This window comes from Sciurus carolinensis, chromosome 1 (assembly GCF_902686445.1).
Source record: "Sciurus carolinensis chromosome 1, mSciCar1.2, whole genome shotgun sequence".
NCBI classification, from domain to species: domain Eukaryota; kingdom Metazoa; phylum Chordata; class Mammalia; order Rodentia; family Sciuridae; genus Sciurus; species Sciurus carolinensis.
Window position 1 is genome coordinate 43859808 of NC_062213.1, and position 128933 is coordinate 43988740.

The 128933-nt window shown below is 40.9% G+C and overlaps 2 protein-coding genes across 2 annotated transcripts in view; both read left to right on the forward strand.

Annotated features, from left to right (window-relative positions):
* Gem (GTP binding protein overexpressed in skeletal muscle) overlaps positions 1 to 2233 on the forward strand; it is a 12185-nt gene extending 9952 nt beyond the window's left edge. Inside the window, exon 5 of the mRNA XM_047525118.1 lies at positions 904 to 2233. Within this exon, the coding sequence (XP_047381074.1) occupies positions 904 to 1181 (278 nt within the window). The 3' untranslated portion in view covers positions 1182 to 2233. The remainder of the gene's footprint in view (positions 1 to 903) is intronic.
* A 54655-nt stretch (positions 2234 to 56888) lies between these two features.
* Positions 56889 to 119180, forward strand: Cdh17 (cadherin 17). Its single transcript, XM_047546156.1, has 17 exons — positions 56889 to 56936; positions 61022 to 61120; positions 76665 to 76799; positions 77760 to 77898; positions 80034 to 80192; positions 80280 to 80479; positions 83801 to 83932; positions 84251 to 84401; positions 88715 to 88930; positions 92877 to 92953; positions 94919 to 95110; positions 99704 to 99948; positions 104039 to 104169; positions 106385 to 106624; positions 116532 to 116648; positions 116784 to 116897; positions 119080 to 119180. The coding sequence occupies exons 1-17, from the start codon at positions 56889 to 56891 to the stop codon at positions 119178 to 119180; spliced, it is 2496 nt and encodes an 831-aa protein (XP_047402112.1).
* The last annotated feature ends 9753 nt before the right edge of the window (positions 119181 to 128933 follow it).

Consider the following 128933-nt stretch of genomic DNA (forward strand, 5'->3'; position numbering starts at 1 on the left):
CACCCAAGTGCTTGAGATTTTATTGACCTAATACAGATTATCCCTGGTACAATATCAAAATAAAATGCAGCATTGCCAGAACCTGCTCTAGAGAAGAGAAACCCAACCCAGTCAAGACAATGTACTCAACTTTTTGATAATGTCTTACTATTATGACATGATTGTCCACAAAAATCATTTCTTTCCAAATTGGAACTGAGATATGTGATTATTGAATACAATGAAATATTTGAAATTCAGAGAAGCTTGAATAGTTTGATGTAACTGAAAAACTTCATTAAAAAATGTAACAGGTTTTTTTTTTTTTTTTTTTTTTTTTTTAAAGAGAGGAAAGTTAAGTGGTAGAATTCTAATTTTCAGTTTAGGAACCAAGTCAGGAGAAAGAGTGTGGTCTAGAGATTTAAGCTGGGCTGGATTCATAGTCACTTGCAGGCAGTGTGAACTCTGACAAGTTTTTAAAAGAGCCCTTTCCCTAGTTTCTTCATCAGTCTGATGGGGGATAATAATATATTTTCCAAGATTATTATGAGCATTGAGAAAGTGTTTATAATGAACTTAGCCTAATTCTTGGCATGTAATGAGTCTGTAATAAATTAAAGCTATGGCTTTATGTTCTAATTAATACACTATATCTGATGCAATTGGATGTTCACACAGTCAATTCATGCTGAACAGATCTGAAGAGAATCTCTCCTGCTTCCAGGGATCCTCTTGTGGGACTCTTTCCTTCTGTTTGTGCCCTGGGAGGGCATGTGTCGGAGTGACCTCCTCTATCCATTGCTTATCGGGCTGACCTCAGTTACTCTGAGGACAGTTTTACAGGAATCACCCAGCGTGGCTGTGTGCTGGGCCCGGTCACACTCCACAGCCCCTCTGACCTTCTCCTCTGCCTTTCCTTACCAGAAGGGAGAGCATGTGCTGTGGTGTTCGACTGCAAGTTCATTGAGACCTCAGCAGCTGTCCAGCACAATGTGAAGGAGCTGTTCGAGGGCATCGTGCGGCAGGTCCGCCTTCGTCGGGACAGCAAGGAGAAGAATGAGCGGCGGCTGGCTTACCAGAAACGGAGAGAGAGCATCCCCAGGAAAGCCAGGCGCTTCTGGGGCAAGATCGTGGCCAAAAATAACAAGAACATGGCCTTCAAGCTCAAGTCCAAATCCTGCCACGATCTTTCTGTGCTCTAGACACCCAGCATCACCCAGATGTCCTCCTGATGGGCGTCGTCAAAGGCCACTGGGACCGATAATCTATATTAGATTGGATACTTAAGTGTTGTTAGATGTGGCTTCCCCGGATGTAGCCGGGAAGGAACATGTTAGCCTCCTGGGCAACAAAGTGCATGGGAAATGAAAGATCTTTGTAAAGAATCAGTATTTATTTATGGGAAAAGGCTGACCTTGCTTTGTGGACACCCAGCGTTCATTATGGGACATGTTTGGTGTTCACGTGAGTTTTTTCGCTCCTTTGGATAGTAGAGAATCCAAGCTTACAAAAGAATGCCTAGAACAAGAGCTTTTCATCCTCAGAATTCTGCCCAGTGTTCTTGTGAATTTGAGGCCATTGGATGATCAGTGAATATGGGAACACCCAAGGAATTTATTCTAAGGAGAACTGTCCAAGTACCTTATCTCCATGGAGCTAGAGTTGTGAGAACTGGGCTCATCATGGTCATGACTATTGACACTCCATCAAACTGTGAAAAGAAATGATGGATCTTGCTGGAACCTAAAGCTTAAGCTAACAATTTTTGTTTAATGCTCACAGAGATGTGTGGAATTGGGAACTGACATGTGTACCATTTATAGGTTTAAAACTTGTATCTTATGTGTTTCACAATTTTTTTATTTAGGGGAAGGTTATTTTCAACAAATGCTCCTTACTCTAACCACCTGTTGTGTTTCATTGTTTTTTGAAATCATGGAGCTATCATAAAAATATTTTTAAAACCTGAATTATTGATAACCTGGAGTATAAAATGCCAAATTTTTAAATATAATCAAAGGTCTGAATTTTTATAAACATATAAAAACCTCCAGTACTTTGGGTTGACACTTGTATGCTACAGCTCTGCTCTATTTATTATTATTTTGCAAAAATAATCATTTTAACATTTGATAAAGCATATTTATGAACATATTTCTTAATAAGAAAAATGCCCATTTTATTACCATTTTCTATCTTTTTCAAAATATACAAGTTTTTACCTTATGTCTTATAATAAAAGAAATAAAATCTTTGAAAACAAAGACATTGTTTTCTTCTCCACACAAGATGATTTGGTTATTTTTATGTGGTTTTTAGAAAAAAGCATATTCCAAAGAGAGAACAAAAAAACTATTATGTTATTTCATTTTCTCATTAACAGTAGCCCAGTAATTATCTGTGTTAAAAAGGCATCTCTCCTTTGGAATCACGATTCACAATTATTTCAAGTTATTTTTGGATGATTCATTGGGTAAGTATTTGGGGTCATCTAGATGCTAAGTTATTGTCAAAGCCTGACTGATCTTTTACTTTGGCAAATTCCTGACTGAACAGATGGGCCTGGCTTTGTTCCCTGAGGGCTCATGGTCTTAAGCTTTCCTAAAGCATTAGGAGAAGTCAAAAAAGATTAGGGGAGAGGGGACTGGTGATTTTCAGCTGGAGATTAGTCAGGCAAAGCTGGAACCAGAGTCTCCTCTCTGACACTAATATGGTTGACAAGGCATCTTTCTGAGGGTGCGTGCAACCCTTCTGCTGCAAGGGAACTTCCTGGTGTCCCCATCCCACACCTTCTCTGCACCCCCCACCCCACGTGCACCCTCTTTCACTTTTACCTCCCTCCCTATCTTTCTGAGTTTGTAGTTAGACACACAGATGGTGACAGTCACGGGACCTCTCACATTGCCTTAAAGCGACACAGTTTTAAAAGGCATCTGCTTTTTTGTTGGCTGCTTCTTTGGCAAGTTAAGGGTAAAGGTTCTATTTCTCTGCCCTCTGCCATCTTTGATTTGCTAAAGGAAATACCACAGGGAGGTAATACAAGAGAAGATTTGGGTTACATGGGACTAGTATGAATCTTGGCTGTGCCATTTAACATTAGTCTGTCTTTGGAGTAAACATTAAATGTGTCTAGCTATCAGCTTTCTCATCTGCAAAATGGGCTTGCTAATAACAGTTACTTTGTAAGCTTGTTGTGGGATTAGCATCTTTTACTCTGTTATGCAGTTAAAAAGCTCAAGAAATGTTAGTTATGGTTCATTGTTGTTCATCTTTCACCCTGCATACATTAGAGCTAGTTTCATGTGTCTGTTTCCCCTAATTCAAACAGGAATTCCTTCAAATCAGTGACCACAAATTTTTTTCCTTTTGATTCCCCTGTATGTATTGAGACTTTCATTACCTTCTGAATTTTATAGATCCTCCTAGTGGTTCCTTGAGGGTGACAGAACCTCATTTCTCAGAGAACTAGTGAAGGGGGATGGTGACAGGTCCAAGTTCATTCAGAAGTTGAGTTTGGCCAAGATTGGAGTCAAAATGTGACTCCTGGTTATTTGCATATTCTAGTCTTCAAAACTGTTTCCTATGACTCATTCGCTTTGTTTCCATGTATTACACTACAGCACACACATACACCACACATGTACTGCATACACATACCACGTATGTACACTGCAAACACCCCCCCCCCACGTGTACACATTCTTTATTTTACTCTCTGTTCTCAGATTCAACCTTCCTCATCTCTCTTTCAGACCTCCTCAGCCAAAAGGCCAACATCCCATCCCTCCTAGGCTGGCACTGTCCCAGGAGGGCTCCCCACCTTGAGCCAGGGTGGAACAACCGAGGCAGCACCACCATCTGAAGGGCTTTTTCGTTAAGAGCTACAGCTCTGCAGCCAGATGGACCTGGGTTTCAGCGCTTCCTGGAAGTGTGGCTGAGTGAAGTTCCTTACTCTTTCCTGGTCTCATTCCCATCTGTGATGTGTGGGGATGGCACTAGCGCCTGCCTCGTGGGCACGGGGCGAGGATGATGTCAGACCTGCGGAAGCAAAGGTTCTCCTCCAGGGAGAACTGCGACTCCCCCTCTAACGCAGCGTCCATACCTTCGTTCGCTTGTGCTTTCTTCAGACTCTATTGGACATTCAGGTCCTGACGGGTGCTGGGAATGTAATGATGACTAAGATGTTGTCCTTGTCCTCAGAAACCTCGAGAGCAGTAAATTTAACTGTCCCCAAAAGCCAAGGAAGGTGGCATTGGAAATAGGAAGAAAAATGAAAAGAATTGTGGGATTACGATACTTGGAAGGGACTGGATTTGCTCCTATTAGATAAAATTTGAATGAAGAAAATAAGTTATTAAAATGATTGGATTAGCCATGGAAAATTAAATTGACCTTTTAAAAAAAATTCCATTTGGGAAAAGTAGGAGCACTGAAAAAAGGCTGGATTTTATGCATTCCACATTTTTGCTTACTAATACACGAGGTATTTAATGCAGGGAGAGAGGCAGGTGATGGAGAACTCACTTGGCCAGATGTGAGGAGCTGCTTATGCAAGGTCCTGGGAAGAAAAGGCATCTTTGCCTTTAAGAAACTTAACTATGGTTAACAGTGGCAGGAAGCGGGCCTAGTGGTCAGTGGAGACAGCTGCACAAAGACCTAGAATGTGATGTCAAAGACAATAGCAGCCATCAGAGAAGTGAGGTGAGGCGGTGGGAGTGCAGGGGGGAGGAAGCACTCCCTGGCCAGCTCAGGCGGTCCTGGGTGTCTTCTTGGAGGAGATGGCATTGAGTTTCATTTTGAAGATTTCTTTTTTTTAAATTCTTTTTTTTTTTATTTTTACAGACTGCATTTTGATTCACCGTACACAAATGGGGTACATCTTTTCATTTCTCTGGTTGTGCACGATGTAGATGCATACCATTCGTGTAATCATACAAGTGCATAGGGTCATGATGTCTGTCTCATTCCACCATTTTTCATACCCCCCTCCCTCTCATTTCCCTCTACGTAATCTAGAGTTCCTCCATTCTTCTCTCACCCCACCCCCATTACATATCATCATCCACTTAGCAGGGAAAACATTCGGCCTTTGGGTTTTTGGTATTGGCTTATTTCTAAGAGTAGGGCTGGTTGGAGGAAAGAAAAAAAGGAAAGATTGGTCTATATAAAGAAAACAGCAGGAGCAAAGACAGAGTAGCAGGGAAGGGAGATGTCTGTTTGGAACTGTGAGAGAAGTTCAGTTTGGCCAAGAACCTTCTGGCAGACATGAAGTGCAGAGTTACGTGATGAGGCTGGGAGTCAGATGACCCTAGTGTCAACTTCTTACCTGAGCAGAGTGGGTGGAATAGAGTTCCCCCCAAGTTCAAGTCCACTTGAATCTCAAAATATGACCTTATTGGGAAACAGGGTCTTTGGACAGATGTACTTAGTTAAGGATCGCAAAAGGAAACCATCCTGGTTTTAGGGTGGACCCTAAATCCGACGTGTGGTGTCTTTAGAAGAAAAGGGAAAGAGAGTCTTGAGTGCAGAGGAGACATGCAGGCCATGTCAAGATCAGGGTGGTGCAGTTACCGGCAGGGAATGTGTGGACCACCAGAGTCGGAAGAGCCAAGGAAGGATTCTCCCCTAGACTCTTTTCAGGGAGCATGACCTGCAGATACCAGGATGTGGGAGTTTTCAGCTTCCAGAACTTCAAGAGTCAATTTCTGTCAATTTAAGCCACCAAGTTTATGGGAATGTCAGCAGCCCCAGGAACCTGAACACACTGGGTTATGTAGGACAAGTTAATAGCCTGGATTAGTCCTTCATCTGCAAACCAAAAAAAATAGTAATCATCTTACAAGAAGTTCGTGAGGACTAACCACAGGGCACTTGTTAACTTATTAACTTACTGTCTATTCTAGAGGTGGAGAGCGAGTTAGCAGGAATGATAAATTGGAGAGCAATCATAGGATGAGACCGAGTTCCAGGGGGAAAGTTTGGACTTGGCTCTGAAGGCAGTACAGGTGCTTCGTATTTCAAAAAAGGGTGTGACCAGTTAAGGTGGTGCTGCTGAGGACATCGCCCAGGAGAGCTGAGGCTGGCTGAAGCCAGAAGGCAGGAGCCCCACCTGGGGAGACTGACTGGAAAACCTTCTTGGCCCCTGCCTTGGGGGGGGGTGGAGTGAGGTGTTTCAGTAGAGGTGGTGAAGGGGGCTCACCTCAGAACACGCCTGAGATGTGTTTCTTGGGCCTAGAGAGTGCACGTGTCTGGTAGGACTAAAGGCTTTGCATTGGGAGTGCCCACAAAGCACTGAGGCCTGATGCCTGCCGTGGCCAGAGCATGGGAGAACATGGCAGTGGGAGAGAAAGGGAGCCGTGTGGGAGCAGGGCGGACGTGTGCCAGCCACAGCTCTCCTTAGAGATGTCACTGGAGTAAGGATGTGGATTCCCAGGTTGAAATTGCCTAGAAAACAGTCACGAAGCTACAAGACCCCCGGAACCTCAGCAGAATGAGGAAGTACATACTAGATACCTGCTTTTCTTGTCTTGGGGCTAGAGGCAAATATATGCAAATCAAGGACTTGGGGTTTTCACTGTGCACCCCGACCCGACCCATTTGTGTTGAAGAACAGAGTAGGAAAGAAAGCTCACAGTTAAAGCTGAAGGTAGCGGTTAGAATAACTTCACATATCAATTAGACTCTCATCTCCCTCCACATCTCAGCTTTTACGTTCCCAAACTGGGGATGCTGTCAACATCTTAATTATTTCAGAATCTACCAAGGACAGTAGTATTCAAGAGGCGTATGCCCTTTCTGAAACTCAAGACAAGTTATTGTTATTGAGGTTCACTGGGACCGTGGTCACATAAATGACCCAAGTGTCTCTGCATCTTCTATTGCACTGAAGTGTTTAGGCTCTTGATTTAAAGTGGCGAAGCTTCCTTTTAAACTGTCAGACTTTAAGAAAAATCAAAATGCAGGAGAATTGAGAAGTACTCTTGCCAGTATCACCCAGAGGCCCCAAGGTGGTCATTTGATTTGGAGAAATGTGACTGCCTTGTGGGTAATTGAAACAGTTTTGGAGGGCACTTTCTTTTCTTTTTTGAGGGGTGGGGGTACTGGGGATTGAACTCAGGGACACTTGACCACTGAGCCACATCCCCAGCCCTATTTTGAATTTCATGTAGAGACAGGGTCTCACTGAGTTGCTTAGTGCCTTGCTTTTGCTGATGCTGGCTTTGAACTCTTGATCCTCCTGCCTCAGCCTCGTGAGCCGCTGGGATTACAGGTGTGCACCCACCAAGCCCGGCTTGGAGAGTACTTTCTTAAGAGGTATTTGCAATTTTACACACACACACACACACACACACACACACACACACACACATCTATGTACCCATATATATGTACGGGCATATACACAAATATATACATATGCATATAAACCAATCTTTTTAAAAGTTGCAGAATAACTGCAGTTGGCAGAAGTTTTAAAATAAACACTTGATGGGAAATCTAGCCCTCCTGTGAATGCTGGTGAAAGGTCCCCTCCGGGAAAGAGAGTTCCTCGGACACAAAGGAAAGATACCTGTGTGACTATCATACAGTCCCGGAGCACGGAGAGTTCTGAGGAGCTCAAGCACTCTTTGACTGTTTTATTTGACAAAAAAACACAATCAGATATATTTGAAAGTAGTGATTTCTTGTTCTGTAAACATCAGACCAGACACGGCAATGAGGTAGGAGTGGAAATCCTATTAAAAAATCCAAAGGAAATTGCCCTGTGATTCATCTATTTGATTATAAGATGGAGCTGGTGGCTGACCATAATGTGTTTCAATATTTGGAAGCAGCTTGTGAGGAGCTTGGATTATTTGAGAAATGATTGGGCAAAAGTTGTTCTGAGTTGGACTGGAAAAATAAAAATACATGAAACCAGGGCCTCCAGAGGTCTTTTGGACAAGAACTACTACACCAGGAAGTTGCAATCCAAGGAGGCAGACAGGTGTCCAGACACCTACATCTAGCTCTGTGGGAAGGGCACATTTTAATTGCCATGTGTGTGTTATCTGAGTCACCGCCAGGATGACAGTGTGGATGAGGTTGGAAATGACTAATGTCTGCTTCACTCTCTTTGTCCCTGGCAGCACATGTAGACCTATCAACTCAAAGATGGCTCACTTTTAGAGTTGGAGAGGACTTCAGATATCATGTCCTCCGACTCCTTTTTACATACAGAAATATTGATACCCAAAATGGAATGTGATTTACGCCAGGAGACTTGGTGACCCAGTTCTCCACGTCCCAACTCATTGCTCTTCCCACCAGAGCATGCTGCCTGTCACCTGCATCCACACCACGGCAGGCAGAGAGGAGCTCTTTGCTCACCTTGCTTGGACCTTCCTTATTGGACTGTCGGCCATTCTCCAGACTTCTTTCTTCTTGGCACACCTGAAAAAGCTCACTTGTCCCAGGCTTCAAGCTCCTACCAGGTCAAACAATGGTGTTGGAGATGTTGATAAAAGCTAATATCTTACATGCAGAGATCAGAACACTGATCTTGGAGTGGAAAGCTTTAGATACTAGTCTTGGCTTTGCTAATTACAAGTGAGTTTTTAAACCCTCATGTATAAGGAATAATGATCCCAACCTCAGGGTTTTAGAGATGACAGACTGAGCTAAGTAAAAGTGATCTGTAATCTAAAGGGTATTCAAATTGCTACAGGGTCATCACAGTGCTATGCACATATGAGAAGGTATAAGGGCTTGTTTGCATTTCAATTGCTTCAACAGTATTTGAGGGAGAATCACAGGCATGTATCTGATTGGCATGGGGAAAAGACTTTTTCGAGTAGGTGGGTCTCTCAATGTCTAACCTTCAGCTCGCCCCCTGGTTCCAGCATGTAGACAGATACTCGTCTACTTTGCTCTCAGGTAGGACCGGCCTTGGGCATTTTCCCTTAGAATATATAAAGCCAGTTAGAAAACATTAGCTATTGGGAAGATGCCAACCTTACCGCTTCTGGGAGTGAAGGAAGGGAACTCTTAATTGACTTCCATTATTGTGTCTCCGTACAGACTGGGCAACGAGAACTGATATTTTGGGAGCTGAAGATGAAGACATTTGACTGATTAAAACTCAGTGTGAGGGTGAAGAGTTTCAGTCTCCTGCTTTTAAGCAGAATGACGCCACATCCAAAAGATAAATGGGCATCTCAAAAGTGCTTCTGGTTATGACTGTAAATACGGCAACAAACGGAAAGGTCGACACAGAGAATCCACCATTTCGTGCCTGAGAAGGAAGATGCCAGGTGTGCAGCTGTGTGAGAAGGTGGCCGAAAAGACGACCTAAGAGGCTGAGGCGAGGGTGGTGCAGGAATCCAGGTGCCAGGCTTTGGATCTGGCTCTGCAGGTTCCCAGCTGGGTAACTGGGGCACGTAACTGTCTTTCTAAAGTTCCATTTTTTCATCTGAATGAAGATATTGAGTAAATGAATTTAAAAAGCCATCTGCTTCTTAGGGGTTTTACAGGGGAACAGATTCCCTAGCTAAAGGAAAGGTTTTCCCTTAGCAGCTGAAAACAGGTTGAAAATTTCAAAAGGCCTTTAAGCAGTTCTGAGGAGGCTAAGCAACCTGTTTTCTGAATGTAAAGAGTGTCCTTGGCAGTTAACCTCCATGCCCCGGGACATGTATTTGAGGGGATATTGTCTCAGGCCTCTTGACTGGATTTCTTGTGTTCAAGCTATCAAACCTCCAGCAGAGGGTTCCCCTTAAAACTCCCAACTTGGGAGTACTTCATGGGTATTTTATTTATTTTTTATTTTTTGGTACTGGGGATTGAACTCAGGTGTACTCAACCACTGAGCCACATCCCCAGCCCTATTTTGTATTTTATTTAGAGACAGGGTCTCACTGAGTTGCTTAGTGTTTTGCTTTGACTGAGGCTGGCTTTGAACTTGTGATCCTCCTACCTCAACCTCCCGAGCTGCTGGGATTACAGGCATGTGCCACAGTGCCCAGCTCATAGATATCTTTCTAAGAAATGTGGTGCTGGTGGTCAAGCCTCATGCATGCTAAGCAGGTGCTTTCCCACTGTGCTGCACCCTGGCCCTGCTCACAGATCTCTTGATGTCAAGACCCAGAGAAGCAGGTGTCTTTCCCACTCTCTGCAATTCTAGCACTTTTCTCTGTAACCCCTGTTTACTGAGTAGGTTGTGGGCGTCTTCCCTCTGTGTCGAGTCAGTATGTTTCTTCTCACTTGGGTGAGCACCTCACCCTACCCCACCACAGAACCTCATCCTTGAAGGCCCAGTTCCAATGCCACATGCCAATTATTCCCAAAGGGTGTTGTCTATAACCCTTGTTCTCTGTACCGTTGGTGTGAATTTTAGTGAAAAGGGTGATTCCCATGGTCAAATATGTTCAGGGAAAATTAGATTAAAGAAAGTGAAATTGGTTTTTTATTTATGTTGTGGCAAAATGTACCTAACATACAATTCACTATTTTAATCATTTTTAAGTGTAAAGTTCTTTGGCATTAAATATATTCACACTGTTGTGCAATCATAACGACCATCTGTATCCAGAAGTTTTTCATCAACTGAAACTGAACTCTGTACTAGTTGAATGGTAACACCCCATTTCCCTCTCTCCTCAGCTCCTGGCTGTCAACAAGTCTCTGTGAACTTGACTACTGCAGGTTCTTCATTTATGTGGAATCATATGATATTTGTCCTTTTGTAACTAGCTCCTTTCACATAGCATAATGTCCTCAGGGTTCATTCAGGTTAGAAAACACGTCAGAATTTCTGTTCTTCTTAAGGCTGAATGATGTTCCATTGTCTGTCTTCTCCCTGTTCTGTTTATCCTTCACTAGTAATGGATACTCAGGTTGCTTCCAACTTTTGGCTCTTGTATATGATGCTGCTATGAACATGGGTGTAGAAATACCCCATGTTTGAGTCCCTACCTTCAAGTCTTTGGGGCATATACCCCAAAGTAGAATTTAGCATAGGATTTATGCTTTTTGCTGAGGCTGGTTTTAATTAAAAATTAATTAATTTTTCGAGAAGCTGCTATACTGTTTTTCACAATGGCCGCATCATTTTGCATTCCTACCAGCAATTAAAAAAGTTCCCTTTTCTCCACCTCCTCACCAACACTTTCTATTTTCTTTCTTTCTTTTTTTAATATAATAACAATTCACACTGGGTATGACGTGGTACCTCATTGTGGCTTTGATTTGCATTTCCCTAGTGATTAGTGATGTCAAACATCGTTCTGTGTTCCTGTTGGTCATTTGTGTATTGTCTCTGGAGAAAAGTCTATTCGAGTCATTTGCCCATTAAAACTTTTTTTTTGTTTAGTTGTAGTGGTTCTTTATATGTTAACATTACCCTTATTAGACATAGGATTTGCAAATATTTTCTCTCCTTCTGTGGGTTGCCTTTTCACTCTGTTGAGGGTGTCCTTTGATGCACAAATTTTTTAATTTTGATGGAGTCCAACATCTTTTTCTTTTGTTGTCTGTCCCTCTGGTGTCATATCCAGGGACTCATTGCCAAAGCCAATGTCATGTGGCTTTTGCTCCCAGTCTTCTTAGGGTTTTATGGATTTATGTCTTACATCTATGTCCTTGACCCATTTTGAGTTAATTTTTTTAAATGGTATTTGGTAATGGTCCATCTTTATTTTTTTGCAAGTTGGAAATAGGTTTCTTTTTCTTCCCTTTTTTTATTGGTGCATTATAGTTGTATATATTGATGGGATTTGTTGTTACATATTCGTACATGCACATCAAATAACAATATAATTTGCCCAATATCACTCCCCAGCACTCCCCCCTGCCCCCCACCTCCTATTCCTTAGTCCCTTTCCTCTACTGATCTTCCTCTGATTTTTAGGAGATCCACCCCATCTTTCTTTTTCCTTTTCCCTCTCGAGGGTGGGAAGCCATCCTTATCTAGCAGAATCAGACGGTTCCCTGTCTGGTTCCCCTAAGAGAATGGCTCCCCTGACTCCACCCTATCCTGCCCATCATAGAAGAAGCTCCTCCCAATCCTGGCCCCCTTCACCTGTGTCTTATAAATAGAAGAGAGTTGGGCGACTCCATGTTATTAGAGGCCAGCGCTGGTATGGCTGGACCCATCACACCCTCTCTCATTTAAAAAGAGTGTTGACTCTTGTGTGTTTATTGAGTAGATAAGTATTTGGGTAATTGATTGATAAACAGCCAATGTGTCCTCCAGCAGTTAACCCTTTTTTCAACCATGTGGGACGTGGCTGACAGACCCCATACTCTATTCTACATGTGAGAGAAAACATCCTTTAACCTTCTGAGTTTGACTTAATTTGCTTACCATGATGGTATCTAGTTCCATCCATTTTCCTGCAAATGGCATAATTTCATTTTTCCTAATGGCTGAATAAAATTCCATTGTGTATCTATGCCACATGGAAAAACGCTTCTTGCATCAACTAGAGTTCATTGGTTATAGGCAACAGAAACCAAGATGAGCTAACTTAAGGGAAAAGGGAGAGTATTGGAAAAATTTTAAATAGTTCATAGGAATTAAGAGAAAGGCAGAATGGTCAGATTTCTGCAAATACAAGATCTTGGAAAAATTTAGAAATCTTAGGAATTCATGGACAATTTCTAGGGGTGTTGTGATTTGAGAGACTCAGCTCCGATTATCTTTTGCATGTGTGTAGTTTCTTTGCTGGAGACCATATATAGCTAGGGGTCTGAAGGTGTGTGTGTGTGTGTGTGAGTGTGAGTGTGTGCGCGTGCGCGTGCGCGTGAATGAAACAGCACTAAATGGTCTCAACAAACAGGACCACATAAAAATGTAGGGTCAGGATGAATGGGAGGAAGTGTTGTTTCCCAAAAGGAAACCTACATGCCTTTGCAGAAGGAGAGCAGGCAGGCAGAGCCATACATGCCTGCTACTTTTCATCACAGCAAACTTTCTCAGAGTGGTTGCTGTTGCTTTGTAAATCTCCGGTGGGGAGGAACAGAGGATGCCCTGTTCCCATACCTATTTGTCCAAGAAAACCTTGGCAGTGCCTCACAGGCTGAATGTTCCACAGAACGTGTTTTGGGAAATGCTCGCACATGCTAATAACAGGAATTATGTATTTGCACAAACTCCCTGGGGGATTCTGATAGAGCAGCTCTCCTAACCACACTTCCTTGAGCACTGGCCCAACCCTTTGGGATAAAGGCCTGATAAGGTTCTCAGGGTGGGAAGAGCCCGGCCTTTTAAGCTGGTCTCCCAGCTTCTGAAAATGGATAGCGCACTTCTAAAACAGCAATAGCATCCAGCCAACGTGGCTTAGTATGCCCTTCCCGAGACACTAAACTCGACCGCCTGGAGCCGTGTTTTGGAGATCCTGGTAAACTCAGAGGAGAGGGTCTGGCGGTTGTGGCCAGGCACCTGGTTTGTGAGGTCTGCAGTGTTTGGGAGAAAGGGCTGGGGCCTGGGCGGGGGGGGGGGCTCCCGGGGCACAGCTGTGCGTTCCTCTGTCACTGACTGTGGATTTTCCATGACTTTCAGAGTTGGTAACTTTTTATTTACTGTTGCCAGCACCTCCCCTTCCGGCCTCTCCAAACTGCAGGTAGACATCAGTATTTCTACCATTTCATAAATCCCGGTGTGTGCGTGTGGGAATGATTGGCCAGGGAAGGTGGGAGTGACCGTGTTTAACTCAACCGTGGGTGCCCTCGGCAGGGTGAGCAGGGCCCTCTGGACATGGGTTTCTAACAGCCAGGTGGAGACCTTGCTGGGAGCCTCTCAGGGGTTGGAAGCAGCTTCCTAAATCCTCCTCCCTCAAAGGCCAGCCTTGCTTCCCAGAGAGTGGGGACTGGGCGCTAAAGTCCTGGGTGGGAGGAGCTGGGCCAATGGGAATGGACAGTGGGAGTATTCAGGTCCTGAGGGTGGTATTTTCTAGAATGTGAACCAGGAGGTGGGAACTTGGGGTCTGGGCCTCAGCCTGGGCTCCTCCACAGATGTCTGGTCACCTCTGTGCTCCAGAATGGCTTTCCTCTATAAAGTCAAGAGAGTGAAGCTAAAGCAATTAATTCAAAAACAAACATTTATGGACTTTGGTTATGCTCCGGGCTCTGAGCTAGAGGGATGTGACATTAAATAAGGCTGCCACATACCCTTGTGAAGATGGTTTTCAAGGTCTCTTGCTGCTCTTATGTTCTGTGAGTCTATGACATCATGCCTGACTGGCGGCAGCCTTGATGGGTGCACTTCCACACGTCCCGGGAACAACCACACCAAGAGACGTGCTGTTCTTCCCACTGGCTGGAGGTCAAGCGACTTGTCCAAGGTCACATGGCCATGAAGCGCTGCACTGGATTCCATCCAGCCCCTTTGCCTCTCAGTCCTGTGTCCTCTGCTCTGTAGCTTGCTGTCTCTGGTTTTGCCCTTCCTCCCAGATTTTCCCACCCTGTGAAATAATAGCTATCATTTATTAGGCACTTATTTTGGGTCCCACTATATGCACTATCTCTAGGAGATCTCACAGCAATCTCATTAGGTACTACAATATTGGCATTTTACAGAGGAAGGACAGGTTCAGAGAGGTTGAGTACTTTGCCCAGAGTCACCCAGCTTGTCAACAGCCTTTGATCTCAGGTCTGAGTAGACCAGAGGAGTCCAGGGTGCTGGCCTTTCCTGAGTTGAAGACCCTGAGGGTGGAGTCCTCATGGGTAACTACTATGGACTTCAAAGCCCAAAGGGTATTCCAGGTCCCATAGCCCCAATAAGAGTCAGCGTAGAGGCAGGAGCAGCCCTGTTATTGAGAAGGATATATGAACTGGTTGGGAAAGCCACTGCTAAGGCTTGAGACCACCCCTGCCTCTGCCCTGCTCCCCTGGGATCCTCTGCCCCCTACCCTCAGCCAAAGGGTATCTGGGTTCCCAGCCAAGCCTCCCTCCACTGTGTCACACTGTCCCCTCCCCCTGCACCCACACCCTGAAATTTTTAGACTCGTAGGGTTCAAAGTAAGGTTGACAGCTCCCCGGATGCAGGGAAGCTCAGGGGTCCCTTATAGTAGGTAGTGGCTGGTAATTGGGATCCTAATTGCCTACTGAAAGCTGACCCTGCAGGCCCTGGTTTGAAATGATCATACATGCAGCCGCAGCCGGGATAAGCTGACACTCACTCTTTAGCAACAGGAAGTGTGTGGGATGTGTGGAGGCTCTGAAGGGACCTTTCAAGGTAGCCAGCAGCTCGGGAACAGTTATGGGTGGAGTATACAGAGCTGCCGGAGATGAATCTGCAAGCTGTGGGGGATGATCCAAGCCCTGGAGGTGACTTCGATGGCTGTGGAGGTACCCTGGGTGACAGCTGCTTACTGAAGAGGTCACGCCTTCCACAGAGATGGGCATGCCACCTGTGTCTGTGAGTCACCACAGGACTCACTCATGCCCGAAACCCAGGGACCAGGACCAAGGTGTCCCCTTAGCCACCCTCCCACAAAATACAAGATGAATTATCATAAAGCTCACATGTGAGCGGCTCCAAACGGGGCTAACAGTCAGCCTGGGGAGAAGGCTTCACATTCAATTACTTTTTACCTGAGCTGCCTGGTGTCTCGAGGGGAGGGCCCTGCTCCGGCTGTAGGGTGGGACTGCCAGGCTGTCCTGTTCTCTCAGGCTCCCAAATGCTGGAGAGGGATGTCCAAGCTGTGCAAAATATGGATGAAAAAACCTGAGCAGATGGGGGGGATAATGAACTTAATTGTCCTCTTTCCCACCCCCTGGAGATCTGAGGAGCAAAAATCAAGTCTGTTTTCTTGGAATTTGAAAAGAGAAACCAGGTGGCAGTTGTTTTGTTCCCTCAAGAGACATAATATTTGAAGGGGGAAATTCCCAGCACCCACAGACCAGGTTGACTCCTGTTGGCAGGAGAGAGGGGCAGGAGGTGGAGCTGTGTGGGGGCTCTTCTGGGTCTCCCATGTTGGCTGCGGCCCCAGCTTGCCTTGGTTTCCCCTCCTCAAGACACGGGAGCTCTGTGTGAGGCTGCTCTGGCTCTGGGGCCTAGCATGAGCCCTGGAGAGAAGGGATTGCATTGCTGGGGTGAGCTGGAGTGCTCCCCAGTCCCCACTGGTCCTCAACTCCTGATCTGAGGACCGGTGGGGCCAGGTGGGAAGGACAGGCCTGGCAGGAATCTGGAAGCCCGGGCTCTTGTTGAGAACAGCGTGGGCTGGGACTGTGGCTCAGTGGTCGAGCGCTTGCCTCGCCTGTGTGGGGCACTGGGTTCAATTCTCAGCATCACATGCAAGGAGTAAATAAAATAAAGATGTTGTGTCCATCTAAAAAAAAATTAAGAAAAAAAAAAAAAAAAGAAAAGAAAAGAGTGTGGAGCAGAATCAGGAGGCCACTGGATTGCTGGTTGGAATGAAGTTTCAGAGGGCTGGTTGGGATGGGAGGACTGGGATGGGCGGGTGGGGTCACTTCTCAGGTTCCCGATAAGGCCAGGGTGTAGGGGAACAAACTCCCCTGGGAGTTTAGGGGACAAATGTTCCAAACTCTGACCATCTCATTAGATGCATTCAGAGAGCTTGAGTCAGCCAATCCGAGTTCCACTTGTTGAGTCATCTTGAGGAGGTTGATCCTTGTGTTTCTCATTCATAAGACAAGGCTAATAAATATCTGCCTCTTAGAGGGGGTGGAATAACCTCAGCATGCTCTGGGGGCTACCACAGGTACATTTCCCAGCTGCAGGTCCCACAGATCTCTCCAGGGCCCGCTATAACCATACCACCTCCCATCCCCCAGCTCCCCCAGTTCTCTGGGGGATTCTGTTTCCCTCCAAATGGCCTCAGTGATTCCTGCCTCCGTGATCCTCAAGCCTCCTCTGCACCTGCTGAACTCCTCGGGTGGCCTTTGTTCTGCCCTCTGGCTCCTCCCTGCTTTCTGCAGTAGAAGAAGCACCAGTAACCAAGGTTGTGTGTCCACTGAAGATCGGCTCTGGACCGGGTGGTTCAAGGGAGTTCCCGGCATGGACCAAGACGAGCTTCACCCTTCTCAGTAGCCTCCCGTCTCAGCCAGCCCATTCTACACAGTGAATCGCCCTCCAGCTCAGTGGTTAGAATGCTGTTAGCTACGTGGAGCCAGCAGGTGACTCTTCTGGGTTCAACTGGATGCTCACGTGGGCCTTCGTGTTAATTGTGGGTCAATTTGCTGATCTTGCTGGAACTCTCTCAGGTCTGGGGTCCCGATTGGGACACTTGGGCTCTGGTCTGTGTGGTCTGCTAACTCGCAGCAGAGACGCCTAGGATGGCTGATGTGTGGAGTGGGGTGCGAGCGCCCCGAAGTCTGGGCTGGAATGGGCCCTTCACCGCATGCCATTGGTCAAAGTGAGCTGCCGGATCAGCACACATTCAAGGGGAGAGGAGGCAGACTCTGCGTTGAGTCTGAGAGGCTGCAAAGCCTCAATCTGAACCAGGTGTGGATAGCGGGAGGGAAGTATGGCATCCATGTTTGCATCTCCCCGCCCTCTTCCCCTCAGGCTCTAGCTGTTGCTGGCGCTCCAGTTTCTCTGCCTGGCTCTGGAATTCTTCCAGATGTTCTCTTCTCCCTCTTCTCTGACCCCCAACTTTTCTTTCTATTTGAGGAAGTCTCTAAATTCTTGTAACTTTATTATACTGAATTTAAAACTTGTAAAATCTGTTCTAATGAGTTGCACATGACAGTAGAATGCACTTATACCTTTTGATGGATCATACATAAATGAAGGGTAATTTCTCATTTTTCTGATTATACATATGCAGGATCACATTGGTCATGCAGTCATATATGTACATGAGGTAATAATGTCTGTTTCACTTTACTATCCTTCCTACCCCCTTCCCCTCCCTTTACTCCCCTCTACTAATATAAAGTAACTCTATTATTCCCTCTTCACCCCCCACATTGTGAATTAACTTTTGCATATCAGAGAAAACATTCTGTCTCTGTTTTTTTGGGTTTGGCTTCTTTCACTTAGCATGATATTCTCCAACTCCATCCATTTTCATTCTTCTTTAAAGCTGAGTACTATTCCATTACATATATACATATATCACATTTTCTTTATCCATTCATCTGTTGAAGGGCGCCTAGTTTGGTTCCACACTTTAGCTATTGTGAGTTTAGCTGCTAGAAGCATTGATGTGGCTGTGTCACTGTAGTATGCTGATTTTAAGTCCTTTGGGTATATACTGAGGAGTGGATAGCTGGGTCAAATGGTGGTTCCATTCCAATTTTTCTGAGGAATCTCCATACTGCTTGCATAATGGTTGCACCAATTTGCAGTTCCATTGGCAATGTGTGAGTGTACTTTTTTTCCCCACATCTTCGCCAACATTTATTGTTGTTTGTATTCTTGATAATTGCCACTCTGATTGGAGTGAGATGAAATCTTAGAGTAGTTTTGATTTGCATTTCTCTAATTGCTAGAGATGTGGAGCATTTTTTCATATATTTGTTAATCAGTGGTATTTCTTCTTCTATGAAATATCTGTTAATTCCTTAGCCCATTTATTGATTGGGTTATTTGTTTTTTTTTTTTTTTTTGGTGTTAAGTGTTTTGAGTTCCTTCTATATCCTAGGGACTAATGCTTTATCTGAGGTGCATGTGGTAAAGATTTTCTCCCAATCTGTAGGCTCTCTCTTCACATTATTGATTGTTTCTTTTGCTGAGAAGAAGCTTTTTAGTTTGAATCCATCCCATTTATTGATCCTTGATTTAACTTCTTGACTTTAGGAGTCTTGTTAAGGAAGTCAGATCCTAGGCTGACATGGTGAAGATTTGGGTCTACTTTTTCTTCTTGTAGGCATGGGGTCTCTGTTCTAGTGCCTAAGTCTTTGATCTACTTTGAGTTGAGTTTCGTGTGGGGTAAGAAATAAAGGTTTGATTTCATTTTGTAACACTTGGTTTTCCAGTTTTCCCAGCACCACTTGTTGAAGAGGCTATCTTTTCTCCATCGTATGTTTTTGGCACCTTTGTCCAGTATAAAGAGATAACTGTATTTATGTGGGTTTGTCTCTGTGTCTTCTATTCTGTACCATTGGTCTATGTGTCTGTTTTGGTGCCAGTATATACTGAATATTTTTATTCGTTGATTTTTTTCCTGTGTCCAAATATGTTTACAACTAAAAATGGTCCTTTTTAATTATTGTTTTTGTCTTTATTTTTTAAAACTTAATTTACTTTTTGACTGATACATAATAACACAAAAATCATTCTTGTTAATACTTGTGTATCTTGTGTAATCAGTTTATATGTATCTGCCTCCTCAAACATTGACGACTTCTTTATAGTGAAACATCCAAATGCTTTTCTTCCAGCTCTCTGAGATGTACAGTACACAGTCACCTTACTGTGGTCACCTTAATGTGCAATAGCACACTAGAACTTGTTACTCCTCTCTAACTGCAATTTTGTAGCCACTGATGAATCTCTTCCCTCCTCTCCCAACCTCTAGTAACCACTATTCTACTCTCAACTTCTAGGAAATCAACTTTTAAAATTTCCACGAGTGAGATCATGTAGTGCGGCTGCCCGCGCCAACAATCCCGCGGATATTTGTTACCTCCTGCAGCAACAATAGCGCAGGTATTTATCGGAGGTGGACTGGAAATAAACTACTTCTATTCCTGAGCTGCTTCCTTGCTTGCTTGCTTATTCTCTAGCTTATAGAGGAAGAAAAGCTTGCTTGATTTTTAGAGGAAGAGAGGCTTTGAGAGGAAGATAGGCTTTGCTTATAGAGAAAGTTTTAGAGAAAGACAGGCTTCTACACTTATCAGAGATCTATTTCTTCTTAGAGTTCTGCTGCTTCTTCTTAGAGGTAGGTCCCGCATCCTGTGAACTAGGTGCTATCTATCTGAGGTGCTTCTTAGTGGTGCGCCCCGCGTACTGTGATCTGTGATCTACGATCTAAAGGTGTGTTCTCAGTTCTCTGCTCTACCATCTGCCTTCTGCTGCTGCCTGCTGCTTACTGCTTGCTGCTTCTTCTCTCTGCTAGCTGCTGCTTCTTGTCTTGCGCCTACTGCCTGCTTATATTCCCTCCAGGAGGTGGAGGGCAGGGCCATGCCAGTTGAGATCAGGCGAGGAGCCAGCTGCCCTATCACGGCAAAGGTTAAAAGGAGCAGGCCGGAGCAGGCCCAAGCAGGCCCGAGCAGGAGCACTCGGGAACACATGTGCACGCGTTGTGTGCATGGACTTAATTGAATACAGCCAATGATAAATCACCTGAGTGTTTATGCTAACCGAATTCCTCACCGCCGATGTGATCAAAACAACTTCTGACTGGTTGCCAGGCACCATCTTGGCGTAGTCCGCATGGTATAGCCCCCAACAATGCATCACTTGTCTTTCTATGCCTGGCTTATTTTAGTTAATGTAATGATCTCTAGTTCTGTTCATGTTGTCACAAGTGACAGAATTTCATTCTTTTTTTTATGACTGAGTAGTATTCCATCATACTTTACCTACTAATCAATTGAGGGACACTTAGGTTGTTTCCATATTTTGGCTGTTGTGAAGAGTGCTGTAATAAACATGGGTGTGCAGATGTCCTTTCAACATACTGATTTCCTTTTGGATGTATACACAGTAGTATGATTTCTGGGTCATGTTGTAATTCTGTTTTTTATCTTCTAAATATGTTTGATTAAAGTAAACCAGTGGTTCTGAACCTGCCTGGTTCTCAAAGTTGCTTGCAAAGTTTACAGATGCCCAGGCCTGGGTAGGTTTTGGATAGTGGTTTTTTGTTTTTTTTTTTTTGTACCAGAGATTGAACCCAACGATGCTTAACCACTGAGCCACATCCCTGGATTGTGGTATTTTAGGAAGATCATAGGTGATTCTTGTATGTAGCTAGGATTTTTGAAAGCAACTGGAATAAATAAAAGCACCCTGCATCTCTGAGATGAATGCTACTTCTCTAAAACATGAGCATCTGTAAGCTGTTTTCTTTTTCTTTAAATGACGGGTTTCCTCCTTCCTCTTACATTGATACAGTGTTGGTGCGTTTCCGGTACGAGAGCTGCTGTCATTACTACAATATCATGCCGTGAGGAGGGAGGCCACATCACCTCTCCCTGTCTCAGTTTCCTGCTCTGTAAAAGGAGGATAATTGCAATTCCTACTTTATAGATTGCTGTCTGCACTTTGAATGGTTGTGAGGATTAAACGTCTCCATGGCTGTCCTTAGAGTCACAGGAAGCGTGGCTGGCGTTGTGAATTCAGCATCCCACTGTTTACTAAGCTCACCCTCACCTTGCTTCTGCTCTGGTCCCGTTTTCCAAACACAGGTGCAGATGGAATGGGGAGAGTGCGGTGGCTGCCATCACCTGGGCTGCAGGAGAGACACGTCCATTGCTTGGGGAACTCTGAGCCCTGCCAACTCTAGATTAGTCAGAGTCTTAAGAAAACTCTCTGACAAACTTGGATCGCCTCTTTTTCTTCCAAATTGAGTTTCTTCAGTCCAGCATTTATTTTAATGAAGACAGCCTCAAGCCTGTGCAATTACTTGAGTAGCTGGCACGTCCAGCTCAGGTCAGATGTGCTGGAGAGAGACGTGAGTGAGCTGGCTGTACCCTGTGCCAGTCTGAGGACCAGCCCAGGGGGCACTGAGAGGGGGATAGAGGACATCCTGGAGTCACCCCGAGTCAGAGTCAGCAGGACCTTTTGACATCAGACACACATACAAGGAATGGGAATCTAGGAGAATGAAGCACATCCTAAGCCATGGAACTGCTAGAGCTCCCCCTGGGGAATTATGGGAATTGTGACTGTCATTTGTGTCTTTCCTTGGGTCAGGCTTTGTGTGAGGGTTTGTTGTTTTTTCTTTGGTACCAGGAATTGAACCAAGAGTCACTTAACCACTGAGCCACATCCCCAACCCTTTTTATTTTTATTTTTAATTTTGAGACAGGGTCTTACTAAGTTACTTAGGGCCTCACTAAGTTGCTGAGGCTAGCCTCAAACTTGCAATCCTCCTAACTCAGCCTCCAGAGCTGCCTGATTACAGGCATATATCACCATGCCTGGCTTGTGGGTTTTATCTCTACCATTTGAGTAATATCTTTGGACTCCAAGAGGCAAGCCTGATGGGCCCCACCTTGTAGCTGAGAGAATGAGGTTTAGCAGTGTCATGTCACAGCAAGTACCTGAAGAGTCAGGTCATAGTGCTAGCTGCAATGCCATAAGGACTGGCTCAGGTACTAAAAAGACATTTAAAAAAATCCTAAAAAATATCCATTCTCCTTGTAGCAGGCTACTCACCTATTGCAGATGTAGTTTGAGATTATCTCCACGGTAGGATTTTAGGAAGATCCTGAGTGTTAAAAAAAAAAATAACCTCTCCCCAAATATGAAAACCAGAAAACTCAAATCTCACTCCAGTTTCCTTTCATCTCATGCACTGATATGAGAAAACTAGTGCTTTCTGTAAGGTTTTAATTTCTGATAAGATGGAAGCATTCTTCAAAGAAGCTAAAACTCAATGTGAACTAAAAGAATCAGCATATAAAGGAGGATTTGCACGGGTTTAAGAGTCTAGTGCATGACCTCATACTTGAAATAACCTCCTTGGGTTAAAATTAGCTAGTCTAGTAAAGGTCACATAATTGGGAAAACTATGGAGAAAAGGTAGGAATAAAATTTTATTTGGTGAGAAGATAATCTAAATTCTAAGATATTTAAAAAACATAAAATTTTAGTATGGACATTATTATAAACAAATGTATGTGATACATTATGCAAAATAAGATGGAATAAAATGATAAATTATAATGAAAATGTTTCATAAGCACAAATATACACACATCTGCCATATATATATATGGCAGTGTAATAGAGTGACTGAGTTTTTAGACTAGAGAGTCAGACTTCCTGGTGGTACTACTTGAGTAGTTGAGTTCTTTTGTAAGTTTACTTAAGCTCCCTGGGTCTGACTCTCCTTATCCAGAAGACAGTGAGACTGATAGTCCATTCCTTGACTGGAAAGAGTGAATACTTTGTATTAGTAATACATTGTTATCTTTTTCCTGGTTGCAGGATACTCTTGACACGAATCCTCTCATGGTTATTGCTTTATTGGTAGTAATATGGTTTGGGAAATAAGGCAGCACTTTCCTGCTTTCTGATCATTGTGTTTGTGCTGAAGTGCCCGGGATCACTTCTTGGCAACTGTAACTTAGGGACTTCAACATAGCTGTCTTGGCAGAGAGGGACTGATCTGGTTTTGTTTTTTAGCTTTGCCATGATTTTCAGAGCTTTGGCAAATGTGACTGACTATTTGCAGCAAGAGGCTCTAGAGAGGGAGGAAGGGTCTCTTGTGCTGCTTTCACAGAAGATGGGTGTGCTTTTCCTCTCTTCTGCATCTGAGTGCTCCGCTACATGCTCAGCTCTGCCCCTCCCACCCTCTCACCACCACCAAGGCCCCTGGACCTCCTGAAGGTCAGAAAGGGAGCAAAAGCAGGAAGAGGACCCTCTTCACCTTCTGAGGTGCAAAGCTGATGGAGGTGGGCACACAGGGAGAAGAAAGGATGCAGACCTCTTTACCTGCCCAACCCCACACAAAATTTAAAGGCCAACAGCACAAGGAGAACCATCTCCTTGATGTTTCTACCCTCCGACCAGCCATGGGCAAGGACGGTTCTGAACCTGAGCCAAGGACGTGATCTTCCTAGGGAAGCCCTAGTGTGGGGCACCCAGGGTGCCATCAGGGACCAGAGAGAGACCCAAGAGCAGCTGCGCCATTAGCAGGTGTGTGTCAGTTGCTCTTTGGAAAACCTCTGCCAACAAGTACAAGCAGCCACTAGCCTAAGCTGGGGGTCTGCAGAGCCAGGAGCACACAGATGGCCTATGTGAGGGCCTTGCCAGGGCCTCAGTGAGCCTCCCTGACCAATGGCGATGGTTAGGAGATGGGTTGGCACCTGGGGGTGTGTCTCGTTACGAAACGCATCCTCAAATCTCTTTGGAAGGGGAGGTCTGGATTGCTCATCCCAGGCTTGGATGAGCTTCTGAGAGTGCTGCTTCCCACAGCTCCCCCACAACGGAACAACATGGAAGATTAGATGCTCCCCAGAACAGACTCCTCCTCTCCCTCCCCTTCCTCCTCCTCTTCCTTCTCTCTCTCTCTCTCTCTCTCTCTTTCTCTCTCTCTCTCTCTCTCTCTCTCTCTCTCTCTCTCTCTCTCTCTCTCTGGTGCAGAGGTCTTTACTACTGAGCTACATCCCCAGTCATTTTCCTTATTTTTTATTTTGTTGAGACAGGGTCTCACTAAGTTGCTGAGCTGGACCTTGAACTTGTGATCCTCCTGCCTCAGCCTCCTGAGTTGCTGGGATTACAGGTGTGCACCACTGTGTCCAGCAAAGGACTCCTTTTCTTACGGACATCTTCTGACCTTCTCCCTTCCCTTCCCCGTGGGACCTGTGAAGAGAGATTGTAGAGATATTTGAGGACCTATGTTAAAATGTAGATTCTTCCATCGATTAGCTGATGGATGATGGGGCATCACTTAACCAAAAAGTTTCTTCATCTGTGAGATGGGGAGTCAACACATTCATTTCAGAGTTTTAGGAAATAGCACTTGTGAATAATGTTTGTGTTCAGAACTGTATTAGTCAGGGTTCTCTAGAGGAACAGAGTCAACAGGAAGTATGATTATTAAAAGGTTATTTACTAGATTGGCTTAAAAACCAGAAGCTGGATAGTCCACAATGGCAGAAGCCACAGAACAGGAGGAATCAATGGTGCTACCCTAGTTCGAGACCAAGGCTTCTGGAAACTACCTGGAGAATCACTGGCAGAGTCCACTTTGGAAGAGTGAAGAAGCGAGAGTCCAATATCCTCAGATGATTGAAACAGCAATCAAGAACCTGTTCAAGAAGAGCTGAGCTTGCATCTGCATCTGCTTCCTTGTTCTTCCAGCTTTAATTCCACCCTATTGGGCGGTGCTTAGTGAGGGGATCCACTTCAGTTCACTATCCCACATTCCAATCATTCCTAGACACGCCCTCATTTACACACCCAGAAGCCTCTTAATCATTGGCATCTCTTAATCCAATCAAGTCGAAGATTCAAATTAATCATTACTAGAACCAATGGATTATTTTTGTCATTAAAAAGGAAGAGATAAAATCTTCCCATGGAATTGATGCAATGGTTCTTGTTGTTGTTGTCCTTGGGCATGGGTGGTGTCCTTGGAGGGTCCCACGATGTCCTTGGTTCTCTGCACAAATGCCTTGATGCTTCCTTCCCCTCTTTGTGACCAGCCTCACTCAAGTGTCTGCGAGGGAGACAGAGATTGCGATGTTTGATTTTACATCAACTTGACTGGGCCATGATGCCCAGATAGAGAGTCAAATGTCATTCTGGATATTTCCCTGAGGATGTTTTTGGAAGAGATTAACATTGAAATCAGCAGTAGAGCGGATCCTCCTTCCCAGTGTGTATGGGCCTCATCCAATTAGTCAGAAGCTGGAATCAGCACAAGATCCACCTCACCCAGACAGGAGGGAGCTCTCAGCAGACAGTCTTCAGGCTTGACAGGTGATGTAGCTCCACCCTGAAGATTTTGGACTTGCCAGCCTCCGTAATCACATGAGCCGGTTCCTTAAAATAAATCTTTTTCTATACAGATCCACATCCTTTAGTTCTGTTTCTCTGGGGGATCTCGAGTCACACAGAGATGAACAGATCAGGAGAACATCGGCATCCTCTGTGGTCTTCTTGAGACTGAGGGATTTCACTCAACAGCCAGGCTCCCAGCCCTTTTCTAGAAATAGTTTTTAAATCTCAGGCCTGCTTTTCATTAATTTATTTATTTGGGATAAATTGAAAGCATAAAATGGGGAAACAGTCTGCTAATTATTAGATCACACTATGGTTAAGTGAATCTTAACTCAGATGAAGACCCACTCCTCTTGACAAAGTAAAAGACAACACAAGCCACCAACCTGGTTCTAAATACAGTTCCTACGAGGCAAACATAATTGTAATATGGTCATAGTAACAATAGCTGCCACTTAGAAGCCCTTGCCAACTCCTGGGCATCACAGATAGCCTAAACATATATAATTTCTTAAATAAGGTAATAGATGCTGGGGTCCTCACCCAAGGCACTGGGGCATTCCCACTGCCTCTGAAGTTGTAGTGCAAATTTTTCTCTAGAAATGATTTAGTATTATGCAAGGGCTATTCCCTGTCATTTTCTAGCATATTCTTCCCAATTCAGTTCTGAGTCTAACCTCTCCACAAACTTCAAGCCATGGAGTAAATAGGTATGACCCTGGTGGTCACATTTATCTTGATCCACGGCAGAAAGGACAGCGTGGTCAGGCATGTCAGGTGCTGGGTGATCAGGTATTCACGTTCTCCAGCACAGCCACGTAGGGCTGAGCAATCATCAGACAAATTCAACTCAACGAGATACGTTTAACGCCCTGCCTCTGTGCAATATGATGTGATGATGAGTCATAAACCTCCGTAGGGTATCTTACTGCCTCTGGGTCATGTTCATGGTCATCAATTCCCATTGTACTGCCTTGCTACTTTCTAATCAATAGGGTACTAAAAGAAATGAACTTTTATTGTATGACTTGCCACAGGGGACAAAGGGCTGCATTTGTTTAAGATATTGTTATGATCTATTTAGAAGTGATATAAGGAGATAGAAAAAGGGAGCTGGAATATATGCTTTGTTCTTTCTTGCTGCCCACCAGCACCTGCCAGGCTTCTGAGTGCTCTTGTCTGAATTTGCAGCCTAAATAGGTGCCCAAACTCACTGGCTTTCCCAGATGGTGCTATTGCCTTTGTTTCAAGAGTTGGAATCTTTACCCAGGAAATTCTCTGCAAAGACCCCTTAGTGATGCCTACCAGAGGTATCTATAAAGTGCTGCCTGTTGCTCACCAAACTCAGGGAGTGGAGAGAATTTTCCAGAATAAAATTCATTGACATCATTCCTCTTACTGGTTTCTCAAATTTTTCCATTTTTGCTAGTGAGAGCTTCTTCCTCTTGTCTTCTGATGCTTGATAACTCCCTTGCTGTCTGTTGTGACAGATGTTCAAGGCACGTCTTGGACATTTCCTGCCCCAGACCTAGAGTCAGCAATTTCTCCAAGGAGGTTTGATTCCTTTAAAGAGCACTTTTAGATGATGCTGAAAAATCATGAGTTGGCTCGAGTTGGTCATCATTTCTAGCCTTTTTCAGTGGACAGAATTAAAAAATGATACTTAAGAGAAAACGCATCATGAGTTCATACTAATATTTTGAATTTTAATTTAGTATGCAGGATTTTAAGTTATTTTAAAATTTTCATTTGTTTGTTTTCTCCACCTAAACTCTTGGCTCTAAACAATTTTAATATATTATTTGCCTTACTATACATGTTTCAGAATAAGAATATTGGTTTCATTGTTAACAGAAGATTTCAGAGAACAGTTTAAGATTTCTTAAAAGTTATTTTTTCTCCTTAGGATCTATCTCAATAAGGATATATAGTCAATTAACTGTTTTAAAATTACTTAGATTAACTCTTCAGTGATTATGCTGCCAATTCAATACACAGTGAAGTTCATTTATTTCATTTTACTTTCAATTTTTAGGAATTGTTCTCTTTTCATTTTGATTTAATGTAGTTTTATAATTATGTAAGTAATTTACATTTTTTTCAATGTCTACTCTATACAGTAAATTATATTCATGAAGTTCCAGCTTCTATGCTTGCTCTCTCCACTTGATCTCTTGCCAGTGGTAACCAAAGTGGTTTATTCTTCCAGTTTCTAAGTATATGCAAATCCATATATATATTTGCATCAGTATATAATTTTATATGTACACATATATGAACTATGTACTATTGCATACATGTATACATAAATCTGTATCTTCTTAGATACCCATAATGTATGTCATAAACAGTATACATGTATATATAAAAAGTATACTATATATACTTTTATTTTTGGTGTCAGGAATTGAACCCAGGGCATTGCACATGCTAAGCACATGTTTTTCTACTGAGCTATAACCCTAGCCCATGATCATTCTTTTCTTTTTCTTTCTTTTTTTTTTTTTTTGCTTAACAGTATATCCTAGAGATTGCTCCAGAATGAGATAAATAAAGTGTCTTCATTTATATTTTGAATTAAAAACATTAAAAATATATGGTTTTAAGTCCTTTTGGTATAGTCCGAGCAGTGGGATAGCTGGGTCAAATGGTGGGTCCATTCCAAGTTTTCTAAGGAATCTCCACACTGCTTTCCAGAGTGGTTGCACTAATTTGCAGCCCCACCAGCAATATATGAGTGTACCTTTCTCCCCACATCCTCTCCAACACCTATTGTTGCTTGTATTCTTGATAATCGCCATTCTAATTGGGGTGAGATGGATTCTTAGTGTAGTTTTGATTTGCATTTCTCTTATTACTAAAGATGGTGAACATTTTTTCATATATTTGTTGATTGCTTGTAGATCTTCTTCTGTGAAGCATCTGTTCATATCCATAGCCCATTTATTGATTGGGTTATTTGTATTCTTGGTGTAGAGTTTTTTGAGTTCTTTATAGATTCTGGAAACTAGTGCTCTATCTGAAGTATGAGTGGCAAAGATATTCTCCCACTCTGTAGGCTCTCTCTTCACATTGCTGATAGTTTCCTTTGCTGAGAGAAAGCTTTTTAGTTTGAATCTATCCTAGTTATTGATTCTTGCTTTTATTTCTTGTGCTATGGGAGTCCTGTTGAGGAAGTCTGGTCCTAAGCCGACATGTTGAAGATCTGGACCTACTTTTTCTTCTATAATCTGCAGGGTCTCTGGTCTGATTCCGAGGTCCTTAATCCATTTTGAGTTTAGTTTCGTGCACAGTGAGAGATATGGGTTTAATTTCATTCTGTTGCATATGGATTTCCAGTTTTCCCAGCACCATTTGTTGAAGAGGCTATCTTTTCTCCATTGCATATTTTTGGCCCCTTTGTCTAGTTTGAGAAAATTGTATTTATTTGGGTTTGTGCCATGTCCTCTATTCTGTACCATTGATCTACCTTTCTATTTTGGTACCAATACCATGCCGTTTTTGCAACTATTGCTTTGTAATATAGTTGAAGTTCTGGTATTGCGATATCCCCAGCTTCATTTTTCCTGCGAAGGATTGCTTTAGCTATTCTGGGTTTATTATTCTTCCAGATGAATTTCATGATTGCTTGCTCTATTTCTGTAAGGTACGTCATTGGGATTTTAATTGGAATTGCATTGAATCTGTATAGCACTTTTGGTAGTATGACCATTTTGACAATATTAATTCTGCCTATCCAAGAACATGGGAGATCTTTCCATCAGCATACTACAGAGATACAGCCACATCAATGTTCATAGCTGCTCAATTCACAATAGCCAGACTGTGGAACCAACCTAGATGTCCTTCAATTGATGAATGGATAAAGAAACTGTGATATATATATATATATATATATATATATATATATATATATACAATGGAATATTACTCAGCTATAAAGAATAATAAAATTATGGCATTTGCAGGCAAATGGATGAAATTGGAGAATATCATGCTAAGTGAGATAAGCCAATCTCAAAAATCCTAAGGACGAATGATCTCACTGATAAGCAGATGATGACACATAATGGGGGGTGGGAGGGGGGCAAGAATGGAGAAAGGAAGGACTGTATAGAGGGAAAAGAGGGGTGGGGGGGTGGGGGGTAAGGAAAAAATAACAGAATGAAAAAATATGGTTGATACATAATAATTGTACATATTTGTGGGGTACAGTGTGACATTTTAGTATATATATATATATATATATATATACATATACACACAATATGTTATGATCAGATCAGGGTAATTGGCATATCCATCACCTTGAACATTTACCATTTCTTTGTGCTGGGAGACTTCAACATTCTCCACTGCTATTTGAGATATACAATTAAATATTGTCAATCATAGTTATCTTATTGTGCTGTAGAATAATGGAAGATATTCCTTCTGCTTAACTGCATGCAGTACCATCCCCTCTCCATCCGTTTCCCCCTACACTTCCAGCCTCTAGTAACCACTATTATATTCATTACTTCTATAAGTTCAACATTTTTAGCTTTCTAATATAAATGAGAACATTTAGTATTTGTTTTTCTGTGTTTGGCTTATGTCACTTAATAAAATGTGCTCCAGATTCATCCAGGTTGATACAAATGACAGGATTTGATTTTTTTATGACTGAATAGTATTACTGTGTGTGTGTGTGTGTGTGTGTGTGTGTGTGTGTGTGTATGTGCATGCACACGTACCACATTTTCTTTATCCATCAGTGGATACCTAGGTTGATTCCATACCTAGGCTATTGTGACTAGTGCTGCAATAAACATGGAAGTGCAGGTGAATCTTCATGATACTAATTTCCTTTTCTTTGGGTCTATACCTGGTAGTGAAATTGCAAGATCATATGGTAGTTACATTTCTAGTTTTTTGAGGAAACTTCACTGTTTTCAATATGGTTGAATCAATTTACATTCCCACTCACAGCGTGTGAGAGTTCTCCTTTCTCTGCAGTCTCACCAGCAATTTTTTTTTTTTTTTTGTGGTGCTGGGGATTGAACCCACAACCTTGTGCATGGGAGGCAAGCACTCTATCAACTGAGCTATATCCCCAGCCCATTTTTTTATGTTTTTGATAGTAGTCATTCTAACAGGGGTGAGATGAGATCTCACTGTGGTTTTGATTGACATTTCCCTAATGGTTTGTGGTATTGAACATTTTTTTTCATATGCTTGGCCATTTGTACATCTTCTTTTGAGAAATGTCTATTCAGATCATGTGCATTTTTTTTTTGTGAGGGGTACTGGGTATTGAACCCAGGGGTGCTCAAAACATTCCTAGTCTTTTTTGTATTTTATTTAGAGACAGGGTCTAAGACTGAGTTGCTTAGTACCTCACTAAGTTGCTGAGGCTGGCTTTGAACTTACAATCCTCCTGCCTCAGTTTCCCAAGCCTCTGGGATTACATGTCATTTGCCTTTTTTAAAATTGTGGTTTTTTTTTTTTTTTTTTCTGTTGAGTTGTTTCCTTATTCTTAAATAGCTGCAAACTATTCATTGAGAGGATGTGCCACATTTTGCTCAACTAGAACCCTATTGGTGGGACGTTTTGGTGGTTTCCAGATTTTTGTGGCAATAACTAGTGCTACAACAAATAAGCCTTCACATACATCTTTGGACAGTGTGTCCAGCGTATCTTGGATATATTCCTACAAGTGAGATTTCCAGGATGAAAGGTAAGTGTGATTTTGCTGATATTGCATATTCCTATGCTTGGGGTTGAATCATTTGGCTTTCCCACTAGAAATGTCTGAGAGTAACCCTTTCCTCACATCATCTCCCATGCCAGGTAGTTTGGGATTTTGTTACTCAGATAGATGTAGTTTTTAATACACATCTTTCTTATTTTTAGTGAGATACACTGCTTTTTTTCATGTATTTAAGAGCCATTTGCATTTCCTTTCTATGAGATGTTCATATTGCTTGCTCATTTTTCTGCTTTTTGTTTTTTTTTATTTATTATTTATTTAAAAAGTTATTATCATTGCCTTTTCTGGTGCTGGGGATGGAACCCAGGCCCTTGCACACAGTAGGCAAATGCTCTCCCATGAGCCACATCCCTGGCCCTTTAGACAGATTTTTAGAAGCTCTTATTATCAAGTACGTTAGCCCTTTCCCTGTTATATGTTGCATTTTTAAAAAAAATTCTCATTTCTTTTCACTTTGCTCTTGGTGTTCATTTCCATGTGAAAAATTTAAATGTGAATGTTATTAAATATATCAATCTTTTCACTGTTGATTCTAGATTTTGAGTTATAGTTATGAAATTTTAAGATTCCCTGGTTGTAGAGAAGTTCACCCATGTTTTCTTCTAGTACTTATATTTTTTTGAACACTTAAATTTCTGGTCTATTTGAAATACATCTTGATGTGCTATATGAGGAATTAATCTTTTCCCATGTTCCTTCAGGTGTTTTACTAGATTTGGGTAGCCGCAGTCAGGCAAAGACTTAGCAGTTCGATTGGAGCTGGGGAGATCATTACTCTGAGCAGCCAAGAACACAAGCTCAGCTCAGGAACCCCTAACTTGGTTAGGGGTCACAGCAAAAGTTGCTTAAAATCGTGGACCACAAACAGGTGGTGTAAGATGTAACTTGCGGATTTGAGTATGTGTGGACTTGAAAAAAAGCCTTCCAGAGCCCATCCCGTTTGTAGGTAGACCTTCAACTCTTAAAGCTCAGCCTTCGCTCTACAACATATAATTTCACGAACTGGCAAACCTGGCCTGGATTCCAGGTGCAGAGAAGGCCATTCTACCGTGACCAGCATCTTCCAGGGGGCTGCTTCCCGACATGACCACCATGGTTGTTGATTTTGTTTTCTTTTAAGAAGCCAATTTGGATGCCTTGGGGGTGGGTCATATGGTTCAGGAAAACTGGATTTGACATGAGCTGGTCACTGCTGAAGCTGGGTGATTATACATGGGGGTTTATAACATTATTCTCACTATTTTTGGCTTCTGTTTGGAATTTTCTATTACAAACTATTAAAATGAGAAAATCACAATCATCGCGCACACACACACATGTGGTCGAGTTGAGAAATTTGTATCTGATTACAAACACTCTTCTGAACCTTCTACACTGTCCTTGAATCAAATTATCACCAGAAGATGGACCCCATTAAATTAACCCTTGCAAGAAAAGTCTTCTCTGAGTTACCCTTTGATATTTCTTTCTTCGTTCTTATCAAGGGTGGATATAAAACTTGCCCATACAGAGAATGTCTCTGCAACTTCTGTATAATCAACACAGAGAAATTTTCCTGTCCATTGTTTGATCTATAGAATTGGTTTTATCTGTTTCAACTACATTTTTCTTTCGATAGGAGTTTCCTGTTAGTAGTACTGCAAATTTATACCAGGAGGGGCATGGCAATCGGCTGTCTTTGTGATGTAGCAGCCATTGATGATCCTTGCTTAGACTTATTTCTGTAGGGGTTTACAAAATGGTCATATTCTAATTCTATCATCCTCTCATTTATTAGCTGGAAGACTTTTATAAGAGACACTTTTCCTTGAGATCCTAGAGTTCACTCCACAAGGCAGGGCAGACATGACTTAAGGCTGGAAAAAGCGAAGGGAAGGTATCACTGGTCTTCCTCAACCTCAGGAGAAACTTGGATACTCTGGGTGGCTTCTGATGGGGAGACCACTGCATTTGGCTAGAGCAGTTTAGATGAGTTTATATAAATACGTTCCTGTGCCTGGATAGGCCATCTTTGAGGAATGTCCGAAGTTCTTGCTGGGAAGAGTTCTGGGCTTCATAAAATAGGAGGACCTTGCTGCAGGGTTATAAAGCCAGGGTAATCATCTTGGGCTAACAACAGGAGCCAGAGTTCCCAGTATGCTTCCAGAAATCATTTGGTGAGAAATGGTATCCCCCAGCTCTGCTCACTCAGATGCCTAATGGCTCATCTCGAGGTCTCTCACGGCTGGATTGATTGATTGGATTAATTAATTTATTGGTTCTGGAGAGTGAACCCAGAGCCTTTGCTTATGTTAAGCAGGTACTCTACCACTGAGTTACAGTCCCACACCTGTATTTTATTTTTTTTAAATAGAAAATAAGATTTAAGTTTAACTTTCTGTGGTAGTTTCCTTTGCACGTGACTTAAGACGCTAATGACTCCAGGTTTTGCTTTTAGTTCTCCAACAGCTTTTGTGATACCACAGAATGGGTAATCAACCTCCTGATTGCTTAGGCTAATTGCTATCAGTTTCTGTATGCAGCGTGGTTGGGAGACAAATGGGAAAATAAAGTAGGGAAGTAGAGCTGAAAGTCTCTTTAGTAAAGTAATTTATGGAAAATGTTGGAATCTCCTCTTTCCATCTCCAATATAAACTCAAGGAACTTGGTATCATTTTGAGACAAACAGGATTCCCTAACCTAGACCCCTTAAGTCATCGAACCCCTCCCCCACTGGGTAATAGTAGTTGTGAGTTCAGAGGAGGGGTGTGATATCAATAGAATAAGATTACCTAGAATAAGAATTCCAAATCCATGTTGGTGCTAAATACAGAGCCCAAAGAGTAGCATTGAAATTGGGTTCAGGTCCCAATTTGCCCATCTCCAAAGTCTGTGGTCTTAAATACTATGCCTTAGAGAATTCAGACTAAATTATTAGGAAGTTGAATAGAGATGGGAAGAAAGAAGTTCTCATTACCTATGTCAGGCTTGGGAAATGTGCCACACTGAGTCCCCTGAAACTGGGTCCCTAGTAATTCTCCCTAAATTCCTTTGCTTCCTGACCCAAAAGGAAAGGACCCTGTATTCCAAAGATATCAGAAAATTAGTTTGCAAAAGTCCAAGTTCCTTGCAGATCAAGGATAAATTCCAGAATGCAGGGCAGCTGTCATATTGGGAGACACATCCTACCCCTATCCTGGAGAGGGCTGTCCACACTGAGGGGGGACGGTGGTTTAGGAAGCCCACTGAGTGGAGCTAATCCAGGTATGCAGGAACTGAGGTGCTCCTGGCCGTCTCTGAGTAACGCTGGTAGGCGAGGCCTGGCGTGTCAGAGCTGAGCTGGGCTCTGGTGAAGCTCATCACCTCCTTATTAGCTGTGGGGGAGAAGGACGTTCCTCCAGACCAGCTGGAAGAGAGTGGCTGGATGGAGTCTGTGTTCTTGCTGCATGACTTGGGAAGTTCAGGAGGAAGCATAGGGCTATCAGCTGGGGAGGACAGAGGAGAAAACGTGGCCCGTGCCGTGGGTTGGTGGATGTGCCACTTGAGCAGCTTCCTCAGCTGAGGCAGGTTCCTGGTGATGGATGGAACACTCAGAAAAGAGCGAGGAGGCGGGACAGTAGATTAGAGTGCTACTGGGGTAGAAGCACTGATATTTTGGCTATGGATTTGTGAGTTGATTGACTGCATAGTCAACTTGGGCCACCGATGTGGGATTGCTGCTGCCTGTAGGTAAGAAGAGTGGTGTAAGAGACATATTCCACCCCTGTAAGTGGGCTCTGCAGAGGGTAGCAGTTAAATGCTTTGATTTTATTATTTTTTTAAAAAAATCAGAACTGGAATCAAATCTTAGAGAATCTACTTTTACCTTCTTTGTTCTTCCACTTCATTTGTAAAGTAATAAGAACAACTACCTCCCAGTTTTGTTGAGAAGATTAAATGAGATAATATATACAGAGAATTATTTTAAAAAATACTTAGTAGAGAGTAGACATTCGAACTGGTAGTTCTCAACCTCAACTGTAGGTTGGAAACAAGGGGAATTAAAAAAAAAAAACCTACTTCCATAAGGTTTCACCCGCCCCCGCCCCCCATCAGAATCACTATGATTCTATACAATCATGGTTGAAACCCCTTGTGCTAAAAATTTGTTATGTGTACTCAGAAAGTTCTTTTATTTGGATGCAGAAGCTCAGAAATCTTTGCAGGAATAATTAGTGAAGTTTAACTTGTGGTTATATCTGTGTAGTTAACTACTCTTATATTCTTTTTATTTATTTTTTAAATTAAAATATTTTATTCTTTTTGGTTATACATGACAGTAGAATTTATTTTGACATTATACATACATGGAGTGAAACTTCCATTTTTATGATTGAACATGAAGTGGAGTTACACTGGTCACGTGTTCATATATGAACATAGGAAAATTATATCTGATTCATTCCACGGTCTTTCTGTTCCCATTCCCTCTCCCTTCTCTTCATCCCTCTTTGTCTAATCCAGTGAACTTCTGTACCCCGCCATTTGCATATCAGAGGGAATATGTGGCCTTTGGTTTTTTGATTCCCCTGATATTCTTTTGTATAACTTGGTGACTTACAGGCATTGCCACCTCATTTGTAAATCTGGTTGGATATACTCTTGAATCTGTGGGATTGCCTTTGTCCCTTATGGCTAGAGGAGCAGAGCTTGGAAGTTCTGGGAGTGAACAAACCTACCTCCACCAGTAGAATAATGGGAGGACTTGGTGAGGAGGGAGGAAGGAGGGTGGAAAGGAACATAGTGGGGAATGATATTGGTCAAATTCATGTGCATGCACGAATATGTGACAAAGTCCGTCATTATGTACAACTATAATGCACCAATAAAAATGGGAAAAACAAAAAAGAAAAAGCCTCCCTCTGAAGCTCAGTCTTTTAGAGAAACCGGTCAATCTAATCAGGCTTAAACCAGGAGATGGGCTAATTGGTGCTCCAGCCACATAATTAGGGATCTCCCACTGGGCAGTCCCCACGTCGCTTTTTGAGGATCTGAGGGAGCCCTTCTGCTCCCCCAGTGTAAGAAGAGTGATCTAACAGACTAGTGGGCTGGGCAGGCACCTCCTTTGGCAGGGGAATTAAGTGGATTTCAGCTGTGAGATTTCAGTTCCTGTGTTTCCTCATGTAGCAACTGGAAAATTTCAGCATTAAGATAATTTGGCTTTTCCAGAAAATATCCTGAGTAATTCCTAGGACTAGGATTAATGTTATCCTGGGTGGGAAGGCCAAAGGGGCAATAATTTGGCCTCTTTTGTCTCCTGAGCTACTAGGTTTAGTCACGTAGAAAGAAAATTGTCCTCCCTCTGGGACTGGCAGTAGGGTCAAGGGATTGAACTGCCTGAGCTGAAAGTCTCGGAGAGAGACAGGAGGGCCACTGTGGTCATTTGTCCTCCTTATTTTATTGCTCAGAACAAAGATAACTTCCATGTACTGAAATGTTCTCGTTCACATTTTACAAAGTAAAACATAGATAATGGTAAAACTAGTAAAAACTAATATATTTAAAGGAAAATAAATAAGATGATAAAACCCAAACACCTGTAATAATGGAACACAAGTGATTTGATGTGATTAGACTGAGGTGATAGAAAGTTTTAGTCCATGTCTTTTTTTTTTTTTTTTTTTTTTTTTTGGTGGCAGGGGTACTGGGGTTGAACCCAGAGGCACTTAACCACCAAATCATATCCCCAGCCCTTTTTTTTTTTAAATTTTGAGACACAGTCTCACTAGGTTACTTACAGCTTTGCTAAGTTGCTGAGGCTGGCTTCGAACATGCAATCCTCCTGCCTCAGCCTCCTGAGCTACTGGGATTACAGGTGTGCGCCACGGTGCCTGGCTGAGCTCATATTCTGTGGGTTTGTCAGGTAGGATTGGTTGTGGGAATACATCTTTTTTCTAACAGTTTTATTTGGATATAATTCCCATACCATACAGTTCAACCACAGTAGTTTTTAATATATTCTTAGAATTGTGCAACCGTAACCACAATAAATTTAGAAAATTTTCTTCACCCTCCAAAGAAACTCCATATCCTTTAGCTCTCAGTCCCCAAATGCCCCATCATCCTTGAACCCTAGGCAACCACTGAATCTGTTTTCTGTCTCTAAGAACTTGCTTATTCTGGACACTTCAAGTGAATGGAATCATACAGGGTTTTTTTTTTTTTTTTTGTCTGACTTTTTTCATTAGTATAATGTTTCAAGGTTCATCTATATAAATACTTCATTTGTTTTTATGGTTGAATAACCTATGGACATACCACACTTCCTTCACCCATTTTTCAGTTGATGGACGCTTGGGTTATTTGTACTTCTTAGCTATGATGGAAATGTTGCTATGAGCACTCGTGTATAAGATTTTGTGGGACATATGTTTTCTTTTCTCTTGGATATTTACCTAGGAATGAACTTGCTGGGTCAAATGGAAATTCTGAGTTTAAGTTTTTCAGGAAATTCCCAATTTTCCAAAGTGGTTGCATCATTGTACGTTTCTACTAGAAGTATCCGAGAATTCTAATTTCTCCACATTGTCCCCAACACTGCTATTATCTTTTTTATTCTAACTATTCTGGAGGATATGAAGTGGTATAAATTATTCTCATTTGCATTTTACTTATGCTTATTGATATTGAACATCTTTTTGTGTGCTTGTTGGTCATTTGTATATTGTCTTTTTTATTTCAAAATGTATGTGCAGATCCTTTGCCCACTTTCTGATGGGCTCTTTGAGTTGTAAGAACTGTTTATAGGGTTGAGGATGTAGCTCAGTTGCTGTTTGCCTAGTATCCACGAGGTCCTGAGTTCAATCTTCAGTACTGCAAAAGAAAAAAAAAAAAGTTGTTTATATAGTCAATTCCTTTCTCAGATATGTGATTTACAAATATTTTCTTTCTATGAGTTGTATTCTTCCTAATGAAGTTCAACTTCAGAATTTACTTTGGCAGAGGTGAAAGACTTTCGGGCATCCTTGCAGAGTAATTTATTTTTTACATATCTTCATGGCAGCCGCACTTGAGAGAAGAACCATCCCTAAAATATGACATTGGCTTTGATGAGCCATAGAACTCTTACTGTACATCTGAGCAAATTTAGCATTCTGAGTTACACCATAGAATTGTCATTGCCACTGTCCAAAGAACTTTTGAATGGTCGTGAGTCGCGTAAGAAAATCTGTTTTTCTTCCTTTTTGACCTAATATGTTAGTGGCTCAGCTTGATCATCCCTCTTACCAGACTCTGCACAAAGTCCCTTTCAGATGTTTCCAGACGTTTTAGTCTGCCTTATGGGAGGAAAACTCATCCTAAAGCAGATTCACAATAACATATAAAGCAAGCTATGGAGGCAGAGAAGAGGTCCCTCTTTCTGGGAATTAGATATAAGAATTGTCCTGAAGACATTCTGATGTATTTGTTAAAAATTAATTCATAGTACTTTATGGTCATATGCTACATTATAGAAAACAAAACATATTCCTCTGTAGAAAGCCCACAGAGTGTGAGAAGTCTAATTTAATTCCTTTTGTTTGACTTCATAGAGAGACCCAGAGGAGTTAAATAACTTCTGAAGTCTCATAACTAGTTTTTGGTTAATCTGGCACCAGAGTCCATGTTTTCTGATTCCAGTCTATTTTGGTTCTTTCCCCAAATGACAGTGGATTTGACACATTTTCCTTAAGAGTCTAGACATAACGAGATGGTCCCCCCTTCCTCCCCTGCCCCCACCCCAGGACCCTTCAAGAAAGCCTGCTTTGGGATGGAAGGTTGCTTATTTTTTTATTCATTACTGTATCAACTTTGAAAGATTATAAGAAATTTAGAAGAACTCATTCATAATACAATGTCACACTCTTACATGGAAATTATTTTGTCTTTGGGTTTCTTTTTATTTAAATGCACATTAAATTACTACACTTTATGTAGTAATTATGGGGCAGATATATAATCTGTGCTCTGTATTTTTCCACTTGTTTTATAAAATAAATCTTCTCCTTGGTAAGCATATTTATCACCTTTGGGTCGTGGTATAATAATTCAGTGTAGTCTGGTTATACAACCTGAGTTGTAGGAATTCCTCCTCTGGAAGTGTGCACAGGAGGAAAAATCCCCCTTGTACTCACTGGAAATGTTGTGGTCAGTAATGGGCTGCTCAGCTTCCCATGGCTCCTGAGACAGGGAGCCCCTCTTTAGTGTAGTATTGAACCAGGATGGGCAGATTTGGGGTAACACTCTACACTTCTAGGTCCTGACCATGGAGTGGGCACCCGCAAGCCCAATACGACCCCACTAGTGCCCAAAGGATTGTCTGAGAGAGCTTGGCTTACTCCATGTTTCAGCTCAGGATGCTCCAAGGACGTCAGCCTTCAACATAGTACTAGGTGGGGGAGGAGGAGTTAGGATCTCTGAGGTGCTGTAGGGATGGTGGGGGAACAGGAGACAAGGGAAGTCCCTGGGCTGAAGCCCTCAGCAGCATCATAGCCATTGGAGGATGCAGGTGCTTATTCAGCTGTGGCTTGGATCAGTGCCAAGACCTCCTGTCCTGACCACCATGCCCTCCAATCTTTGATCTAGTTATTGTAGCTGGACCTGTGATAGTTGACCTGGGGGAGATCCAGAATGGGGGCTTAGTTCCTGCTGATGCCTTTACTGAATATGCACCAAGCTGGTTTAGAGCTGAGGTGTCAGGTGTCTGGGGTGCCTGGGGTAGGTGCCACCTGGCTCTGACTGATGCTACAATCCATGTCTGTTCTCATTACCGTGACCATGCCTGACAGCTGGCACCCACTGCCAAGGTACCTCACCCAGCTCTTCATCACCTTCTTGGCTTTTGGGATCTTGTCCAAGATGGCAGTGGGGTTGGGCAAGAGGGTTAGCTAGGGCAGGACAGGAATAGTACTGTCCTTTAGGTTGAAGCCCTCCAGAAGTCTTCATTTCTAGCTTCTTCCACATGCTAACCATTACCTCCTCCTCTTCTGCCTGTTCTTGCTGCTTCTTCATAGACACCACTGTAGCGTATGACCTTGGAGTCCCTGTGGACCTGCCACTGGCTCGAGTGCTTGAACTTCAGTTTCTTTAGTTTCTCCTGTTCTCCAGCAGCTTCACAGGGTTGTTCAGTTGCTCTTCCTTCCTCTCTTCTGCACCTCAGAGGTTCAGAGCCTGGAAGTTATACATGGTTCCATGCTCTATGGTACTGTCTGTGTTTCCAGAGTCTGTCTTGAAAGTGATTTCTGCCAGGCACTGGGTACACTAAATGTGCAACTAGAAGATGGGCAGGCCCAGGTAGACTTGCTCTGCATCACCTCTTTGCCAACATTGAACGTCTTCCCCTTGTAGATGTACCCTATAGATTTCTTCTACTCCATTTTGATGGGGGCCACCAACTACTGCACTTCCTGCCAGTCATTGGGAAGTTTGAGTTTAGGGGTCTTTAACCAGGCAAAGTCTGGTAGGTAGTATTTGTTTAAAACTTCTCCAACATCTTTGCTCCTGCTAGTCTCAAAAGCCTGAGAGAACTGGTTAGAGTTTCAATTTACTGAATTTCTCTGACAGTACCCTGTCCCAATTCCTTAATAGTGTTCTTCAAAGCATGAAAGTTCTTAATTTTGACGAAGTCCAGCTTATCTGCTTCCCCCGCTATTGTTTGTGCTTTTGGTGTTTATATCTAACAAACCATTTCCAAATCCAATATCGGTAAGATTTACCCCTGCTTTCTTCTAAGAGTTTCCTAGTTTTAGTTCCTACATGTATATCTTTGATCCAGTTTAATTTTTCTGAATGGTTGTGAGTTAGGGATCCAATTCCATTCATTTGCATGTGGATATCCTTTTCACCATTTGTTGGAAAGACTATTCTTTCCCAGGAAACCCTCTTAATGGCAAAATTTCCAGAGGCAATCCTAAGGTTCTAGTGTCTAATGGGAAGCTCATGGGGAAAGAAGGAATACAGGTATCTACTGTCAGAGTCCTTACAGGCAAGGGGGTAAAACCTGGGCATCTGCAAGCCAGTTTATTTGTATACATGACGGGAGTTACTCACATGTACTCATGATGGGTGTCAATCACAGGACACCATCTGGCTAAGCTGTGACAGTTGCAGAGGTGACATGAGAGGGTGTTATCCCAGGAGGAGCATGATTTGGAGAAATGAAAACAGTAAAGTTAATGTTGGATATGTGGAGTTTTTTGTGCATATGGAACACATGAATGGAGTTGTATAATAGGAGGCTGGGCTCTGAAGACTAGTACCCTGACCAGACCTGAGCTGGAGAGAGAGATACTTGAGGCAAAGGCATGTAAATAAGAACAGATCCAAACTCTCAAAGTGAGTGACAAGGCAAGGTAATGTGGAATTGGACCTGAGGAGTCTGAGGAGCCCACAAGGGGACTACCCGGGACTGACTCAAGAGGTAGAAGAGAACCCAGAACAGTATTGGTGAGGAAGCCAGGGATTCAGGGAGAACTATTGATGGTGACAAATGCTGTCAGAGGTTGGTAAGGTGCAGACTGGGAAGTGCCCCTCAATTCTCATGAGAAGGGGGTTGGTCACCTTGGTAAGCATGGAGGTGGAAGCCAGATGCAGTGGTCTAAGCTGTGAACTTGATGTGAGCAAAGTCTTGTTTGTTGAAAACTGGTAAGAGGGAAAGAGGGCTCAGAAAACCAACAAGATTATTCTCATTCCTTGGAATTTAAAGAAAATCTGAGGTCAAATGAAGAAGTTCAGCTGACTGTGAGGAAAAAAATGTCTGAGGGATGTGAGGGAAGATGAGCATGTTTGTGTCTGCCAGATGCAGCCTGCACATTCGCCGCCACGCCTTCTCTCCATCTGAGACATTCCTCAGAAATGGGTCCTACACAGTGTGGACAAAATTGGTCTCAAATGCAGGCTTTGCTAAGGAATATTTTCTGGCAGATACAGTGCAGAATTCCTAAGCTGGGTTGTTTCTCATGAAAGGTCTGTGTTTTTTCCACAGCAGGAATGCAGAGTGTTTTAAAATGGTATAGGATCCCAGACTTCCTGACCCAGGGTCTCATGGTGTAAGGCCCACTTCTAATAAACTCTCCAACGTAATATGTGATGAGAATACTTTTACTACCTATTCCATTTGTGGATTCTCCACCAGTTTTCATGTTATGGGAAACAGGAGGCAGGTGAAGGTCCTCACCTACTGGGTAGTTGCTTGGAGGAACATCTATAGATGATGGAGTTAAAATATTTCTGGAATAAACAGTTGCAAACTGGATCTACTTCTCTCAGAGGAGACAGTGGGGGGATGTTTTATTAGCTTCAAATCATCTTTGTTAAGTATTTTTAGGAGGAGCACAAGGTGGCTGTCAGCTAAGATCTTGAAACAGCATGACTTATGGTTCTACTTGAACTCAGAGATTCATTTTATTATCTAAGTTTTAAACCCTTTAACAATTCCTTAAAACGACCTGGGTTGGAAAATTTCCTAAAACAAACCAAACCAACAAAAAACCCCAATTCAAACCAACCAACCCAGAAATAGGTTTAACAGCTATATGCAAGTGGGAACTGCTTTACTTTTTTTTTTTTTTTTTTTAACTGAGCAAAAATTGTGTTACTTTTTATTTTTTGTAGACTGCTTGAGTTTATCAGGAAGCAGTCTCTTCTGGCCAATTAAAGGAATTAGGAAGGAGAAGTTGTGCTCCACTTGCGTGTGATATGTTGAAATGTATTCTACTGCCATGTCTAACTAATTGGAACAAATTAAAAACTAAAATAAAAAAAAATACCACTGTAAAAAAAAATGTAATTAGGGAAGACTGTGCTTCAATCTAAAGCACAGGCTAGCAGAAAGTTTGAGTTCATTTCACTAAGTGTAGAACGAAGAATGTAAAATATTGACTGGAGGGTGTAAAACCATTCACTTGTCTAGGCTCCCAGTAGCTTTGGTTGTAGGTTATCCTGGCCACTTTGAACTGTTGAATTAAATAACTGACAAGAGTTCAGTTCTAAGAAATAGAAGGTTTTTTTTTTTATGTATTCTTTTTAATTGTATATAGCATTAAAGGATTCATTCTGATATATTATTAAAAGCATGGAATATAATGCTCTAATTCAGTCCCCAGTACTTCTCTTTTCCCTTTTTCCTCCCTCCCTCAAACCCCTTCCCTCCACTCTGCTGATCTTTCTGCTATTTACTTAATAGTTTTTTTTTTAAATTAGTGTTTTGTGAGCATACATGATGGTGAGTTCACTGTGGTATATTCACATGTATACGTAGGAAGGTAGGCCAGATTCATTCCACTGTCTTTCCTTGTCCCATTCCTCCTCCCTCTCCCTCAATACCGTTCTTTCTACTCCAGTGATCCATCTACTATTTTGATGGAACCCCCACTTTTCTTTTAATAAATATTTTAAAAGAATCAACAGGAGGTAGTTTTTGCCATCATTAAGTTAATAAATGCAGGACACAGTAGATAATTGAAATATTATACCCTTTCGTTCAGTGAAGTTTGTGTACTGATGGACTCATGACAATGTGTCAAAATACATGATACGTCGCATATAATTAAGGATCATTAAAATGCAAGTGCACAAAAAAAATGGAAAACATTAGCAATGAAACTCAGATTCCATTTATTTAGAGTTTTAAAGGATAAAAATAATAGAAATGTAACATGCTTTGAATTTTAAGAATAATTCCAAAGTTTCATAAAAATTTTTGTCTGGGAGGCCATCCAGATTTTATTCTTGCTAACTAACCATAAATTAAACATTGCTTGTGTATTACTTAGGCCAATGTTGAAGGAATAGTTCAAATGCTATTATGGGATGAAGTACTGAAATATTTGTACCCTCTTGAAGCAGATAATTAAAAGCATCTGCCCAAATCCTTTTAACTGTTCTCTTGTGTCCATCATAAAAATCACATCTCCTTTGCTCTGAGAAAGGAAATCATTAGTGTCTATGAGCTCTATTTTCTTTATTTGTATTATTTCTATTAGTGCTAAGTTCTTGAACTAGTAATGTCTCACTTTTGCAGGCAAATGGATTCCTAAAATGCAGTGGTGCTCACTTTGAAACATGTACACTCTTTATCTTTGACTTTAATCTAGAAGAGTGTATAACAGACGTGATGAATATATAAATAGCACTCAGAACCATGTGGACCTGTTATCCCATGGAGTACAGGACAGACACTATCATTCAGAAATTCAGTCACCTTGTCATTTTCTTTGAAGGCTGGTTTTGGCCAACTTATCATGGAGTTGGAAGCCAAGGCAAGAAGTAGCATGAAGTATTCAGGGGAGTGCAGGTAGAGTCCTATCCATCTCCCAGTAAGAATGGTCTCCCACAGGGGGATTGCTTCCCTGGGGAATTTTTATTTTATTATTTGCATGGAACTGGAGGAAAAGAATCCAGCAGATTTATAGTTGTGGTAAATTGACTGGGATTTGAATCAGACCAGGATGGAGTCCTGATTTTGTTTTGCAGGCTGTGTGGCTTGGACAAAAGGTAAAAACCTCTCCCTGTTTCTGTTTTCTATCAGCTGGAAGTGACTTCATTGACATGTTATAAAAGAGTAACTGTGAGAAAACCTATTTTTAACTGATACAACAATATGCCAAGAACATAGTAGTATAATGTTGTTAAAAAATATCTAAAAATGATGCATATATGCACTTTTTAAAAAACTTGATAGACTTAAAACTGCTTTTTTACATACGTTATTAAAAAGCTTCTAGAGAGAAAACAAACTCCTTTCAGAGCAATGTCGTGAGATGAGGCGACATTGGTTCCAGGAAGTGAAACACAGGCAGGGGGAAGCTACTTGACTTTGTAGAACAAGTTCATTTTATTAGCTGTTGTGTGAGCAGAAGTGGTCTGAACTTGAGAAGGGCTTAGCCTCACCACCCTCACTTCCCTAAGATAGTGATACTACCTCTGACAGAGGGAACCTTCTGGGGCTCGCAGCTCCAATGAGTATGCAGCAAAGTGGTTTCGCCTTTAGGGTTCCCAAGATGAGCGTGGTCCCTTCCCAACAGTGGCTTAGGGACCTGGGAAGGCTTCTCACGGGATCCAGGAAGTGGGGTGCCCACCTCCGGCGTGCTCGCTGGGCCCCTGGGTCTTTCACTGCACAGATGCACACCCAGGACAGCCCAGCCTCTGCTCAGGAGGGGCCCATGGAAACGGGGCAAAGCCTGCCTCCTCTGATCCCCAAATGGCATCAATTCTCATCTGCAGCCTCGGCTCCCAGAGCGACTAAATGGAGGGAATTGGGAATTGCTCTCAGAGAGGCCCTGACTTAAGAAGTCTAGGGGTCTTGACTCTCATTGACTAGTTGGAGAAACTTCATTTTGAGGGGAAAAACAATTTGCTTTTATCTAAGTCCATTTTTCCCCGAGTTGTGAGGTAGGGAGGGAAAAAAAAAAAAAAAAGTCTTTTTTTTTTTTTTTTTTTTTTTTAAAGGGAAAGTTTGTTATTTGTTGTTTCTTGCAGATTTGCAGACTTTGAAGGGAACCCTTGAATTTCAGAAGCAGGGACAGCCAGCTTGTGTCTTCAATCACACCTTCTGAGCCATTTATAAAGTATCTTGTGGCTGGTCACCAATGAACAGCGCTGCTGCTCAGACTTGGTGCCCTTGTGTCTTTGTGATTGACATGGAATCTACATAAATATTTGTTGACGGGCTCTCCTCTGCAGACGCCAAGTTAAGTGTTGGGGGTGCAAAATATTAACAAAATGCTGTCCTTGATGTCATAGAGCTCAGTCCAAGATAGTTGAAATACACAAAACTTTTCTACCCTAACTTCTCCTGGTCCTCTAATTTGCTCATCTACATTAAAAAATTCACCTGTTTTGAGATGTATTAGATAGGGAATGGAACTTCTTTCGGCACAAACTCATTTCTTTCCTGGAATGAATGTAATGATAACTTTTATGATACCCCGTGGTTCCCAAAGATCAATAAAAAAATGTTACTGGTTAATGTTTGACTGAAGGTGAGGGAGAGGCTGGGGAGGCAGAGCAGGGCAGAGGCAGTTCCCAGGGAGAGCCTTCAGTCCCAGCAGCGTCTCCAAACCGAATGGAAGAAAAGAACTTTTAACCACCATTTTCTTATTTACGGGACGGTAAGTGTTGATATGTCTTAATTATGTCAATAACATATTTCTTGACAAATAAATGACAAATGAGATGGGGCTGCGGGGATTGGCAGGCAAATGTATTCCTTGAGGTGGTGAGCTGTGTAGCATTGCTGGGAGAAGACACTCCCAGTGTGGCAAGTCTGGAGCACAGTTGCTTTCTTTTGCAACTGTGGTCTATGTTTTAGAAATTCATTTGATGAAGTGGCTTTGGTTAAAACAAGCTTAGTAGTGGATTAAAGGGAAGACTGGGTTCTTGGATTGTTAAACACATTTACACTCTTTGTGATTAACATAGAAATGCCTGGCCTTACAATGTTCTGGAGTGCTTATACTCTGGAAGAAGGGGGTTAGAATCTTAGTTTTAAAATGTGTGGTATCTCTCAGAGATGGTCTTCAAAGACTGAGCATTCTAGCTACTTCTCAGAGAACAAGATTTGAGTTGGAATTTGTAGGACTATTTGGGATGCAGCTTGGAGGGAGGTAGAAAGGAGAAAGGAAATCTTTTAAAGAAAATACTGGAATAAGAATTAAAGACAGCAAGGCAAACCTGCCTTCACTGTGAAGGGAAGGCTGTGTGATGCTGGTCAGCTTCAGGTGCTGCATTCGACTGTTGGTGGATTGTGATTATCTTGAGATGTTAAGTCATGTACCACTTATTGGGGGCTTCAGAGTTCCAGTCTTTGCCTGTCTTGTTTCTTTACTATGGGGCAACTTTCTAGGAAGAGAGACCCTCTGTGGGGTGGGGTGGAGAATGGAAGGGCTAATGCATTCCCTGAGATTTTCTCGACTTTGTTTTTCTTCAGAAGCTTAAATAGCAAGTGAGGCATTGTTTGAAAGAAGAAGAAATCATGTGTTTAAATGATCAGGAAAATGGAGGATATTCAGCTCTCACCAGGAAGCAAGATGAGTCTTTTCCTGAGCGAGACTTTAGATTATGGGGCACGTAGTTTATGAGTCTTCAGGGTTGGTCGGATGAGTCAGGGTGGTTTCATCATATCCTAAGTGGCAGGCACTGAGCAGAATGTTCATTCATCTCTGAACCTTAAGTGTTTCATCTGTAAAACCAGATAACCTGCCTAACTGGGCAATTTTGAGAAGTAAAGTGAATTAAATAAGAAGGTAAAGAGCTCACTACATTGCTTGGCCATGGTGGACGTTCAGTGAATGCTGACTCTCTTTTCCATGAGAAGGTTCAGGTTGGTGACTCGGGTTAAACTGAGAAATTGCTGTTTATTCTGTAGGAGAAAAAAAAGATCACTATTGCCACAAATACATATCTTCCATTGTTCAAGAGAGCAACTAATGCTATGCGAAGGAGGTGGGATCCAACAATATAGGAAGAGAATGACATACTGTTGGGTTTTGACTATCAAAACCCACTAGATAAACGTCCTCCTAATGGTTCCTATTTAAATCTTCAGGTGCAATGTGTGTATGGCATTCTTTGAAACTTTCCAAGATGAGCCCTAAAAAAAGTCTCTGTTGTTTAAGGTGAAGGTCACATTTCTAGTACCTTCTTCTTCCTCTTATAAAAGGCAAAATATGTCCTGGTGGGAACTTAAACTCTTGTTCCATTGTTGAAGGAAATTTCTGGAAAGGAGAGCATGCCCTCACTTTTCTCTAGGTCAAGAGAGGTGACCGATAAGGAAAGCTGGGCTTTGTCACCTTCCTTCCTCTGAAGGCCCATAAATGAGTGGTAGGGGTGCTAATTTACATGGCTAGAATATATAGGTTTATTTGCTGGCATCAAATTACATTCATTTAGAAATCTCTGGTGTTGATTTAGAATGGGGTTAGTTGTTCTGTGGCCTGCTTCTGACTAAATACGGGAAGCTGTTCTGAGTTCTGTTAAGGGAATATCCATCTCCCTCTGTTTGCTACTTGTGAGAAAAAACAAATGTTTACCTAGGTACAAGAAATATTAACTTAATAAAAACAGATGTTCACCCAATAGCTGAGGTATTAATTACACTAGAGCTGATTTTTTTTTCCACTTAAGCAATATGTAACAGACTAAGCTATATTTGGTGGTTGTATATAGGTGGTGCAGTAAAATTATTCTTAAAATACTCTGTAATGTTGACATTTTGAATTCTCTCATCCCTGGTAGTCTAGTCAATTATTTTTTACCATATTTTAATTACTTTAAAACATCAGGACTTGTAGTTCTTGAGTACGGGTCAAAGAGAATCAAAATGATAGATTTGTGCTCTTGAAGAATATTTAAAATGAAGATGGGCGTCTCCTCCCTTCTCAGAGGCTGCCAAGTCCTGTGATTCTGTTTGGTCTTAGGACTGAGACTGACACCCCTTCCCCAACCTCTCTAAGCTGTTTCCTGACCTGAAGGATAACAGGATTCATGTTGTCATGTACTTAACTTAGCAAATTGTCAATACATGTGAACTGATTTTTTTTTTTTTTTTTTTTTTTTTTTTTTTTTTTTAGAATTTCAATTAAAAAAACTAATTCATGATGAGATTTCGTAGTGGCATGGCACCTTTTATTAGGTAGAATTAAATTTACTTTTCCTTGCTCTCCTACCCATCAGTCATCAGTTATGATTTAATTACAGAATAAAAGCATTAATCTGCTGTACCTGGGCATGACTGTACATTTTTGCCATTATAATTCTTGCCTCGGGGTCACCTTGTAAAGGAACTAGGAATCTACGAAGTGGTTTTTGATTTTTTTTTTTTTTTTTTTTTTTTTAAATCCTTCAGTGTCTGAACCCTATGGGATTGAATCTAATTTAGACTTACCTCCTACTGAATTGCTAAGGCCAGAGTGTGTGATCTTATTATCTTGACAAAGTGCTCATCTGTACACTTTGTAATACATGAAGAAGTGTGGTTTAATACATGAAGAAACACTCTGTCAAAAATAATTAAGTCGCTTTTTGTAAGAAATAGGTCTCCTCTGGTATAAAGAGGAGGATGGGAATCACTTTGTGATAATGTTCTGCTAGATATGGAGGAAAGAAAGTTCTTCCCCTGCCTTCCTTCCAGGATTTCTGAGGTGTGAACCTGTTCACCTCAGGGAATTCAAAGCCAGAGTCCTTTCTGTCTTCAGGTATAAGTTGTCAGAGGGGCGCCCTGGTAGGGTGGCTTTCTGTTACCCCATGTTGGAGCCTCCCGTCCCCCTGTTGATTCATGCATGGCTGGCAGGTTCTGAGACTCTGTGGAGAGGCCTTTCTCTCCAGCTGATCGATCATCCCTTCCTCAGTGTGGGGGAGAGCTGGGATAAAGAGAGCTAACCAGGAATGAGCAAAACCACATTTCTCAAAATATTCCTTAGAGCTCCTTATTCTTTATTAAGAATAATTATGCCAGCAATTTGTATTGCAATTGACCATAAACCATTTTAAGTTCTTCAGGGAAGGCATCTATCCTCCCATGAGCTTATGGATCCTGTCACGAATCTATTGATAACCACCCCAATTTTGTATATGTGTAAAAACAACACATTCTGAAAGACTGATATACCTATACTGTAAAGTTCAGTGGAAAAATGCTCACATTTATGTATGTGTGGGAGGTGGGAGGTGTGGGAGGGATATGTCTCTCCCTCCTCCTTTCCCTCCTTTCCTCTCTCAAAGCTAAAAACACGCCATCCAGCCGCCCACTCCCTCCTCAGGTGGAACAATCAGTCTGAAGCGTGAGGCAGCAGCCCAGATTTTATGCCTGCATGCTTGCTCCTAGCTTATTAAGAGCCACTTTAATTGGGTCCCTAATTTGTCAAAAGTGCAAATTGGTCCGCTCCTCCTGTGGTTTTTCTCAACCTTAAGTGATGTAATTGGTGCCCGTGATTTGTGAGTCAGACCAAAAGACAGGCATGATGGATCTGAACACTGCTTGATGAACAATGGTGTGAGCCAGCTTTTAATCTGATTTTTATTCATATCTGGCCTTGCCTTATAATTTATGCTGCTCTTAGCAATACACAATGCAGATGTAAAATAAATGGCACACAGGATATTTGGTGCTGTTCAGCCCTGGGGCTATTATGAATTCTAGTCACATCCTCTCCTGCCCACACCACCCTATGATATTTGAAAACAAAATTTGCAATCCTCTCCCCCTGTACCTTTCCTGTTCTTTGGAGCTGCTTGGCTCAACCTCAGCATTAGATGAATTATTTTAATTCAAAGTCTTTTATATGAATTATCTTACTGATTCTAGTTCTACTTAAAATTTACCTAGCACTTACCTTTTTGCAAGGAAGGGGAAAATCAATGTTTGCTTATCGAGTTACTTGTAGGGTTGGAGAACTTGGGCTAGGAATTCTCATCCTTACTTGGATAAATAGAGAAATTACAAGCGCATCTAAAAATGTCTTAATGTCTCTCAGAAGAATTGGAGTCTAATAGGAGAATAAATCAAGCTTCAAGTCCCCCAGGGATGCCAGGGATACTGTATGTATAATAGCAGAGTAAAGTCCCCTTTGAGACCATTCCTGTCTTGAGATGGTAGCATGTTACTCAGTCCTTTGGTACATTGGTTTACTAGGGTGGCCATAACAAAATACTACAGAACGAATGACTTAAATGACAGAAATTTATTGTCTCATAGTTCTGGAGCATTAAGTTCAAGATCAATGTGTTTTCAGGGTTGGATCTTTTTGAGGGTTGCGAAGGAAAGATCTCTTCCAGTCCTGTCTCCTTGGCTTATAAATATTATCCTCATGTTTGCATATCTTCTTCCTGTATAGATGAGTCGGTCTCTAAATTGTCCCTTTTTAAAGGGACACCAGTCAGACTGGATTAGGGCCCACCCTAATGGCCCTGTTTTAACTTTATCTCTGTAAAGACCCTGAGGTCACATTCTGAGGTACTTGGGAATTGGACTCCAGAATATGAATTAATCCCAACATTTGTATTAACTAAAAAATTGGAGACTAGGGAGGTGAAGCATGAGGGGAAATGAGGAGAGAGAACTTGACACAGAGATATATTCACCATAGGGACATGAATTCCCAGGCCGTGCAACCTTTGGCTTTGGCTGCTGGTGGTGTGGGTGTGGGGCTGGAGGGGAGCCATGTCAGCATATGAAGAGGAGAAACAGCCATGAAGTAAAGAAATTTTTTTTTTTTTTTTGTATTTTTGGAAAGATGTACTTGGTATCTTATCAGGATGTTCATACTTTTAGAGGTTGAAGAATATGTGGTTAAGAGCACAGGCATGCAAATTAACCTGGCAATGTGACCTTGGGCAAGTGTATTAACTTCTTTGACCTTCACCTTTTGATTTTTATATTTAAGAGGCAGATTACGATAGTATCTACTTCATAGGATTCTTCTGAGAAATTGGTAAGATAATTCACATAAAAGTCTCAGCACGCCAGGTGAGGTGGCACACAACTATTATCCCAGTAGCTCAGGAGGCTGAGGCAAGAGGATCACAACTTTGAGGACAGCCTCAGCAGTTTAGCAAGACCCTGTCTCAAAAATGGAAAATTTGAAAAAGGCCTGAAGATGTAGTTCAGTGGTAGAATATCCTTGGGCTCAATTCCTAGTATGCACTTTAAAAAAAAAAAAAAAAGATAAAGAAAAAGAATCGGCACAGTGTGGCAAATGATTTCCAGTAAACGTGAGCTGCCTTTGTGTTGTGATCCTGGTGGATACGGTTTCAAGTTGTGCAGGAATTTCCATGTTTTCTGGGCTCCAGTGAATTCAGTGAAGGTACCTCCCTGGAGAGCAAGGCCAGCAGCCCTGATTCCATATTTTAAGTCAAGGTCCTGAACCACAGTTAGAGCAAGTCATGGTGGTGATGTCTGCTAGGTGAAGTGCATCCACATTTTGGGAACTGAGTTCTTCTTTTCAAAACTCCTTTTGAAAAAGAGCCAATAGCCTTTGACCTGTGTTGCTAAGGGTATGCTTGGCCTCTCTGATAGTTACCATAGGAACTGTCTGAAGTTAGTCCTTGTACCTGAGGGAGACCCTGATAAATAGCAGAAATTCCAAGCAGATCGTTGGGTCAACTATTTCAGTAGTTGAGATGAAATGTCACTGAACTCTCTTTCAAATACTCAGATCCTTTTTAAGTATTTGTGAGTAGACCTATCATATATGGTTTTAGATAGCTTCGGTTTCAAACGAAGGTTTCCCATCAGCCTCATCATGACCCAGGGCATGGTATACTTAGTGTATGGTATCCTTGCAAAGAGGCAGTAAAAGCAAGACTTATTTGAGAGTACAAAGTCCTCTTCCGACATAATCCTAGCATTAGTGTAATTTGCTCTGAATCATTTGGGTAAAGGCCATGCCTTGCCACTTGATTTGGCTGTGAGGATGTTCCTGTGGAGGCTGTTTCTTGAATATTCTCGATGGTGAGCTGCCAGAAGCTGGGCACTGTGAAGGGAGGGGTGGTGTAGGGCAACCTTTAAAGCCCCCACTGAGCAAACTTGATTGCAGGGTGAATTTTCGTTTGACAAACACTGTTCCAAATATTAACTCATTGACTCCCATAACTCTCAAAGATTGATACTATTATTATTGCTGATTTACAGATGAGTAAATGGGGCCACAAGGCAGTGGAGGAACCAGGGCCCAAACCAATCCGTCCAACTCCAGAGTTCACGCTCCCAACTGTGTGGTGTGTCCTCATGTCATGGTGCTCCAGGCATGGGAGTACAGAGCAATTCTATTTCTTACTGGAAATCCTCCTGTAAGGGTTGATCTAAATGTAAATGACCAAGATAAATGCATTTCCATTAAAACATCAGACAGTAGCCTGTCTGAGCATCTGACTAAAGGAAGGCATTCATTTTATTTTTATTTGCTTTTCTATCACTCATCCTACATTTCTTTGGAAGGTTAAAAGTGCTAAAAAAAATTGGCTCAAGTATAGATGATATATTTCACAATTTTTCAATTATTACCTAACAAAAATATGTTAGTGTATTTAAAAGAGAAACAACCCTTTTTTTGGCGGTGGGGGTTGGGTACTGGGAATTGAATTCAGGGGCACTCCACCACCGAGCCACATCCCCAACCCTTTTTCTGTATTTTATTTAGAGACAGGGTCTCGCTGAGTTGCCTACTGCCCTGCTGTGCTGAGGCCGGGTTTGAACACGTATTCTTCCTGCCTCAGCTTCCAGGGCCACTGGGATTACAGGCCTGCACCACTGCGCCTGGCAAGAAACAACATTATTTTATCAATAGTAAAAATGTATGATTGTATTTTATGTCTAAAACTTTAAATCTGAAACTAGTTTCCTTTAACATGTTATGCTTATTCTGAAAGCTCTTACAGATGAGAACAAATTAACAGACAATGATGAGTATTTTAGAATTTAGCAAACATCTGCCGAGGGCTTAACATATTCAAGATATAGTGTAAAGAGCTCTAAGAGGAAAAAAAAAATTAAAACTAAGGCTGCTGGTCTGAAGAATTTTATTTTCTAGTAGAGACAGTAATTCCAACCTATAAATAAATGATGAACAATGTGGGAATGTGGTTGGAGGAGGGCTTGGAGAGGAAGAGGCTTTTGACTGGCAGTCAGGGGAGATTTCATGAAAAAGGCTTTGGGTCCTAGCTCTATGAAGGCAGGCCCCAAGCTCTTTATTTTGGTGTCCCAATCCTTAACACAGTATCTGGCACATATAGGAAGCTTTGGCTCAATGTTTTTTTAAATAGATGAATAAGCTGGACCTAGATGATAAAGTATGAAGAATAGAAGCGGAGATAAGAAAGGATAATCTCAATCCAATTCATTAAGCAAATATTCATTGTCCGTTTTCTCTGTGCCAGGGCTGTGCTAGGCGTGGACCCAGGGGAGCTTGTGGGCAAAGTGCATCAGGGTGGGTAGCATGGCTGGGTGTGGGAGGGAGTGGCAGATAAGGCTGGAAGAGTGGGAGCAGCAAGCGAGGTGGTGAGTGCTGAGCAGTGTGAGAAGAAAGATCCCCAGATGCGTCGTTATTGTCTTTTACTTTTTTTTTTTGTTGTTGTTCCGGGATTGAACCCAGGGGCACCTAGCCACTGAGCCACATCCCCAGCCCTATTTTGTATTTTATTTAGAGACAGGGTCTCACTGAGTTGCTTAGCACCTCGCTTTTGCTGAGGCTGGCTTTGAACGTGGGATACTCCTGCCTCAGCCTCCCGAGCCACTGGGATTACAGATGTGCACCACTGGGTCTGGCTCTTTTTACGCCTATTAGGCAAATATTGGTTGATAGCTGATCATGTGCATTTTGGTTCAGTTTGCTAATATTAAAAAAACTAGTTAGACTTAAAACCAATTTATTCACTTATATATATATAATGATCCTAAAGTAAGTATCCGTGGGAATTAGTTCCACGAGCCCTATGGATACCAAAATCTATGGATGCTCAAATCCCCTGTATAAAAGGGAGCATATAACCTGCTCACTTCCTCCAGTACTTCAAATCATCTCTAAATTACTTAATAACCTAATGCAATATAAACACTATGTAAATAGTTGTTTTATGGTATTGTTTAGGGAATAATGACAAGAAAAAGAAAAAAGTATACATGTTTGGTGTAGATACATTTTTCTCTGAATATTTTTAATCTGTGTTTGGTTGTGGATGTGGAATTTGTGGCTATGGAAGTCCTCCTGTATTTCATCTTGTAATATTCTAGGTTCTGGGATTACTTGTACCTTGTTTCCATATGTCTCCATACAAAGAAGACGTCTAGAACAATTAAAAAAAATCTTGAGTTTAACTATAATGAGTTAGTCTAAAATGATGTTTGGACCTGCCAACCAAATTAATTCTGTTGCAAAAACTAATTTTGAAACATTCAAGGAATTCATGAATCTGAGAGTCTGGAAAGATTTTAATTCTAGCTTTTCCTTAAAATTGCTGTGGAGCCTTGGCATTAGATATATATCTAATATATAGATCTTTATATTATCTATATAGATATAGACAGATATAGCTAGATAGACATCTATATCTATCTATATATTTACATCTCTGTATGTCTACATCTGTACATGTAGCTATCACACCATAGCAGGTTATAGCAGAAGGAAGTTTTGGGCTTTGCAATCAAGAGATCTGGTAAGTCCCAATAATGCCACTTCTTAGCTATGTTTCTTTAGGCAAAAGGCTTAACTCTGAATTTGTTTCCTCATCTATAAATTGAGAATAACAATTCCTCACTCATTTGTGAGAAAACCATAAGAGCACATATTTATTAAGCAATTACTAGGTAGTTTGAGGAAACGGAGGCACTGATCAATGAAGTTGTATGCCCATGACCATAGCAGAGCTGGGTTGTAGACTGAACTATCTGCTCTGAGCCCACCTTCAGTACCATTCTGTTAGACCGCTTTTAAAGGTCTCTCCACAAATTTATCTCATAGGTGATCATAATAAATGCTCATTTCCATTTTTTTTTTTTTTAAATCTCCCAGGGCGTTTGTGAGGTGAAATTGGGATAGTACTTTCACCTTTTTAAAGTTCAAATACCAGCTATAGAAATGTAAAGCATCTACTATTTTTAGGGTCTACATTTTCAGGATGGTTAAAATTTTAATAAACATCTTCCTCTGCTTATTAGTGATATTTATGTTCAGTGTAGAAAAATTTTAAAAATAAAAAGATGAAGTAAATCAGGATCATCTATAATCCCTAAAGAATTATTAGATTGTAGCAAAACGAATACAACTTTTTTTTTCCTCATTTTTTAATTTAATTTTTTGGCAGTCCAGTGTTATAACAAGCAACAGTGCTGCTTTATAGGCCATTTGGAAAATTTATGTCACATCTTAAAGTTGGTTAATCATGACATGTCTCATGGTGAAAGTTATAATTTCTATAAAATATGAAGCCTCAAGGAGAAAAGGTAAAATTATATTGAACAGAAGACAATGTGAACAGTTTGGATTCTTATTTGGTTTCTTTTGGAGTATTAAGTATTTTTTTTTCTTCAGGTGTATTACACAGGTCATAACAAAATTTAGAACACCAAAGAGGCAGCTGGGTGTGATCTTTGAAAGACCATGAACATTCTTGGGCTTTTTTTTTTTTTTTTTACTTGAGAAATCTCATATATTTGCAGATTTGAGTAAGAATGACTAATTTTTTTTAACCTAGTTATCCTGACATTTGCTAAAATGTATCTTTCACACCCATATAATAAGAGTGAAAAATATTTTAAAAACCAAACCCAAACAAAACAATCCCCAAAGCTGAAATGACACATTGACTATCTTTTAAGACTTAAGACTCTGAAGAAAGTTATAATAGCAGTTAAATGAAATTGCAGAGAGCTCCTTGGGGGATGTTGGCTTACACGTTGCTATCGATGGGGGATCACAAAGCTTCTGGAAGACCAGGCTGTTCCACACAGAGGGGAACTGGCCTATAGGGAGGCCATTTTAATAGGCTTGCAACTGGATATCATCCAGTGATTCTTACTGGCTTGAAAAGATATGGTTTTAAGATTGGCGACTAATCACTTTCATCTGTGGTTTGTTCACAGGAGTTTGAGTTGAGAAGAGCGGGATGACTCCAGCCCTCCTTTGCTCCCTGTGTCTTCTCACCCTTTATTTGGTAAGAGAAGAGGGTGTTCTTCTCTACTTATTTACTGGAATATTTTCTGTCATCCTTCTACCCCATACTAGGGAAAGAATGGTTATAATCACTTCAAAAGGCATCCTATCAAAATCAAATTGCTATAGAATGGACATAGTGTTCTGATGTCTGTTTCCAGTGAAGTGGTTACAATCATATCTGTCCTTTATCTAGAGGAGGCACTTTCTCCTCAGCTTCTAAAAACCAGTGGGCAAGGTCTAAAACAAATCTATCCTTTGTGTGTAGACGTACAGCTTAGGGAAGGAAAGAAATTATAGCAACACGTGTCTGAATTGACATTCCTTAGTCTTGGCTTTTTTTTTTTTTTTTTTTTTTTTTTTTTTTTTTTTTTTTTACTTTGACCATGAAAACTCATCACCCCATTACCAAAAAGTATCAAGAATATCATTCCCTCTACTTTCAACTCCTCCTTGCTCTGTATTTTTCTTTTCTCTTCTAACAGATGTTTTGGGGTTCTCTGGTTCACTTGTCTTCGTGATAATCTATGGACTGACCGGTGTTTAGAGCTTGGAGCTGGATGGGGGTTAGGGTCCCAGGCCTTGACCTTGGGGAGATAGTGGGAGCCATCCTTGTTTTTACCCATGAGGCTCCTGAGGTTCACAAAGTTTGCCCAAAAGTTTGTTGTATTATGATGCAAGGTTTTAGGGACACATCTGCTCTTTCCTTAGAAAGAAGCTTCTAGATCAACACACCTCAAATCTTGCTTCCTTTCCTCTAGGAGTCCAAAATTATATGCTAAGTTTGAAGTCCCAGAAGGTTCCCTAGAGCTCATACAATTCAACATCTTCCTGGAGTCAGAGTCCAACTTGCCAAACCATCAGAACTTTCGCCAGGGTTGAAAAATGCCCCTCAAACTTTGAGCCATGCTCCAGGCTCGTCCCAGAAGCGTATAAGGGCCGGGACAAACATCCCTGTTAGGCCTCACCAGCCTTCCTACTCTCTCAAATGACCTTAGGGTGGTGATAAAATCAGTCCTGGGTTCAAACTTGTCGCTACCACTTTTCACAGGGAGGAACTTGAGTGAATTATGTAGGACTTGGACCTCAGTTTTCTGCCCTTTGAAATGGCTCTAATGACAGTACTTACCTTTGGGATATTACTGAAATTAAATAAAAGGCATTTAGAAAGCTCTTGGGTCAGTGACTCACACAATCTAAGCACTCAATAAATATTAGCTGCTAGGATCACCAGAGCATTTTAAATGTTCAGTGTCTACATCCATATGGACCCTGACCTCCATGGAAGGACTGTTTAGTGATCGTTGCAGCAAATTCAGCACCTAGTGCAGTACCAGAAACAGTAGAAATACACGATTATGGGCTGATATTTGGAAGCAATAATGAGATTTAAGAGAGAAGATTCTAACCCCGCTCTTGGCTACTAGTGGGCTCATTCGCTTCTTGTCTGAGAAGGGGGCATGCGTTTTTCTTGCTGGATAAAGGTGTCCTTCCACCACTTTCCACCACGCCATCCTTCCCAGTTCTGGTGTGGCTTGATGACTCATAGTGTGCATATGCATTTTGAAATCTTTATAGCCCCAATAGTCATATTAATGGGCAGGAAGAAAGATTTGTTGCTCCGATACAAGGATGCAACTTTGAACCCTGGAACTGTGACCTGGCCCTCTTTTCCTGTGAGTGAGCCAGCTTGTCCCCGCAGGGAAATGCAGCCTTGTTGGCGAGGTTTGCTAGCCAAGGTAATTTCACTGGTGTGAGCAGCTGAAGGGCTGGCTGCTGGCTGGGGTGCTTTGAACAGGTCTCCATGGAGAGCATGCCTGCATGCTGGAGTGACCAGGGTGGCCCCTGGACATCAGTACCCAGTTCTTGTGCCTTCACCTCTCAGAGTCATCAATGATATTGGACAAGATGTGGAGAAGCAGTAGAAAGAAAGTCGAGCTCCCACAGGAAGAAAACTTAGAATGAAATGGCTAGAAGTCTATAAAGTTACTAAAAATGCTTTTAGTTACAAGTAACAGGAAATAGGACTTTAGAACTTCTAGAATAAATAGGGATTTGTTTTCCTCAGGTAATAAGAAGCCTGAAGTGGTCAGTCCAGGGTGGTGGTAGGTGCAGCACTTCCATAAAGTTATAGGTGACTCGGGCTTCTTTCTCCCTCTCCACTCTCTTTTGGTCTGGTTGGTGCCCTCATGGTTCATGGTGGCTGCCCTGGCTGTAGACATGAGGTCCACTGAATCAGCAGGAACCATAGGGAGAGGTGACGTCAGCCATATCTGTCCCCCTCTGTTAGGAGTATAAAATACAGACTTCCCTCTTTTTTCATGAACCAGAAGTGGGTGACTTGACCACCCACTGGCTGTGAGGGAGCCTGGGAGAGACCCAACTTGACTTCCGGTTGGTGGAATACAGCGAAGGAGAGGGGTTGGTAATGACCAAGGATAGCAAACCCAAGGATCCGCCACTACTCAGATCAAGTTTCAAAGCCTTCTGTGTTTTTGTGTGTTACCTTTTTTTTTTTATCGGATGACTAGTAGCAACGAGTCAAGATTCAGCAAACCGAGGGAGATACATAGAACTTTTCCCTGTCACTCATGAACTGATTGTTTTAGGTTATCCTTGGTGGGCAGCAATTTCCATGACAAGCACGCATGCTCTCCCTAAAGAAGTAGAAAATGTGTTCTCTTCCTCCCACCTGGTTCTTCCTACCTTTTTTGGTTTTGCTTGACTAGCTTCAAAAATCGACTTGTCATTCATGCTTCTGATTCTAACCTAACCTATGTCCTATTTCCACCAAAAATGGGAGACACCAAGAGCCACCCAGGAAGGAGGGGAGGCCGGCCTCCCATATGGGACGCCCAGTCCTGGTGCTGGAGGGCACCCCCTCCGCCTGGGGGATGGATGGCTCTGCTTCCTCCACGCCCCTGCTGCACTCTGCCTGGCATCTCCCTTCAGTGCGCCATCCTGGTGAGGAGTTACAGGGCTGGCAGGGCTGCCCCTGAGTGCTCCCGACTCTCCAGGTGGGAGTCGCACCTTCCTGCATGTTGCCATTGCAGCTGCCCTTCCGTTCAGGCTGCTTTTGTGTCCTCTGGTGGGCAGAGGCACATAGGGGCTGAGAGAGCCTGCCCCAGGGTTACAGCTTTCAGTTCTGCTTCTAGCCACGAACTGGGCAAATTGCTTCTCTGCCTCTAAGATTCATCACCTGTAAAAACAGAGGTAGTGGCGGAGTCTACTCTGGAACAGTAAATCCTGTCACCAGGATTAAATGTACCTAGGACAGAGCCCCACGTGTACTCACTTTGTAAATACAAACTCTTATTGTCACAACTGGTTGGGATTTGGGTAGACTGCAGAGGTTGCATGGCCTTCAGGTTTAAGGTCTTTGGGTTTCAGAACCATTGTGGGGGTCACTGCTTGCTGTAAATATTTTGTGATTTTATTTTATTCTTCTAAATGAATATAAGGTACAATCAAATGTTAAAGTAGTAAGCTTTTCTTAAAGTGTCAGTACAATTTCAGATGCAAATTGGACTAAAATTAACTTTGTGCCAAGCAAGCCTGGGTTTCACACATCTACCTATTGTTTTCCTCCCTTATTGATTCATTTGGCCTTGAGGTGACTCTACACTGGGACTTTACCATGCATGTCCTCATAAAATAGCAGGAGTAGAGAGAGGTGTTTTAAGCTGGTATAAACCCCTGTAGAATTTAGTAGGCTGAGCAGCATTGCGAGAGACCCTGAGCTTTGGCTCAGGCATATCTGTCCACCATTTACACGTATACCTCTGGGTTCAACTTCTCTCAGCTTCATCTTTAACGTGGGTTGTTAATATTCTTCTCTTGGGCAACTGCTCAGCGGGTTAAACAGGAAGAGGAATTCAAAGCTCCCAGCAAACTGCTTTGACATGGTGGTCCCTTAGCCAGTGTTGGATCGTTTTCTGCCTGTTTCCATCAGTTCACATATTTTCATCTGTGATAAGAGTCCTACCCTTCATATTACTGCTTCTGGAATCCCTAATAAAGTCAGCAAGTGACACCCGTATGTACGTACTTTCATCATCGATGCTGATTTTCTGTCTTTGTTAACAGACAACTGGATATGGCCAAGATGGGAAGTTTAGTGGACCCCTGAAGCCCATGACATTTTCTATTTTTGAAGGTCAAGAACCGAGTCAAGTCATATACCAGGTAAAGTCTTCCCCCACCACTGTCATTTTGTTTTCTCATGTTCCCTCAGGGGATTTTTTTCTCCCTTCTCTACTTACAGTACAGCAGGAAATAAAAATAGAGGCATGGCACATCTCATCAGGAATGGTTTCAGAGGCTTAATTAAACCCATGAGTGGCTGCAGTCTCGTATGAGTCGTACCCGACTTCCTCACTCATCTCTGGGGTCAGTGCTCTGTCCCTCCTGCCCAGAGCTTGGTATCTGTGGGCTCTGCCTCTCCCTTGTAGTGGGGGGGGCACCAGCATCTAGAAAGGACCTTTTCTACCCAGGGACCTCCCTGCCTGGGGCATTGGAGGGTAGGGCCTCTGTGTGTGGCCAAAGGCGGGCACCAAGTGAAGGAAGGACTGGCAGAAGGCCATGTGACTGGAAGGAAAGAGCGGGGAGGAGGGGATGGGGCTTCAGAGACAGGAAGGCCCTGCCCCCTGAGGTGCTGAGGGATTCCCTCCAAGGGAAAGTGCTTGCATCAAGGTCGTGTTCAGAAAAGCCCCTCTGGCTCCAAAGGGACTTGGGGAACTGGTTAGGAGTCTCTTGCAAGGTCTCTCACAAGAGCTGATTCTTCATTTACTTGCTTTCTCGGACCTGCCAGGGAGCACTTGGTCATCTGTTCTCTGGCATTTTTTATTCATTTGTGTATTATGTTTCATAGGCTGGTAAAAACTTGGTGTGCTAGGCCAACATTCACTTTCTTTGATTACCCATGAATGGAGTGCCTGCTGTGTACCAGGCACTCCGCCAGGTGCTGGGGATACCAACACTACCCTGGCCCATTGAGCTCACCAGTTGGAAGGTGAAAACTGACAAGTAAATAAGCGCATGCACCAAAGACTTCCACAGGAGTCTGGCGGGTGGTCAAAGTGCTGATGAAGAAAGAGGGACTGATCTTTATTTCTTTCTTTGTCTTATTTTTGGTACCAGGGATGGAACCCAGGTGCACTCGACCACTGAGTCACATCCCCAGCCCTATTTTGTATTTTATTTAGAGACAGGGTCTCACTGAGTTGCTTAGCACCTTGGTTTTGCTGAGGTTGACTTTGAACTCATGATCCTCCTGCCTCAGCCTCCCGAGCCACTGGGATTACAGATGTGCACCACTGGGTCTGGCTGAGTTTTATGTTTTAAACTGACCATTGTATATATTTAATATCATACACAACATGGTTTTTGAAATCCATATGCATTGTGGAATGGCTAAATAGAGCTAACTAACATGTATCCAATTCTTATTTATTTTTGTAATAAAAACACTCCAAAGGTAAGAGTGACCAGTTTTAACTGAGGAAGGTAGTAGGTAAATAGACAGGTTTCCTCAAGCCCTGGACTGAGTACTGAAAGATGAGCAGGTGTTCAGGAACAGGAGGCAGGCCCTGAGTACAGCAGGGGAAAAGGACAGAGGTGTGCATTTAGCAAGGAAGTGACAGATGACAGGTGGTGCAGGGTTGAGGTTGGGGGGCAGGCGTGTCAGGTCAGCACACCTGCTGAGGTCCACACTGGCTGGGTGCTGCGTGCTACTAAAGGTCTCAGTGCTGAGGACTCTAAGTAGATTTGTGCTTGTGCAAGCTTATCTGGATCACAGTGAGCACAGGTTGAAGAGGGTGAGCCTGGAGGTAGGGAGGGCCTTAGGGGGCTATTTGCAATAGTCCAGTGAGGGGTGATGGGACCTCGTGTAATTAAGGGCAAAGGGGGTGCTGTGGTCTGAATGTCTGTCCCCTCAAATTCATATGTTGAAACCTAACTGCCCCTGCATTAGTATTAAGACTTGGGACCTTAGAAGATCAGGGTGCAGAGCCATCATGAATATGATCAGTGCCCTTATAAAAAAAGGTCCGAGGGAGCCCCTTTGCCCTTTCTGCCATGTGAGGACTCACAGAGGTGTCATCTGTGAGGAGCAGGCCTAGTGGCACAGGCTTGTTGGTAACTTGACATTGGAATTCCCAGCCTCCAGAACGGGGGGCAATAAATTTTTATTATATTTAAGTTACCTACTCTAAGATATGTTACAGCCGCTCTAATGGTGTATGATGGGAGACGGGAAGGAAGGAAGACAGGAGTTATGTGAAGGAAGCCATAGGTACTGGAATTGGTCACTGGCGCACGAGGTGAAGGGATGGGGTGTTTCGGATACCTCCTAGGTTTCTGGCTTGCTTGACTGGGTAGTTATTGGTGTAGTGTTGTGTGTGCAAGAAAGGGGGAGGGAGGAAATGGAGGGAGAAGAGCAAAAGGTTTATGGAGAAGGCAGCCAGGTGGTCTGGAGATGTAGACTGGAGAATCCTGGTCAAATGCTTGAACTTGAGGCAAAAGTCCATCCATTGTGAGTTATCTCAGTCGCCTGTTGGGGTCAGTCAAATGCTGAATGAAGCTATTTGGAGATGTAAAAAACAAGAACCCACCAACCCACAACAATAACCAAAATGTGAGGAAAAAGCCCCAACTGTACATGGGAAATTAGTCTCTGATCCTCGTCTTCAGTATATGAGACAATATATGAGGGGGAACAATAATCTGAGAGTACATTGAAAGGGGATAGGCTCAATTCAGCTCCAGACAATTTCCACAAGTCAGAATGAAGGTACTGATATTCCAGATTTAACAATTTTTCTATAAAAGTCAGAAGTTTTGATATTTATGTAAAACTCTCTGGTTTAGAAATTCTAGCACAGTTTAAAAAAATCATTGTACAAACTAAATCATACAAATCATCATAAACATTTGTGGTCCAGAGAATCTGACTATTTCTGTGACCTCATTATGAAAGGACTCAGTGGCAAAATAAAGTAGGCTCACACTCCATTGAATGGAACAGGATTGCCCATAGATTCAGTCTCCAACTTACATTCAGAACTGTACACTGTTTGATAGGATCATACCAGAGTGGTTGAGGATACCAGCCAGTAAAAATCATTCCTTAGGTTGCTCTATTTCTGTCTTGTTCTTTTTCTATTAGCCATGTTTTCAATGTGAATTCAAGCTGTACCCTATATCAGAACTTTCTTTGACTAACTAATATTCAATCGAATGGATATACCACATTTTGTGTGTTTATGTATTAACTGATGGACATTTGGATTGTTTTCACTTATGGATGTAATGAATAATGTTGCTGTGGACATTCATGTACAACTTTTGGAGAGAACATGTTTTCTCTTGGTCACACACACACTCAGTGAAAGAGTTGGGACATAATTCTTGTGTTTAACTTTTTGAGGAACTACAAAACCGTTCTCTTAAGAAATGATCATTTATATTTCTACTGGCATTGTATGAAAGTTCCAATTTCTACACATTCTCAAATTGGCTTTATCTGCTTTTTTTATTATTGCTATCCAGATTTTCATGAAGTGATATGGCTTCGTAGTTTTGGACTGTATTTCCCTAATGACTAATGGTATTCAGTGTCTCTTCATATGCTTACTGGTTCTCTATATATCTTCAGTGAAATGTCTGTTCAAATCATTTGGCTATTTAGTTGTATCATTTTTTCTTTTTATGGTTGTAGAATTCTTTGTATATTTTGATATCTGCATACAAGTCCTCCACTATCAGATATGTTTTGCAAATATTTTCTCACATTCTGTAGTTTATTCTTTTTTCTTTACCACCTCCTTCTCGTCCTCTTCTTTTGTGCATTTCTGGGGATCAAACTCAGGTCCTTGAACATGCCGGGCAAGCCCTCTCCCTCTGAGACATACCCCCAACCCTATTTTGTCACTTTCTTGATCATATCCTTTGAGAGCTTGTTTGGAGGTTCTAGCAGGGGAGCGCAGCTACTCGTATACCCTTGACCGAAGAGTGGTCCTCCTATCTATCGGGGAAGGTCGTCCTCTTCGACCAATCGCACAGCTTTGGAAGGGACGCACATGGAGTGGTGAGGGAGGAAGGGGACACCTCCCTAGCCAGCCAGATCAGCCGAATCAACCCTGGCGATCAATGGGGTGACAGATGTCGCAGTCAGATCGCCCTCACATCCTTGATCGTGTCCTTTGAAACACAAATGCATTTAATTTTGATGAAGTTACCCCCCTGTTTATAATTGTTGTTTGTGTTTTTGAGATCACATCTCAGAAAACTGCCTCATTCAGGCTATGAAGTCTTATATATTCTCAGTGTTTTATAGTTTTAATTTAGGTCTTTGATGCATGTTGACTAAGTTTTTGTGTATGGTGTGGGATAGGGGTCCAATTTCATTCTTTTGCATCAGGATATCCAATTGCTCCAGCACCATTGGTTGAAAATACTATTCTTTTGCCATTGCTTATCTCACCACCCTCATTAGAAATCAGCCTACCACAAATGTAAAGTTTTGTTCTGGATTCCCATTTATAGATGTATAGGTTTGTTTCTGGACTCCCATTTATTGCATTGATCTATTTGTCTATCTTAAATACCACACTATCTTTATTCTAATTAGTTATACATGACAGTAGAATGCATTTTGACACATCATATATAAATGGAGTATAACTTATTTTTCTGATCATATGTGATATAGAATTACACGGGTTGTATAATCTTAAATGCAAATAGGGTGGTAATGTGCAATTCATTCTATTATCATTCCTACCTCCATATCCCCTTCTCTCTCTTCACTACCCTCTGTCTAATCCAAAATACCTTTATTCTTCCCTAGCCCCACTCTATTCCTGCATTGTGGATTAACATCTGCATATCAGAGAAAACTTCAGGCTTTGGTTCTTTGGAATTGGCTTATTTCATTTAGCATGACATTCTCCAGTTTCATCCATTTTACCAGCAAATATCATAATTTCATTCTTTAAGGCTGAGTAATATTCCATTGTGTATATATATATATACCACAATTTCTTTATTCATTTGTTGAAGGGCACCTGGATTGGTTCCATAGTTTAGCTATTGTGAATTGAGCTGCTATAAACATTGATGTGGCTGTGTCCCCATAGGATGCTGATTTTAAGTTTTTTGGGTATAAACTGAGGAGTGGGATAACTGGGTCAAATGGTGGTTCCATTTCAAGTTTTCTGAGGAATCTCCATTCAGTTTTTCATAGAAATAAGACCCTATCTTGAACTATAGCTTTGTATTACATGTTGAAATCAGGTAGTGCTAAGTACTACAACTTTGTTTTTTATCTTCAAGATTATTTTGGCTATGCTGGGTCTCTTGCATTTCTATATGAATTTTAGGATCAACCTGTCAATTCTACAAAGAAAGTTGACCTGGGGATTCAATAAATCCCTTGGGCAGTATTGCCATCTTAACAACATTAAATTTTCCAATCTATCAACATGAGATGTATTCTATTTGATTAGATCTTTTAATTTTTCAACAACGTTTTGTTATTTTCATTTTACAAGCCTTGGCTTTCATTAAATTGATTCTGATGTTACTCTTTTTGATTCTATGTTAAATGACATTTAAGAGGTATCATTGTTAGGTTGCTCTTTGCTAGTGTGTAGAGATATAATTGATTTATATATTGATCGTTTATCTTATACCCTTACAGAACTTATAGGACTTGTTTATTAGCTGTAAGAGTTTGGTTTTTTTGTTGTTGCTTTTATTCCTTAGGATTTTCCATATATAAGATCATGCCTTCTGTGAATAGAAAGTTATATTTTTTTCTTTTCAATATGGTTGCATTTTCTTTCTTTTTTTTTTTGCTAATTCTTCCCCTGGAACCTCCAAGCACAATGTTAAGTTGGCATGGAAAGATTGAACGTTCTTGCTAGTTCTTGATCTTATGGCGTTCAGTCTTTCATCATTAAGTATAATGTTAAACATGGAGTTTTAAATTAAATTTTTTAAATGTGGAGTTTTCTTAGATATCCCCTACCTTCTATTCCTAGTGTATTGTGTTTTGAGTATTTTTTATTATTAAAGAATGTTGGATTTTACCAAATGATTTCCTGCCTCTTTGGAGATATTCATGTGGGTTTTGTCCTTTAGTCTATGAATAGGAAGAATTATATTAACTAATTTTCATATACTGAGCCAGCCATCCACCTGGTTATGATATATAATCCTTCTTCATGCTGCTGGATTCAGTTTGCTAGAATTTAATGAAAATTTTTGGTGTCTACATCAAGGAAAGAACATTTCAGAGCAGCATCCCCAGTGAACACAGGTACAAAAATTCTTAACAAAAGTCTGGCAAATTTCGTACAGAAACATATTAAAAAGAGTGCACCATGATCAAGTGGGGGTTCATCCCAAGAATGCAAGGTTGGTCAACATATGGAAATCAATAAACATAATTCATCACATCAGCAGGCTTAAAGACAAGAATCACATGATTATTTCAATAGATGTAGAAAAAGCATTTGACAAAATACAGCACCCCTTTATGTTTGAAAAACTAGGGAAAGTAGGAACAAACCTCAACATTGTAAATGCTGTATATGTCAAACCCAAGGCCGACGTCATTCTAAATGGAGACAAATTGAAAGCATTCCTTCTAGAAACTGGAACAGGACAGGGATGTCTTCTTTTACCATGTCTATTCAACATAGTCCTGGAAACTCTAGCCAGAGCAATTAGATGAAAGAAAAATGATACAAATAGGAAAAGAAGAACTCAAACTATCCCTATTTGCTGACAACATGACTATATATTTAGAAGACCTAAAAAACTCCACTAGAAAACTTTCAGAATTCATAAATGAATTCAGCAAAATAGCAGGATATAAAATTAACCCCCATAAATCAATTGCACTGAAAGAGAAATTAGGAAAACTACCCTGTTCACAGTAGTCTAAAAAAAACAATTGGGAATCAATCTAACATAAGAGGCTGAAAGACCTCTACAAAGAAAACTACAGAACATTAAGAATGAAATTGAAGAAGACCTTAGAGGATGGAAAGATCTCCCATGTTTTTGGATAGACAGAATTAATATTGCTAGAATGGCCATACTGCCAAAAATGCTATGCAAATTTAATGCAATTCCTATTAAGGTTCTGACATTCTTCATAGAAGTAGAAAAAGCAGTCATGAAATTCATTTGGAAAAATAAGAGACCCAGAATAGCCAAAGCAATCCCCAACAAGAAAAGTGAAGCAGGAGGCATCACAATGCCAGACCTTAAATGATACTACAGAGCTATAGTAACAAAAATGGCATGGTATTGGCATCAAAATGGACATGAAGACCAATGGAACAGAAGAAAAGGCACAGAGATAAACCCCCATAAATAGTTATCTCATACTAGACAAAGTTGCCATAACATTCATTGGAGAAAAGATAGTGTCCTCAACAAGTGGTACTGGGAAAACTGGAAATTCATATGTAACAAAATGAAATTAGACCCCTGTCACCCTGCACCAAACTCAATTCAAAGTGGATCAAGGACCAGAGATCCTGTACCTACTAGAAGAAAAAGTAGGTCTAAGTCTCCATCATGTCACCTTAGGAACTGACTTCCTCAACAAGACTCCTAAAGTGCAAGAAGTAAAATCAATAATCAATAAAAGGGATGGTGTCAAACTAAAAAGCTTTCTTTACAGCAAAGGAAACAATCAGGAACATGAAAAGAGAGTCTACAGAATGGGAGAAAATCTTTGCCACTTGCACTGCAGATAGAGTATTACTCTCTGGGATATATAAAGAATTTAAAAAACTTAACACTAATAAAACAAATAGCCCAATTAATAAATGGGCTAAGGAACTGAGCAGACACTTCACAGAAGAAAAAAAAATCAATAAACATGAAAAAATGTTCATCATCTCTTGCAACTAGAGAAATGCAATTCAAAACTGCTTTAAGATTTCACCTCACTCTAGTCAGAATGGCAGTTATCAAAAATACAAGCAATAGTGAGTATTGGTGAGGATGTGGGGGAAGAGGTACACTCATACATTGTTGATGGGATGGCAAATTGGTGCAACCACTCTGAAAAGCAGTGTGGAGATTCCTCAGAAAACTTGGAATGGAACCACCATTTGACCCAGCTATCCCACTCCTCAGCATATACCCAAAGGACTTAATATCAGCATACTACAGTGACACAGCCACATCAATGTTTAGAGCAGCTCAATTCACAATAGCTAAGCTGTGGAACCAACCTAGATGCTCTTCAACAGATAAATGGATAAAGAAACTGTGGTATATACACACAATGGAATATTACTCAGCCATAAAGAGAAATGAAATTATGGTATTTGCCAGTAAATGGATGAAACTAAATAAGCAAGTAAGAGAAATAAGCCAATCCCAAAAACCAAAGACCATGTTCTTTCTGATGAGGATGCTGACTCAAAATAGGCTGGTGGGAAAGAGGAGTAGAGGTTCACTGGATTGAATGGGGGTGTCGGGGAAAGGGAGTGGGGATGGGAATAGGAAAGTAGTAGAATGAACTGGATATAATATTCCTATGTTCATATATGAATACATGACCAGTGTAACTGCATATCATGGATAACCAGAAAAATGGGAAGTTCTATTCCATGTATGTATGATATGTCAAAGTATGTTCTACTGTCATGTATAACTAAAAGGAACAAAGAAAAAAAATTAAAAATTTAGTGTCTATATTCATAAGAAATACTGAAGTTTTCTTGGGTTGTCTTTTTCTGGTTTGGGTATTAGGATAATACTGGACTGAGTTAGGAAAGATTTCTTTTCTAGTTTGAGGAGAATTTGTGAAGGTTTAGTGTTACTTTTTTACTTGTTAGGTATGATTCACCAGTGAAGCCTTCTGATCTGGTCTTTTCATTGTGAAAAATTTTGATTACTAATTCATCTTGTAGTTCCAATCATTAAAACTCATTTTATCTAAATTTTCTAATATATAGAGAAATGATTGCTCTTAGTATTCTCTCAAATGAGTTTTTATGTCTGTGAAGTTGGAGTTCTATGTCCTCTTACATTCCTGTTTTATTTTTTCTAGATCATGAAAGCTGAAAAACTCATTTTTGTTGATCTTTTCAAAGAATCAACTTTTCCCTCTTCCTTTGCTTTCATAGTCTTCATTTTGTTATTTTTTATTCATTGTGTTAGGGTTGATCCTTCTTTTTCAATGTAAAAAGGAAAATTAGGTTATTGATTTGAGATATTTTTTCTTTTTAGATGTAAGCATTTATAGCCATAGATTTCTTTATATTGCTGTCTGCATCCTATAAGGTTTGGTATGCTGGTTCTTTTTCTTTTCATTTTAATTTATCTCAAAGTGTTTTCATTGTATTTCTTCTTTGACCTGTTGATTATTAGAACATAATATTCCCACATATTTGCAAATTCCCCAAATTTCATTCTATTATTGATGTCTGATTTCTTTACATGTGTAAGAGAACATACTTTGTATGACTTCAATCCTTTTAAATTTGACACTTGTTTGTGGTCTAGCATAAGATCTACTCTAGAGAATATATAATTAACCTTTATTGGATCGAGTATTCTGTAGATGTCTCTTAGCTTCCAGATGTCTTATAGTTTGTCTTCTATTTCTTGTTTTTTTAATTCTATATATTATTGAAAATGAAATTTCAAAATCATCAATGATTACTCTTGAATCAACTGTCTTTCATGTATTTTGGGGTCTGTGGTTAGGCACATTATGTTTATAATCATGTTTTTCTGGTATATTGACCCTGTGTCATTGAAATACTTTTTTTTCTTCACATCTTTTTACTGGGGCCTTCTAGGTGTACGTAATGGTGGGACTTGTTGTTATGTATTAGTACATGCACACACTATCACGATATAATTTGACCAATATCATTCCCCAACACTTTCCCCTTAAATATCATTTTTGTCTTAAATCTATTTTGTCTGATAATTCTGTAGCTTAGTTTTATCCTCATTTTGAAGAATAGTTTTGTTGGCTGTATAACTTACTTGGCAGTCTTCCTCTTTAAGCACTTAGAATATGTCATTGCTCTGCCTTCTTGCCTTAATGGGAAGCCAGCTGTTAATGTTATTGAGGAAACCCTGGGATGCCTCTGTGCACATTAGTGATTTTTCCTGATGCTTTCAATATTTTCTTTCAAATGTTTGATTATGATGTGTCTAGGATTGGGTCTCTTTCAGTTTATCTTAGTTGGCGTTCATTGAACTTCTTGGATATGTAGATTAGTGTTTTCTCCAAATGCGGAAAGTTTTCCATCATTCTGTCTTCCACTAATCTTTTTTCTCCTTTTATGTTTCCTTTCCTCCTAGGACTCTTATTAAGCACGTGCGTTTGCTCAATGGTGTCCTGCTCATCTCCAGGGCTCTATTAAATTTATTCTTTTGTCTTTCTGTGTGTTAGGGTTGATAATCTCAATCTAATCAAGTTGTTAGATTCTTCCACTAGCCCCACACATGAAATTTTCATTTCAGTGAATGTACTAGTTATCTCCAGAACTTTTATTTTTTTTAAAAAAAGAAAATTTCTCTATCTTATTAACATTTGGTGAGACATTGCTTACATACTTTCTTTTTAATGCTCTTAATGGTACAATATAGTTAAATGTAATAGTTGGGTTCATTTTAACATAATCATACATGTATGAAATTTAATTTGCTCCATTTCAGTCCCAAGGTCCTCCTCTCTCCGTCCCCTCTTCCCTCACCTTTTCTTTATTCCCTTTCCTTTACTCAATTGGCCTTCCTTCAATTCATTTATCTGTTTATTTGTAATTGGTGCTTTATAGATATGCATAGAGGAGGAATTCACTGTGGTATATACACACATGCACATCACATGATTTTGTCAAGTTCATTCCTCATTTCCATCCCTCCTCCCTCCCCTTCCGTCCCTCCTTCTACTCTGCTGTCCTCCTTCTGTCCTTATGATATCCAATCCTCATCCACCCCCAACACTGCCTTTCCGCCTTACTTTGCTCCATCTTCCACAAATGAGAGAAAACATTCAACACTTCTGATTTTCAGAGTCTTGCTTATTTCAATTAACATCATTCTCTATTTCCATCCATTTACTAGCAACTGCCATAATTTCATTCTTACTTATGGCCAAGTAAAAATCCATTATGTGTATATTATACATCATATTTTCTTATTGAAGGGCACCTGAGCTGGTTCCATAACTTGACTACTGTGAATTTACTACTAAAAACATTAAGGTGGCTGTATCTCTATAGTATTTTGCTATTTTGGTTCTTTTGGGTAAATACCAAGGAATGGGATGACCGGGTCACGTGGTGCTTCCATTCCTAGTTTTTTGGAAGAATCTCCATATTGCTTTCCAGAGTGGTTGTACTAATTTGCAGTCCCACTAACAATGTATGGGTGTACCTTTTATCCCACATCCTTGCCAGCATTTTTTATTTATGTTCTTGATGATTGTCTTTCTAATGGAGTGAGATGAAATCTCAATGTAGTTTTGATGTGCATTTCCCTGATGGCTGGGAAGTTGAACATTTTTTCATATGTTTGATAATTTGTGTTTCTTTTTTGTTTTGAGAAGCACCTGTTGAGTTCTTTTGCTCATATACTGACTGGGTTATTTGTTTGTGTGTGTGTGTGTGTGTGTGTGTGTGTGTGTGTGTTTAAGCTTTTTGAGTTCTTCATATATTCTGGACATTAATCACCTGTCAGGGGAGGAGCTGGTAGGGATTTTCTCCAATTCTCTAGGCTGTCTTCACACTCTTAATCATTTCTTTGCTGTGCAGAAGTTTTAAACTTGATGCCATCCCACTTATTGATTCTTGTATTTTTTTTTTTTTTTTTTTTTGTAGTGCTGGGGATCGAACCCAGGGCCTTGTGCTTACAAGGCAAGCACTCTACTGACTGAGCTATCTCCCCAGCCCTCCTTGGTTTTATTTTTTTGAGCTTTAGGAGTCTTATTCAGGAAGTCACTACCTATGGCAATATGTTGGAGTGTTGACACTGTGCTTTCTTCCAGAAGTTGTAGGGTTTCTGGTCTAATTCTGAAGTCTTTGATCCATTTTTATTTGACTTTTGTGCAGAGTGAGAAAGAGGGATCCAATTTCATTTTTCTACATGTAAATATTTGGTTTTTCCAGCACCATTTGTTAAAAAGGCCATTTTTCTCCTACATTGGCACCTTTGTCCAATATCAGATACCTGTAACTAAATGGGTTTGCCTGTGTCTTCTATTCTGTTGGTCTTCATGTCTACTTTGATACCAATACTGTACGGTTTTTGTTACTATAGCTCTGTGTAATTATTTGAGATCAGATATTGTGAGACATCCAGTATCACTATTCTTGCTCAAGATTTCTTTGGCTATTATTGGTTTTGTGTATTTCCAAATAAATTTCTAGTTCTGTGAAGAATGTCATTGGTATTTTGATGGGAATTGCACTGGATGTGTATGACACTTCTTGGTAGTATGGTCATTTTGATAATATTCTGCCTATTCAAGAACATGGGTGGTCTTTCCAAATTTTTAAAGGTGGTCCTTAATTTCTTTCTTCAGTGTTCTATAGTTTTCATCGTAGAGATCTTTCACCTTCTTAGATTAATTCCCAAGTATTTTTTTTAATGTTAATGTGAATGGGATAGATTTCCTGATTTCTTTCTCTGCAGAATGACTATTAGTGTACAGGAAATTTATTAGTTCATGAATGTTGATATTGTGTACTGCTACTTTGCTGAATTTATCAGCTCACGAAGTTTTCTGGTGGAGATTTTTTGAGTCTTCTACATACAGGATCATGTCCTCAGCAGATAATTTGACTTCATAACCCTTTAATTTTCTTCTCTTGCCTGATTGCTCTGGCTAGAGTTTCCAGAACTATATTGAGTATGAGTGGTGAGAGTGGACATCCTTGTGTTGTTCCTGATTTTAGAGGAAATGCTTTCATATTTTTTAGGTTCAATATGATGTTGGCTTTGGATTTGTCTCATATAGCCTTAATAATGTTGAGGTAAATTCCTTTTACCCCTCCCTAATTTCTCCAGCACTTTTAACATGAATGGATTATATCAAAGACCTTTTCTGCATCTATTGAGATGATTCCATGCTTCTTGTCCTTAATTCTATTTTTGTGGTAAATTACATTTATCCATTTGCATATGTTGAACAATCCTGCATCCCTGGGATGAAATCCACTTGATCATGGTGTCCTGTCTTCTTGATGTGTTTTGAATCTGGTTTGCTGAAATTTTATTAGGATTTTTGCATTGATGTTCATCAGGGATATTGATCTGTAGTTGTTTTCATGCTTTTTCTTTTGGTTCTTTAGAGTTTTTTTTTTTTTTTAAAGTTTTTTACCTATTTAAAATAAATGATTTAAATGTTTATTTAATAAATCCAACATCTGGGTTTTCTCAGGGACTCTTTCTATAGATTTATTTTTTTATCTCTTGTATATAGACTTACTTTCTTGTTTATTTATATGTCTCATAATAGTTTGTTGAAAATTGGACATTTTAAATAGTGTAATGTAGCAACTCTAGAAATCATATCCCTTTCTTTTTACAGTTTATTGTTATTGCTTGTTTAGTGTCTTTGCTAAACAAATTCTGTGACATCTGTATTCTTTGCCATGTGTGGCCACTGAAGTCACTGTTCCGTTATCACGGCATCAAGTTAATGACCAGAGAGAGATTACCTTAGGTGCCTCCAACCAATCTGTCTCTAACCTTTACCAAGGGCCACATGTACACGTTGGGCACGCCTTCAGCAGTAGGCCAGCAGTTTACAACTCTGCCTTACCCTTAACATCCTGCTAGTGCAGAGCCTCAATGTCAGCCAAAGGTGAGGGAAAGGGCCTTCTAAGGACCTCCCTGGACCTGTTCACAGTCCTACTTGTGAATGTGACCTTCTAGATTCCTAGGAATAGATCAGAGATTTTCAGTTTCCTATGGATATTTTTCCTCCCAGCTTTTCCCTTAAATTTTTTTCTTTTAGTTGACTTCTTACTGGCTTCAATTGTTATCACTGCATCAGGTAGCTACATTGTTAAACAATAGCTGATGATTCTTTTCAACAAATGCCCCTAGGGGAAAAATTGCAGTGAGTAAGCTCTGAGTCAGGTCAAATAAAGACAGGCCCCATGAGTCAATGTTTCCGGGAGATGCCTGACAGGTGAGATAATGAAGTTCTCTGCTGGGTTTCTGGGAAGCTCCAAGCCCCTTCTGCCTGCTTCGTGGTACTGTAGTTGTGACGTCGGGCACTTCAGATTTTTGGAAAGCACAAAAGGGTTAGGCAGGCAAAATACCACAAAGCTCGGTCCTTACTGATATTAAGGAGGGTTGGTTTTTTCCTTATAAACATGCCTTGGATTTCACAAGCATTTGGTTATTTCCTGTGGTTCTGAGAAAGTCGATATTTATCATATTTGCCAATGTGCCCACTGTTTTTATGGAGGAGTGGTTTTGTGCCAGTCTTTATACCACCTCTTGCATTGATGTCTGGATATTTTTCTTCAAACACAAATTCAACACTTTTATCTATTAATTAAATATAATATCAGTAAGAAGATATGCACAAAAATCTCTTTACCCATAGTATCACTCACCTAACACATCATGCATTCTTGTATTTAAAAAAAAAATCCATTTTTTACCCACTTGCACAAGTATTTTTGATATTGTTACAGTGCAGCCTGGATTTACCCTTATATTCTTTTGTTATTTTACATCATGTCATTGTTTCTTATGTGTCTTCATAATGCACCTCTTAATGACTGTTATTCTATCAAGTTTGTTAGAGTAATTTTATTATTATTTTTCTTAGCATTTAGAGTTTTTGACCTTATCAGTATCATAAATGGTGCTTCTTATACTATTCTTATTATCATATAGAATTTATCTTAAGGAATTTTTGAAAAGTGTAAAGTTCACTATCAGAAGCTACAAATATTTTATGCGTCAAGTTATTTCCAAGAGCATTTATTGTGAATTATATTTCCATCAATGTGCTTCTTTACATCCTTATTAACACTGGTGTGATTATTTTAAAATTTATTAATGAAACATAAAATATATTTGAAATTATTAAAGAGGGTGAAAAACTTTTGTTTTCTCAATTTTAATGTAAAATTTCTATTTTTATGGTCTTAAAAGGTTGTATAGCTATTTCATGAATAGTAGCTGTTTTTTTTTTAACTTCTGAAAGAGAGGACCATGTAGCATAGTATTAAGTTGAAGCCTCCTATGAATTTCCCTCTGAATATCAACATTTTTCTTAATCTTTGTCATAAGTTTAGGAGTACTAAATGACATCCTACTCTAATAATAAAGCTACCTTTAAAAATGTTTCTTAGATGTTGGTAATATTATAGCTTTCTGATATTCCAAGAAAAATCTCCTTTAACACCATTAATGTTAAAAATTAATAAAATAATTTAATAATTATTTTAATAAATTAATTATTAATAATTTGAATTATTGATTAATAATTAAAATATTATTTAAAGACTTGTCAATGTATTGAGTTATATATTGCTTTCTGAGGAAAATATATTTTGAATTGTTACATAATTAATGCATGAAGTTTTAGACCATTAAGGACTAAGGATTTCTTAGTGATTGTATGAATGAAAGTCAGCTTTAAATAGGTGAATTTCTGCAAATTCCACAGCATTTTTTTTTCTTATAAATTAATTTTTTTTTTTCTTTCTCCAAGTTTAAGGCCAATCCTCCTGCTGTGAGTTTTGAACTAACTGGAGAAACAGACGACATATTTAAGATACAACCAGATGGACTTCTGTATTATGTCAGAGCACTGGACAGGGAAGCAAGAGCTACTCACAATCTCCAGGTAAACAGAGACCAGAGGAAGAGACCTACCTCTAACCTCGGCAGCACCCATCATCCTGGGAGTCCCACTGGCACCCTCATCCCTGCATCCGTGACAGCTCTCCTAACATTTTTTTTTTATTTGTTGATGGACCTTTATTTTATCCATTTATTTATACGTGGTGCTGAGAATCAAACCCAGTGCCTCACACATGCTAGGCAAGTGCTCTACCACTGAGCCACACCCCCAGCCCTCTCCTAACATTAGTGGCATGCTTTATGAACTGCATATGACCATTTTTTAAAAAGTCAGTTACAGAGGGGCATGGCTTTTTGACCAGAGTAACTCAATGTACGTAGCTAAGACCCTCAAATGACCTATTCATTAGGACCATGTTCAGGCATTGGGGCCAAAACCAAGCCAGTGTTGCACGGATGTCTACCTGCAGCTATTGTGTGGGCCCTGCGCTCACAACTTAGCATCCCTGCTGGGACAGAGCTCCTTTGGCCTTAGAGAAAGCAGAAGGAGCCCAGAGTCTAAAAAGACCCTGAAATTTCTCTTTCCCCATAGTTTTCAAAGTGGCTATCTGAATACCTCAGACAGAGTTAACTGTGGAAAAGAGCAAGCCAACAGCCTCCTCTGGCACCTTCTAAAATGAGCTCTGCTTTACAGGCCACCACTACAGCTCTGTAAGAAGACATCACACTTCATAGGCTCGAGGGTCAAAGTGTTCTCATTTCGCCACCTGAAGTCATTTAGAACAGAAGTATGTCCAGTGCCCAGCACACGCCACTGCTAGAAGGCTACCTCTGTGATTCACCAGGCTTAACTAATTGGACTTCTCTTTCAGCAGCTATCAGTTTGGGCTTTTGTGGGTTCTTCCTTTCCTATTTTTACCAGGTCATTGTAATTTCCTTCAAGTGATTTTTGGACATGTAATGTGATGCCTCACGAAGGTGGTTTTCATTTCCTCAAAATCAGATCGCAGCCCTGGATGCTCACGGAGCCACAGTGGAGGGCCCAGTCCCCGTCACCATAGAAGTGAAGGACATCAATGACAATCGACCCACGTTTCTCCAGTCAAAGTATGAAGGCTCAGTGAGGCAGAACTCTCGTCCAGGTAACAGGCAGGAGCCTGGAGATGTTTGTGGAAAGAGAGAAGGGGATCAGATACAGGGGGCATCTATTAGTCACAGCTATCGTTCATGAAGAACTATCTTATTTAAATTCCACAGTGATCTTTTGGGAGTTGTTTTATTTATCCCTATTGCTCTAGGCTAGGGTTTCTCATCTGTCCTTGGTACTATTGACATTTTGGGCCTGGTAAGTACATTTTCTAGGTCAGGGGCTATCCTGTGCATTTTAGGAAGATTAGTAACATCTCTGACCTCTATCCCTGACCCTAAGCTGTGACAATAAAAATGTCTCTAGACATCGCCAAATGTCCCGGTGGTGCGAGGGGAGACACCGCTTTTGGTAAACTTAAGACACTTTAGAGTTCTAGAACACCCTAGAACAATCTGGAGAGGTGAGCCCACTCTCCCATATGCTTGTGTGATCATAGTCACTGCTGGTTCCCAGTTCCTTTTCTTCTCTTACCTCCATATCCCAGTGATGTTCATTTTTTTCCTCTGTGCTCCATTGACCTTCTACCCTTCATTTGCATAAAAGCCCTTCATAGAGACATTAGTGCATACAGCAGGCACAGGAGAAGGAGCGCCACATCAAAACGGGGCACAAAACAAAGATGAACTTCCAAGTTCTCAGAAAGCCTCTTGGCCACACCTACCATCAACTCACCATCAAGCCTCCCTTTATGTTAATCTTTTCCTTTTCTCAGTCTTCAATGCCTACAAGTAATAATTTAGAAAGCAAAGTTCCTTCAACTTTATTACATAGAGCAGTTTGCAATCCCTATCCCTCCTCTCTGAGTTTGCATACCAAAGACTCACTCATAGACTGCCATTCAGAATTCTCCATGCCTTAACTTTTTTTTTCCTCTTCAACAGTAAAATCTTCTAGAGAAGTGGTTCTCAAAGTTTTTGTTCCTGGGACTCCTGTACTCTTGACATTTTTTGAAGGCTTCAATGAATATTTAGACATGTGGGTTAATCCAGTCTGGTGTTCTGGTCAACACTTAGCAGCTGTTTTTCTGGGGGGCAAAACCCTGATTTGTGGCATTTGTCAATATCCAGGGTATAAAAACTCTCCTCATGGTCTGTTGCTACCCATGATGTTGCTAATTGACTCACAAAATTTTTGACAATTCAAAACTGGCTCTCACAGGGTGATTCCAGTATGTCACTGGTTACGTCTATCAATGTTTACTGTATTAGATATTTTTTAAAAAAATTACTAAATAATTTAAAAGAACATTAAGGAACATTTTAATGAAAGCTATATTTTCAAGACAAAAGTTTAGTAAAGGAAGTGGCATTTTTTTTCATTCTGCAAATTTCTTGGATGGTTGGATTAACAGAGAACAATTGGGTCATTATAGCCATTTCTACGTTTATTCTGTTGCCACCTGCTATTTTGGTTGAAGTAATACGTACATGAAGAAGAATTAGTCTCACACAGATACGTAGTTGGGAAAGAGATGAATATTATAGTATTTTCAGATAACTATGAATGTTCTTTGGTAAGGTACTGAAACTTGAAGTAATGGTTTCTCAAAGATTAGTTGTAGCTGGGCATAGTAGCACATGCCTATCATCACAGTGACTCCAGAGGCTGAGGCAGGAGGATCACAAGTTCGTGGTCAGCCTTAGCAATTCAGCAAGGTCCTGAGCAACTTAGTGAGACCCTGTCTTAAAATTTAAAAAAAAAAAAAAAAGGACCGGGGAGATAGGTCAGTGGTAAAGTTCCTCTGGGTTCAATCCCCGATACCAAAAAGAAAAAGAAAAAAAAAATTAGTTGCAATGAAGAATCTGCAACTACATCAATAAACTATTTTGTCCTCCATACTCCTTTACATTAAAATCTATTAAAAGATCTTGTACTCTGATTGAATTTTTACACATGCATGAGTTTTAATGCCATAGAATCCTTGAAGTAGACTTGGACTCCCAGAATTCCCTGACCCACGCTTTGAGAAACCTCTCCTAGGGGAAGAGAGCAGAATAAAAATTCATTTCCCCACTGATATGAGTTATGGCACCTTCCCCCATTTTGTCTCTGCTGCTTGGGAGGTAAAAATGGCTATGGTTGGTTTTGGGCTTCACTCATCTTTTCTGGATATGTTTTGTTCAACAGGAAAGCCCTTCATGTATGTCAATGCTACAGACTTGGATGACCCAGCCACTCCCAATGGCCAGCTTTTTTATCAAATTGTCATTCAGCTTCCCAACGTCAATGGTGTCATGTACTTTCAGATCAACAACAAAACAGGGGCAATATCACTTACCCGACCAGGTAAGTCAAAGGATGCTCGTGCAAGGCTGAGTCAGGGAAAGGGTCTGTCACCTTTGGAGACATCTCCTTTTCTCTTCTCCCCTATAGGGTCTCAGGAACTGGATCCTGTTAAGAATCCTTCCTACAATCTGGTGGTCTCTGTGAAGGACATGGGAGGCCAGAGTGAGAATTCATTCAGTGATACTGCATCTGTGGACATTACGGTGAAGGAGAATATTTGGAAAGCACCAGAACCTGTGGAGGTTCTAGAAAATTCAACTGATCCTCATCCCCTCAAAATCACTCAGGTAGTGCCCAAGTGATGCCTAGAACCTCCTGCATAAATATCCTTGCTTTGTAGTGACCTACCTACCCCCATGGTCTCTATTAACACATGTATTGTATCACATAAAACAAATTAAATAGTCTCTGGTCCCAGGTCCCCGGAGTTTATCATCACGGGCAGAAAACTTTGGATTCAGATATAAATTTGAACTTTCAGAGAGAACTTCCTTCACCCTTGCTTTAAAAATATAGGTACTGGGGCTATTTATTCTTTCCTGTCAGTAGTGTAGGATATGGCTGCCTCAGAGCAGGTTGCATGTGGTACACACAACATGTACACGCATGTGGTTTGAATTTGGGGTTGCAAACATTTTTAGAAAGCTGGTGTTTAATCTTATGAAAAAGTCTTGACCCAATAGACTCATCTCATCCGAGGATGAGGGGCATAGACAGGACAGGCCAAAGGTCAGAGTCGTAGCAGGCAATCTTTCTCCTGGGAGACTACCTGTTCTGTCTCCCGTTGGCTCTCTCTTCCATTCAAATGGTCCATGGTCCTCCTTCCTACCTCAGTGGAGAGTGTGCTTACCCTGGGACCTCAGTTCCTAGAAATCCAGTCTGGATCCCACCAATATCTGATCTTTTCTGAAAGCCCAGGAGGTTCCAAGTCATGAAACCTGTAGGCTAGTAGGAGAGCCCTGGATATGGAAGCAGATGACTGAAACCAAGTTTTTTCTTTTTAAATTATTTTTAGTTGTATATGGACACAATGCCTTTATTTACTTCTATGTGGTGCTGAGGATTGAACCCAGTGCCTCACATGTGCTAGGCAAGCCCTCTACCACTGAGCCACAACCCCAGTCCCTGAAACCAAAGTTCTTATTCCTTTAATGATTAATCATAAACAAGTTGAACTCTTCAGAACCCTGATTTCTCATCAATAAAATGGGGATAATAACACCTCTTGGGGAATGTTGTAAAGATTCATTGAGGTAGTATTTGTAAAAGTTAATAAAAGATGTTAATGTTATGAAGAAGTGCTCATCTGTAGTTCCCCTAAGAATTTTTTTTAATGAGACTATTGTTAAGGGACTGGAATATGATGGTCCATCCCATCGTATCGATTATTTAATCTAAAAGGGACTTTTATTTATTAAATGCTGAATTAACTAATGTTAACCTCAGGGGGCAAAGAAAACCCCCCAAACAAACAAACAAAAAAAACCAAAAACAAACAGAAAAACCAAGAGAGATTCTACTTTGCCAACTAAAAAAGCTTGCCAGCACTTATTACCAAGAGGATTTCAGATTTGGAGCCTGGCCTAAAGTCTTCCTGTTTATTATTTAAGTTATTCCCATAAGGATTCATAGTTGCTAAAAAGAACTCATGTACTTAGTTGCTCTTGGAGTTTTCAAAGAAAGGAAATTCCGGAGGGCCACACTGTGTTTCCCAGTCTGGGAGAAGTACTTTGAATGTTCTGAAACCCAGGCAGAAGGGTAGAGAGGCACAGCTGGAGAGAGAGAGTGTAGGATGAACTTTTAGTGTTTAAGAGGAGCTCACTTTAGTGCTAGGAATACAGTCTTTGGCACAGGTTTGGGTGGGACTTAAATAACTAGCAAGAGATAAATTTGTTTCCTTGAGAATTTTCCAAGATGGTCTGACAGAATAATTTCATGTGGAAATTTTAACTGACTCCAAAATCCCGGGAGAAATCAATTTTTTTGTGCACTAATTTCCTCATCTCTAAACTAGGTGAATCAGGAGACCCTGTTTTACAGGAGTGTTTGAAGATTAAATGAGATCTACCTAAAAGTATTTAGAATTGTGAGTGGTATGTGGTAAACCTTTGATAAATATTATTACTAGTAGCAGAATATCTGAAGTGAGGCTCTGTCTATAAAGCAAGTGGACTGGTCTTGCTATGGAGTCTGTTTATTTTTTGTTAGGTTATTTGCAGAACAACTCTAAGAGTGGGCAGTTACTCTAATCCTGAAGACTAAATATTTAGGGGAGGAGTGTGCCTTTATAGATCATTTGTCTTACTTAACTGATTTCATAGAGAAGAGTCTAAAGTGTCTCCTACTACTTATTCATCTCCTTGGTGAGATTTAGAGGCTCATCATACATCATGGTGTGATTCTTGGATAACAACTACCAACAAAGTTCACTTTTGTCTCTTAAATTGTTGTTCCACGAACATGAAGCCTCTGTAGTCTAACTTGCAAAAGGAACCACCCACAAACTCTTTAGGGATTTATAAAGAATTGCTTTAGAGAAGAAAAATTCCCTGACTTGCTTTTTTTTTAAGGTTCTATTTTAGGTTGAAAATGAAAAAAATGTGTATTGTTTCTTACAAGAAACAAGTGGCAGCAATGTAAAAGAGTGACTTTTTTCCCACATCCACACCAACATCTATTATTGTTTGTGTTCTTGATAATAGCCATTCTAATTGGAGTAAGAGGAAATCTTAGAGTTGTTTTAATTTGTATTTCTCTAATTACTAGAGATGTTGAATACTTTTTCATATATTTATTAATCACCTGTATGTCTTCTTCTGTAAAGTGTCTGTCCAGTTCCTTGACCCATTTATTGATTGGGTTCTTTGTATTTCTGGCGCAAAATGGCATATTGGTACAGCCACTCTGGAAAGCAGAGTGGAGAATCCTCAGAAAACTTGGAATGGACCCACCTTTTGACCCAGTTATCCCGCTCCTCAGTTTACACCCAAAGGACTTAAAATTAGCAAACTACAGTGGCACAGCCACATCTATGTTTATAGCAGCTCAATTCACAATAGCTAGATTGTGGGACCAACCTAGATGCACTTCAACAGATGAATGGATAAAGAAACTGTGGTGTGTATATATACACAATGGAATATTATTCAGTCATAATGAAGAATAACTTTAGGGCATTTGCAGATAAATGGATGGAATTGGAGAACATCATGCTAAGTGAAATAAGCCAATCCCCCCAAACCAAAGGCTGAATGTTTTCCCTGATAAGTGGAAGAATGGAGGAACTTTAGATTATGAAGAGGGAAATGGGGGGGGTATGAAAGATGGTAGAATGAGACAGACATCATTACCCTATGTACATATATAGTTACACAAATGGTATAAATCTACATCGTGTACAATCATAGAAACAAAATGATGCACCCCATTTGTGTACAATGAATCAAAAGGTAATCTGTAAAAGTAAAAATATAATAAATAGTAAATAAAGAAACTGACATACAAGGTTGTCAGAAATTTCAAATCGGGAATAAGAAAATTGTTTATTCTCTTTCAAGTTTGCTGGGTTCAAGTATTTCCTTCCTCACAATTCTCTGTGGGCCCTGCAGGTGCGGTGGAATGAGCCAGGTGCACACTATTCCTTAGCTGACAGAGATAAGCTGCCAATATTCCCATTCTCCATCGACCAGGAAGGAGACATTTATGTGACTCAGCCCTTGGACAGAGAAAAAAAGGATTCAGTGAGTAAAAGGGAAAGAGTTTCACAGATGAAAAGACAGGGTCCTGCGTTCGCTTACCCTTGAGAGCAAGATCAATTTTACTGAAAAAAATAATCTGTGTCCTGGACATATTATTGGTTCTCAAAGACATAATGATTTGATAATTTCCCTGCCCATCTGACCCATTTGATTTTTTTCCCCTTCATTTCTAAATAAATTGAAAATAAACTGGGGTGGGGGGTGGTGGTCGATGAAATAGAAACCAAACAGCTATTTTCTCTGCCTTTTAGAGGGACGGCGAAAGAGTCTTATCATAACTCTGACCTTCCTATATTTTAGTACATTTTTTACGCAACTGCAAAGGATGAGTACGGAAAACCACTTGCATTCCCGCTGGAAATTCATGTGAAAGTTAAAGATATTAATGACAATCCACCGACATGTCCATCTCCAGTGACAGTATTTGAGGTTCAGGAGAATGAAGGACTGGGTAAGAGCTGTTCAGTGACCTGCAGCTGCCTTCCCTGTGTTAACTCTGTGATCCCTTTCTCCTCTTGTCAGGTAAATGGCGGGCGGATTGACCTAATCAGTGGTCAGTGCTCCTTGTCTGGCATAGCATAGCTGTTGAACGGTGAGAGTTACATGGGTACAATATTTTAGATCAAGCATTATTTGGATAGCATTCTTTTTTTTTTTTTTTTTTTTTTTTTTTTTTTTTTTTTTTTTGCAGTGCTGGGGATTTGAACCCAGGCCTTGTGCTTGCAAGGCAAGCACTCTACCAACTGAGCTATATCCCCAGTCCTGGGGATAGCATTCTTAAGTGAAGCATTTATGACTACTACCACTAATGATCACTACTATCTACTATTACCGCCATCTCCCTGTCGCCATGCAAGCACCATTACTACCTCACCAGTGTCCTATGTACATATACAGGGATGTCTCATTTGCAAGATTTTTCCACCAATTCTCTTATTTGACCTCTAATCAATTCATTTAAAGGATAAAATCTCATCAAATCTGCTAAAAAATTTAAACATTTACACTCAAAGTTGGGTATCCTGTAGTAAATGTCAACAATACCTATGGGAGTTGAATTTGACTTTTGAGCCTCCCTCTCTAGGCAGCTGATAATTTGGGAGGCTGGCAGATGCAGTTAAATCCCAGCTATTGTAAGAATGTTATGATTCCTGGGAGTCTTAGGACTTGCCTGGATTTGGGACAACCCTTGTTCATTCCCCTGTTGGTGTTGAGCACATTGACTGAGTAGGTGGGTGTGTCTTGAATGTTCTGACCTGTTGTGCTGTGTAAATTTCAGAGGCTTAAAAGCACTGTGACCTCTGACGACTCATTTCTGGAGCTTTGCTGCCCTGTGGGCACATGCTCATGGGGCTGTGGACGTTCTCATCATTTTCTTTTGATCTCTCTGCTCCTCTCACTAACCACCTTGCCCCAGAGGCCGCTTTCCTGGTGGCTTGCTGGCTGCTTCTTGGGCGTTTTCCTCCCTTGAGACTCATTCTTTTTCTTCTTGCTGTCTGGTGTCTCATGTGGGCTACTTGTAGTCAGGTCTTCTCTGCTTCATTTATTCTAACTCTTATCCCAACAGGAAGAGTTAAATGATAGCTCGAAGGATTTCAGTCAATTACAAGGAAGAACCTTGTCACAGGGTCGATTATGTAATAATTGAATGCAAAACAGCAACCAAAAAACAGGTTTTTTGGAAACAGATTTTTTCCTTTTGGGAAATCAGGGATGGTCTGTGATACTACATGTAGGTGGAAAACCTTGGAAGACCTTTCTAGGTGATATCTCCTGTCTCTTGGCATCGGGCTGAATATATGATGTATTTATTATCTATTGCTACATAAGAAATTGCACCAAAACTTAGCAGCTTAAAAATGAACATTTATTATCTCATAGTTTCTATGAGTCAGGAATCTGGGTGGAGTTCAGATGGGTGCCTGTGATTCAGTGGGTGGGGTGGGGGTGGGGCAGAAAAAATAGGAGGCGGCCAACATGGAAACCAGTCGTTTTGTATCCTAATCTTGGATGTGAGAATCTGTTGTGCCAAATTCTGTGCATCAGAGTCCAGTCGTTGGGCTCACCTCATCCTGAAAAGAGTGGGGCCTGGGTTATGAAGAAGTGTGGCTATTGGGGTGAGAAGTATTAGGAGCCGTTTTGGCAGCTTCCTGCTTAATTTGACAGAAGGATAGTACTAGTTTCCTGATGAGGAAGTCATTGTTGGTAGAATAGATTACTCAAGGGCTCAGCATACTATTTTTTTTCTTGAAAAGTGAGAATTTATTTTGCAAAAGCGCTTCATAAAGTCTTTAAAGAACCAGGAATTCTTACAAATCAACGGAGTATATTCCTTGTTGCTTAGAAGAGGTGTAAGACAGTGCTGCTGTCCTTTCAGTTCTTACCATCTAGTATTCCCTTTCTATTTTCACTCTCCTGTCTGGCGTCGTTTTACCCAGGATTTTGTTGGGCTTTGTGTCCTCACAACTTAGTGATACCAGAATTAATGGTTGAATCCCATTTGTGAACAAGTCCTGTGTATCCACATGGGAAATTTAGCCTCTGAAGTCCCCACCTCCCCTAGTATGCCTGGATTCCCTCGAGAGATGCTGCATATGTCCCCGTGTCACTTGGGCTGCCTCTTGTTCCTGGCCTGGATCATGCAGATGTGGCACTCCTTTCACTTCTGGATTGTCCACAGTCTTCTTGCTCACATTAGGATTGTCCCCTAACGCCAGCCATTCTCATGGTGCCTCTTGACAGCTGGAAATGTCCTGTGGATGAGGGAATGGTGTCCTCATTCTTCTTACTTTCTGAAAGGAAACATCCAAAGCAGTGCTGCTTAGACCCTGGAGGCTCACAGAATATAGCAGGACCCTCTTTGATCCCACCACATGCATACTTTTCTCATATGCTTAACACAAAGTCTGCTTGGTTGTGGTGGATTTGGAGAGAGGCAGCTGACACTCACTAGATATACATTCCTTCTGTCCTATTGATCACTATGGCCCCTGAACCCAGGTCATGAGACACATCTGCATGTGTTGAGCTTCACTGTTGTAGGTACTTCCCTTCCCATTTCCTCAAAGCAAAAACCCTTTAAGTTTCCCTGTAAGTCAGTGCAGTAAACTGATATGGGAATGGGGTATAACCTAAATCGACACGGGATGAATTCAAGTCTTAGCGCTTAGATGGGATTTTTGCTGCACATAAAGAAACCCACAATTCTGGGGCTGGGGATGTAGCTCAGTGGTACAGGGCTTGCTGAGCATGCACAAGGCCCTGGGTTCGATCCCCCAGTGCTGCAAGGAGAAAATGAAAAGAAGTCCACAATTCCCATTTCATGGAGCAAGATGGTCTGGAACCTATCAGAACTTGCCCAGCGCTGGCAGAACAGAGTCATAGGCACCGACTCTGGAACTCCTTGGATTGACACATTCACGGAAATAAAATACTTGGCACTGCCAACTGCAGCGTGAGGGGACGGGTGCACGCCTGTCCTTTGCCCTGTGATCTTGGGGTGGAGTCTGTCTCTGCATTGGTTCTGTTGTTTCTTGGGAGCAGCTCAGGGTTGGATTCTCCTTGTTTCGTTACACCTTTCACTATGTGCATTAGCATCCTAGGGCCACTGTAAAGAATCACCACAAACTTGTTGGCTTAAAAAAACAGAAATATACTCTCAGCTGTGGTGGCTGGAGGAAGGAAATTAGGGTACCAGCGTCTCTAGGGGAGAATCCTTTGCCACTTCTGGCAGCAGAGTAACTCTGATTTCTGACCTCCCTCTTCACATCATCTCTTCCTCTGTGTGTGTGCCTCAGTGTCCTCTCTTCCCTTTTCAATTACAGAAGAAGAAAATTTAATTTCTTAAGCAACCATGAAATATTTCAGCCTATGAGTTATCCAGGATGATTTCATCTTAATATCCGTAACTAGTTACATCAGCAATGACTCTGTTTCCAAATAAGGTCCTGTATTGAGGTTTGGGGAGGACATAAATTTTGGGGGGGCACTATGGGCTGAGATGTCCCCCAAAATTCATATGGTAAAGTTCTAATCCCAATATCTCAGAACATGGTTATATTTGTAGATAGGATCTTTTAAAGGTTTTTTTCCCCCCAATTAAAAAAGTTATTATTTTGGGAAGATTAAGACATGAATCCCAAAGCACTTTACCACTGAGCTACATCCCTTTTTTATTTTGAGACAGGTCTCCTAAGTTCCTGAGGGTCTTGCTAAGTTGCTGAGGCTGATCTCGAACTTGTGATTCTCCTACCTCAGTCTCCCAAGTCACTAGGATTATAGGCATGTGCCACCACATTCAGCCTTGGAGATAGAATATTTAAAGAGGGAATTAAGGTAAAAAGAGGTCCTTATGGTGGACCTTATCCAATAAGACTAGTGTTGTTATAATAAGAAATTCAGACACAGAGGTACAGAGGAAAGATGATATGAATAAATGGGGGAGAGAAAAAAGCCATTCACAAGTCAAGGAGAGGGTTCAGAAGGCAGCCTTGCAGCTCCCTGAGCTCAGACTTCTAGCTTGCAGAACTATGAGAAAATAAATTTCTTTTAAGCAATCTAGACCATGGTATACTTACTGGTATAAATTAATGTGTTCAACAAACTACACTATGGGAAGTGTTAAGAACCAAAATAAACCTAAAAGCTTGTGTCTTTACTAAAAATTTACAGTGTTTTCTAAGAACCTGCTTATCCAGTCAAACCATTTTTACATAGATTGCATGGAGCCAGTGTGAATGGATTTCCTCCTTTCCTTCTTGATAGGTAGCAGCATTGGGACCTTCACTGCCCTGGACATGGATGAAGAAAACACGATCCATAGTGTCTTAAAGTACAAAATTGTGTCACAAACTCCTCAAATTCCCAAAGATGGACTCTTCCTGGTTGAGGAATATTCAGGAAAGTTCCAGTTAGCTAGGCAATCTTTGAAGAAGCAAGATTCTCCTCACTACAACCTCACAGTAGAGGTGTCGGACCAAGGTGAGTCTCCACCTGCTGTCATGAGTACAAATACCTGCCTTCCTTCAGTTCTGATCTGCTGGGCTGCTCCAGGGCCTGGGTGTGTTACAGAAGGTCGCTATTTAAGAATTCTTTGCTTCCTTTGTGAAACACATGCAAAACGGAGGCAGGCGTTTTCATAAAGGCCAGAGCTGCAGCTTAGGCGACATGGTTCCTGAAGGGGATGCCTGTGAGACGAAAAGGAAAGGGAGACTCAGAGGTCTGGGAGAGCCAGCAGACTGCAGTGTAAGCCTGACCCCGAATGAAGGAGACGGGGGGAGACTGATGGGAGCATCCTAGACCTCGGAGTGGTCTCAAGAAAGTTCAGAACAGCTGTCTGCGAGTCCAAAGTACATTATCTCTGAAAATGAGCCCACCCTTGCATCACCGCCTTGCTCAGTAATTGGGTGGGCGGCCTGTGGGAAACGAGTTCTTGTCACAAATACAGTGTTGGATTTTGTAGCCAATAGGTGGGACAGTCATCAGTTAATATCCCGGTTATTGAAAGTTCTTCTAGGCACATTTTTGCAGCCACCATGATTATAAACAGGAAATTAATTATAGTTCTCGGTTCTTGCCTTCGGACTCAAAGGGCTCTGCTTATGAAAGTGGGAGGTGCTATCTTTTCCTGCCAGCTTCTAGTTGGTCATTTGACAGTGTCAGGAGACTTTCTTCCCTATGCTTTGTACACTTTCGAAACAAGTCGTCCTTAATCCCTGGGTCACAAGGCCCTTTGAGGATCTGATGAAAACTGCATTCTCAAACAAGTATGCACTTAGACAACTGTGTACAGTAACACTAACTCAGAGACTTGTTTCTGGGGCACTCAGACTTCTAGGAGGTTCAGAATCCTTCTTTGGGTTGATTAGCACTGAATTTTAGATTGCCAAGGAATTCAGTAACTGTTATGCCAAGAGGCACTGGTTGTAAGGCAAGGAGAAAAAAAAAAAGCATTGTTCTACTCTGCATATCTCCTTTCCATGGAAGCTGATGTACTGGAAGAAATTAACAGGTTCCCAGTGCAGAATGTTTTAAACCCAGTAATTTGGCAAATATCAAAGGTCTAATATTTGTTTAGCACTATGTTAAGAAGTATAATAGGACCCACCTTTTGACCCACTTATCCCACTCCTCAGTTTATAACCAAAGGAATTAAAATCGGCATACCACAGTGATGCAGCCACATCAATGTTTATAGCAACTCAATTCACAATAACTAGATTGTGGAACCAACCTAGATACCCTTCAACAGATGAATGGATAAAGAAACTGTGGTATAGATACACAATGGAATATTATTCAGCCATAAAGAAGCATAATATTAGGGCATTTGCAGATAAATGGATGGAATTGGAGAATATCATGCTAAGTGAAATATGCCAATCCCCCCAAAACCAAAGGCTGAATGTTTTACCTGATAAGTGGGTGATGATATATAATGGGGGTGGAGAGGTAGGAGGTAAGAGAAGAATGGAGGAACTTTAGATTAAGTTGAGGGAAATGAGGGGGGTATGAAAAATGGTGGAATAAGGCAGACATCATTATCCTATGTACATGTATGATTACACAAATGGTATGAATCTACATGGTGCACAACCATAGAAACAAAATGATGTACCCCATTTGTGTACAATGAATCAAAATGTAGTCTGCAAAAAATAAAAATAAAATAAAAATAAATTTAAAAAATAGTAAAAAAAAAAAAAAGTAAGTATAATAAACCATCCCTGTCAATGATGAATAGACAATTTTACACTATTAGTCATTCATTCTTTCAGCAGTATTGATCACTTACCTTATTTGAGACACTGAGCAAGGTATTGGAAAGACCCAGCTGAAGTAGACCCAGTGTCTGTCTTCCAAGAGGTCTCCTTCTGGGAGAAGAGATGGACACATGAATTAATCAATTGCAGGGAACACCTACACACAGCTCGCAAAGGAAAGGAGTGGCTAAGTGGAGGGAGAAATCGGGGAAGGCTTTCTGCAGGACTGTCACTGAGCTAAGTTTTGAAGAATGAATGCGACAAGTTACAAAAGTGCGTAAGACTTATGGAGGAGTGGGGATCCCTTGTACAAAGACATCGGGACCCGAGGTAGTTGGAGATTACAAGTATAAAGTAGAAATCAAATTGCTAATTATTTGTGTGCATGAGTACATCTAGAGAAAACACGGACCAGATTATAAAATGTGTGTATTGATGGAATTAATGTTCAATTGTGTACTATAGATAATTAGACTAGGTTATAATTAACATAGTTTTACATTAATCCATGAAGGCCATTAAGCTGGGGAGACCCACTGCTGGCCCAAAGAAAGGTTTTACCAACTCAGTCGGTCAGCAAGTTCAGAACCTGGAAGCTGCAAAGGTTCAGAGGCCTGGACCCCACTTTAATTGATATTAGTCTGCTTATATTTAGATTATTAGAGCACACCTGGCACATGTTCCATGCATGAAGCACAAGTTCTAGAGTTAGACCACCTGCATAGAGTAGTCAGGATCCTAGCATGAAATGGAAGGCCTTCTCAAAAGGAGTAACAAAAAATTTTAAAGAAGGATTATTTGTAAAGGTCATGGGCAGGGCTAAGGGAAACCAGTCAGAGGTATAAAGCAGGGGAGGAGGCTTTTACTGCTCTGAAGCCTGAGAGGATGAGGGGAGGACGCTTTCCCCAAGGGAGCAAAGACTTGTGTTGATAGCTGGGAAAGAGGGACACCTCAGTCCCTTGCCCCCTGCCCTTCCCTCAGTCCTGTGGAGCCTCCCATTGGCAGAACCCAACTGTTACCCACAGGGCAGCGACACCCACTGATGCTGTTGATGAGGTCAGCCCTGGTGGCACAGAGCAGGCAGTGACAGGGAGGACAAAAACAGCACGTGGAATTGAATCGGGGCCCCACCACTAGTGGCCTTGGGCAGGTTTCCTGATTTCTCTATCCCTTGGTGTCCTCAGTTTTTAAATGGGAGTGATCACAGTGACTACATCCTGAAGTTAGTGTGAGGATGAAGTGGGTACAGCAGATTAGACGCTTCACATGTGCCTGGTGCAGGGATCACTAACAATCGGTATTGGGTTGAGAACTTCTGTTCTGTGCTCCTCCACCTTGGGTAGGTAGATAAGCGGAGGCACAGAGGCGCTGGGTGCTGCCCACATCCACACGTCTGATAAGTGGGATCCAGAGTCAGGTCTTAACCATTACACAGTACAGGGTGCTGGGCTGCAGCCCCAACAAAGAACCTGCCATTTTTCTTGTCATTCTGGCTCTCTCCTCAGGAATCCTATCCCCACCTTCACTCCATGATGATTTTGGATCTAGGATCAACCTGCCGTCTGATTAGGTCTTTGGAATGTTAGATCCACCCCTTAAAGCCTGCGCCATTTCCTCAGGGTTCCACAAACTACCTCTTCACTTCCTTTGGATAATTGTACGACTTTCTCCCTGACTTGGAGGGGAGAGAGTCAATGCCCTTGAACCTACCCATCCCAGAGGATAGAGCTGATGTGGGGAAGAACTGTCCCAAGAAGGAAAGATAGCTCCTGGGATACCTCAGGGAAGGCTTTCTGGAATGGTCGTTTTGCACAGAACTTTGAAGACTGCATATATTTCACTAATCAGAAGAGGAAAGTTGCTCTCTTCAACAGGAACCACCCTCCTCAGGGGCAAGCCTTCCCCAAGGTGGCAGCAGGTGGAGGGCAATGGAAAGCCCATGAAAACTTCTGTCTGGTCTTTCTTGGGCTCACACCTCCCCCTCGGTGATCTACCTGTGGGTGCAGGTGGGGAGCGAGCATCCTTTTTCCACATAATTGCGCGTCAGTTGTGAAATTGTGCCTATGGTTGTCATCATCTGGCCAATTTTTCCTTACAGGTTTTAATTTATGTGATTTTAATGCATGATTTGCAGTGAAAATTTCTGTGACATGATTATTTTTCAGATTTCAAGACCCTCTGTTTTGTGCAAATCAATGTCATTGATATCAATGATCAGATTCCCATCTTTGAAAAGTCAGATGTGAGTAGCTTTCACCATTTGTTTTTTCTCTACTTGGTTCACATTACTTAATCCTGACTTCTAGGATAGAAACACAGACAACAGTTAAGGAAAATACCAGCCATGACAGGTAGCCTTTGTCAATGACCCAGTCATAAACATAGACACCATCTTTAGTGGAAATCTTCAGGGAACAATAACATTCATTGTTGTAGGATCTGGGAATGAATGTTTATAAACTCCTGCCAACAGCTCATTCATTCTAAGGGCTGCTTAAAAGCTACAACCACAATCTTTGTCAAATTGAAAGGAGCTGAATGGTTGTTTGCAGTTTATTGTTAGAGATTTTGTGTGTGTATATTGGACAATTAGTAGATTGATAGTTCTCAATCAAGCATTTTGAATCAAAAATTTAGTACTTGGAATACTAGTGACTTAAACTCATTCTGCAATATTCGAGTAAAAGATGAATTAAATCCCTGGCTTAAATGGAAGAAAAAAAATGTGCTCAAGATATTTGCAAGAGTTAGAAGAATCGGGCATACAAGAGAAAAGACCAGTATAGAACATTGAGAAAAATGCAAATTACTGTTTTTTGTCATTAGTACAGGTGTGAGACTTGGTGACGGCTTTCCCACTGCTTCCTTTGAAAGGAATGTCTGTATATTTTGAAGGATAGAGAAGCCCATTTGACTAGATTATTATGTCATGTTTGAAGTCAGTTATGAGGAGGTCCAGAGGCCTCTCATGATGTTCATAAATCAAAACGGGGACAAGGCTGTGACAAAGAAGGGGATTGATTGATGATGGGGATTGGAATGGTAAGAGGTGTGACTGAACGTGTCTTGTCTAACAGGCATGAGGTTAAGCAAGTATAAAATAAAGAACCTGTTTCTTCTCAGCCTCCATTACTTCAGCATCTTTTTCCTTTCCCAATATGGTGATTTCCCTGCATTTCGTCTAGACAGCAGTTTTTAGATTGAGGTAAAAATCCTGCTGTGGATGTCTCAAAAGCTTAGAAATGCAGAGCTGGCTGTGGTGGGGGAATATGCTTCCTTCATTGCAGTGACCCTTTCCTGGGTCCTCCCAGGTGCATCTTTAAGATCTTGATGCTAGGAGAGATGACTGGGGGATTTTCAGGGAGTAGGGAATGGTTTAGGCCAGTGACTAATAGCACTGGCTTTGGAGTTGGACACACATGGCTTTGGATACCGATTCTGTGACTCACTGGTTGTGTGATCCTGGGTGGCTTTAACCTGTCCATGCCTTTGCTCCTCTGTCAAATGGAGAGAACATAGCTATGTTGCTTATATTTATTGAGCACTATGTACCAGATATTCAGGGGCTTTACATGCATTATCTTTCTTAATCCCCACAGCAAGCCTGAAATAGGTTCTATTACTGTCTCCATTAAACAGATGATCAAACTGACAGCCAAGGGAAGTACCTTGCTTCCAGCCATTCAACTAACAAATGGCAAGTTTACGCAGTGCTTTGACTCCCAAGTTCAAGCTCTTAAGCTCTATTCTTTGGTTAAGAATTAATTGAAATAATGTATGAAATACATTAAATAATTAAAATGTATGAAATGAACAATTTATTAAATATTAGTAAAATTAAAAATAACATGAAAAGTGCCTGTCACATTGTAGGTACTCAACATATTGTAGCTATTTTTATTATTATGTTATTGCTGTTAAAATAATATGATCATTAAACACAGTGGATGTCAGAGTGGGAATCTGTTTTGGAATCCTACCAGAAGATCTCTGAAATGTTGTACTTCTCTGTATCCTGGATATTGGTTCATGAACGTGACTGATGTTAAAATCAACCACAACATATTCATCAATACGAAAACATGCTGGGGAAATATCAGTGCAAACTATGACTTGTGTTCATTCTGAAATCAGGGACAAGTTTGCCCTTGGACAATTAATACTTGATGGCAAAGGACATTCTCATTTCCTTCTGTTTCCTTTGTAGTATGGAAACCTGACTCTCCCTGAAGACACAGCGGTTGGGACCATCATCTTAACCATTCAAGCCACTGATGATGACGAGCCATTTACGGGAAGTTCTAAAATCCTGTATCGGATTATTCAAGGAGACGATGAAGGAAGACTGGGAGTTGACACAGATCCCCACACCAATAGGGGATATGTCACAATCAAAAAGGTAAATAGCCATTTAATGCATTTATTTTTTGCGGATTAATTTACTTAAGATTGTATGAAGACATATCAGCAAAGGGGACACATTTTCAGTGACCTCTCAGGCATGATGGTCAACTCCCGGCCTCCTTAGTCTGCGTGACAGGTTCGCTAGATGACTTGTTTGTCGGTAGCTCTCAGTGTCATCCAGTATACTTAATGCCTTCCTCGGGGAGAGAGAGAACACTTGCCGTTAAAAAGGGCCAGAGGTACAGAAATAGAGAATCTGCACGAGTGACTGACGACTGAAGGACTGCAGTGTAGTGGGCTGGAGGCTGTAAAGGAAGGTTCTGGAGGACAGTTTTGAGCCACAATAAAGGAAAGCTGAAAGTAGAGGCTAATAATAAAGACTGAATAAAATAATTTCACAGAAAATGAATCAAAGCAAAGGGAAAAAAGTGCTAGGGCTGAATCAAGCCCTGGGACTGCGTCTTAGAATTCCAGTGACATTGTTGCCATATGTCCCTCCTCTGACCAAGGGCGGTGCTGGGTTTTGGCTGTGGAGAGGTCTGTGTTTGGATCACTGGAAGCCCAGCATTCTGGGAAAGGCCAATTTTAAAAAAGACGCCATTACAACCCCTGCTTCTGTTTGCAGCTGTCTGTTTGGAGAAAACCTCAGAAGGAAAGGAGAAGGTGCTGTCCGAGTAGGGGCTCAGGCAGCATGGGGTGTGCCTCTTTTGTACAGGAGAAGGGCAGCTTCTCTCCCATTCTTCCCCAGGTCCAGTGCTCTCTCGTGATCTAAGGAAGACAGAGACCTGCCCATCTCAACGACTCCCATATCAACATATTTTTATGGTGGCTTATTGTGAACCAACCTAAGCTAATTTGGTCACTGGTGGTGAATAGGCACTTTTAGGGAGAAGTTGATGACCTCAATTATTAGGGGTAGGTGAGCGCTTTGGCAGCCTCCTACGTAGCCTTGACATGAGCTGGTGCGTTACAGTAGAGCAGGCCTCTGACCAAACATCCTTATTTTGTGTGTGGTTTGTATTTCAAGTGTCTTGAATATTGTCTGGCACATGGTAGAGGTTCAATAAATATTGCTTAACTGAAGGAACAGTTGAAATCTGCCCATATACACTTAATAGTCACATCACAATTATTCAACCTGTGCTTTGGGCCCTGAAAGTCCAAGCTTTCTGCCCTTTGGACACTGTAATAATAGTACTCAAGCAGTAGGAGTTATCTGAGTGTGCATGGGAAGATGACCTTGAGAACACAGTTAGAGCAATTAGAGCCCTGAAACTCTGTTAGGTACAAGCTGCTGAGCCAGCCAGAGACTTCTACCGCTGTTGGTAAGAGAGACGCTGTCTTTGAAAGTTTTGTTGTTGTTGTTTTGTTTTAGTTTTCAGTAGTGCTAGGGATTGAACCCAGGGCCTCGTGTATTCTAAGCACTTGCCCTACCACTGGGCTACTCCCCAGTCCCACCCAAGAGATGCTGTCTTTGGAACCAAACTAAGGTGATTTTTTGGTTGTTTTTGGTACTGGGGATTGAACCCAGTCCTTTTTACTTTTTCATTTTGAGACAGAGCCTCACTAAGTTGCTTAGGACCTCACTGAGTTGCTGAGAGGACCCTCCTGCCTCAGCCTCATGAGTGGCTGGGATTACAGGCATGTGCCACCATGCTAAGCCAGACTAAGGATCTTTAATAGCAATAGTACCTCTAAGAAAATCTCTTAAGATCACTTTACTAATTAGCAAACCTTCTAGTGCTGATGGAGGTGGTGCTGGCTGGAGGACTATAGTAGCTCTCTAGTAACAACCAATCCTCAGGTGTGGATTCTAGATCAGGAGACACCAAATGATAGTCAACAGAATGTAGAAAAAAGTGACTAACACAGGTGTTCCTACTGTTTCTGCCGAAGTATTTTAAAGTACAGACTTCATAATGTGGTTTCTTAAGTATGGCTTAGTCTTATTCCTGTGTCCTTACGAAGCTGTCAAGGAGCTACCAACGCACATGCTAGGTAAATACTACGTCACTGAGATGTCCTCAGTGCTCAGCTAGGTTTCTTAATCATAATTCTATCCAAGGCAGAATTCCATTATCTAAATTACGGGTGGGCAGGTCACTATCTTCCCTCACATCCCTAGAGAGCTCTAGTCCTGGGGGAGATTTCACTTGTTGGAATTACAAGGAAATTACACTGGGGAACTCACGCCTGACAACATGAGTCATTTTGCTTCATGAAGGATTTGATCCCTGTATTTCTCACACTGCCCCCGAGGGAAGCAGGAGTAAGTCCCACTGTAAATGCCCACTTTCTCATCTCCCTGCTTGATGAAAATGTTAAATGTCCCCATCTGGGGCTCTTCTCCCTCAGTATCTTCTCTCCAGGCTGAATCTAAATCACTGGTTTGACCTCTCAGGCAGGTTGTGGCAGGAACAGGAGTTGCAGCTTACCTGAAGGGTGCATCCCAAGAGGCTGTGACGGTCTCTTGATGTGACTTTGCAGCTCATCCCTGCACATCCCCTGTCGGGAAAGGCCATCATGTGGCTTGATGAGGGTTGGTCCTGATTCAGCTTTGCTGATTATCATTTGCTAATTTAGTACCTTTCATTTCTAATTCTTTCTCTGGCAGATTTGATTAGGTATTGTTTAGGTGTGGAAGTAAAGCAGATGAAGTACCCAGTGATAGGCTGCTCCTTTGTCATTTGTCCCTCCGTTCTGTAAGTGTGTAAGGCGCACTGACACTGCCACCTGACTCTGCTCCATTCCCTGGTTTGAAGCCAGTCCTCGTGCAATTGCTCCTAGAGTCCCTGGCAAGTGAGGATAAAGGCCCAGCTTCTTGACTTGATGTCACAGTCCTCTCTGCCAGCCGTTTCCTCTCAGCCTCACACATTCTTTTCTTTCTCATTTCTTTATCCCTTTGCCTCTTGGACTATACAGATGGTATGGAAAAGTCAGGCAGGAGACTCAGGACCCATTTGGCGGTGAGGATGGACGGGCCTCCTCTGCCTGAGCATACAAACAGCTCTGCTCTCTGCCCAGGCCTGGACTTGACTATACCCGCACAAGAAACAGAGAGCTGTGTCCTTAGCCTGCATGGTAGGGTAGTTAATGAAGTTCAAGTACTATCTATTTTTGTCCTTTGTTTTTGACTTTCTTCAAAAGAAAGTCTGCCTTCCTGCTGGGTCTACCAGGCCTATGTTTCAGTTGGATACCACTGTCAATGTCCCCTGAGATGGGGAGCTCTTGGGCCTCTGTCTAAGCGAGAGTCCTATCAGACACATGTGGTGATCTTGAGGTCATCAAGGCGTCATTCTTTGCAGAGAGGAGGTGCTTATCTCTAGGAACAACCTCTTTTATATCCTGACTGGCTAACACAATTTTATATCATATATTTGAACAAATGTCAGTGCTTCTTATATTCTGTCTCAAATGTCTATGAGTTACATAATTCTTCCTCTTTCACAAGATATTTTCTCATTGCCCTTGTAAACTAGTTGTGCATAGGGAGAGGGGTTTCTGGAGGATGGGGATGTCATCTGGAATCTTCTTTCCACTGAACCCTCAACGACCAAGCCTTTCTTCCCTTTATATTTCCTGACCGACATACTACATACGGGTACTGTATGTCAGGGACGAGGTAGGAAGTGAGGAGAAATAGAATTCTTTCTCTCATGGAGCCATTAGTTAGTGAAGATCCAAAATAGCCAAACAATTAGAATCCCAGGTTAGGTGCTGTGAGATTACAGAGGACATGACCCAGTTGCAGTTAGAGGGGGGTCAGGGAAGACATAAGAGGAGGGATAGCATTGAGCCAAGCCCTCGTGAGGTCTGTGCCAATACCATCAGACCTCAGTTTTTTCTTAATGAAAAGATGTTGCCATTTGTGTTCAATTGATAGGAAATTGATATAAACTAAGGTTTAAGGTCAGTTCATCAAGAAATCCTGGTTCCTCCAGAACTGGAAAAGTGAATAGGGTAGTGCAGTTTCCATTATCCAAAATAGACTTTTTGGGCTTTGCATGGGTCCCTTCATACTTTGGGGTACCTTTTGAGAATCTGATAAAAGCTCCATTCTCTCCCTTTAAAAAAAAATCACATATGTACTATAGAAAAAATATTTCTGTCATTGGTAACCCTATCTGTTACATTCCTTTTCATACTAAACTGAAACTGGATTCTTGAGTTTCATGTCCTGGCAAGAGAGCAAATCGTCTATATTTTAGTTTTCTCTGCTCTCCTCTCCCACCCTCCCTGAACTTAAAGTCTTTTATTTGGCGACTTGGGTCCTGAAGTCACCTCGAAAGATTTCTTCATATTTCAAACTATCCTCTGAGAACTGTCTTGAGAGAATCAATAAGTTTCTGCTGAATGAATGAAGTGTCCCAGGGCTGAGTGCATTTGAGGAGAGTCACAGTGCACATTAGCATATTGAAAACTCTGGTAAGTCCTGCGTAAGGACTTCTTCATGGTTCTGCTATTCTGAGAGTTGGAACAACTGACAACAGAGTAAAGAACCACTACTCTGTATGAGAGTTTAAAGGTTTAGAGGGAATGACTCTTTTAAGGAACAAAATATAACCCAGGTTTTCTCCCCTATCCACAGCCTCTTGACTTTGAAACAGCAGCTTTTTCCAGCATCGTGTTCAAAGCAGAAAATCCTGAGCCTCTTGTGTCTGGAGTAACATACAACGCAAGTTCTTTTGCCTCGTTCAAACTTATTGTAACAGATGTGAATGAAGCGCCCGTATTTTCCCAGGATGTATTCCAAGGGAAAGTCAAAGAGGATGTTGCTGTTGGCACTAAAGTGGGCAATGTGACTGCCTGGGATCCTGAAGGTTTGGCCATCAGGTACAGGGAACAGGGCTGGGTAGACCTTGTGGCCTGGGGCAACCACAGCCAGAGGGATGAGGAGTGAGGGGAAGGTAAGCTGGCTCCAGGGCTCTCTCCTGAGCTAGCAGCCAACTATCTGTGGCCTCAGCCAGGCATATGCTTCAGACAAGTGGGAGGCAGCATCAGGTTTGGTTCTAGCCAAGGGCTGGTGAGTGGAAGGTATGAAATTCACCTCCCAGAGTGAGAGCCAGGTCCTGTGTCTGAGTCGGTCATGGGGGCTGGGAAGAGATTCCAGCCCCTAAGGTGGGCTACAGTCCTAAACAGAAAGAAGCAAAAGCCCAACTAAACAGATGAGGCCACCATAGAGGGTTAAGAGAATCTTCTGGATATAGGGTGCTTACATTCCTAGGCTTTCCAGGGAACTGGTCTAGGGCAGCAAGACTCATACCACACCCTACCCATAGAAGGGCTAATGCTGAAGGTGAAGTGGCTAAACAAAATATGTTAATATTTCCATCTTAGCAACTCTTAATCATTTTTTAAAGTGTGATAGAACCTATATGGATTTGCCTTAAAAATGTGCAATGATCATTTGCTCAAGATATGTGCATATATACCTATCTAAATAGTACACAGTCTTCAATATCATATAGTTAAGCATATAGATAGGTCTTGAACTCAGATCTTTTGCTTCAATTGTATAACATTTCCTGTATTGTCTATGGCATAACAAACATTGGTTTTGCCACTGGTCTGGCTTAACTAATACATACGGTTACAAATGACAATTTCCCAAGTTTCTCTAAACTTCTGAGGACGATCTTTTATTCCATTGAGCTATCCTTTAAGCATTTAGAATGAGTTTTAAGGTCTTTTTGGATTATCTGTCATGGAGTATATTAGTCCAGTTTTCATTACCATAAACAAATACCTGAGATAGGCTAACTTTATGGTTTGGAAGGTTCAAGGACATGGCACCAGCATTGGCTGGGCTTTGCTGAGGGCCTCATGGCCGCATGGCTCATCACAACAGTAGGAGTGTGTGCAAGGGAAGAGATCATATTGCCTGACAGGAAGCTGGAGAGATTGGGTTCCAATGGGCACATCCCCAATTGACCCAAGGACCTCCAACTTTGCCCCACTAACCAAAGGGCCCACCTCCCAACATCACCACACTGACTACCAACACATGAACCCATGGGGGACAAACTCAAATCAAAGCTAGAAGAGTTAGCATCTGCTGTTTTATTCTGTACTTCTCTAGTTTTGGAGAGAGAAAAAGAAACAGGAGGTTTACTACATAGTGTAGTGTAGATACTGTACTATATATATCAGAGTCACAGATTATGATGGGGAGCAAAATTTCTAAATTACACAGTCATTGTCTAACAAATGCTTCTACCTCCTTCATGAAAATGCCATGAAAATCATTAGTTCAAAATGAGTGAATAAAAATTTTAGTTTGTAAGTGGGGAAAAACAAAAACAATTAAGAAAATTTCTCTGATGGATCAAGGGAAGCATGTACATACCAGGAAGTTGGAGTCAGGCAGTTGAGGTCAGCAAGGGAGACTGAGAAGGGTCCTGGAAGACAAATGAAAAGTGTATCTCAGGAATGATCAATAAGTTCAGATGCAAGTAATAAGTCAGTAAAGAATTAAGGATGACTCACATTTTTGGCCTGGATAATTTAGTTCTCCAGCTCCATACATTTAGAATCCATCAGCAAATATTGTAGATTCTTTTGTTGAAATATAACCAGAATCTAAATGCTTCTCACTCCTCCCATATGGACCAACCCACTAACTTCTCAGCTGTGGATCCATCTTTGTCCCCACCATGCCCTATACTACTGTGTCAATTCACTGCTCTGCAGTCAGTGAGCTTTTTAAAAAAAGCAAGTCATTCCAAGTTTTCTGAGGAATCTCCATACTGCTTTCCACAGTGGTTGCACCCATTTGCAGTTCCACCAGCAATGTATGATTGTACCTTTTTCCCCACATCCTCGTCAACATTTATTGTTGGTTTATACCCAATGGACTTAAAATCGGCATACTACAGTGATGCAGCCACATCATTGTTTATAGCAGCTCAATTCACAATAGCTAAACTATGGAGCCAACCTAAGTGCCCTTCAACAGATGAATTGATAAAGAAAATGTGCTATATACTCATAATGGATTATTATTCAGTCATAAAAACTTTAAGACATTTGCTGGAAAAATGAATGGATCTGGAGACTACTATGCTAAGTGAAATCAGTCAATCCCCCCCAAATCAAAGGTCAAATGTTTTCTCTGATATGCAGATGATAACTCATAATGAGAGGGTCGGGTAGGGAAGAATAGAAATACTTTGGATTAGACAAAGGAGAATGAAGGGAAGCGAGGGGGAATGGGAAAAGGAAAGATAGTAGAATGAATAGGACATTACTATATCCTTGTGTGCATATATTACATGCCCAGTGTAATGCTACATCACATACAACCAGAAGAATTAGAAGTTTTACTCCACATATGAATAATATGTCAAAATATATCCTACTTTCATGTATAACTAATAACACATAAAAAATTTTTAAAAGCAAGCCAAATCACCTGACTCCTCTTTCCAAGTCCTCAGAAAAATTCTCACTTCTTTCAGGGTATAATTCAAGTACAAAGAGAGTTCTTGTTCAGTACCCATGTACACGATGCTTGGCACATACATTATACTTAAAAGGGAAAAATTTAAGCATAATTTTGATCATTTTATTCCTGGACATGTAGGCTGTTTTCAGCATTTTTCATCATAGAAAATATTTTGAATATATGTGTGTATGTAATCTTTAAACTTCTATTATGTATTTAGGTAAGTGATCCAGGAGTGAGAGTATTTAGTCTAAATATCTGGACATCTCTATAGCCTTGATGTGTTGCTTTCCAAAGGGCTGTACCTATTGATCTTCCATAGCTCAGGTCTCGTCTCTCAAATTCGTCTTTCAAACCTCTACCAATGAGTTCCATGTAGAACACAAATATGACTGGGTTCCATTTCCACTTGCCAGTGGGAGGGTTGCTCCGCCTGCCCCACAGTCAGTCTTCACATAGGAGGGCTCATCTTTCTCCATCTGCTCCTTCCTCTGTGTATTCCAACACTGCTGTGGTGTGTTCCTCACACACAAGCTTTCTCTTGGGCTCTCTGCTCTTAGCTTGTGCACCCCATTCTGCTTGAACCACCTTTCTTGCCTCTGTTAACATCTTCATAAAAGGCTTTTCAGATTGCCATAAAATTTCCTGAGATTCCAGTGGGCCCCTTCCATCATATTTACCAATTTTATTGGAATTGTCTCTTGACATCTGCTTCCTCCACTGGCGTAAACCCCCTGTTGGTCTGCTGCCTGATATTAAGCTCTCAACTGGTGTTTGTTGAATGAGGGAGTCACGGTGCCACCAGCAGTCTGGTTATCTTCTCATTTCATCCAGTGTCTCCATCACTGGGTGCTCCAGTTTCCTTGTAGGGTACAGTTTGATGAGAGATTTTAAAATATGCTTCTGGGTTGCTTTGCTTTGAATTCTTTGATTGCCAGGAATATATAATTTTTTTTTTTGTGGTGCTGGGGATCGAACCCAGGGCCTTGTGCTTTCAAGGTGAGCACTCTACCGACTGAGCTATCTCCCCAGCCCTAGATAAATTTTTTTACCACATTTGTGACCGTATCTTTCCTAATGAGCAAACACCACTCTGCAAGGATGAACAAATCCTTTTAAAGATGTGATATGCCCAATAAGAATAGAAGTTCATTGGATTAGACAAAGGAGATGAGGGGAAGAGAGGGAGGATGGGAAGAAGAAAGACAGAATGAATCAGACATAGCTTTCCTATGTTTATATATGGATGCAAGACCTGTGTAAGTTCAAGTGCAACCACAGAATGGGATTCTAATTAGAATAAGTTATACCATCATGTATATCTAAAAAGAACAAATTAAAAATGTGATATGCAACTGAAAAATGAGATAATGGTTCTTTCCATGTTGTAAATATAATACAGATAAAGTGTTGCCATGTGCCAACTTTTTTTTCGTGCCAAGTAATGCAGCTTTCTTCTCTTCTGCTCATTTTATGAAGTTACTCACTGACAGGCGACACAAGAGGTTGGCTTAAAATTAACTCCAGCACTGGTGAGATCTTTAGCGTGGCTCCGCTGGACAGGGAAGCAGAAAGTGTGTATCGTGTACAAGTCGTGGCCACTGAAGTAGGTAAGGAAAATAAAGCGGGTGGGGATGCACCAATAGTAATGAGAGGGAGTAGTACAACTGGGGGGTGGGGGGGAGAAACTTGAGGTCAAACCACCAGGCCGGAACAACTGGTAAGGGGAAGGACTAGAAGGGGACCAAGTGTGGGGAGCACTCCATGCTTGCTGGTTTTATTAAAGGCAGAACCAGCTGTGCCCCTGAGCAGGCTTCCCCAAGACAGGGCCAACCCTGAAGGCTGGTCAGGCATTAAGGATGCCGTTCCCTTGTGGGGGCTCCTGGACCTTCCCTGCCTCCTCCAAAGGAATAGTCGTGGGTTTCCTCCTGGGAGCCAGGTCAAACCAGTGGCCTGCTGACCTGTCCTTGAGCCTTACATTGCAGGGCCTCAGGTCTTACCCTTTTTGAAGCAGAAAATGTTTTATGGAATCTCCTCTGCTTTGATATGTATCAGAATTACCAGGCAAGTTGTCAATAGAGATCCAGGAGTCTACCCTTGGAGATTCTGGTTCAGTAGGTTTAGTGGGGCCAGGGTATCTGTTTTGATGAAACAGGGTGAACTTTTGAAAGAAGACTATTGTACAGATAGGCTCGGAATGTTTGAACCATCCCTATATAATCTTTGCATACATTTAATTCATTTGTAGTTGATACTTGTCTCCTACTGGCCCTGAACATTGAATTCTAGGAGGATTTTTCAAGTTAAAAATAAGCAGGAATCATATGCTTCTGGGTGATAAGGCTGGCGATTAAAACATGGAGCTTCTATGCATTTAAATGGATTTTGCCAATGTACAGTAGGAATTATGCAGGTCAGACACTGTAATTAAATTGTAGATACATCAACTTGGCTTACTAAAAAATGAGAATTGAACAAATTACTACTAAATATAGTTTTAGACCATAAATACATTTTAAAAAGGTGAAGCCTGAAATTGGAGGCTGGAATGGGGAACAGAGAAGGGAATCATAAAAACAATCCATGTATGCGAAAAGGTTAAAGAAAAAAATTAAAGCAGTCTAGTTAAACTGAAGCAGGCAGAAATGCAGAACCGGGCGCCAACTTCGAAACGAATGTGTGCGTGGATGGGCCCTGTCTGTCGCTGGCCTTGGGTTGAGCGCATTCCACGATCACATTGTATACATTTAACTCTTGATTTAAAAGCTCCCAGTTAACCAGCAGGAAGTTTCTGGCTGAGCCCTTAGGCCTCTCGCTCCTCTACATCATGCCCCGGGAATCAACACTTCACTTCAGTGTCCGAAGGGCTTCTCACATTTTATAAGTCTCGGGATTCAAGACCACAGTCCAAAACCCTGTTCCATTTTCAGTCGTTGGCACTGAAACAAAGTAAATAGACAAAATGACTTCAAGAACACCAGGGGATTTTTCTCTGGTTTAGAGCAGTCAGGGTGTAGAAGACAGTTGAGAAGCAAGAAAACAGGCTTTACTGGAATCAGAGAAGAGGCAAGAAAACAGGGCTTACGGGAACTGAAGCAGAATCAGAAATTGTGGAAACTTGTTTGAAGGCAGGGGGAAAATATAGTCTGTTTCCATTGCACTGATAGACCCTTTCCATGCACTTAGCCTAACAACTTACTCCTCACGTGACATACGCAGAAGGTTTTACAGTTGACAATGTTTTATTGCCAAGAAGACCAAGGCACTGAGAAATTATATAACTGGCCCAAGGTCACTCAGCTACCAACTGGTCATGCAGCAGGGAACGTGTTTTTCATCTCTATAAGCCTGGCAAATATTTGTGCAGACTTTTACTATTTTCTAGAATATTCACTTACATGTGAGATTCTCACAAAGCTACATGTTTCTCAGCTGAAGAACTGAGGTTTTGAAAAACTGGATTTTTATGCCAAAGGTGGTGATAAGGAGCAATGAAGGGTGTGGGCATGAGACTTCCTTCCTGTCCTGGAAGCCTTTCTACCACTCACTAGCTCACTAGCTGTGTGACCTTGGGTAAGCTGCACCACTCCTGAGCCGCAGTCTTCTCATCTGTGAATGCACAGAGTTATTTTGAAAATAATATGTGACATATTCGGCACAGATCTTTAACCAGTAGTAAAACCAAGTTTTTGATTCTCAAAGTTTCTCTTCTTTCTACTACCTCAGTAGACATAATGCTTTTTTTTTTTTTAAAGAAAAAATATTCTTTGTTTCTGAGAGGAAAATGAGCATGCTGATATCATTTTCAATTATTCAATTCCTTAGGCGGGTCATCTTTGAGATCCACGTCGAATTTCCACCTGACCCTCACAGATGTGAATGACAACCCCCCAAGGCTAGCCAAAGACTACTCGGGCCTGTTTCTCTGCCATCCCCTCTCTGCACCTGGGAGTGTCATTTTTGAGGCCACTGATGATGACCAGCAGTCATTTCGGGGTCCCCAATTTACATTCGCCCTTGGCAGTGAAAGCTTACAGAACGACTGGGAGGTTTCCAAGATCAATGGTGAGTTGTCAAAACTCTATCAGGAAAAGACCGACGGGTGATGAAATGAAGTTGTATTTGCCTCGGTGGGTTTTCAGAACTCAACAGAGCTGCTTCCATGTTCCGGGAAGAAACACTGAGGAACAAGTATTTTTGTACGGACGTGTGCTTTCATATTTTAGGTTGAAAATGAAAAAAATGTGTATTGTTTCTTACAAGAAACGAGTGGCAGCAATGTAAAAGAGTGCCTTTTTTCCCACATCCACACCAACATCTATTATTGTTTGTGTTCTTGATAATAGCCATTCCAATTGGAGTAAGATGAAATCTTAGAGTTGTTTTAATTTGCATTTCTTTAATTACTAGAGATGAACACTTTTTCATATATTTATTAATTGCCTGTATGTCTTCTGTAAAGTGTCTGTCAAGTTCCTTGGCCCATTTATTGAGTTCTTTGTATTTTTGGTGTAAAGGTTTTTAAATTCTTTATAAATTTAGGAGCAATTATCTCTATCTGAAGTGCATGTGGAAAAGATTTTCTCCCACTCTGTAGGCTCTCTCTTCATGTTCTTGATTTTATCCTTTGCTGAGAAAACTTTTTAGTTTGAGTTCATCCCATTTATTGATTCTAGCTTGATTTCTTGTGCTTTGGGAGTCTTGTTGAGGTTTCCTAAGCCAACATAATGAGATTCAGGCCTACTTTGTCTTCTGTTAGGTGCAGGGTCTCTGGTCTAATTCCTAAGTCCTTGATCCTGAGTTGAGTTTTATGCAGGGTGAGAGTTAGAGGTTTAATTTCATTTTACTGCATATCGATTTCCAGTTTTGCCAGCACCATTTGTTGAACAGGCTATCTTTTCTCCATTGTATATTTTTGGCTCCTTTGTCTAGTATGAGGTGACTGTATTTATGTGGTTTTTGTCTCTGTGTCTTCTATTCTGTACTATTGGTCTGCCTGTCTATTTTGGTGCCAATACCATGCCGTTTAGTTACTGTTGCTCTGTAGTATACTTTAAGGTATGGTATTGTGATACCTCCTGCTTCACTTTTTCTACTCGGGGTTGTTTTGGTTATTCAAGTTCTCTTGTTCTTCCAGATGAAGTTCATGATTGCTTTCTCTATTTCTATGAGGAATGTCATTGGGATTTTAATTGGAATTGCATTGAATCTGTATAGCGCCTTTGGTAGAATGGCCATTTTTTTTTTTTTTTATTGTAAACAAATGGGATACATGTTGTTTCTCTGTTTGTACATGGCGTAAAGGCATACCATTTGTGTAATCATAAATTTACATAGGGTAATGTTGGTTGATTCATTCTGTTATTTTTTCCCTTCCCCCCACCCCTCCCACCCCTCTTTTCCCTCTATACAGTCCTCCTTTCTCCATTCCTGCCCCCCTCCCTAACCCTAACTCTAACCCTAACACTAACCCCTCTCACCCCCCATTATGTGTCATCATCTACTTATTAGCGATATCATTCATCCTTTGGTTTTTTGAGATTGGCTTATCTCACTTAGCATGATATTCTCCAATTTCATCCATTTGCCTACAAATGCCATAATTTTATCATTCTTTATGGCTGAGTAATATTCCATTGTATATATATACCACAGTTTCTTTATCCATTCATCAACTGAAGGGCATCTAGGTTGGTTCCACAATCTGGCTATGGTGAATTGAGCAGCAATCAACATTGATGTGGCTGTATCTCTGTAGTATGTTGATTTTAAGTCCTTTGGGTATAGGCCAAGGAGTGGGATAACTGGGTCAAATGGTGGTTCCATTCCAAGTTTTCTAAGGAGTCTCCATACTGCTTTCCAGAGTGGCTGCACTAATTTGCAGCCCCACCAGCAATGCATGAGTGTACCTTTCTCCCCACATCCTCGCCAACACCTGTTGTTGCCTGTATTCTTGATAATCACCATTCTAATTGGGGTGAGATGGAATCTTAGGGTGGTTTTGATTTGCATTTCTCTTATTACTAGAGATGTTGAACATTTTTCCATATGTTTGTTGATTGCTTGTAGATCTTCTTTTGTGAAGTGTCTGTTCATTTCCTTAGTCCATTTGTTGATTGGATTACTTGCATTCTTGGTGTAGAGTTTTTTGAGTTCTTTATAGATTCTGGAAACTAGTGCTCTATCTGAAGTATGATTGGCAAAGATATTCTCCCACTCTGTAGGCTCTCTCTTCACATTGCTGATAGTTTCCTTTGCTGAGAGAAAGCTTTTTAGTTTGAATCTATCCCAGTTGTTGATTCTTGCTTTTATTTCTTGTGCTATGGGAGTCCTGTTGAGGAAGTCTGGTCCTAAGCCGACATGTTGAAGCTCTGGACCTACTTTTTCTTCTATAATCTGCAGGGTCACTGGTCTGATTCCGAGGTCCTTAATCCATTTCGAGTTTAGTTTCGTGCATGGTGAGAGATATGGGTTTAGTTTCATTCTGTTGCATATGGATTTCCAATTTTCCCATACCATTTGTTGAAGAGGCTATCTTTTCTCCATTGCATATTTTTGGCCCCTTTGTCTAGTTTGAGAAAATTGTATTTATTTGGGTTTGTATCCATGTCCTCTATTCTGTACCATTGATCCACCTTTCTATTTTGGTACCAATACCATGCCGTTTTTGTTACTATTGCTTTGTAGTAGAGTTTAAGATCTGGTATTGCGATACCCCCTGCTTCACGCTTTCTGCCAAGGATTGCTTTAGCTATTCTGGGTTTCTTATTCTTCCAGATGAATTTCATGATTGCTTGCTCTATTTCTGTAAGGTACGTCATTGGGATTTTAATTGGAATTGCATTGAATCTGTATAGCACTTTTGGTAGTATGGAGAATGGCCATTTTGACAATGTTAATTCTGCCTATCCAAGAACATGGGAGATCTTTCCATTATCTAAGATTTTGTTCAATTTCTTTCTTTAGTGTTTTGTAGTTTTCATTGTAGAGGTCTTTCACCTCTTTTTTTAGATTAATTCCCAAGTTTTTTTTTTTTTTTTTTTTGAGGCTATTGTGAATGGAGTGGTTTTCCTAATTTTTCTTTCCGAGGATTCATCATTTATGAATAGAAATGCATTAGATTTACACATTGATTTTATATCCTACTTTGCTGAATTCATTTATTAGTTCTAGAAGTTTTCTAGTGGAGTTTTTTTTGGATCTTCTAAGTATAGGATCATGTCATCAGCAAATAGTGACAGCTCAGGTTCTTCTTTTCCTATTTGTATCCCTTTAATTTCTTTGGTCTAATTGCTCTGGCAGATGTTTCAAGGATGATGTTGGATAGAAGTGGTGAAAGAGGGCATCCCTGTCTTATTCCAGTTTTTAGAGGGAATGCTTTCAGTTTTTCTCCATTAAGAATGATATTGGCTGTGGGCTTAGCATAGATAGATAGCCTTTACAATGTTGAGGTATGTTCCTACTATTCCTTTTTTTTTCTAATGTTTTAAGCATGAAGGGGTGCTATATTTTATCAAATGCTTTCTCAGCATCTATTGAAATAACCATTTGATTCTTTAAGTCTGTTGACATGATGAAATACATTTATTGATTTCTGGATGTTGAACCAACCTTGCATCCCTGGGATAAACCCTACTTGATCATGGTGCACTATCTTTTTAATATATTTTTGTATGTGATTTGCCAGTATTTTGTTAAGGATTTTTGCATCTATGTTCATCAGGGATATTGGTCTAAAGTTTTCTTTCCTTGATGAATCTTTGTCTGGTTTTGGTATCAGAGTGATACTAGCCTCACAGAATGAATTTGGAAGGGTTCCCTCCTTTTCTATTTCCTGGAATACTTTGAGGAGTATTGGTATTAGTTCTTCTTTAAAGGTCTTGTAGAATTTGGCTAAAAATCCATCTGGTCCTGGGCTTTTCTTGGTTGGTAGGCTTTTGATGGCTTCTTCTATTTTGGTGCTTGAAATTGATCTGTTTAAATTGTGTATGTCTTCCTGATTCAGTTTGGGAGGATCATATGTCTCTAAAAATTAGTCAATGTCTTTGAAATTTTCTATTTTGTTGGAGTCTAGATTTTCAAAGTAGCTTCTAATTATGTATTTCAGTGGTGTCTGTCATGATCTTTCCTTTTTCATCACAAATTCTAGTATTTGAGTTTTCTCTCTCCTTCTCTTTATTAATGTGGTTAGGGGTTTATCAGTTTTATTTTTTCAAAAAACCAACTTTTTGTTTTGTCAATTTTTTGAATTGTTTCTCTTGTTTCAATTTCATTGATTTCAGCTCTGATTTTAATTATTTCCTGTCTTCTATTTTTGGTGTTGATCTGTTCTTTTTCTAGGGCTTTGAGATATAATGTTAGGTCATTTAGTTGTTGACTTTATTTTTTAATGTATGAGCTCAATGCAATGAACTTTCCTCTTAGTACTGCTTTCAGAGTGTCCCAGAGATTTTGATATGTTGTGTCATTGTTCTCATTTACCTCTAAGAATTTTTTTATTTCTTCCCTGATGTCTTCTGTTATCATTGCATCATTCAATAGCATATTATTTAGTCTCCAGGTATATGAGTAGTTTTTGTTTGTTATTTTTATCATTGATTTCTAATTGCATTCCATTATGGTCTGATAGGATACAAGGTAGGATCTCTGTTTTTTTGTATTTACTAATGACTTCTTTGTGGCATAGCATTTGGTCTATTTTAGAGAAGGATCCATGAGCTGCTGAGAAGAAAGTATATTTACTTGATGATGGATGAAATACTCTGTAAATGTCCATTAAGTCTATATCATTGATTATATTATTTAGTTCTATAGTTTTTTTCAGTTTTTGTTTGGAGGATCTATCCAATGGTGACAGGGGTATGTTAAAGTCTCCCACTATTATTGTGTTTTGGTCTATTTGAGTCTTAAAATTGAGAAGGGTTTGTTTGACGTACACAGATGCTCCATTGTTTGGGGCATAAATATTTAAAATTGTTATCTTGCTGTTTTGTGCTTCCATTAAGCAGTATGAAATGTCCTTCTTTATCCCTTCTGACTAACTTAGATTTGAAGTCCACTTTATCTGATTAAGGATGGAGACCCCTGCTTTTTTTACTGGATCCATGTGCATGGTATATTTTTCCCCATCCTTTCACCTTTAGTCTGTGGATGTCTTTTTTCTATGAGATGAGTCTCTTGAAAGCAGCATATTGTTGGGCCTTCCTTTTTAATCCAATCTACCAGTCTAGTCTTTTGATTATTGAGTTTAGGCAATTAACATTCAGGGTTATTATTGCGATATGATTTGTATTCCTGGTCATTTTGGCTTATTTTTGGTTTTTAACTTGACTTGGTTTCTCCTTTGATTGGCTTTTCCTTTAGGGTGGTTCCTCCCTTTGCTGACCTGTATTGTTTTTTACTTCCTCCTCATGAAATATTTTGCTGAGTATGTTCTGTAGGGCAGGCTTTCTATTTGTAAATTCTTTTAACTTTCGTTCATCGTGGAAAGATTTTATTTCATCCATCAAATCTGAAGGTTAGTTTTGCTGGGTATAGGATTCTTTGGCATCCATGTTCTTTCAGAGCTTGAAATATATTGTTCCAGGCCCTTCTTGCTTTTAGAGTCTGGGCTGAGAAATCTGCTGATATCCATATTGGTTTCCCTTTATATGTAATCTGATGCTTTTCTCTCAGTCTTTTTTTTTTTATTGTATACAAATGGGATACATGTTGTTTCTCTATTTGTACATGGAGTCAAGGCATACCATTTGTGTAATCATAAATTTACATAGGGTAATGATATTTGATTCATTATTCTCTCACAGTCTTTAAAATCCTATCTTTATCTTGTATGTGAGGTATTTTCATTATAATGTATCTTGGTGTGGATCTGTTGTAATTTTGTGCACCTGGTGTTCTGTAAGCCTCTTCTATTTGATTTTCATTTCATTTTTCAGGTTTGGGAAATTTTCTGATATTATTTCATTGAACAGGTTGTTCATTCCTTTGGTTTGTTCTCTCTGCCTTCCTCAGTCCCAATAATTCTTAAATTTGGTCTTTTCATGATGTCCCATAGTTCTTGGAGGTTCCATTCATGACTTCATAATATCTTCTCAGTTAGTTCAACTTTATTTTCAAGATTAAATATTTTCTTCATTGTCTGAGATTATTTTCCACGAGATCTATTCTGTTGGTGATGCTTTCTATTGAGTTTTTAATTTGGTTTACTGTTTCTTTCATTTCAAGTATTTGTTTGTTTGTTTTTTCAGAATCTCTATCTCTTTATTGAAGTGTTCTTTTACTTCCTGCATTTGCTCTTTTAACTGTTTACTGTAACGATCATGCATTGCCTGCCATTTGCTCTCTTATCTCGACGTTTGCTTCATGGATCATTTTAATTATGCAGATTCTAAATTCTTTTTCTGTCATTTCTACTGCCATGTGGTCATTGCATTCTATCAAAATTCTTGGTTTGTTAGGGACTCTTTCTTCCCCTGTTTTTTCTATATATATGTATATATTTTTTTAAAAATTTTTTTTGTATACTCCCCTCCAGCAGTGAAGATCTGAGATACTGAAGTTTCCCCCCTGCAGCTTATTATGACATTGTAGTTTTCCAGTACCTCTCCTTTGAAGCGGAGATCAACAAGAGCAGCACCCAATACAGAGAAAATGCAGCCCTGAAACAGATAGCCCCTATAAAGACTTTAACATTATTGTAATAAACAGAATGAGTTCGATTACTATTTACAGTATTTCTTGTTGTGAGGATGGGGAGGGGTGTAGGATGTGAGTAAATAGAGGGCCTCCAGTCTCCTGTAGGTGTCTCAGGAAGGGAGCTTCCCTTCCAATGATGGTGGCCACACCCTCAAGAATAATTCAAAATGCCTGCACCAGCCTCCAAAGAAGCTGGGGAGCCCCAGCAGGGTGCAGGCCAGAGGGCTCAGTAACTAGTGTCCGTCCACAGTGTGGGGGTGGGGGGCGCGGCTCCATATTTTTCATTTAAGGTCCATCTGATTTTGGTATCACCAATGTGACCTTATAGAATGAGTTTGGAAATTTTTTACATCTTTCAAATAATGTATTTTGTTTGATTTGTTGAATCAGTTGGTATACAGTTATTTATATTATCTTAGTATATGCAGATATGTAGTGATATCACTTCATTCTGACATTAGTAAATTTTTTTTTCTGATAAATCTAGTTGGAATTTAATTTTATTGGCATTTTCAAAGAACCAGCTATTGGTTTCCTCAGTGGTTTTATATTTGATTGTCTAGATCTTATTTCCTTTATTCTCTTATATTATGCTTATTTTGTTCTTGTTGCATTAGTGTAGAAGCTGTGGCAACTAGAGAACTTTTTTTCTTCGTCATAGGCATTTTGTGCTCTAAATTCATCTGCCATAAATTTATGTTAGCTGCATTCCTCATAGTTTAATAAACTCTGTATTCATTCTCATTAATTTAAAATACTTTAATATTCCTTTAGATTTCTTCCTTGACCTGTGTTTAGTTTCCAAATATTTGGGGAATATTTTATACATATTTCTGGTTCTAATTTAATTCCATCATGACCAGAGAACATATGGCTGAACTCCTTTAAAAATTTTTGAGATGATTTTCCTTTAAAGCAACTTGATTACCTGCCATGGTGTAATTTTATTCATTTTTCTTGTTCCTGACATTTAATAATTTTCTGGAATGAGGGCTTAGAGTTTTCATCAAAATTGGAAAATTATTAGTCATTATTTAATAATTTTTTCTTTTCACTTTCTTCCCCTACAGAAATGCAATCATACCAAAAAAGAAAAGAAATGCAATCATACATGTATTTATGCCACTTGAAGTTCATCAAAGTTCACTGATGCCCTGTTAACTTTGTTTTTCTCCATTTTTGATAGTTTCTACATCTTTAAAAAAATCGCTGATTATATCCAATTTGATGTTAATCTCATCTTTTTTCAAAAAAAATTTTTAGTTTTTATCTCTATAATTTGGGTCTTCATATTTAAACATAACATTCCCAATTTTTCTTCTAGCTTCCTACATATGCAGAATATGGTCACAGTAACTTGTCCTTGTACACTGTTTTTGTCATGAGTCATTTCTGGGTAGTTTTTGACTGCTTGCTTTCTCATTTTTCTCCTTTTGGATGTTTCATTTTTTTTTTTTTATTAAGTTAGGTGTTTGGATGCTGAATATTTTTATATTTCCAAAAATATTCTTGAGCTGCAGTTACTTGGAAAGTGTTTTAAAACAATGTGAAAGCATCAATTTTAAACAATTTTGTTTGGTTAAACAGGACAAGGGCAATGTTTATTTTAGGGCTAATTTTTCCAAATGCCTGAGACAAAACCCTTCTGTGAACTCTACCTGATGCCCCTTGAATTATGACGTTTCTGGTTCTTGGGAGCAGGAACAGTTCCTGGCCCTTTGGAGTTCACAGATTGTTTTAATTGTTCTATTAGGAGGCTCATTCCCCAGCTTAGGTAGCTACCTTATGTATACACTTCGACCAGTACTCAGTTAAGGACTTTGGTATGTGCACAGGTGCTGTCTCCCAGGCATGTGCTTCTGTGACCTCTAGTTGCCTTGACATCTCCTTATTCAGCTCCATTGCCTCAATTCAAGGTCATGCCTGGACCTTCTAAGCTAGAGGCAATGGTAGGACATATATCATCTATCTTTCAGGGATGGTTGTCCTTTGTTGTCTAAAAGCCAATGTCTTTAAAACCATGGTTTCATAATTTGTTCTTTTAGCTGTTTTTGGCAGATGGCAAATCTGATCCCTGTTATTCCATCTTCTCTAGAAATGGAAGTGTACACCAAAATAATTTTGAAATCCAAAAATCTTTCCCCAAACTCTGGAAAGTTTCTAGGTATATATGTGAATAGGGAGGGTGTAAGAAGAGGGAGTTGCAACAAGATCAAAACTGTCTCTAGAAATTTGAGTCTTATTTTGCACTCTTAATTTTCTATAGAAGAAGAATAAAAGGAAATACTCTGAACGTTGGGATACTGTCCCCTTATTTCAGGGCTTGAAGAGATTGAGGGCTACTGATGCAATGACTTACTGGTGTCACACAGCTCACCAGCAGCAGGTTAGAGACTCAGGATCAGGTCTATAGAAGTTCTTTTCCACGTACTCTCTAATCGCCATGCCATGGACAGTCAATTCTCATTACTTATAGGTTTATAAATCATCTAGCTAATATTTGTAATTCCCAAACCGATACTTAATAAAGCTGCTGCATTCATGGACCCTGGCAGAGTGCACAGTCCCAGCCGGGGATGAACAAGGTGACGCTTGGCCTGTGGATTTTGCTCTCACATTGTTAGCAAGTGATCTTAGCAGCCTACTTAGTGCCTCGTTTTGGGTGTGTTTGCTTTTCATTGGTGATTTCGTTATTTTAATGGCTCCAAAGCAGAGTGTAGTGCTGCTGACTGTTCCTAAGTGAAAGAAGGCCATGACGTGCCTGAGAGAGAGAGTACACATGGTAGATACGCCGCCTATGGGCAGGGTCATGGTGCTGCTGGCTGTGAGCTCAATGTTAATGAGTCAACAATATAAGCTAAATAAGATATTGTTAGCCAGGAACAAGCAGGAAACATGCTAACATATTCGTCCCTTGATTAAAATGCTGTGACTGAAAGCTCACAGGAATCTCACCCTGTATGTCACTTAGGAGGAAACGTTTTTATATTTGCTACTTGAGTCTTTAGGGCAACTCTTACAGAGCCAACTACTGGAAGGAATTGTATTTGTTTCTATCTAGAAATCAAGAATTGAGAACTTAAAGGATGATTTAACTCTTTAGCATTATGAGAAGACACGTGTCGAAGGATATAGGTGATGACTTTGGGTAATGTAACTCATCTCAAACCACTTCCCAACTTTGTATACGATGCAAAGTCGAGTTCTATTCCTGGTGATCCAGGGCTCTAGAATTTGTGGTTTCATGTCATTCATTTTTCCTCTGTTTTGACAGGTACTCATGCCAGACTCTCCACCAAGCACACAGACTTTGAGGAGAGACTTTATAAAATCTCCATCCGCATCAATGATGGGGGTCGGCCACCCTTGGAAGGGACTGTCTCTTTACCAGGTAGATATTTTGCGATGGGAAACTTAGGATAATATCTGTCAGCATGGGAAGTTGAAAGGAATTTTTGTCTTTGATGTAGAATTCTGCACTATTCACTTGAAATTTTATCGTACCAAATACTGTTCTGTTTTTCAGTTACTTTCTGCACATGTGTGGATGGGAGTTGTTTCCGGCCAGTAGGTAGCCAGGAAGGGAGGCCCACTGTGGGTATGGCAGTTGGTATACTCCTGACAACCCTTCTGGTCATTGGTGAGTACAGCTCCTCAGGTTCAAGGGTTCCTGTGCTAGCTAGCCCTCAGGAACATGAGTTCTTCTTAGTGCCTGCCTTCATGGATTCGTCTGCTAGATGCTTACATGGCAAGATAGGCACAAGTCAGAAATCTCTAACTAACCACATCAAACTTTCCTGGATTGGACAGATTGCTTTAGAATGACCTTATCCATATCACTGTCTTTTTAGTTTAGGAAATATAAAAGACTTTGTGTCAGTTTAACAATACTGTATCAAATACCGGAGATCATCAACTTAAAAAGATTTGTTTGGTTCACAGTTTCAGAGGTTCCAATCCATAATTTATTGACCTCTTGCTTTTGGGTCCATGGGGAGGGAACATATGGTCACAGAAGTGTGTGGCAGAGCCAAGCTGTTCACTTCATGGCAGGGAAAAAATGAGCGAGGAGGAAAGGGCTGGGTTCTATGGTCCTCTTTGAGAGCATTCCCTGAATGATTAGAAGACCTTCCTTTCAGAAGACCCTGATTCAGAGGTTTCACCACCTCCCCACAGCACCATGGGCCCTGAGGGACATAAGGATGCAAACCCTGTCAAGCTTTAAAGCATAAATTATATTCTAAGCCTAGTTATGAAGCTTCCATGATGAAAAAAAAAGTAACGCAGTTGCTGTGCCCCAGCTATGGGTCTGGCACTGAGCTTGGTGGGGATGGAAACATACAGGTACAGAGGTATGGTCTCTGACAGATATTTTTGGAATAGGTAGACATTAGCCTTCCAGTGGAGATGTAGAGATGCCTGGAATGTTGCAAAATTGCCCTTTGTTTATTTTCATGACTGGACCCTGATTCTTTATGACTCAGAACAGCCCCACTGCATCACAGCCCTGACTACCTTGGCTCCCAGCAAGCCCCCTCTTGGAGCTTGCTCTCTTTGCCAACAACTCAGTGTCTACTGTAGTAATTCCCTTTTCAACTGTTACCCACACCACAGGTGCACCTGACTGAAGGGGTTAACACAGTTTCACAGACTTTCTCTAATAAAGAGGGGGACTGGGATTATTCCAAGTATTCTTGATTATTCTTTACCTCTGGTCTTTTCTCCCATGACCCAAGCTGTCATGATGCAGTATGATTTATGGGCCTAAAAAAAGATATCCTTTCTTATACCCTTCTGACATGGGAGGGTCTTCATGATATGGTTTCAGCCCACCCTAACATGCACAGCAGCCACCGTGCCTCCCTGAGAACCACGCCTGCTGTACATCTTTCACACTAATGAAACTGGCTCTTGGAGGTCCTACCCACTTACCAAGCTCCCCTCTACCTCCTCTATTATTTTGTCTAACTACCTTGAAAGGATTTTTGAGTTTATGTACCAAATAGAAATTTTTCCTACACACTCACTTAATCCGGTAATCCTACCACAAGTGAAAGAATGGAAGAGTTTGGGGAAAGATATAGGGGTAGAATTAATAGGATCTTACAGTTTCATATTCTTATTCTTTTGAAATAAGGTTGGAGTTATTAAAAGATTCTTAATGGTCTTCTGAGCATCCAGTCTTTTCTGCTATGATATTTCTTGCAAATGTACTGATAGGTTAATTTCCTTTAATAATCCCTTTTTCATAGTGGTTTTTGATAATAACACTTAGTGCTAAGGTGCACAGTGCAATTTTGTAGGCCTCAGAGATGGGAGAAACCAGAAAGCTCAGGCAGTCTACTTAAGGTCCTTTAATAACCTAGGCTAAAACCACGAGGAAGGTGTCAGAGAAAATGTATTTTTTATATAGACACAATCAAAGTAGGCTTTAAGTAGGTGACAGGTCAGTACAGCTCTCTGGTTGTTCTGATAGGACTGTTCCCTAAGAAAGGAGGACTGAACCACTATTTGAATATGTACAAACTTCAGGAATGCTGTCAGAGGCTTGTCCACTCAGGAGTGTAAGACACTGGGCTCTAGCCCCTGGTAGAGGCCCAGTGACAGCCAGCAAGTTAGATCTGACTTGGAACTTGATAAACACCACTGTCCAGTGATTACTTACCCAAGAAAGTAAAAATCTGGAGTCCCTTGTTCACTAGGACAACAAAACTTTGTTGAACCACAAACAAAAACGAAGCTGTGTGAGTCACTTTTTCCTAAGAAGATTCTACTTTTGATTCGAAGATTCCATCTATTTGACCCTGGGTTTTCTCTTTTAGGTATAATTTTAACAGTTGTGTTTATCCGCATAAAGAATGATAAAGGCAATGATAATGTTGAAAATGCTCGGTCATCTGAAGTCAAGCCTCTGAGAAGCTGAATTTGAAAAGGAATGTTCAAGTTTATATACCAAATGCTCTTTCAGTGACAACTGTTCAGTCTCACTTTTCCTCCAACATGTGCACTATATATATTTTTACAGACATTCCCTTTTGCCCTTTAATATTTTACTACTTAGATATTTCATGTGCTACAGACATTAGAGAGATTTTTCCATTTCCCATGACATTTTTCCCCCTCTGCAAAAACCTTAGTTACTTAACCCAAACCAAAAATGTGTTTTCCCTTTGGGGAAAGATGAGATGATTAGATATTCTTTACGTTTTTTTCTTCATTAAGGAGATTATCAGTTGTCTACCACAGAACTTTCTGGATTCCATTTAAGCTTTTTCTAATTCCATCCTGTGCCCCCTTTGTCTGTATCTCCTGTGGGGTAGTACTGAATTTAGAACATTCATCAAACAAAAGAACAAAGAGGACTCAGGAAAAAAAGAGTATCCCTGGCCCTTGTATGAACAGAAACTGTTACTAACCACCTTGAACCCAATATGACTGATTCTACTCTTTGATGGAGGTCCTCCAGCTTGGGAATGGCACAGAACCCCAAAGGTACCAAACACAGTTGCTCTGTTTCTATAAGGGCCAACTTCATATACCTGGGTGCAGGAAGCACAGCTACCCAGGTTTACTCACTTCCTACCATGCTTACATGCTGCGCATGTTTTATTTGTATATTAATAAAGTTTTAGTTATTATATATTTAATGTGTGGAGAAAATACGGAAGCATGGAAATGGTAAATCAAGAATAAACACTGTGGTTGGTTTTGTTTCCCTGATCTCTTGGCTCCGTTCTTTATTTGCTGAAGACTGGATAACAATAGTTATTTATCAAAATTGCTTCCTGTGTAGAAGTAAGCCAAGAGCAAGTGTCTATGGTATAAAAAAAAAAAAAAAAAAATCACTGCTCACGTGGTCATGGATTGAGGCGTTCCTGGTAAGTACACTAGAATTTTAAATAAGAACTTTATAGAGTGTTAGCACTTCTGGGTCTGGAGCTGTTGGGTGGCTCCTGGTGTGAACCCTGGGTACATTCAATATTGTACCACTCCTGAGAAATGTTAACTAGGATGACAGGATGCTCCTATGATGGTTGTGGAAGCAGCCCAAGGACTCATTTGTCATAAACTTAAAAAATAATAGATCACAAAGAAAATAAAGGCAAAAAAGTAAGATGAAACACCTAAGCTGTTTTTGAAATCTCCGTACCCCTTTCTTCTATAAAATACATGGTTCCTCTCAAATGATTTATGTCTTCACATAGGGATCATTGATAGTTCTCACAATGGCTAATGTTCTCTCCTGGCCCACTTCAAGTAAAAGGCAAAACAAAACCCCAAGAGCATCAAAACAAAATCTGCTTCACGAATTGTACCCCAGGTTGAACAGTCCAACTTTCTCAGAAGCTCTATAGGCATGGGGTCAGCAGATTGGTCTAGAACTGGGCTCAAGTGATTGTCCTGCCTCAGCCTACCATGTAGCTGGGACTATAGACATGTACCACTGTGCCCAGTGCTTGCATGTTTTTAACCAAGGAGTGACTAATGGGGCATTTAGGTCACTTAATGTTGTATTGCCTTATCTTATTTTCAGAAATTCTATTATCATTACTAGAAGACTGAATGGACTTAGAGTCCCTCCTGCCTCACCACCATGTGGTCCTCCCAGGAATTACTGGTATCACTTGATAACAGGCTGGTCACACAGAACTTTCTCATCTAAAATCATTGATTATTCAATAAGCTTGTGTCTTTCTTGGGTGGGCCTCTCTCTCAACCGTCACCATAACCATAACCATAACCAGATCCTACCCAGTGTTAAAGTCCAGTGTAAACACTGGTCCCTCTGGGAAGCCATCTCTGCCTTCTTCCAGGAGACCAGGTCACAGCCTCATCTAAAATTCCATTCTGGTGAGGCAAATAGTCTCCCTGCAGGATCCATTACTCTCTTCTGTTGGAAGCCATTGGGTTTCCCAATGGGAAACATGTCCCCCAGTCACTGCCCAATTTATATAGTTGGGTAGAGCCAATCCCTATTCTGCATTTCCCCAGATCTGGAGTTGGGTACTTGATCTCAGATTCACTTTGACTATTTTAATTGAAAATCTTAGAAAAGGACTCTGTCCATATTTAATTTGCTAAAGTAGTAAGAAGCAAGCAGTAAGCTTAATACATTCCACTTATCATAGAGGTGGACTTTCCTCTAGAAGGAGAATCACAGAAAAGGATGAGAGGGAAAGTTTTAAAGATGCTGAGTAACTGGATCCAGCTATGTCTAAAAGCAACATTGCCCTGACTTTTCTAGCCTATGAACCAATGTTTCCCCCTTGACTTTAAAGCACAGTGAATTTCTACCCCTTGCAACCTTGTGTATGGCCCTTCTCATGTTCTACCATTAGTGCCCATTTGATCTCCCCAGCTAGTCTGGGACTTCTCAGAAACCTCAGTACCACTGTGTGAGCAGAAGTCCTGGCTTATAGTAGCTCTTCCATACTTTAATAAAAAATACATGAAATAGCTGATTCATCTTGTCCATTTAAGTGCCACCCACTTGACAATCTGACCTAAAAGAATGGTATAACTCATCTTTTGTATTTGCTCACAGTATCCTCAAAGTCCCCTCAAACAGTTTTCCAATCCACTCTCCTTTTCTCTATCCACAAACCCTGATGCTCTATTCAGACATCCTCAGGCAGGTCACGGTGCTGAATGAGCCCTGTGAATTACAAAGATCCTCAATTTCTGAAATTTTAAGAAATAGCTGTGAGACCAAGAGAGTTTCAGGGGTGGGTTGGGGATATGGATAGAGGTTCTTGTGAGAAGTTGTGTAGAAAGTATCAGGTGCTTCTACAGAGCAGTAAATCAAGAGTGGGACTACCAAGATGTTAGTCTGTAATATAGAAAATGCACAAGCAGAAAGCTGAGATTCTCTCAGTGTCTAAAGAAAGGAAATTATTTGCTTCCAAGATTCTATATGATGCAACACACATCATGATACCTTGGCAAACTGGGAAACCTCAGTTATCAGAAAGAATATATCTTATATCAACTTAAACCTTCTCACCATTTTCAAGTGTACAGCTCTGTAGCATTAAATATAGTCACATGTGTATAACCATCACCACCACCATCTATCTCCAATACCTTTTCATCCTCTGAAATGAAACTCTGACCCCCTAAACAACCCCCCATTCAATTGTCCCAAAGCTTTGGTATTATGGGGTCTTGATCTCTTCCTCTTTTTCACTTTATGGCCAGAGGTGATCAACTTTGCCCTACTGTGCATGTCTCTCCCTCCCTCTCCTCTCCTTCTCCCTTTCCCTCTCTCTCTTTGTCTACCTCCTCCTGCCCCATCTCTCCTCCCACATGCACACATACCCATGCAGGAAAGGTCACATGAGGATGCAGTGAGGAGGAAAAAGAGGACGCATCTCAAAGTCAGAAAGAGCAACTTTGAAAACTGACCCTTCTGGACCTTGATCTGAAATTTCCAGCCTCTTGAACTGTGAGAAATAAGTGTCTGTCCTCTTAGTCCCCTGGCCCAGGGTATTTTGTTATGGCAGCCTGAGCAGACTAATACAAAACATAAGTCAGGATCCTTCTTCAGGACACCATGACTCTCTGTCCCCTTCTCAATTCCCTCAATTCCTGGGCACTTTGAACCCTAACTAGGTTCACACAGACCTTCCCCCAGATGTCCACGGATGATGACGTGGGCTCAGGGATGGCAGGAGGTGCTACTACTGGGAAAGCCATCCCTCAGCCCGCAGAGATGCCTCAATTAAGAGCAGCCTGAGTCACTCTGCCACCACATCAGGACCTGCAAACCCCTGCTCTGAAACCAAGAAGGAAGCAGCTGATTCTCATCTGCAGGAGGCCAGCCCCTTCTGCAGACCAGAGCTGAGCAAGGAGCAGTAATGTTTCTCTTCTCCATATGTAGCTCTCAGAAATGACCCTCTTGTGCATGTGCTTGGAGAAATGGTGATTTTAAATGGATATCATCAACAGTGTAAAGAATGAAGAATAGTTTTGTAAAACAATGACTTCTTGTTTTATTGATTTTTTCATGTTCATATTTTTATATACCAGCACTGCACAAGTTTTATTCAATATTTCAAAGTGATTTTCTGAGTACATGCTATGTGTTCTAAGTCACTTGTAAGACATTTGGGCTCTTATGTCAAGGACCACAGCCTCCTGGGTTGGTAGGTAATTCTGGAGGGTGAGGGTGCCCTAGAGTTCAGGGGTAGTAATGTTGATGGCTAAAGCCCTCCACTTGTTATTTGTCACCAAATAGTCATTGGTTTATTTGCATAGGAACCAAAGCCACCTTTTTTCTCCATTTCTCATCCTGGGCAAGCTGGCTGAGAAGGACAGTGAGGCAGGAAGGTCAAGGAAGAGGCAGACTACTGAAGCAATTGTTCATCTGATTGAGGGAGAGCATTTTCATTTTTTCCATTGCAGCAATTAAGCTGATGTGTGACTCCAGAATCTGAAGGCTACATTTGGAAGGAGGAGGATGTGTGCATGGGAGGTGGGAATAAAAATAGCACATGTGTTTACCCATTACTCTTCTGAATTAAGCATAGGACTGAAAGGAAACATAATATATTTTTGGTAGAAGATGACAAAACTAGGCCTCTTTGGCTTCTGGCCAAGAACAGATTCCAAAGACAGAATTTCCTGGGACTCTGCTTAGGCACAACCAAAGTCAATCAGGGCCTTGGTCCACGGGACACAAAGAACCAGGGAAAAGGTCTCAAAGTGACCAGGTCAGCTATGGGGAAGGATGGGGAGGCCCTGGCTGAAGTTCTGCCTTCTGCAATGGATCTTAGACAGCCTTTCTGGAGTCCATGAGAGCAAAAAGCAGGGATTTCCATGTCAACAATATGGCCTGGTAGACACTCACTAAAGTCCTGGCACAGATTGTGCTGAACATTTGTACTCAAGTTAAGCTTCCCTGGGGCTTAAGCTCTTTCTGGCTATTCCTCCATCCTCTCAGTCAGCTTCTCTGGCAGGACCATACTTGTTCAGGCAAGAAACTGGGAAAACAGTGCTTGGGTCCAGGTAGGCATGAGTGTGTTTTCTGGGACTAATAGGTAAGTTTTGACTTCCAAGAAGCAGAGGCCATCACAGGCAAGAGATTTATGGGGGGAAAGGCTAAGAAGGATAAGTGAAGGGAACAAAGTAGACATGGAGAATCCCAGACCATGGAGGAAGTTTAAAGAAGCGAGGGGAGGTAGAAGTTTTGATAGGTTGTCTTGGGCCATCACACAGTTCTGAGATAGTCTGAGCTGGGCTGGGTGTGGAGCCTCACAGCAAAGATGGTGTGTTGGAGGATCCCCTATAGGGAAGAAACCACCTGGTTCCAGGACCCACCATGATCCATCACTTCTGGGTATATGATCCTGTGATCCTAAAGCTATAGCAGCTGGAGGCCATCTGCCAGTCAGTTCCCCAAGCAGGGTCTTCTTACAGTAAGAGTTGAGAGTATGCTCCCATGAATGTCATAGTGTGCTTTTTAAATTTATTCATCAGATATCTATTAAGCCCCTTTATGGCCAGCTACTAGTATCACACACCATAACAATAACTAATAAATATATAGCATTTACAATAGGCCAGGCTCTGTTCTAATGCTTCCCCATCTGTTAAGTCACTGAATCCTCACAAAAACTGTACAAATTAGAGACACTTGGTATGTCCATTTTTTCAGATGAGAAATTGCCATGCAGGAAGGTTAAGTATGTCATGTGTTCAAGGTCACATATTGAATAAGTGACCCCAGCAGTGTTACTCTAAAGCCTATGCCTGAAGCTACCATATTTCATCTAATTGAAGGCACTATTATAAGATGTGCCATGATTTTATGTGACAAAAAAAATATTGCCAATGAATTTCGACGTGCCATTAAAATACATCCTCAATTTCAGAGATATTAAAATACGAACAAATGTGAATTGATAGTTGTTACACAAAGGCATGGTGCCTGTTCAAGGACTTCACAACTGAGCAGGGGAGAGAGAACTAAACAACTGCTATGCTATCACCAAGAGAGCCTTATGAATTGCTGTGTGCAGAGAAGAGAAAGCATCACTTTTGCCTTGGGTTGTCCGGGAACCCCTACAGAGGAAGTGGCACCCAAGGGAGCCCCAGGTTGTCTCCGAATAGAGAGGGGAAGGATGGAATTTGGAAATGTTGAGTATTTTAGGGGCCACAGTTCCTAATACTGACACTAATAGCAGTAGCTAATGCTAACTAGGAACTTGAGCACTTATGATGGGCTCTGTGACAAGTACACTTCAGGCATCATCCATCTGATCCTTACAGAAACTGGAGAAAGCCCTCTTATTTGTCCAACTTTATAGGAGAAGAACCTGAGTCTCAGGAGGTTGACTGATTTATCCCACAGCACACAGAGCCAGGATAAGTATCTCCAACAGCTCTCAAGTTTTAGATGTCATTCATGCTGCTGGCCCACCTCTCGGAAGTGAGTTAGTGACTCAAATCATTCTTGTCTATTGAACCCTCCATTTCTTGGGAGAAGCCTGAGTGATAGCTGGACATGACAAAACACAGCACTGAGGAAAGATTTTAGGATCCTCAGCTCAGGCTGAAGTTGGGCCTGGGATAACTGAGGGGTACAGAGAGGTTCTGGAAGTATTGGCACATGACTGGGACCTCTGAGTCATCTCAACTGCCCAGTATTTGCTGAAGGTTCACTTTGAGTTAAGTTCTATAGGGGCACCAGGAGGACTACTGAAGAAGTCCTGGGCTGAACACCAAATGGTGAATGAAGTGTATGCTGGGTCCCTCCCAGGCCTGCCCAATCTGGCCCCTCCTACCCAGACTTCATCTCCTGTCTCCTCCTCATTGCTCACCATGCTTCAGTCACCCTGGCCATCTTCCAATTCCTTTGAGGTCAAGTTCCTTCCATTTCTGTTCCTTTAATGTGCCTCTGCCTAGCTGTTTTCCTACCCTCAGTCCATTTTTTGTGACCCGGCTTTCTCTCTTGTTTTTAGGTCTCAGTGTAAAGATCACCTCCTCTGAGATCTTCTTCCTGTTATTTTCCATCACAGCACCTTGTTAATCTCCTTCCTAAGCCCTTTCACGTGTGTAATTAAGTCCTTTATTAGTTTGCATCTTGGGGGCAGAGGCCTTGCTGGCTGTAGCCTCTAGCAGTGAGCATTTTTGCCCGTCATATGGGAAGAGCTCCAATTTTGGATGAACAAATAGCTTAGTTTAGAATCTGATTACAGAGTCAAGATGTACATCTGACAGAGAAAATAACCAAGTGCTGACCTGCTCAAAAGAGTGGAGAGATTGATGTGTGCTGAAACTGTCAAGGAGATGTCAAAGTTGAACAGAATGGGCAGAGTTCAGAGTTAGGGATGGTCAGGGAGGAAAAACCAGCCTATGAGGAGACTAAAGATGTATTTTTCCTGTAACTTTGAAGCACCTTCATTTTCAGTATCTGGACTCCTACTACCTTCTCTGACCTCCTGGGCCCCTCCTCCTACTTGTTGGGGGCTAAGACAACAATGACCAGTTGTCTGGTGGGCTCTGTCAGGGGACCAGATGGAATCCTGAGACTGCACTCATATGGTTCCTCCACATAGTAAGGATGTTTTGAAAAATTAGAGATGTTGTCCTCTTTCTTTGTATCAGGGACAGAATGACTACCAGTGTCTAATTAGCCTCTTACATGGATGTGTTTTGGAATTCCTTCAAGGATTTTAGAAGTAGAGACAGACCTCATCCATTACAGTATGTTCTGACCCAACTATTCCTTTTTTTCTATTTTTCACACAGAGATAGCATTCGATTCACTCACTGAATTATGTACTTTTACAAATTTGAATTTCATGGATTTCTATACCATATATTCAGTAAAGGTCAAGGTGATGTTTAGTGGGCAATTATTTATCTTGATCTCTTCCCTGAATTCAAGCTTTTTGCTTTGTTCTTTGTTCATACGCCTACCTCCCCTACTTGGAGCACACACTCAGTTCTTTGAGGGTAGGGGATCATGCCTCATTATCATTGCTACTGTTCATCAGAATCTTCAATAAAATAGCTTCTGTTAAATATTGAATAAAACAGAAGAGTCCCAAGACCATATGGAAGTTCATTTCTCTGCTCTTTTTGGCAATGCAAATTTCCTCCACTCACTTGATCCCTGTTAACTATATGGTATAGTTTGGATCTGAAGTGTCCCTCAAAGGCCCATGTGTCAAAGGCCTTCCTCACCCCTTGGCACTGTTAGGAGGTGGTGGAACCTTTAGAAGGTGGACCTAGTGGAAGGTCACCAGAGCCATGCCCTTCATTGGGAGGACATAGCCCCTTCCTCCATTTGCTTTTTGGTCTCCATGAGGTTAGCAGCTTTGTCCCACCATATGCTCCATACCATGACATGCTGCCCGACTATAGGTCCCAAAACAATGGTGCCAATGGACTACAGACTTAAAGCTCTGAAACCATGATACAGGAAAAAACCTTTCCTTTTTCAAATTTGACTTTCTCAGGTATTTTATCACACCAATGGAAATCTGAATAAAACACCATATAAACCAAAATGTGTCTTCCTTGTCAGACTATTATAGAGCTGAAATTCTTTTTTAGCTTTAACTGAACAGTGACTTAGTTTGGAAAGTTTCTCTTTATGACAAATTAGACATGATTGAACAGGGATAAAGAAGAATGAACTAAAAATAACTTTCTGCTATAGAACAATTTTTAAAATATAAACAAAACCCTCTGACCAATCCTAACAGTTTTAGAAGCTTCTATCTATTTCAGAGTCTGAAGGGAATATTAATCACCACATTTTGCCCAAGGACAGCATCATGTGATGGAGCTAGGAATGAAGTCATTTGGGTATGTGTTTTCTGGAACCCTGCCCTGAATGGTTTTCTCTTTGACATATGCCCAGCTCCTTAATACAACTTAACCTCAGTAAAGCTCATAGCCTTTAAAAAAAAATCATGTTTCAAATATAAAAAGAAGCATGGCAAAATGCTCAGGGTGAGGGAAAGGAAAGAGAAAAGAAAGCAAGAAAGCTTTTGTTGAGGGCGAGTGTGCATTCACTCTACTGGTGTATGGAATGCTTGCTCTGTTCAGGAGAGCCCTCCCCCACAAGCTATGTGGGTGGCATGACATGTGCTCCCTGCGTTAGGGTACTCTGCATGAACTACAAATCACCTTCTTCAGATTCATACATAATCACTTTATCCACAAAATACTTATCATTGTTTGACTATCCCTAAGAAGGAGACAGAAAGTATCAGGAAAAATCACAACTTTTGTTCTTGTACTTTCTTTCCATTAATCTTCTAGCTCAACAGAGCTCTCGCAGGTCTTTAGAAGGAATTTTGGATGATCCCAGATTTCAGGTTCAAGGAATCTTCCGCCAAATGATGAATGTTAACGATAATGTTTGCCCATCTTGGACCATTCTTGTCTCTGGTATTTTACCAGAGTCAGAACCTGATCCTAAGATCAACTGGAAAATATTTTAAGGAAAAGCAAGGGCTGAAAACTTACCTCTGTGATGCCAGATCTGTGAAGATACAGAAAGACTTAGTAAAGGCTCCCCAGCAGCTGGGAACAGTCAGTCCATTGCTGCAGAATTCATAAACCATGTTAAGAGTTTTGGTGCATTGGAAAAAAGCTCCAAAATGTTCCAATCATTAAATTACTCAACTTAAATCACTTTCAGATGAACAAATTCAGGACA

Excerpts from the sequence above, each read along its gene's own strand:
- Cdh17 (XM_047546156.1), top strand. The coding sequence starts at position 56,889 with ATGACTCCAGCCCTCCTTTGCTCCCTGTGTCTTCTCACCCTTTATTTG. Across the intron at positions 80,480-83,800 it reads ATCCCCTCAAAATCACTCAG|GTGCGGTGGAATGAGCCAGG; the intron begins GTAGTGCCCAAG and ends TGGGCCCTGCAG. Across the intron at positions 99,949-104,038 it reads CCTGAAGGTTTGGCCATCAG|TTACTCACTGACAGGCGACA; the intron begins GTACAGGGAACA and ends CATTTTATGAAG.